We start from the raw sequence: 121,789 nt of genomic DNA, 5'->3' as shown, positions 1-121,789 counted from the left end.
GGCCAGCCACGGACAAGGTGGTGAACCTAATATTTTCGAAATAGTTGTACATAATAATCATATTTTGTTCCTAATTATATATCACTATATTATTTAATTAAACTTGTAAGTTTTTCAAATAAAACTAAATTTTATTAAATATCCATAGATAAATTAGCAATTCTAAACATATACAAGCATGTTGCAAGTTGTGAGAGTTTAGGTTATCATTTTAACATCTTAACATATGTCGTTGATATTTTAGTGGTGAGGAATTTGTTAGCCTGTTAATTTTTGTAGTATATAATCAGTCACATTGTAGTTGTCCTCACAAAAAGTATCAAAATTTAGCAATGCCCTTGTATAATTGAATTTAAAGCATATGCACTACCATTTTTATATAGCAATAAAGATACCTTTGTATACTATTTTTTTTATCTAAAGGCATCTTTAAAAGTAACAACCACTGCAAGATCTTTATATATCCTATAAGAATTATATATCTATTTGATTCAATTTACATTCTAGAAATTTCCTTAGGGGGTATTGATTTTTAGAAGTGTAAATTGGCTATGTTAAGATATCAAATTTGTAACTTGGTTTCACCTTTGCACAATCTTGAAATAGTAGAATGCAAGTAATTGCACTTGCTCTTCTCTTTTGTATGCTTTAATTAGTCATGACATTTATGTATTATTCTATACAATGTAAGCTATTTAAGTTTGAGTAAGATATGTGGTTATGAGATATATGTTTTTAAAGTGTTTCTGAATGTCCCACTTTATCTACTTACTCCATCCTATGAAAAGTGCAATCCTAATTTTTTAGACAGATTAGTAATGGTATGAAAAGACTCTCATACTCTTACTTGTTGTCCACATGTTGTTAGTTTTGGTTTGCAAATCAATATGACCACTTAATTAGGTAGTTAGTTAGATCCAATTCCTAAGATTCCACTCTTTTGTGGGATTTTTTTTCAAATGCTAGAATTGCATTTTTCACGGGATGGAGGGAGTATATGAATTTGATCCAAAAATATTTAAAACATTTTAGGAATTTATTTATTTAGAAATTCCGGTACGTAGCAGGGCATGCTCTATGAGTAGACCCCTTGCAAACTAATAAATAGCGTTTAGTGGCAGAGTAGACCCCCTGCAAACTAATAAATAGCGTTTAGTGGCATGCTAGCGGATTAGTTTCGGTGTAGCGGATAACGGATAGCTGACGTTAAGTTCAAATAGCATAATTCAAAAAATAGTCAAAAGTTTAGAACATATATAAATACTAACGTCAAGTTTACTTATTTTTTTTAAAAATTTTAAGTTAGCCATTACATTTTGTGGTGAGAGTCACAAAGAAGCTTATTTGGTCATCCCTCCCTATGTGATATTACCTATGTACATAGAAGATGTATGGATACATATTAACATTAAATTCTTATATCAATAAATAAATACATCATTTGTCATTCCATCATTCTTCCTCATAGCTAAATAATCATTTTCAACATTACTATTGTCATTTGTTCCATATTCATAAGTCACTTGAATTATAGATATATAGAACAGCAGGCAAACTTGAGCAATAACAATGGATAATAGTGACCGCTAAATCCAAACATGCTATCTTGGGTCCACTACCTTATAGTAGCGGTAATTGCAGGTGCTACAAATGCTATTTTACCCTGACACCCCCCCCCAAAAAAAAGTTATATCTCTTCAAATTCGAATAAAGTTTGTCTGAACCCAACTAAACATGGATTTTTTTTCACATATACTTGTGATCACATGATCTACCTGGACTATTCATCTTAACATCAATAATCAGATGAATTATGAGTAGGTAATAGAATATTGGGTAGGTGAGAAATTCAACGGTTGGATGAATTATGAATTTTATGTGAAAAGAATGGACAGCCTAGATAAGTCATGCGGCCACGTTTACAAGGAGATGCGTTTTTGAACCGAATGCCGGTATCCCCGATATGTCTGTTTTGCGGGAATGTGCGCTAAGATGAAATTCAACGAATGCCAACCGGACCTGTTTCAGATGACGTGGCTAGTGGCTTCTACGAGAGACCTTCTATGTAAGCTTAGAATATGCAACTGCAGGACAGCAAGAGTGCTGTGCTATCTTAGCAGAAGAAAAGCATTTCCATCGAAATCTTCCTGGTCCATTCCGGCCGGTCCTTGCTTCACCGGTCGATGCTAAAAGGTAAAAACGAATCGGTTCCAAGCTAGCTAGATCCGATCTGGCCACTTTACAAAGATCAAATTTGAGCCGATGAGAAAGAAAGGAATAACGAATATGCAAAAACCCGAAGCACCGAACGAAATGGCGCGTGACGAGGCGCGCGATCACACGCCCTTTTATTTCTCCTCGTCTTTCCAGGGGAATCAGGAAAGTAACCAGCTGAACGAACGTTATTCTAAACACAAAGCCAAAGAGATACTCACAAAAAAAAAGACACACAAAGCCAAAGAAAAGAGCTGTTGAAGCCTCCGATTCAATTCTCTGAACTGAAAACGAACGTACAGTATCCATCCTGCGTGCTAAACCCGCCGACCCTATCTTGAATTCATCGATCGCAAAGCCCCAGATTTTGACACGTCCTCGCTAGCAAATCGAAACGAAAGACGCATGCTCCCGAGTCCCGACCATTAGTTTGGGTTTTGTATTTTGAACGGGACCGACCAATTGGGATTTGGAAACGACGAGTACGTGCGAACGTATCTGCCGAGTCCACTGCAACCTCCCGTCAGTTCTTGACTCCTCGCGCTCGCGCACCAAACCCGCTCGCCGTCTGTCTCCCCTCCCCTCCCTTGGTCAACAGTCACAGACCAGCCTACTCCACGCGGCATTCCTCTCGTCGTTCGTAGCTCGTCTCGCCTCGGCAGAGCCACGCGCTCACACGGCCGGCCTGCGCTTTCCACCGGGGCGCCTCCGATCCGCACCAACCAACCGTCCCACGCTCTCTAGCTGCTAGCTTGCATAAGTTCGCATCAGCAAACGCGTCACGATCCAACCGACCCCCGCCACCGACCGAGCCCCCAGCAACGGCCTCTATAAGTAGCGCGCCACACCGACCGGGCACCGGCAAAAACCCGCGCGAACTCGCGTACAATCCAGCAAAGATCACACGCACCTACCCGCTGTTGGGCTCTTGAGGACGAGGCGCGCTCGCGGCGGCTTTTGGCTACTCGGGGGATCGATCGGCACCGGCTGATGATGGCTTCGTCGTCGAGGCGGCTGCTCGCGGTCGTCCTCGCCGTGCTCGCGGTCGTTTTCCTCGCGTGCGCGGGCGTCGCCGGAGCGGCGAGGCCGGCGCCGGCAGCGATGGGCGGAGGGGAGGAGGCCGCGGCGGCGGCGTACCTGGTGGTGGACCCGGCGGCGGCGGTGGTGGAGAAGGCGAGGGAGACGGTGGAGATGCTCATGGCGAGGCTGCCGGCGGGGCCCAGCCCCAGGGGGCCCGGCCACTAGCGCGGATACGGTCGTACCCGGGTGGATTACAATTGCAAGCAGGACGTGTATACAGATCGAGGCCACGCGAGAGCGTGGCATACACATAGGTTGATGATGGTATGCGAAACTGTATACTCTGCCAAGGCACGCACTTGGTGGTGTCTTGGTTACAAGATTCTTTCATACACTTCTTTCTTTTAATTTTCTTGGTTATTACTAGCATTGCATTAGGCTTTGCAGAAGAGTGCCCATTTCTGTACCACACAACTACTGTTCCAATGAGATTATAAATTCAACGTGGAATTGTTACAAGTGCTGCGGCGTGCCTAACTTTCTCTACTCCGTTCCTCAACAACTACCTGCTGATCCGATCAGCAGAAGAAGTCTCTTTCAGTCGTGAGTAACATATACTTCGATGACCAAAAGCTGACCACGAGATTGATGCATGGTAAGGAAGGGCCACAAAAGTTGGTCAGTGAAATAGGCTGAGCACTAACGTAACACCTTGCGCCTCACGAGTACGACTATTATCTTTTAGAGAGAGACAGAAAAACAAGCACGATCAATTACACTGCTTCAGGCATGTGCTGGTTTATTACATAAGACCTCCATGTGGTTATTGATCGAGCGCGTTACGTTGGCTGCAACTTTTCTGCCGTTTTTCTTACGGGCGTCAAATCCATGTGCCCACTTGAGCAACTTTAAAATGACAGCCAGCAACCAGTATTGCCTCGCCGAAAAAAAATGTGCATGAGCTAGCTTACGGTCAGCAACAGCTGAATGCGGAATTCAACACCCACCAACCAGTGACGGAATGTGCCTTGTGCCTACTGCTGTTATGCTAGCACACCCCATCCCATCTCACTAATGAATGGTGCCACCAATTAATTAGTATAGTATTATCTCCCTTGTTAAAAAAATGACGTTTAAGATGAACTAGGGGCCAGATTATATAAAAGATGGATTATGGTCTATGAGTACTTAGTGTAAAAAGACCATCTTGGAACAACTCTGGACCACGAAAAATTTGAAATAGATGATGCAGGTACATATCAGAAAGCCATGCCTTCCTACCGCGTGCACGTACTGCTCCCTCCGTTATTATTTACAAGGCGTACGCGCATATCAAGATTCAAACTTTATAATCTTTGACCAATAATTTAACTACAATTTTTTTATTTTTATGATGTAAACTTTATAGGATTGGATTCATAATCAAATATACTCTACAATGATTATAAGTTTATAACCATAAAATAATATAATATAAGATAAATGAATGGTTGTCGGATTTAGTGACCGACAGTCTACCAGAGGTTACCTAGGTGCTAGATTTGTAGGCGGGGGATCGTAAGCCTAAGAACTCGAGTGGCAACACAGGGGCGCAAAATTTAGACAGGTTTGAGCCTCCGAAGAGTAATACTCTACGTCGTGTATTCTAGTGGATTGTATTGTTGGTATGGTATGCGGAGAGTTAACGTGTGGTAGGGTGAATTGCGTTGCGTTGAGTTTACCCTCGGGGGGTGTCCCTAGCTGCCTTATATAGGCTGACGACCTAGGGTTACAAGTTGGGTAGGATCTAATCCTAGTCGATTGTTACATGGAAAGCAATCTGAGTCGGACTATAATGTGTATCCCGCAATATCTGGGCAGAATCCATTTGCCCGGCCTCTGAGCTTGTAGTCCACGCGTCTTCATACCTTGCCCCGGACACCACGGGCGGATGGGACCCACTCGTCAGGCTGACCAGTATCCTAATTGGTAGGGACTCGTGGGTACTCTTATCCCTCAAGCCCCCAAGCAATATGGAGTTGAACAGGACCCTGACGGATGCACAACGAAGCTTGTAATGCACTTAGCTGAAGTTGCGGTGTCGTCATAGCGATGGAGAGGCTGCGCAGTGCTCAAAAAAGGAAGAAAAATTGAAGCTTCCACATGAGTATTACCAAATGCGCATGGCTATGCGACTGCAGAGCCCTGGGATGTCTGGCATCCTGTAGATCGAACATGGAGGGCGTCGCAAGACACACCCAATATGGAGTAGCCCCCGAGTATTGAAGCGATTAAAGTAATCAGTCTAATGGTCAAGAATCTGATGTATTGTTTCCATCGTAAAAGGGATCCAAATATAGCGCCCAGCCTCCAGGCGCGAGGATTGGTGGAGCCGCAAAGGCACACCGACCTGAAATAGGTGCTCAGCCCCCGAGTGCGAGGACTGGCGGAGCCGCGGAGGCACACCAACCTGAAGTAGGCCCAACCCCCGAGCGCAAGGATTGGAGGAGCCGTGGAGGCAGGCCAACCTAAAATAGGCGCACAGCCTCCAAGCGCGAGGACTAGAGGAGCCGCGGAGGCACACTGACCTAAAGTAGGCACCCAACCCCTGAGCGCGAGGACTGGAGGAGCCGTGGAGGAAGGCCGACCTAAAATAGATGCCCAGCCCCTGAGTGCGAGGACTGGCGGAGCTAAGGAGGCACGCTGACCAAAATAAGCCGCACAACCCCCAAGCCTGGGAGCCGGCTGAGTCGCGAAAGTACGCCGAGTCGCCTCCTGCCCTGAGCCAGAGAGGTGGGCCGGGCAACGGGAGGTACGCTTAGTCGTCTGTGGTGCCCAGCCCCCGAGCTTGGGAGCCTGCCGAGCCATGGAAGCACGCTGAGTCGCCTACCGCCTCGAGCCAGAGAGGTCAGCCAGACAACGGGAGGACGCCGAGTCATCTGTAGCGCCTAGCCCCCGAGCTTGGGAGCCGGCCAAGCCATGGAAGCACGCCGATTCGTCTCCTGCCCTATGCTAGAGAGGTCATCTGGGCAACGGGAGGCACGCTGAGCCATCTGTCGCGCCTAGCCCCCAAGCTTAGGAGTCGGCCGAGCCATAGAAACACACCGAGTCGCCTGCCGCCCGAGCCAGAGAGGTCGTCCAGGCAACGGGAAGCATGACGAATCATCTGTAGCGCCCAACCCTCGAGCCTGGGAGCCGGCCGAGCCATGGAAGCACGCCGAGTCGCCTCCCGCCCTGAGCCAGAGAGGTCGGCCGGGCAACGGGAGGCACGCTAAGTAGTTTCGAAGCTGTGAAAGAACAATATAAAGATTATGTAGCATAATGTAGAATATTTAATAATTGAATAACTCAGGGTTCGATTCGGTGTAAAAGTAAGTTCTTGCGTGTCCTACTCTTGTAGGCCATATATTTTCTCTGAGTAGTTAGCTCATTACGTTTAATCACCTGACCCTGCTGGGGTGATGCGGAGAGCGGGCCTGAGCGTGCTTAGCAGGAAGCGACACACGAGGGCCAAGCTTCACGGATTGAGGCGTGTGCTACCCGAGTACATTAGCAACCATTAAGAGAGACGGACATGCTGCAAAGCAGTCAAAACTGTGCGGAAAAGTGAGAACGTGCGTTGGGCACTCGTAGGTCGCAGCCCCGACTGCCTGTGTAGTGGACGGACCAAGCTGTGTAAGCAGTCGAGGTGTGATGGGGTGGTCGGCGAAAGTCTCTCAGACATAGGAGAATTGAGGCGTGTGGTGATATACGGAAGCTGTAAAATATTGAATATATGACTTAGCTTGGTTCATGGCCGAGTTGAAGAATGCGCCAAGTCCGCTGAAGGCATTGTTGAAGGAGACTGCCGTGGAGTGCGCCAAGAATGTCATGGAGCTTCTGAAGACGCACTTCCCCCGGCTGGCTGTGGAGCGCGTCGGAACGAGCGTTGCTGAGGACTTTGATGCTGGTAACCTCCCGGAGCTGGCCAAGCAATATCATCAAGCCGTGGAGGATGTAGTTAAGGAACTGGACCTATATTGAAAAAACTGTAAAATGTATCAATGTGTGCTGCAGGGCAAGAAAACTTGTTAATTAACTTATGTAAAGGCAAAACTCCATCCCTCCCTTGGTATGTTTGACAGGACACCGTGTGGCCTAAGCCTGTAGCTGCTAAGTGCCTAGACTTGCCTGGGCATCACTCTGCTGAGAGCGGATCTCGAGCTTGTAGAGGGGGCAAATGCAAGGTTTTCTAGGCTTCGCATGCTAGGACACCATCCACACGAGTTAGTCGCATAACCTTAAGAGGGGTAGGAGAAAAGTTAGGACCTAGAGGTCGGCGCGTAGCAGGGGAAGCTCCCGAGCATAAAGGTGAGGGTGTAGTATGTTGAACAGGTCGGACAGCCGTCAAGCGTGATTAAGAGCTCGGATAAGAAAATGAAAATATAGTAGGTACGCAAAGAACTTCTGAGATTTTATTTATTCAATGTAAAAATGTAAAGAGACTACATAGCTTTTAGGTTCTAAGGGTAGAAGCGCCGCAGGTGCTGTATGTTCGCTATAGTCCGAAAACTGGGTGGGTTCGGGTGGGTCATTAGATTGAATTTGGAAATCCTGCACGAGTTTTCGAAAAACATGGCAACTAAATTCTTGATGCCAAAAGGGGTGCGGGGAGAGCACTGCGCGCGACCTTCTGGGGCGTATTGCCACCTCGGAGAGGTTGATGCACTCAGCAATGGTATTGCTGATACGATCTAGCCCCGTGATTAGATCGGAGGGTGTGGGTGGACGGGTTGCCGCGAAGATGCATGGTATCCCTTCTGAGAGAGAGAGAGAGAGAGAGAGAGAGAGAGATCGCCGACCTGCTAGGCAAAAGGTGTGATGATCCTCAGGTGAAGACCTTGCTTCGTCGATGCAGGTCCGACGGATGTCGAGCTGGCAGCGAACACCGAGTCGGCGATGGAGGCAGTGGAGTCGGAGTCCACCGGCATGCTCGCAAAACGGAGCTGGATCGGATTGGCGAGGAAGTCCTTCATGCTCTTGGGGAAGATGACGCCGGGGTGGGATGCCAACGAGCTCGCTGAGGAGGATCTCATGATCACCCCTACCTAGCGCGCCAACTGTTGGATTTAGTACCGGCAGTTAACCAGGGGGTTACCCAGGTGGTAGATTTGTAGGTGGGGGAGATCGTAAAACAAGAACTCGAATGGTAACACAGAGGCACAAGGTTTAGACAGGTTCGAGCCTCCGGAGAGTAATACCCTATGTTCTGTGTTCTGGTTGATTGTATTGCTGGTATGGTATGCGGAGAGTTAACGTGCGGTGGGGTGAATCGCGTTGTATTGAGTTACCCTCGGGGGTATCCCTGACCGCCTTATATCGGCTGACGATATAGGGTTACAAATCAGATAGGATCTAATCCTAGTCGGTTGTTACATGGAAAGCAATCCGAGTCGGATTACAACGTGTATCCCATAATATTTGGGCAGAATCCGTTTGCCTGGCCTCCGAGCTTGTACCCCACACGTCTTCATACCTTGCCCCGCACGCTATGGACGGGCGGGGTCCACTTGTCAGGCCGACCAGTATCCGGATCGGTAGAGATCCGTGTGTACCCTTATCCCTTAATGGTCAAATTGTTATTTGAAAAACCGTGGCAAGTAATACTATGCCGTGTAAATATGCACGGAGGGAGTAGCAATTAGCGCAATGCATTATGCATGCGATGATGGGTACGTTCGGTGGAATGCTACTGTCATAGTCTTCGCGCTCCCCTCCCTGTTCGGACCTTCTCGTCCGCTGATCCGGAAATTAACCGCGTCTTAAGCTGACATGGAGAGAACAAAAAAGGAGCTTAATTAGCTCCAAAGCAACCTCAACCACGTCGAAATAAATCCATCGCCTGGTACTGCAGTGCACCTATTATTGGTAGCCGGAGATGAGCACCACACAGCAGAAACCATCTCGATCTCTGTCCTTGCAGTGCACGCGTGTGATGCTGGTACAGCAGGAACTGCTCAACCAGACGCACGTACGCGTGCCTCTATAAGTAGCGGGCAAGTCGTAGATCAAGAGGGTCATCGGCGGCCGGCCCGTGTAGCCGACCGCCGCCGATGGTCTCGCCGAGGAGCTGGCCGCTTCGTTTCGTGGTGGCTCTGGTTCTCGCCACCGTCGTCGTCGCCGCCGCTGCAAGCATGAGCTGTGTCGTCGGCGCGGCGCCCTGCGGCGACGGCGCCTGCTTGGCGCCGCCAGCGATGAAGGCGAGGGAGGCGGCGGTGGCCATGCTCTTTGCGAGGCTGCCGGCCGGGTCTAGCCCCCGTGGCGCGGGGCACTGATGCCAAGTGCTTTGCGAGAGGTGCGCGCCATTGATCGACCGTGCGTTCTGCTACAATGTACATAAGTGGGGCCGGATGGTTTAGCTTGCTTCCGCTGAATTGATTCATTCGTTGTCGTACATTTCTTAATGTGTTTATGAACGAACTGCGATTTCAATACACACATGCCTCTCTACCAGACAGTAAATTTGTCTGGTCTCTGGTGGAAGCGGCCCGGTGATCATCGATTCATGGGAGATTCTGGTAATCAGGTAGCTGGAATACTGATGGAAATAGATGTAATCGGCAATTATTCCACTTCTTTTAGTAAGTCAATTATTCGGTTATTCCCACCGTAGCAAGAGTATACATTGTACTTGTTTGAGCCCAAAAGTGGCAGTAATGCTGACCAAGCTGGACCATCTCTATGAGCGGTCCGAGGAGTCGGAGCGGTCGCTGGCGCAGTCGGGCGGTCGCACACGCGATCGGCGCGGACGCCGGCGCAGTTGGGCGGTCACTGGCACGGTCGGCGCGGTCGCTGGTGCAGTCGAAGCGGTTGCTGGTACAGTCGGCGTGGTCACTGGCACGGTCAGGGTGGTCGCTGGTGCGGTCGGCTCGGTCGGAGGAGTCCTAGGCGGGCCCGGTGCAATCCTTGGCGCAGGTGTGTACGTAGTCGAAGTCCCGAGTGGGAACGCATCCGCGCGCGCTACGGCCCTCACGCGTCAAACCGGGAGTCCGAGACGAATCTTAGAGTCTTGGCCGAATTGGAGTTGAAACAGGACTTCCTTACATGAAAAGACCTCCTACCCTATAAATATAAAGGGTCCTAGCCGATTGAGGGGCATCACCCAATCGACAAACACTTTTATCTATCTTTTTATCTCCAAACCCTAGCTTTTCCAACCCCTTACTTTCCTCCTACGTCCCGGTGGTGTTTGAGGACGTTCTGAGTGGCCTGACCGATCTTAGAGCAACCCTAGGCTCACCATCTCCGACGGGATCCCTCCCGAGGTGGTGAACGTAGGCTTTCGCGGTGCCCCTGCGAGGACCGGCCTAACCGGACCCCTGACCGGCCAGGTGCAGAAGCCCCGACGAGGTGATCCTGTGACCTACGCGTGAACTAGCGCACTCGTGTGTTGGCCAAAAAGGTGCCAACAATACTTTAATTTGAAGGAAAAAGTGTATTTTTCATCCCTCAAGTATTGCAAAAGTGTGACATTTATTCCTCATGTTCAATTTAGTGCAAATCAACCCCTTAACTAACTAAATCGGTGCATTTATCATCCTCACCTTAGTTTAATAATAGTTTAGTGCCATCTAATAACCGTTTATGCGATGTAATTATCTGACTAATCCCTAATTAACATTGTAATATGATATAAAGTTAAAAAAAATCAATAAATCCTCTAAATTGACTATCCCATAAAAAGTTTATTGGAAAAATTAACGGAAATGATCCACGCCAAACTATTATAGAGATTGACTCAACATTAGTCATTAGACATGGCTAACCAGATGATTACATAGTCTAAACTGATGCCATATGACATTAACCCAATGTTAAACTAAGTTGAGAATGATAAATTCACCGATTTAGTTAGTTAAGGGGCTGATTCGCACCAAACGAAATATGAGAGATGAATGTCACACTTTTACCATATTTGAGGGATGAAAAATACACTTTTTCCTAATCTGAATATCTTAACGGTGGAAATGGTGTTTATTCCACTGGGCCTAACAGCTAATTAACCTATTCCAGCCCATTGTAGCAAGAGTTGGGCTTTCTGGCCCGACGAGACCTTGCAAAGTTCCCACCGTCAGCCACTTGCTTCGCCCCTGCTTGAATCGACATTAGCTTCAGGAGCAGAGTCAACAGCATCTTAAGAGAAGGCGCTTAAAAAATGGCGCCTACAGCTTGATCAGAGTATTCAATCCTCTTCTTCAACAATGATGCCGGCTGGTTTTCGTGACACCCTCTATTCCCCAGCGGTGGCAAGAGAACCACAACCTGGCTTCCCATCGGTATTTCGCCGCAGGTCATCCCCTACTTTGATGTAGGCATGCACAAACCGCATATGGTGGATTGGTGGTGTTAACGTTATAGTAACATGTAGTCACATGCAAAATAGCGAATGTTTCGAGCCTATATATATGGTTAAACGTAGTCACTCTTCTCACGAAATTTTCCGGCTGCCTTCCATTCCCAGGGAAAAAAAGAACGATTCATGAAGGTCTTGGAAAATCTATAATTGTCTACTGAGATTATCGACTAAGAATTTGTGTTCATCTCTGTCATGCTATACTTAGAGCCCCTTTGGCACGGCTTAGCTAGTTTCGACTTTGATTTCTTGCTATAGTAGCCGGGCACTATGTTGATTTTCTACTATAGCGTGAAGTCGGAACTCAAAACGAGGTAAAAAATGAACTGGGAAGAGGGGAAGCCGGTGGAGCCGAAAAAAGTGGCTTACCCGGCTTCAGCTCCGCCAAGCGCTACGATGCGCTACAATAGCGGACAGTGCCAAAGCTGAAACCGGCATAAGCCGCACCAAATGAGCCCTTATATGTATATAGAGTCAGTGCTCTGGACATTGAGCAGGTCAAGAGGTGCTGTGGACAACAGCCACAGGTAAACCAGCAATAGCTAGTACACTACAGGACATGTAGTAGGCATATGGAATATGGTTGCTGCAAAACAAGTTATTACACTAAGATTTGAATCCCGGACCATTAATTTTTCATATGCTCCGTCCGTTCCAAATTGTCGATCTAACTTTTCTATATACACAATTTTTATAATTTATTCAGATTAACGTATATCTATATGTATAGAAAAATGATATCTAGTTTGTGACTAAGGATGTAATGATTCGTGGAGTGCAACCACGACGGTCAGACTCGACGATACTTGCTTGGCGCCGTCTGTGGTGAAATGCTCCTTGCGAGGCTACTGGTCGGGTGTGCAAATCATAGAGCATCAGTGTCCCACGCCGTAAAGCCTTATTAGTAGGAGACTAGTAGTAGTATTTTTGTATGGAAATTTTACTTTGCTATCATGGCCACTCAACCTTACCTGCTTAAAGCTCTAAATAAAATTAGTTTGTTTTCTCTCTCAAACTATTTCAATTGGTTTAGTGTATTTTATTCCTTAAGAAGATTTGTTTTTTCCACGGTGTAAAAATTGAGTTTTAAGCAAACATTTAGTGGAGGTGACAAAGGATGTTATGTCCTCTGTTACAATTTAGAAACATACATTAATAATTTTCATGAATTTTTGTATCTCCAGGATTCATTTAGTATTAGATTATGCTAATTTATATAATCATGAAAATTCTTAATTTATTTTTCTAGCATAGGACATCATGTCCTCTGTCAGCCCAGCGTAAAGCTTACAAAATAAACATGTAAATCTCTACCTCTTTATTCTTTACCTATTATTAAAGCAAGTAACGCTTCTGCCTGGATTTTTCGCAAGTAACGCTTCTGCCTGGATTTTTCGTCCGTCGAGCTATTTTTCAAAAAAAACCCTGACATTTCGTGATATCAACCCGCAGTCCAATTCTGAGTATAGGGGGCTCGAGTGGAAAAAATAGGAAAACGAGGGATTAAAGAGAAAAGAGTTCCGCTCCCTCGTTCCCCTCCCCTCCCTCGAGGGATCGAGATCCACTGCACTCCGTCCGACTCCGGTCCCGTCCCTCGGGGGATCTAGACGCCGCCGCTCCTTCCGGCCCTCCACCCAGCTCCCTCGTTCCCCTCCCCTTCCTCCGCCGCCCTCCCTCTGGGGATCTAGCCGCCGCCGCTCCATCCGGCCCTCCACCCCATGTCCACCGACGACCTCCCGCCATCCTCCGACATCGACATCATCATCCTCCGTCGACTTCCCGCCGCCGCTCCGTCCGGATCCGGGGCCTGCGGTCGGTTCCCACCTTCGCCCTCCTCCCCATGTCCATCGACGACCTCCCCCCGTCCTCCGACATCAACGCCATCATCCTCCGTCGACATCCCGCCGCCGTTCCGTCCAGATCCGGGGTCTGTGGCTGTTTCCCACCTTCGCCCTCCACCCTTGGTCCCGGGGTCGGATGCGCCCGACCCCTTGAGGGTGGAACTCCGCCTCGCCCGACCCCGAGTGAAGCTCCGCCTCGCCCGACCCTAAGTTCTGGGTCGGGAGTGTCCGACCCCTGAGCGGAACGTTGGAGTAGTCCGAGGCGAAGTCGAATGCGACGCGTAGTCGAACTCGAACTGGTTGACTTTGAACGTCTCCTCCTCCTCCACATCCAGGAGGAGGCTCCCGCCCGTCGAGAATGGCCACGGCAGCGCAGGTCTTGCAAATGAAAATTCTTGTTCAAAGTTCAAAAATGGTACGAACAAACGTATAATAACGTGACAGCAAGTAATGACCCGTAGCAACGCACGGATATTTCTGCTAGTTAATATTAAAGTGTGATAGTTTCTTCCGACCGTCACGCAGAAAAATCACTCAACTTGCTCGTAATCGATCCGCCGTCGTCGATCAAGGGTTTAAGGCACGGTAAGCATCCTCCACGCGTCGCTGCAGGTGGGCCACCTAGCACCGTTGAACTGGTGCGTGTCGCAACTCCTGGTATGCCTGCAGACAGAAGAGATGGAGGACGCCCAAAAGGCCACAAAGGCCTGCTCGACAGTTGACACGAGCCCACGGGGCCATGGCCATGCGTATACGTACATGATACTCTCGCATACTAGGTTGTTTTGCTTTTTATCTTTCGCGGGACTCTGACATACGTGTAATAATAATTCAAGAAAGATCTTTAATCACCTTGAGTTTTTGACACATTACAATATTATCTCTAATAATACCTTATTTGGCTCCTCTTTTGTGTTTCTCTATATCGAAATTACATTTGTTATTATTATATATTATTAAAGCAAGTAACGTTTCTGCCTGGATTTTTCGTCCGTCGGGCTATTTTTCAAAAAAAACCCTGACATTTCGTGATATCAACCCGCAGTCCCGGGGTCGGATGCGCCCGACCCCTTGAGGGTGGAACTCCGCCTCGCTCGACCCTTTTTCCCGGGGTCGGATGCGCCCAACCCCTTGGTCCCAGGGTCGGATGCGCCCGACCCCTTGAGGGTGGAACTCCGCCTCGCCCGACCCCGAGTGAAGCTCTGCCTCGCCCGACCCTGAGTCCTGGGGTCGGGAGTGTCCGACCCCTGAGCGGAACGTTAGAGTAGTCCGAGGCGAAGTCGAATCCGACGCGTAGTCGAACTCGAACTGGTTGACTTTGAACGTCTCCTCGTCCTCCACTTCCAGGAGGAGGCTCCCGCCCGTCGAGAATGGCCACAGCCACGACGGCGCAGCCGTCACCTCCCGGAGGTCCTCATGTCCACCGACGACATCCCGTCGTCCTCCGACGTCGACGCCATCATCCTCCGATTCTTACGCCACTTCAGGGACCCGCGCGACGTCAGCCGTGTCGGCCAGGTAATGGCCACTGCATCCTCGAGGCGGCAGCGAAGCGGGCAGCGATTGGAGTGGAGGCCAGACTGCTAGGAGAGCTCGCTTCCAAATTGGATCGGAATCGAAGCTGACTCGGGGCCAGACTGCCAAGAGAGTTCGCTGCCGAACCGGATCGGAATCGAGGCCGACTCGGATAGAAATCGAGGTTGCGTTCTTGCCTGTATAAATAGCTGCGGGGTTGTGGCCAGGAGCCCAGGATCTCCTCGCCATCGAGAAACTGCTCAGCAACACGCGCAGAGATCACCTCCATCAACACTAACACGTGAGCAAGTAATGACCCGTAGCAACGCACGAGTATTTCTGCTAGTTATTATAAAAATCTAGAATTCAACAACACGTAGGAAGGAACCCAAATGAACACGCCACTTAGAGTCCTGTTTTCTCCCAAACGAATTCTAAAGTCCGAACCTTTAGGTGCGTTTGGCAACTAATGGAAAGAGGTATGGAAATTAGCGGTGGAAGTTGGAGGACAGAATTCACTTAGGAATATAATTTTTAGCTCCATTTCCTTGTTTATCTTTTGGAGGGAATTAAGAGTGGGAGTTTAAGTGAGACTAAATATCCTTATTTGGTGTGAGAGGTTAGAGGTGGGAAATCTCTGCCTAATACTAAAGTGTGGCCAACCGTTGTGGTTGTTTTGCAAAAAAAGTCTCTCAATTTTTTTAATCAACCCGCAGTCCTTGAAATAGTTCTTGATGATTTTGCAAAAAGGTCCCCAAACTTTACTGTAATTGACCTGAGGTCCAGCCTTTCCTCCTGTTCTTTTGTCCCGCTCACACAACACGCTTGCCGGCGGCGGCACGGGACGCACGCCACCGTTCCGTCGCTCACGTGACCAACCCTCTCCGCGCTCACCACACGCTACTGCCGCCCTCCCTGGCGGGCAGCTGCTCCCTCGGGCTGCACGCCCTACCCGCCACCTTGACCTAAGGGGTGAAGGAGAGAGGAGGAAGGGGAAAGGAAACAAGGAGTCGAGTGCCTCAGTCAATCAAGTAGAGCCATGTGCCTGCGAGGGCAAGGCGCTAGGGAAGAGGGGGCGTAGCGGCAATCGGCAGGCAACGCAAATAGGGGTGGAGGCTGGGACCTCACACCCCTCTTTAGATCCGGAACTAAGGCCTCCACATCCAACAATTGGGGGCTCAATTTTGCACTTGATTGGAATGATTTGGAATGGATTATAGAAGGAAGGTAGATGGAAACGAGAAGAAGAGGAGGAGGGCGCACTCCTGCTCATGGCGTCTAGAGGCGCTGTGGCCTAGCGCTCGAAGCGGGAATGAGGCTAGGTACGGGAAGGACGAGCGCTTGCCCTGGGCGACGGCGAGGATGGCAAGATGCGCAGCGCCTGGGCGACGGCGAAGATGGGGCAAAATGTGGGTGGCGCTGATGGACAAAGAGGCAGCGACTGGCCGGATGACGATGAGTACGGGGGAAATCTAATGAATGGATAGAGCGGAGGTTAAGCGGTGATTTTCTTTATTTCCATGTGTGGATCCCACGTAATAAACATATGGCATTAAACCATCCATAAATATCTTCTACTACTATGTGTAAGAGGACTACTAAGGACAACACACCAACATATTGTGAAACGAAGCTAACATATTAGGAACAAGCAAATAATAACACGATAGCAAGTAAGAATCCATATCAACGCACGGGCATTTCTACGAGTTATATCTTAAGTCATGATAAAAGGTGTAGATGCATTCATTTTTCATTTAAAATAAATTCCCACCCAATTTCCACCCCTTCCTCCCCTGGGAAGTGATCGGTAGGAGTTACCCCTCTAAACTCCCATTCCTCGTGCTATTAAAACTCTTGTACCCACCAAACAAATAATAGAATTTTAATCGTTTCCTTCTAAACTTCCTTTCCCGCCTACCAATTACCTGCAACCGTAGAGTTACTTGTTTCATCTTTGATGTGACCATTCTCACGTGTCTGCGGACCTTTGGCAAAGCTACGCGCTTCGGCATTTTAGGCCATGTTTAGTTCCCTTCAAACTTCCAACTTTGACACTATACAAAAAAGAACATTCCTCATTATATCAAACTTGCGGTACATGTATGGAGTATTAAATGTAGACGAAATTAAAAACTAATTGCACAGTTTTGTTGTACTTTGCGAGACGAATCTTTTAAGCCTAATTAGTTAATATTTGGATAATAATTCACAAATACAAACGAAACGCTACAGTTGCGCATTTATGGCAAAATGCCAATTTTGCCACTCCCAAATTGGGAACTAAACAAGACCTTAGTTGTTATGGTCGTCCTATGTCCTTGTAGCTCCACCCACCTTGCGACACCGTCACGGTAATAAGCTTGGTCTGTACACAAGTTTGAAATCTTTTTTAGAAATAATTGATGGGATAAAAAATCAAGTTACCAAATTGAGTTTGTGTTATATTTACTAAACTAAGGTGTCCTAATGATTTTTTCTCCCGTTGCAACACACGAATCTAAAGTCTATTTTAGAAATAATTGCGTGGGTCATAAATTAAGTTTTTTTTCATGTTTCTTGGTGAGGGGAATGTGAGGATTTTTTTCTCCCCTTACCACAGACGGGTATATTTTGCTAGTGGAGAAAAAAATCACTAATCTCGTTTATTTAGGGGTGAATTGGATCAATTAAAATAGTTTAAGGGAGTAAATTAATCATAATTTTTTTCAAAGGTCAAACATACATAATAGATTGTCGGGGTACTTTTGGTTTTACCCACCATCGTTATTATTATCACACAGAGCCCTCTATGTTTTTCTCTCGTTGTTAATTGAATGGATATAATTTATCCTGGACAGTTGTTTTAGTATAAAGGAATAAAATGTGGTATTTTGATCCCAAAGCCTTGAACAAGAGTAGACTATTTGCATCAAGCAAGACCAACAGCTCTGTTGCGAACCATTAATCAAGTGATCAATTACTTAAGAGTGTAATTAGGGGATAATTATGTAAATAACCTGAAGGGGCCAGACCCCTTTCGTCCACACCCATTCGGAAGGGGTGCGGAACAACCTGTATATATTGAAAAGTAATCCTCAATAATGAAATAGAAGAGAATCATTTCATCCTTCCACTCCCTATGCGAGTTCTTAACACGTTATCAGTCACGCTAGCCTCTACTGGGCAAAACCTCACGCACGAAGACAGTAAAGAACAGAGGCACGAAGGCCTCGACATCACAGAGGTAAACACCATGGACGAAGTTCTTCACTTCTGTGCACTTGAGGATGGTTTCCTTGTTCTTCCTCTTCACGGCCACCGGCAAGACTCCTCCGCACGCCGTCCCGCAGGGCGCCGTGGACGTCATGGTCGCCATGCTCGTCGTGGTCATCCATGCCGTTGAGTCCATCATCCTGAACCTCCCGTTCCTGCACAATCCAACAACACAACGAGTGCATCATCAAAGCGCACACGCACGACAACGCCGGTGACTAGGCTGCCAACACCAACACCACAGCAGGAACAAACTCACCGTCCGATAATCCTCCGCATTCGTCGTCCTGGCATCGGAATGGAAGGCGTTGGGGTTCTCACCGACGCTAACACACCAAAAGCAGGGACCGGCAACGCCGGTTTTGGCTCTCAGGCCGGTCCAACTGCCATCGGCGGTCACTAGGCGACGCACCCAAGCTTCGTGATTGGGACAACGGCAGTTCGACCGGGGGCGCCACCATTCTTCAAGGAGGATGGTACCCCAGTCTCTGCATCATCCGCAACCAAAGATGCAAAGAAACCCGATGCACTAGAGATCTATGGCCGCAAGGCAGCCGTGGACCGCCACCCAGGGATACGGCGTGACACTTGGACCCAGCCACGCTGGGTCTCTCCTCCAACTGACAGGCCGGCCAACGGCCGGCGGCCGGCATGAGCTGGCAAAACCTAGGGGGCATCAAGATGGAGGAGGAGGAGGATAAACAGATCGGGCGAAACACTCACCGGAATTAGGCTGACAGCATCAACCGACAGCCACCCGCCGGCGGCCCCAACCGGCGAGACCCGCCCGCAGGCGGATCTGCGAGTCAGCGGTCCCCGCCCGCAGGTGGCTCTACCGGCGGTGCCCGCCTGTAGGTGGCATGATTCGAGACAGCGGCAGTGGCGACCACCCGCAGGTGGCTTAGGCCGATAAAGGGCCACCCGCAGGTGACTCAGGCTCGTGAAGGACGCCATCAGGTGGCCATGGCTGGAGGTGCTTGCCCTTAGGCAAGTGCCAAGTCCACCGACTCCCAAGCGGCGGCTGCCCGCAGGCAGCACCAAGCCGGCATTAGCCGGCGTTGCGGCTCCGTGGAAGCAGCTGGCCATCAGGCCGGCGAAGGGGGTATGGCCCGCAGGCGAAACCCAATGAAGCGAAGGAGCAGCAAGACCCGGTGGCGGCTCGAGGGAGTGGGTGTGCGGAACCCTAGCCGCCCCCTCCGCTCCTTTATGCTGGGCCATCAGGCCACGACGGGTCGGGCTAGCAGGCCGAGGCGCAACGGGCCCACAGGCCGACGTGGCGTAGGCCGTGAGCGAGCGGCGCAAGCAGGCCATCAGGCCGTAGCGTGCCGAGCTAAAGGTGGGCCGAAGGCGCGGCGTGAGTCGGACCGAAGGCCGGTGCGAATTGGGCCAACAGGCCGGATTTTGCGCAAATCAAGCCCATAGGCTGATATTTGGACTCCTCCAAGACATTAGATAACCCTCAGGCTTATCTTTTATATATGTTTTAGTTAAAGTTGTCCTTGTATATATGTGTTGTCATGTATATTAGAAGTACCATCAGGTATTAGCACCTATGTATTATGGATGCAAAATTACCGCAGTAATAAAGCATCATTATGCTCCGCAGATTTTTCATGGGTGCTTAGAACAATTTTACATATACACTTTATTTGAATAATCAATATTCTACATCAAGTAGAAGATAAAAGCAAAATTAAAACTAAGGTTTATACATATTTATGGACAAATTTTATGACTATCAAGTCAAAATTATTCCCTCAGGAATTAAATGTCCTATACCTTAATTTTTGTAAGAATCATCTTACATTTAATATTTTGCTTATTTACAACACACAAATTTACGGCAATAAATTAATCCCATACATGGTTCTTTCATGTCGGGAAATGGCTCCTATACTCAACAAAGATTTTAATGAACTTGCAGCAGATGGTAGCAACTATCTGACTTGGGCTATGGATGTCAAAATTTTGCTTACAACAAATGGGTTCATTAGAATACTTAATGAACCTGATCCACAAGACTGAATTCTGGAAACGGAAAAGTTTAGAACTTTGCACTTTCTAAGGCATCATCTTCATCCCGATCTCAAAAATGAGTATCTCATGGAAGATGATCCGAAGAAACTTTGGGATTCTCTCAAAGAATGCTATAATCAACAGCAAAGTGTAATTCTGCCTGAAGCAAGATGGGAGTGGTCTCTACTCCGTCTAATGGATTTCAAATCCATTACAGAATACAATTCTGCATTACATAAGATTTGTACCAAGCTTCAATTCTGCAATCAACCATTGGATGATGCAGAATAGATTGAAAAGACTTTGTCTACATTTCTCCCTACAAATAGGATATTGCAACAGCAATATCTCTACCACAACTACACCAAATATTCTGACTTAATATATGATTTACTTCAAGCAGAAAAACATGATGAGCTCTTAACAAAGAATCATCAGTTACGCCCTGTGGGTGCAGCACCTCTGCCTGAAGTTCATTTCAATGTTCAGAATAATAATAAAAAGTTAAGCGGCAAGAAATTCAAAAAGAATTTCAAGGGGAAATGGAAGAAGTAGAATTATAAGAAAGGCAAAGGTTCTAACAAAGGGAAAGGCACTTTCAAGAAACATACTCATTATGACAACTCTCAAGTTTGTCATAGATGTGGTTGTCACAATCACATTGCTAGAAAGTGCAACACCCCTAAGCATTTGGTTGACTTATACCAAAAGTATGCTGCAAAGCAAGTTCATGGGGACAAGATTGAAGCACACTTCAATACTACTGATGCTGGTTGCTCCAAGGGTGTTCCAGCGGAACATAATAATGAGAAGATTCAACCACAGTTGGACGACTCATTCGGCACTGGCGACATGCAGATGGACACTGATGATATGATTGTGGATTTTCAATCCAACAACATATTTGGAGACATGAATTAAGTCTCCATGTTCCCCATATAGAACATCGTTCTATGAAGCCATATGTGTATTGTGTTGTAAATAATTGTTGTCACAAGTATTGTATGACAATGATACTTATGCAATAAAGTATGTTTATATATATAATCTATGAGTAAAATCTTAAATTTGATTTACTCATTATAGATTATACTACGAGGACAATTCAAATGGAGGAAGAAATTTTTTTGGTGGATACTTGCACTACCAACACCATACTCAGGGAAATTAAATATTTCCAAACTCTCAAAAAGAGTAAAGGAAATGTCACAACCATCGCGGGCCGCGATGCTGTGATTATTAGTTCAGGACGAGCCACAATAATTCTCCCTATGAGTACTCAAATAGTAGTTGAGGATGCACTGTTGTATCCTGATTCAACTCGTACCCTATTGAGTTATAAAGATATCCGTCGCAATGGTTTCCATGTGGAAATATATAGCGACAATAAGGATGAATACCTATTCATCACTAAAAATGACAGATATAACAAGCATCTGATTGAGAAAATACCTTCCTTATCAACGGGATTGTATTACACATACATCAAACCCGTACAACATTTTGCATACAAGATAATTTTTCAAAATCTTGATGTATTCAAGATTTGGCATGACCGCCTTGATCATCCCGGCATTGGGATGATGAGAAAAATTATCGAAAATTCAATTGGTCACCAGTTGAATACTTCAAAATTTCCCAAGTCATCAGACTTTGTGTGCACCGCATGTGCCATGGGAAAATTAATTTTAAGACCATCATATCTTAAGATTAAGGCTGAACCATTACAATTCCTTGAACGCATTCAAGGAGATATTTGTGGACCTATTTATCCACAAACTGGACCATTTAGGTACTTTATGGTACTTATTGATGCATCAACAAGATGGTCACATGTATGTCTATTGTCCACAAGAAACCATGCTTTCGCAAGGTTCATTGCTCAAATTATCAAATTGAGAGCACATTATCCTAAATATCCTATAAAATCCATCAGGATGGACAATGCCGCTGAGTTTTCCTCATAAGCCTTCAATGACTATTGTATGGCTTTGGGCATTAATGTGGAACATTCTGTTCCATATGTACATACACAAAATGGATTAGCCGAATCTCTTATCAAGAGAGTGAAGTTAATTGCAAGACCATTATTGCAGAATTGCAATTTACTAACATCATGTTGGGGTCACGCGGTGTTGCACGCCGCTGATTTGATTCAAATAAGACCTACTGCATACAATACGGTGTCCCAGTTGCAGTTGGTACGTGGAAATCAACCAAGTATTTCCCATCTGCGAAAATTCGGTTGCGCTGTATACGTACCAATTTCACCACCGCAGCGTACATCAATGGGCCCCCATAGAAAATTGGGGATATATGTGGGGTACAAATCTCCGTCTATAATAAAGTACCTCGAGCCTCTTACAGGGGATTTATTTACAACCCGGTATGCTGATTGCATCTTTCATGAGGACAATTTCCCGGCATTAGGGAGAGATAAGTACCAAAAAGAATGCCAGGAAATAAATTGGAATACCAGCGGTATTCAGTCCTATGATTCAAGTACTACAGAATCTGAACGTGAAGTTCAGAAGATCATTCATTTGCAAAACATTGCAAATAATCTGCCAGATGCATTTACTGACTATAAAGGTGTCACAAAATCACATAATCCTGCTATAAATGTACCACAAAGAGTAGCAATTCCTACTCAAAATCTCCCAAATCAAAATAAGAGGGGGAGAGGTACTATTACAAAGGATAAGGCTATGCAAAAGCCTCCGCGGAAATCAAGGAAGATTACTTCCAAAATGGTAAATGCAAATCAACATCAAGTTGATAAATACCAATTGGATATGTCAAATGAGATGGATGTACAACAAATACATCACATACCCAGCATAAGTGCGCACTATAATAAAAGTGCTGGGACATCGAAAGACCCATACTCTATCATTACGGGAAATCATGATGAGTCACAAGGGGTAAATGAAATTTACATCAATTATATTGATTATGGAGAATCATTCAATAGAAATACTACAAATGTTGACATTTATTTTGCCAACAAGATTGCATATGACCTTCAACATGATCCAGAATCTAAGTCCATGGCAGAGTGCATCAAGCGCTCAGATTGGATCAAATGGAAGGAAGCAATTGAGGCAGAATTGCGCTCGCTGAAAAAACGAGAGGTATTCACCGCAGTGATGCCTACTCCTCGTCATATTTTCCCAGTGGGATCAAAATGGGTTTTCGTCCGTAAAAGGAATGAAAGCAACAATGTGGTGAGATACAAAGCGAGGCTTGTAGCACAAGGGTTCACGCAGAGACTCGGCATCGATTTCGATGAAACATATTCTCCAGTTATGAGTGGAATAACATTCTGATATCTCATATCATTGGCAGCACAAAAAGGTCTATCCATGCATCTCATGGATGTAGTGACAGCATATCTTTATGGGTCACTAGATTCGGATATCTATATGAAAGTCCCTGAAGGGCTTGATATTCCGAACAAGAATAAATCACGCAATATGTATTGCGTAAAACTTAAAAAGTCACTATATGGCATAAAACAATCGGGAAGAATGTGGTACAACCGATTGAAGGAATTCCTTCTGCAGAAGGGTTTTTTCAATAATGATGATTGCCCGTGTGTATTCATTAAGAAATCCTTAACTGGATTTTGTATTATATCTGTGTATGTTGATGATCTCAACATTATTGGGAATACACAAGATATAAATGAAGCACGCAATACGGAGTTTGAAATGAAAGATTTGGGTCAAACCAAATTTTGCTTGGGTTTACAACTTGAGCATCTCCCAACAGGGATATTCATTCATCAATCTGCATATATCCAGAAAATATTGCAGAAATTTAATATGGATAAATCGTATCCATCCAAAACACCTATGGTCGTTCGATCACTTGATATTGATAAAGATCAATTCAGACCAAGGGGTGAAGATGAAGAGATATTGGGACCAGAAATTCCATATCTTAGTGCCATTGGTGCGCTAATGTATATCGCAAATTGCACAAGGCCTGATATTGCATTTGCGGTAAACTTACTAGCTAGGCATAGCGCTGCACCAACAAAATGCCATTGGGCGGGAATTAAGAATATCTTCAGATATCTTATTAGCACAATTGATCTTGGATTATTTTACAAATTTAACCAAGACAAAGCCATGATCGGAGATACAGATGATGGATATCTATCCGATCCTCATAATGGCAGATCACGAACAGGCTTTGTATTTTTACATGGTGGAACAACTATATCATAGAAGTCTTCAAAACAGACTCTAGTAGCCACATCCACAAATCATTCTGAAATAATTGCATTATTTGAGGCTTCACGCGAATGTGTATGGCTTCGCAGAATGATTAACCACATACAACAGTCATGTGGTATAGGTTCAATCATGAACCCTACAATTATCTATGAAGATAATGCTGCTTGTATTGCACAAATGAATACAGGTTATATAAAGAGGAATATCACAAAGCACATTGCTCCTAAGTTATTCTATCCTCATGAATTGCAAGAAAAAGGAGGGATAGAAATCTTGCAAACTAAGTCATGTGATATCTTGCAGATTTATTCACAAAGTCCTTACCAACATCATTATTCTAAAAATATGTATTTGGAATTGGTATGAGACGACTTAAAGATTTGCAAGCATCAGGAGGAGTCATCCCTTGATATAACCTGTACATAATCTTCAGATTATGAATATTGTACTCTTTTCCTAAATGAGTTTTTCCTATAAAGGTTTTCTCATGAAAGATTTTTAATGAGGCAATATGCATTACAAAGCAGTCAAATATGTCATATAACATTTTCTCCTATATTTTTCCCTAAGGGGTTTAAAGGGAGTTTTTCCTATCACATGTAAATGCACACTCCTTACATTTTTCCCATAGGATTTTTGAACGACATATTCAAACAATATTTACAAGATTACATGAAGCAATTGATCAGGGGGAGTGTTGCGAACCATTAATCAAGTGATCAATTACTTAAGGGTGTAATTAGGGGATAATTATGTAATTAACCTGAAGGGGCCACACCCCTTCAAGAAAGGGCCACACCCATTCGGAAGGGGTCCTGTATATATTAAACAGTAATCCTCAATAATGAAACAGGAGAGAATCATTTCATCCAACCACTCCCTATGGGAGTTCTTCGTTCTCTAACAAGCTCCTCACTCCCTACTCCGCGGAATCGCGGATGAAGCAGCTCGGCCCAGTTTCGTCGCTCGTTCTTTAAATGCACGGCCCACAGGAATCTGACATTTAACTGGATCTGATAACCTAGCGAATTTTGTTGGTGCCTTTTGTTCTAGAAAAATTCAAGTTCTTTTGTGATTGTTTGGGCCCATATACGACCGTATAGCACGTGGACCGGTTTTGCAATTTCGCGAGGTCAGAATCGATGGTTTTTGAGTCCAGGATGAAAATGCAGACTCGGCCCATAGTCACGTGGGGATCGGCCCATAGTCACATGGGGAATGGGTGGGGTGAATAGGAATTTTTCCGAGGAAAACCCCACAAAACCCTTCCCCTGGCCACACGCCGCAAGCGAAAGTCCAAGCGGATCGACGAGCTGGCGGCGATGTCCGACTCCGACGACGACGAGATTGAAGCATGTAAGATGAAGGGGATGAAAGGCTCCCTCCTTTTCGTTTCTGAAGAGCATGCGTGCGGTTGTCCCTGTTGGCTGATGTGAGCTTTGTTGTTGTTTGTCTCTGATATCGGTTTTGCAGTCCACAAGCAGCAGGACATGATCCCCCTTGACGACGACGATGGTGAGCGCTCTAGTTTTCATGCCATGGAGAACGGCGATTTACTTCATCCATCTATCTTCCTGCAATTTCCTAAGATGTTTCCATTTTTTTTAGGGGGCTGGGTTTCAGCGAGGGAGTCGGAGGATGACGATATGGAGCAGCCCGTGTTCGACCTGAAGGTAATTTTTGCCCCTTATCGATCTTGTTCTTCAGGAATTCGCAATGTATGGAGGAAGCTACAAATTATTTATGTAACTTTCAAGGGTTCGATGAGTCTGATTGATTAAATGCAACAAGTAATGTGGTCGGAGAGAGCACAACTTTAATAACTCAATGATTTGTTTTGTTCATTCAGCCTAAACTAGTGCTTTGATCGTTATGGCTTCTATCGAACACGATATTTCCACAATTTCTAATCATTGTATTGCTAAATGTCAATAGGATGTATTGTGTAATAATACTAAGAAAATCAATGAAGGTTCTAAATACTCAGAGGTGCAGCTGGGAATGTTTATAATCTAAACCAATTTCATGTGAATTGAATTAAACTTAAATCAGCATGCAAATAATTAGGTTATAACCAAGGTTACAAAAGGCGCTAGGTGCTCTCACCCTCCGCCTAGAGCTTAGGCACGCCTATGTGCTTTCAACGTTTCCTAGGCGTTGCTATACACATACATATACTCTAATAGAATAGGAAAAACAAGAGATCAGTGGTCCTAGTGTTAGTGTTGGATAGAAAGGCCTGCCAAAGCAGCCCAAGCTCAAGTCTGAACAGCCCAATTAAGCCACTTGACCTAGCCCTCCTCAGCGTGCGTAGGGCGTACTCACCTAGCCGCCGCCACCGCTCTCCTTTTCCCCCTTGCTTCTTTTTCCTTCTACGCAGCAGAGCCTGCCGTCACTTGAAATCCCTTGCTGCTGGCCATTATCTGGCATCATGTACTCCCTCCGTCCCATGAAGGGTGCAATCCTAGTTTTTTTTTCAGACCACTTAATTAGTGGTGGCGTGAAAAGACTCTTATACCCTCGTTTTTGGGTCACATGCAGTTAGCTTTGGCATGCAAATTGAATCTGACCACTTAATTAGGCAGGTAGTTACATCCGATTCCTAGGATTGCACTCTCTTATGGAATTTTTTTTCCAAACGCTAGGATTGCACTTTTCATGGGACGGAGGGAGTACTTGACAAATCGGTCGCCTAACCTCTGCCTATTTTCCTAGGTGAGGTGCTGCCCCTGCGCCTAGGGCTTAAGAGTGCCTAGGCTTGCCTTATGAACACTGGTAGCACAAGTGGGGATCTCTTAGAGGTTTTGCAAATCTTAAAACTTTTTAAATTTTAAAAACCATTTCAGCCTTGCTCCATGTCGTTGCGGCAGTGCCACATCACCTAAACTCACTTTGTTTAGGTTGAGGGTTGAAATTGGATAGTTACCGTAGTTGTGGGTCGAAAGATGAGTGATTTGGAAATTGAGGGTTGAATACCATGTGGCTCAGAACATAGTTGAGGGTTGTAAAATGGGTTATTCCTTCATTTTAAATTCACTATCTTTTCTTTGTTCAACTATAAGACTTCTGATTTCCTTTATTTTATACATGCTCATTGCTAAATGCTAATTAAAGACAATGTGTTGCCTGCAGAAGGAAATTATTTCGTTATGCTAGTACTTTGTTTGAGTATATGCTCCTTGATGCATATATTGGGATGAAGCTGACATAATACCTTTCTACAATTGTTTACCCGTTTACTAGCAGGCATCCAACCATGAAACCAAAATGAAAGAAAACCTTGCTGTCCTATCAAGCAATGACAAAATGGGTGTGCTATACAGGTCTGTTACTTTACTCTGTACAATATTAAAATTATTTCGAGTTCCTCACAAAGCCTGTCCTCATGATGTTATGGTTCAGTGAAAAAATCACCAGTGCATGAACCAACCTTTTTGCCTTTCAGAATAATCATGTTGACTGGTAGTTCCACTCAAATCAGCCTTGCATAAATATGCCCAATACCAAAATTTTCAGATTTGTAGTGCTTGTAGCATCTAAATTATGGACTAGTAGAAGTGACATTATTGTTATGTGTTTAAGTGCAATCCATGATCACATCATATATTAATTTTATGCAGTTCTGCTCCTGAACTCGTTAGCTTGTTGTCTGAGTTGAAGGAGGCCCATGAAGAATTTAGGGCTATAGGACAGCTCAACAATCAGGTAAATTATTGCTACTCACTACTGGATCCATTTTCTTGTTTCTTATTTTTTAATAGTATTCACTGAATAATTGCATAACTTGAAAAATTAACGTGAGGGAGAACTCTGAAACTTGAAACATCAATTTTTCTTGGCGTACCAGTAATATTTAACCCTTTGTTGCATACTATTCGTGATGCTTAGATGTAACGCACTATTCAACAGAAGTTTGTATGGTGGTTCAGTGAGGACTGAGGACCATATCTTTCCTACAATAAAGCTCAAAGAGGAGTGGTGAATATCCTGAAAGGATGCACATACTTCCTATTTCTTTTTTTTTAATCTACTACCCTGTTTTGGCACTATTCTCCATACCCACTATGATGCTTTCTGGCGTAGCGACCGACTGCCCACCCATAGGCTTGAATTTGCTGTAATCTGGCATGTTGGTGATTACCATTTATTCCTGATTCATGCAAGTGAGTCATGCAGTTTTGCCTCCTATTGTGGTTTATGCTACACTACATTAGCTGAACTTGGATGGCCTTTTGTGCTTCACCACATACATTTACATGGCAATAAAGTTGGTCACTTTCTGGTGAAGTTTGGCAAAAACTTTATGTCAAGTGTGGCCATTTAGTTGATTTAGGCAAGCTGTAGTTGTGGAACCAACCAAACATTGACTTCTGAAACTGTGGTCTAAGTTTAATGATGGCAATCTTAGGTTTCAATCCAAACTGCCGCTGGCTCATGCCTTCCATGGCTCTCATCGCCATCTGCAGATCTTTAGGGTTCTGCAGCCCCACATTTATGTGAAAGGTGTCTGCCATACTATTCATAAACATCTGCACTTGTTCTGAAGTGGGATCCTTCACTTAACCAAGTAATTCCAATAACTTTGCCTGCTATTCAGCATTTTTCCGATGCCACGATGTGCACTTCAAATCATGGACCTGAACTTGCGCAAGCGTGGCATTTGGCGGTGACACCAATGTCCTGTCCTGCCAACAAAGCATCAAAGCCACCTGCTTGGCAACTGCCTGAAGTTGGATACTTCATTAACAGGATCCATGGAAGAGTGGTTTTGATACTAAATGTTTTGAACAAGGTTTAGTCTGCTATGAGCTTGTAGTGTTTGTTATTTGAAATCTGAAATCTAAAAATAACAGGATGAGCACATGGGCTTGCAAAGCCTGGAAATGTTGAAAGTAAGAGCCAACCTTGAGGAAAGATTAAAGAAAAAGGGGCTCTATAATTTGACAAGATCGAAGCCAGAGAAGTTGTCAAAAACCAGGACAACTAGTAATCAGTGAGTTATTAGACATTTCCTCTGTTACATAATGATGTTTCCATTTCTTGTGGTTTACTAATTTTATATTTAATATACAGAAGAGACTTGCAGACATTGGATGACTTTGATGATGAAGTGCAGAGGAATAATCAAATGATGAAACCTAGCAAGCTTGTGGCAGCTGCTGCTAAATCTAATAAAAACAAGGTATGGTACACTGTTCTGTTACAAGTTTTCAGTTTTTGTTGTGCTGGTTGATCTCCAATTGTTTCTTGTGGTCCTTAAGGGTTTGAAATGGGACAATATGTAAATCATCATACCATGCCATGAATCAACTGCTACTGATCTTGGTCATCTTAGGTTGGGAATAATTTCATGTAGTAATATCTTAATCACTGTAATTAATATCCAGAATATAGCTCCAAGGGAATTTGTTTATTGAATTTGAAATCGATTGTGAATTTTACATTCTGATCACAATATTGTACAATATTCTGATTGCACAATATGGTATACTTCTGGGATACATCTAGGTTTTGCCCCATGCTGCCCGGGAAAGGGTGCTTAGGGTGCGTTTGGTGGAAAAGTAGCTATGAGTTGTGGGCTGTCAAAAAGCTGTTGGGTGGAACAGCTGTGGCTTTTGGAAAAAGTAGTGAGTGGACCCCACATGTCATTCATAGTCCCCCTCTCCCTCTCACTGATGAGCGGACCGCTCGTCAACCCCTTCTTTTTCCTCCTATCTCTCCACTGCTCCACCCCACCTCCCCTGCTCCTCCTCCTCCCTCTCCATGGTGTCGCGGTGGTGGGCGCGGAGAGGGGCGCCGCCGTCTCTAGCCAGGAGAGGAGGAGGAGGGCTGCCACCGCCAGCCGGGAGAGGAGGAGGAGGGCTGCCGCCACCGGCCGGGAGAGGAGGGGGGCCACCGCTGTCGGCCGGGAGAGGAGGGCGGCTGGCCGGGAGAAGAGGGGGGCTGCCGCTGCTGGCCGGGAGAGGAGGAGGGCCACCGCTGCCGGCCGGGAGAGGAGGGCGGCTGGCCAGGAGAGGAGGAGGAAGGGCGCCGTCGCCGCTGGCCGGGAGAGGAGGAGGAGAGGCACCACTGCCCGGGAAGGAGGAGGAGGGGTCCGGGCGCTGCGCTGGGGACGGGAAAGGAGGAGGCGTTAGGGAAGACCGAACGGGGAAGAAAGAAAGATAAAAACGAATCGGTACAACATAACCAATGGCTGGGTAAGTTTTTGTGAAAAGTTGAAAGCCACTGCAGGTAAAAGCAGGAGCAAGGGTGCTGTGAGATTTGTACAGACCAAAAGCTACTTTTTGCTGTGGCTTTGGGTGGAAGCCAACCCCTTTGGTTGGCTTTTGGCATTTTTGAAAGCCACAGCAGGTTGAAAGCTGAACCAAAGGGACCCTTAGTGTGATTTGCATATTTTGCAGGGAAAAAAGGGATTTGGATGAGGTTAGGGCAGAAAAATTGCATATATGCTCATAAGCTATGATGTGACTTTGAATTTTATTCGTATCTACAACTTTATGGTTGTATCTATGCCTAACCGCTTGTTTTATATCTTCAAGTTTGTTTCTGGTGATGATGATCTTCCAAAGCGAGATAATGTTGGTGAAAGGCGGAGGAAACACGAGCTTCGTGTCCTATCAAGAGTAGGAGCTAACTCAGTTGAATATGATCATGAGTTGCCAGAAGATGGTGACGGTTCTGAAGACGAGTTCTATCGGGATGTGAAAAGACAGAGGACTGAAAAACTGTCATTGAAGAATGAGAAGTACTTACCGTAAGTTCCACTGATTTAAGAGGTAGCAAGGTGCTTGTGGTAAATGCTATACCGGTGCTTATTTTTTTCCCCTGTATGACAGAGCTCGTAGCATTCAACCCGTGGAGGAAGAAACTGAAGGAGATGGCAAGAGGAAGATTTCATATCAGGTTAATATTCACTCTGGTGTATCATACAACCTATTGTAAATTTTGATTTCCTGTAACGTGTTTCTAAGTAAATCCAAACTCTTGCAGATCGAGAAGAACAGGGGCTTGACACGTTCCAGAAATAAAAAGAAAAAGAATCCGCGAAAGAACTACAGGGTAAGTAACTTTGTATATTATGTGTATTATATGTTAGTCAGTCAAGTGGCGTGGATGATCTTGAGTGAACTTTTTTTTTGTGTGTCCACATACATTCAGGATAAGCCTTGGAAAAAGCTTGTCAAGCGGAAAGGCCAAGTGCGTGACATCAGGAAGCCATCCCGTCCCTATGGAGGTGAAATGTCCGGCATCAACCCTAACGTTAGCCGCAGCGTTCGGTTCAAGAGTTAATTTCATTTGTATGTTCAGTTTAATAATGTTGGACATGAAAAGTTTAGTCAAACGGCCGTGATCCACATGATTTGTCTTCTGATATTAGATGAGCAGAATATTGACCTGCTAAGTATAATTGTCGCCTGTGACCTTTACTGGCGAAACAATGCCATGATATTCTCTTGTGGTACTGCGGTTGGCAACGACGCCAATGGCGTGCCCGTGCTCACGCCCGGTTCGCATATTGTATTGGACTTAAGTCAGGCGTGTTTTCCCTTGGATTAGGGGTATGTCTGCTGCTCGGTGGCTTTAGATTTAATTTGCAATGGCAGCGCTGCCTTCAGCTCGGCATCTTGAACTTGATGCTGCGGCTGTATCATCATCTGGACTCCCTTGCCATGATCTTCCTGATGGCAATTGTCCGCAAAAATATAAGTGGGATGGATGGTAAATCAGTTGCAGTCTTATTCGGCGGGATCTTGACACGGAGGACCTAGACACTGGGGTTTTTTTTGCATCATCTTATCATTTTTTACACTGGGAAATTTAAAAGGTCCATAATGACCTGACAACTTAGATGCGCGGCTGCAACAAAGCAGCAGGATTCTTTTCCTGGTCTGAATGCTTCTCCGAGCTCTCCGTATCTTTGCTGAACTTTCAGATCCCAGTCAAGCCCCTCCAGGCCCCAGCGGTGGCAAGAGGGCCACAGTCTGGCTTCCAACTCATTGCTTCGCCGCAGGTCATACTTCCATGTAGACACACCCACATACTCCAAATGGTGATCCTACTGTGTAACATCCGTAAAATTTACTAACTCAAATCATCCACTAAAAATTTGTTTTTAAAATCTTTCGACCGTTGAGCTTCCGAAAATCTTTTCCTTCCCAGCGACTTCGCCGTCCCGGTACCCAACGCCGACAGTCATCTTTTTCTCCCTCCGCAAATTTCACCGCGTGTCCGTCAAAATCTGTCGCGCGTGCCCGACCATTTCTGCATTTTCCGCTGACTCTCCCTCTCTTTTCTTTTCCTTTTCTTCTTTTTCTTCCTTCTTCCTTCTTCCTCCTTTCTCCTTCTCTCTTTCCTTCCTTCCCGGCGCATGCTCCCGCAGCTCTTGGCGCCTGGCGCCAGCACTCGGCCCCGCACCCCTGCACCCACGCCACCCCAGCCTGGCACCAGCGCCTAGCCGCCCCGCGCCTGTTGGCCCACCAGTGCCCCTGCCGCACGCCACCCCTGCCCCGCGCGCCCGCTCGCCCTGCACCTGCCGGCACCCGACCAAGCCTGGCCGCCGCTCGCCGTCCCTCCCCGGCGCGCCTCCCAACACCGGCCACCGTCGCTGTGCGCCCCTATGCTTCGCGCTCGGCCCCGCCACGCCCCCTACGTGGAGCTCCACTCCACCACGGCACAGGCCGAGAACCTCGGCCACCATTAACAACCTCGCCTGTGCGCCGCTTGTCGTCGCCGCCCCCTCCCACCACCTATAAAAGGGGCCAAGGCCCGGCCTCCTCCTCCACCAAGAGCTCGCCGCCCTCTCCCTGCTCCACTGTGCGCCGCCTCCAACCGCTGCCGCCCCTCCCACCTGCGCGCCACTAGGCCGCCGGGTGTCACCTCCCTGCCTATCGCCGGCGCTCCCTCCCGTCGCCACCCGCCCAAGGTGAGGGTCAAAATGGGTCCCCCATGACCCCCTCTACCTTCCCCCGCCATGGCCCTCGCCGCCGGCAAGCTTGGCCGGCCGGCCCGCCACCGGATTTGCCCCCACCTCACTGTGCTCATGCGCCAGGAAGAAGCGGAAAAATCCCTTCCAATTTCGATCTAACCTCCTCCTTTTCCATATTCACAAACCAGCCCTCCCACCTCTCTCAAAGTCCTCTCGCAGATAAGCCCTTCCACCTTCCAGAAATATTCACAAATAGGTCCCTGGTTCTCATAGTTTAGTCCTAAACCTTGTTTTAAGCCCCTAACACTCCGTTAAATCATCATTTCATGCGCCAAACTTCCTTCAATTAATCCCAAATTCGACCACATCATCCTCCAATATACCTCCGCCGAGGCATATCCAAATTTCATGAAAATACTCATACCTTCTATTTTCCATTCGCATTCTCTGTTCGAAGCTCAATGGGTAAAGCTTTAATTTTGTTTTATTTATTGTGTGCTCGATTGTGTGTGCCGTAGATCGCGGAGTACCCAAGGAGGAGCACGAGGAGGAGTTTGACCGCGAGCCCGAGCCCGAAGACCAACACTGCGAGCAGGAACTCCCGGAAGGCTTTGAGGATGGCAAGTCCAATCTCTCCCTTTGATGCATATTTATCCTAATTCTTCAAACACAACCTATTGTCCTATTTTTATAAATTGCATGTTGTTTTACCGCTAAAACATGGTTCGATAGCCACCCCTTGATTGTTATGATTATTCCTTGATTGACCTATAATTATCTTTAAATATGACTTGCTCTGTTTGGATAATAATTACTGCTAGAATGCTTAGGACCTTGTTACTCAATTCAATCATGACTACAATATGTTTTGTCAAAGAATAAATGTGTGGGTGTTTTTAAAAGGGGAAAAGGAGTTTTCGGAAATAAAAGAAAGAAATGCTTAGATGAGATGGATGGGTGTTTCTTGTGTGAAATGCCAGTGAGTTGGGCTCGTACCTTGGTGTTTGAGCAAGGTTGGGAGATATCCATCTTGTCCTGGTTAAGGACCGAGTTGATGTGTCATCTTGCCTAAACCAACCATCGTGCAACCACTTGACCGTTGTATACGGCAACGGCTTAGCGTAAATCCCACTAGCTAGTCTGTTAGTCATCAGGAGAGCTTGTGAGCAACGGGAGACCATGGAGATGGAATAAGAATTGTGTGAACTTAGATCCTAGTGAAGACCTCATTGGTAGGTCATTAATCCCTTAGTTGCTTCCGTGTTGACTAGTCAGTCTTAGCTAAGGTGGGTAATGGCTTTGATAGGATCCGTACCGACACTAAGATGATCGTGCTGCAGTACCCTACTTGTGGGAAAAGTGTACAACCTCTGCAGAGTTAAAACCTAACCGGGTAGCCGTGTCCACGGCATTGGACGAGTTACGGCTTGGTCACATAACTAGGGCTTGAAGATGGATGATTTTCATGGTGTGTGTTAAATTTCGCAAGTGTCCGACAGTTGTGCCATGAGCTACTGCGGATGGGGAGTCCGGTACCATTAAAACTTGGATCCTTTATGTAGAATCAACCCCACTTAATCATTCGGATACAAAAAGAAATACTTGTGAAAACTCTTTTGAAAATGAACACTTGCATGCGTTAAAATCTAACTTTTATGCAAATAAACCTTAGCCTTATCCTTGTTATATCCCGTGTATATTCTTGTTTGTATGCCCCTCCGTGGTTGGGGTTGGACTTGTTGAGTACTTTTGTACTCACCCTTGTTTTGTTGCTTCAGAGGAAGACTCGGACTTCGTCGCCGAGGATTTCAAGTAGGAGGTCGCTTCCGCACCCAACGCTGCCTATGGTGTTGGCCTTTGCAGAATGCTTCCGCTGTCGCTTAGTTCCGATTGCAGCCCGGGGTCTGACTGGACTGCAACTTGGATCTGTATCGTTGTTCGTTTAGTTCTGCTTTGGGTGTGGCTTGCCCGCCCGCTCCTTCGAGAGTTGTATGTTTTTTGAACTATCTGTTGAATAAATGTGTTATCAGCCTTCTAGGACTGATATTTGTATCACATTTAGTCTCTACTTATATGGGGACGCTTCATACTGACAACATAGTAACTTGTAGTCATGAGCAAAATAGCGAAAATTTTGAGCCTATGGTTAAGTGTAATCACCCTTCTCATGAAATTTTCCGCGTGCCTTCCATTTCTAGGGAAAAAAAACTCTTCGCGACGTTCTTGAAAAATCTGTAATTGTCTATTGAGACTATCAACTGGAATTGTTTCATCTCTACAGACCTCTTTACATATGTGTCATGCCATACCCATACTAATATATAGAGTCAGTGCTCTGGATGTTCAGCAAGGCGAGAGCAAGGCCCTTTTTGTTTCCACCCTCCTAAAATTTTAGCTCCTAAAAAGTGACTAAAGAGCCAAACACTATGACTAAAAGTGACTAAAAACTTTTAGTAGGCTTCAATTTCTTTTGGAGCTCCACCCCCTCCTAAAACCTCCTAAAGCCCATCCTGGACCCCCACTGCCCTCATTTATTACCCCCCGCTCTCTCTCTCACCCTCCCTCCCGCCTAGGCCCCCGCCATTCCGCCCGCCGCCGGCGTCCTCCCTGCCCGGCCCCCACCGGCGGTGTCCTTCCCGCCACCCGCTGCCGCCACGGCACCCCCAGCCCCGCCGCCCCCGCTCCCTTGCGTCGCCACACGGGCCGGTCGGGCGCTCCCCCGGTGGATCCCCGCCGCCACCGGATCCGGGCGAGGGAGGACCGGGATTCAAGGGGAGGGGGCGGTGCCAGCGGGAGGAGAGGATGGGGCGGCGCCGGCGGGTGGACCAAGCGCCGGCGGAGGGGCGGTGCGGCGCCGGCGACGGGCAAGCCAAGTGCCGGCGGAGGGGCGGTGCGGGGCCAGCAACGGACGAGCCAAGCGCAGATAGAGGGGTGGTGCAGGGCCGGCGGCGGGCGGGCCAAGCGCCGGCGGAGGGGCGGTGCGGCGCCGGAGTACACCGAAGATTGGCGCCAACAGTAGGGGCATGCAGGTGAATTGGGGAAGGGCATCTTGGGTATTTTACCACTTCATTAATTGCCTTTAGTCACTTTTAGGAGGTGGAACCAAACATACTTTTAGGATATGCCTAAAAACTTTTTAGGAGCTAAAACTTTAGGAGGGTGGAAACAAACAGGCCCTAAGTAGTAGGTGAGCTATAGATGGAATATGGTTGCTACCAGACGAGTTATTATTACACTGGATTCAAATCCCGGGTCATATATAATTTTTTTTTCTATAATAACTTGTGGAGTAGGTTCCACTCTTGAATATGTCCTCCGATTTTAATGGCCATGATTATGTACTCACTTCATCCCAAAAGTTAGTGCATTTATTATGAAAAATACTGTCATGATATATACTGTAACCCTTTAGATTTAAGATAATATATATTTTTAGATATTGCTAGTCAAAATATCATACTGGAGACCGTGCTGATATCCTAATGGACTGATGTCTTATGTTTCCAATAAGAGGAAGTTCCTTCAAATGATCCATATGCATTGGTTTCTTCTTGTCAAAGCTACACTTTTTGTATTTATTTGTTTTTATTTAATCCTTCCATTTGAAATTAGAAGGCTCATTTTGCTTCGTTAGGACAAGCCTTTATTTGTTCAACAATTACTTTATCACTTATTAAAAACTATGACACCAAATTGATTAAAAATAATTATTTATGTTTATGTTTGTTGTCACGTAAATAAAAATATGATGAAATGATTGTTGATCAAACCCTTCTCCTAAGTCCTAACCAAACGAAATACCGCTTGTAAAAAAACTGAGAGAATAGAAACAACCATCAATCACTTCATAGACAAGATACCATGGAGAAACATAAAACACAAGGTGAGTAACATGTTGGTGTTCAGCAAGCAAACGAGATTTTGCATAGGATCGATCGGTGGCTCGATCTCTGCATCAATCCTGATTCTTGCAGTTCCTGCCTCCGAACTCGACCTGCGATGAATTGGTGTTAGATCTCTATAGGACTGGTTGCAGTGGAAACAAGTGGACGAGGATTACATCTGTCAGCACTAAATTGACACATATGAGTTCCTCAAACGCCTCCCATTCCAAAGAACAGAAACTGAAATGTTTTTGGTTCTGTTGTGAATCAGACTCCCCATGGTTCCGCTCGTGTTCTCTGTCTAGTGTCCAACGAAGAAGGAAGAGTATTAATAGAACAGATAATGTATACCATTGGAGTTTAGCGTTGAAGTGTGAAATTAAGAGACCATGTATATATGATGAACTGGATTACTGAAATATATTGCTACCAGACAAGTGAAGTTATTACAATCTCAATCGAAATCCCGGTCATTAACTTTTCCCTGTAATAAGACCATGTATATGTGTTTGAAATTATAAGACCCATTTTGTTTCTTTGATAAAAGCCTTAACAAATAATTGCTCCATTTATAAACATCTTTCGACACAGAATTGATGTTAATACAATCCAATTAAAAAAATGTTTATTTCTAATTATATTTTATCATATAAATGAATATTGATGTAACAGTTGATGACAAGAAGAGACCATGGATTGGAGAGACATAATAAAAACACAGTGATTTTTTATTTTTTAACATGTTGATCGCAGTACGATAGTAATCTTCAGCAGGCCGCTTTGCTGCATGCATTGTCAGCACCAGCCACCAGCACACTGCATCAGGCTGCTCATGTGTTCAGTGAGCAACCACACATTTTGGATGGCGTCCGCGACCTCTCGCGGCTCACGCCGCCATGACAATATGACCAACACGCATCGGTCTCCCAGTTCCGATCTAAACAACGTGGCTGCTTAGCTGGAATTGAATGGTCTGAACTTTCGATGGCTGCGCTGGGTGCGCGTGTGGGTCGCATCCCTGAATTGGCTCTAACTTCAAAAACATAAGCACTTGTTGTGGATAGTCTATTTTACCCTTTGTGAATGAGCTCACATGTTTGTCTCTTCTCTTTCCTCCCCTTCTCTTCCTCTGCTCGCTTAAAGTAATCAGAATCCAAATCGAAGTAATCAGAACCTCCTCTGCTCGCGGCTCGCCTTCGGCCGGGGCTCACGCCTCTCGGTTGCGGCACTCGCGGCAGCCTTCGTTGATCGCCTCCGCGCCGTGGCATCGGGGCAGGGCGATGCCGTTGTGGCGCTCAAGTGCCTCGTCGTGCTGCGGGTCCTCCTTGCACAAGGCGCGTTCATCCTCTGCGACCAACTCCTCACGGCCCTGGCTCGGCACCCAGTGTCCGGGCGCAACCCGCTCGCGCTTGCGGTGTTCCCGCTCGGCCGCTCCTCATTCACCACCGCATCATGGGTCCGCTTCTCTGCGCGCCTCCTCGAGTTCATCCTCCTCCTCCCCGACGCCTCCGCTGACGCCGAGTACCTCATCGCGCTCCCCAACCCGCACCTCGTCACCGAGCTTGCCGCCTTCGTGGCCGTCACTGACGCTGTCCGCCACGCCCCGCCCCGCCGCCCCCGTCGTCCGGACCACAGCCCAACGCGCTCGTCTTGGAGGCTGTGAGGCTCGCCGAGGAGGACCACGTGGCTGCGGAGCCGGACATCACCGCGCGGGTGCAGGAGATGGGGGAGCGGCTCGACACGCTGTCCTTGGCCGACGCGGTGGAGCTAGTGTGCGTGCTGTGTCGGGTGGAGGATAGTTCGGCTCCGGACCCGGAATGGAAGTAATCAAAACCCAAATGCCAAGCAGCTACCCATGTGGGAGGGACGGTGCTGCACCAGCCGAATCTGGGCCGGCGACCATCGAGCAACTGAGTGTGGGGAAGAGGTGGCGCGGCTTAGGCAGAGGCCTGGGTAGGCGGCAGGCTGCGGCCTGGCTGGGCAGCGTGTAGCGGCAGCACACCTGTGAGTCGAGGAGAAGGGGTTGGGAGGATAGGGGCGAACAGGAGGAATGAAAAAATAGATTGAACCGGTACTTGTGTAACGAGTGGCAAAGATGGGTAAATAACCCCCAACTTCACGAGGAAGTCTGAAACTGATGTTTTTGGAGCACCCTCTAAGGTACTCCAGGAAAAACGTGGATCCAACCCCCTAGCTCCACGTTTTTTCTGGAGCTAGAGTTTGTGGAGCTGGACGTTTTTAGTAGACAATTTTGTAGAGTGGGTGAAGTGGAGCTATTTTTTTCTGGAGTGGAGTGCTGCTAAACACCCCATAAGAGTGGGAGTTTAAGTGAGACTAGATATCCCTTGTTTGGTGTGAGGCTTTAGAGGTGGGAATTATATCTTAACTCATATTAAACAGTGTAGATGCATTCATCTTCCATTTAAAACAACGGCAATGCTATCATCAGGGCGTCCGAACGCGCCATCCACCTTTTCGGACGCGTCATCTACCATTCACTACATCTGACAGCTCCGCTCCCTTCTTACCCTTTCCCCTTTCTTTTATTATTTATTTCCCGTTTTCCTTCTCCAACCGGTAACTGCTGCATTTCTGCCTTCCCTGCTACCCATTTACTTAACCGTTATTGCTCCGGCGATGCGGTCACCACGTCCGGTGGGAGGGACACCCAGGTCCTCTTCCGTCTCGCTGGCGATTCCTTCTTCGCCTCCGGTGGGAAGGATCCCCAGGTCCTCATCCGTCTCGCCAGCAATGCGGTCGCCGCGCCCTGTTCGAAGTCTGTCTAGGTCCTCCGCGCCAGCAATGCGGTCGCCGCGCCCAGTTCGAAGTTCGTCCCCGGAGGTAAATTGCGGCGAGCCAAGCATCGATGTTGGCGTTTCCTCCCGCACGCGGTCACACCAGCCCCTCTTGTCTTCCCTTGGTTTGGACCCCGCTGCTGCTCCGCCGGATCTGCGTGAACAACCGCGCGAGTGAGTGTTTTAATTCAGTTCCGGTATTTTTTGTGTGGATTTTGGTTAGGATTTCATTTCGTTTAGTGTTTAGGGTTCATCCGTTTAGTGTTTTAGGATTTTTGAACTAGCATATCCTGTGTTAGGGTTACATGTCAACACTATTGATCAGTTGAGATGTTGCAAAAGTTTTAGATGATAACATTCATGTTACCATTTTATTTTGAGATGTTTCATCAATTACTTATCAATGTTGCTATAGCTTTTTTGATATGTTGCAATAGTTTGGATGATGTTTAGAGGATAACATTCAGTTCACCTTTTTAATTCTCAGTTGTTTCATTAATTATTTATCAATCTTGCACCTGCTTTTCTTTGATGTTGCAATAGTTTAGAGGATGTTTAGAGTATAACATTCAGTTCACCTTTTTAATTCTGATGTGTTTCATTAATGAGTTATCAATATTGCACCTGCTTTTTTGAAATGTTGCAAAAGTTTAGAGTATAACATTGAGTTCACCTTTTTAATTCTCAAATGTTTCATTAATTAGTTATCAATGTTGCACCTACTTTTTTGAAATGTTGCATATCTATACAGGTTATATTCTTATATTCTCTCTTACAAGGACCATCTTATCAAATTTCACATTACTTACATGGACCATCTTGATTTGCCAATTGATCGAGGAGGTCATCAATTGAATTACAACCTGCCTCATATCTACAATGTTTCAAACATAGACTTTGATTTTGTCTTGGCAGTTGATAAAAATAGGCTGGCATTGGGCAATACATTTGGAAAACTCCCTGTATGTTCTATTCATAATCTTTTCATCATTTCTTTTGCCTTCTTTTTCATTGCTTTTTGCCTTCTAAAAATTTTCATGCTTCTTTTCATGATCAGTTTCACGACTTCTCCCGTACTCCTTATGGTGCTGCCCCAATTGTACAAGATCACCCTGCCCCTGCTGTTGAAATTCCTACTCCTACAGCCACTGAGGAAGTCCTTGCCCCAGCAGCCACTGAGGAAATCCCTGCGGTCAGCTCTTTAGATGAATGGCTGCATCAACTACCATCCAGTAACAATCTTCTTCATTAGGTACATGTTACATTTTCAGTGTCTGATTATGTCATCTTATTATACTCTATGTTGCAATTCATTCTATGCTCAAACACTTTAAATGTTGTTGTAGTATATCTTTAATGTTGCAATAATACAATATAAGTGTTGCAATAAACTTATGTCTCCTTCAATATGATTAACATGAATTCTGGACCCATAGTTTGGTTTCATTTAAATTTGTGTTGTTGTAGTAGTTCTTTAATGTTTCAGAATCAACAAATAGGTGTTGTAAAAAAATACATCTGTTTCACAAAATATAATATGTTTCAGCATGTTTTCACCAATGTTTCAATACACATTCTTATGGTGTTGCATGTTAACTTTCTGTGTTTTTCATTTTTTTAGTTTCATCCTATCATGTTGCAATATCCCAATACACTTCTTGCTAATACTCTTTTATTTATTTTATAATTCTATATAATAGATCTCTCTCGAGTATCAGAATATTGTTTCTCATTACTCTAAACTTGTGGAGCAAGATGTTCTCCAACTTGCCGATGTTATCTCTACAACCATCAGTGCACAAATTAAAGATAATGTCATGGCTATGTGGAGGAGGCGTCACATTGAAATGTTGGGGCAAGATGGCAGATCTAGCTAACATGGCAAGGAATGATGGTGTTGAAGTAGGGGTTTCCACCTCTAATGTTGATGCAGCAGCTCCTTCCATGTGTGGTGGTTCAGATGGGCAATTTTTTTCCAATGCTGCTGCCACAACAGATGCATCAACTAGCACTTTAGGAGCGCCCCCACCAGTGCTGCTGGTTCACCTGTTGACAAGAGAAGCAACGATTCAAGTTATCTTGATGACATCCCTTCATTTGATCTCTTATCCAGCCAGGGAATTGAAACAGATTGTTTGACCCCAGCGGCAGCAACAACTACTTTGGGTGACTTTTTTTTACCTTTTTTATCTCCATTTTCAATTCTCTTTTCTTACACGTATTTGAGTATTTTGTTATTCTTGTGTTTGCAGCTGATCTCACCAATGATGAGACTATTGTTAACAAGCCTGGGTCAAGTACATTTGACAAGAAAAACAGGGGGAAGAGGGCTGCCATCCATCTGAACCAAGGAAAGAAATTGAAGAGAATTAAGTTAGATGATGAAACTGTTACTGCATATAACAAGTATCTCAGCAAGAGGATAATGAATAAAGTGCCAATTAATCCAAATGCGAATAATGATGAACAAGAGCAACCGTGAGCAACTCTTTATGTCTAATATCATTAAAATCTGAACAAAATTTTGCCGATGTTCCTTCTGTATGTTTCACATGTTTCAGTAGGTGTAGTTAGATGTTTCAAGTATGTAGTACTCATGTTATAATAGTTCATTTTTCCCCCAATGTTCCTTCTGTATGTTTCACATGTTTCAGTAGGTGTAGTTAGATGTTTCAAGTATGTAGTACTCATGTTATAGCAGTTCATTTTTCCCCCAATATTCCTTTTGTGTGTTTCACATATTTCAGTAGGTGTAGTTAGATGTTTCAAGTATGTAGTACTCATGTTACAGCAGTTCAATTTTTTTCTCAATGTTCCTTCTGTATGTTTCACATGTTTCATTAGGAGTAGTTAAATATTTCAAATCCTAATTTAGTTTTTTTTATCCCAGCCCACCATTTGTTCGAATTGATAGCTTCCATGTTACTTATGATGAATTCTATGGATCCTTCAAGAAGGGTGGAAATTAATAACCACATGATGGCTTTATGGTCCTATGAATTCAACATTGAAGAAGCTGAATTGCGTGAGAAGGATAATAACATCGTCAAGAAATTTGCTTTATCTATTGTTCTCACTGTAAGATTTGAATTCTGTTTTGCAAATAATTTTTTATTACCATCATATGTGTCTGCATTCATTTTTATAGTTTCTAACTTTTTTTCAAGGATCAAGCTAAAAATTGAACCTGATAATTTCATACAAGACAGCTGCAACACGGCTTTGACAAAGTTGAATAAGTCTTGGGATCTCTCAAAAATGGATCTGGTACTGTGTTGCATAATTAAGTTGTCTTTCATTTTCCTTTTTTTTCTTATCTACTTTTTTTTAGTTGTTTTTCCCTATTGTTGAAGTAGGGCATTGGTTACTTGTCAGTGTCAACATGTTTCTAAAGGAAATTTGCTGGTTCAATTCTCTTGGTGGATCTCGTGATACAATATGTTTTGTTTCTGCCAAGAATATGGTCAGTACTCTCAAACTTGCATCTCTTTTTAATTTATTAATAGCCTCTATTACTTGATGTTTTTTCATTTTATGGTGTGTCAATAATTGAAAATCAATGTTTCACCTTATGATTTGCGATGTTGCAGAACGATAGAGGTTGTAAATTGTAACAGACAATTAACCTTTTAATTTTGTGATGTTTCAATAGTTAATTATCATTGTGGTAGCTGCTGATTTGAAATGTTTCAATAGTATAAAATGAAAAGATGTTGCAAACAAATATATATAATGTACCATTTGGTTCTATTGTTAGGTCATCAATTTTTCAAAAGCATGTATACAAGCTGGGGTGCTAAACAAAGATACCTCTCTGTTTGATTGGAAATATCCCACGGACTACCCACATCAAAAATCTTTGTAAGTTTTTCATCATTCATGTGCTTACATAAAGAATTATTCATGCAGTTTTTTCATCTTTTCTCACCATGTTTCTTTTCATAACCCAATTCTTTTTGTTTTTAGGCATGATTGCGGGTTATACACAATGCTATATATGGAGTCTTGGAATGGGAAGATGGACACCACATTTGAGCCAGTATGTCTTTTTGCAATGTGACTACCTAATTCTTTTACCCAAAGACATGATGTTACTTCTGCAATTTTTTTGGTACCTAATTCTGTTTTCTTTTTCCCTTTTTTGGCACATGATTGCAAACTATAGGAAATTAGCTGCAAGATTTCTCCTACTTTCTCCAAGAAATGATATCCTGACAAGCGAGTTTGTTGAAAAGTATTGCAACCAGAAGTAGTGACATCATGTTTCGTTGTGCAGGATAGGAGTTTAGGTCTCTGTATATAGCTAGCAATTTTATATGATTGACACTGTAACAATCATCTTAGAAATGTGGATGTATGGAGTATTTAGAATTGTGGGATACAACATTGAGATATTTGTATGTCCTTGTCTCAAACAGTGTATTCAAGTGTTGCAATCCTTTGGCTTCATATATCAGTTTATTAAATATATTTCTTTGTGCAAATGTGGTCAACAATTATTGTACCACAACTTAGTTTTTTTATATGTTGCCGTAGTGCACTTTATATGTTGCGAATTCTGCTTTACTATGTTGCAGAAATGTTGGCTTTTATTTTCTTGTCTGCAACATGCATGGATAACTGATGAAACATCATTAACTTACTTTTGCAACATATACTATAAATCTTTTTTTTTCATGCCTTCTTCCTTGTTTTATATCTTCAAATGTTGTAGTACAACATTTTTTTATCAATGTTGTTGTACTATAATTTTAATGTTGCAAACTCTACTGAACCATGTTGCAATAATTTTGTCGCGCCATTTCTCTTTTGCAACAAGTGTTCATAATATTTGAAACACCAAACTACTGAACTTGCAACATCAACTGTCGCAATGATACATCACATCTTTTTTTTTAATGCCACACAACATGCAGTTTAATTCATCTCCAGCTCATGGTTTTATACCAATACCACAAGGCTCAATCTCATACATGGGCATAACAACAACATCAACAAAAAATTTTTACTATAAATGAGACATAATGTTGCAGTTCATAAAATGAAATGTTGCAATACTTTCTAATACATGTTTCAGCTCATTCTAATAAAAGAATAATTAAAATTCAGAGCTTCAGCTCCGTTTCTTTGAGATCCTTTGCAAGTGCCTCCGTCTTGGCCATGTACGCGCAAGTCTGTACACTATGATCATCTTCAAAGCAATATGAGCATGGTGGGATTTTTTGGGCCGTCTTCTTTCCTTTTGCCTTCTTTTTCATTGCTTTTTCCTTAGCTTGTGCCACTATTGACTTGAACCTTTCCACCTTCTCCTTTGGTCTCCCTTTACCTTTTGTTCTTGTTGGATTCTTTACCATGACAGCAGGAGTTTTGGACTGTTGACTTGTTGCAACATTGGACGCTTCATTTTGTTGCATTTCTTGTGACCCCCTTGCTGTCCTAACTGCTTGTACCAATGTATCTATCCCAGCTGAAGCTACAATGTACTGTTCATGACCCAAACAAGCTTCAACTGCTAGTGACGTCATTTTTCTGCACAATGTATTGTACCTTAGCTTGTTTGTGGTTGGGACACCAAATGCTGATTCTGTACCCGAGAGGCGTTCCGGTATCATTATAGTCACTTCCTTTGACCATCTTCTAAGTAGATACTTCTCTGAAATTTTTTCGACATCCCTGTTTGTGAATACTTTTAGTATGTGAGGACACAAGAGGCCATCACGGTCAAACATGTTGCAGGAGCATGTATATGACGTTGCATCTTTATCAATGGTGACCATGCGAACTCTAGTTGAATTTGGGTGCACAATTTGAATGGACCAACCCTGGTCATCACTTTCAACAGCCCCTACCTTGTATCTTGTAGAATCACGCAACAACTCTTAAACTTTACCAAAGACTTCACCGGTGTAGAATGCAGCAGCTTGCTTCTCAAAAGCATACCTTCCCCATAGTGGTGCATCTAAAATCTCCCCCTTGCAACACTCCTTATTTTCTCTTTCTGCCCTGGTGTCCATGATGTAATCATATTGTGTTATAAATTGCAACATTGAGTCCTGAGAGTGAACAACTTTCTTGAACAATGAATTTATGCTTTCCGATCTTCCTATTGTGCCTGTGAAGGGGAAGAAGTACTTTCTGAAGTACGCAGATGCCCACATCCTTCTTGTACCAAACATACTTTGAAAGAATTCATTTTCTTGCAAGTGGTATTTGTCCTCTATACTTGCCCACAACATCTCGAATTCTTCTGGTGTTTTAGTCCTATTCACACAGTAGTCAAACTCCTTTGCAAAGTCTTCTTCCTCACTAATAAGCCAAGCAAAGTCTTCTTGCTCAGGACATGCCACTTGCAACATCTGTGTGTTGCATTAGGGAACACTATTGCTATTGCTGCTTTCATTGCTTTGTCCTAGTCTGTCATTATGTTGGTTGGTTCACACCCACCCATCGCTCCCTTCAACCTTTCTAGCACCCAAACAAATGTTTCCGTTGTCTCATCTGACAACATTGCACACCCAAGTAGTATGCTATGCAAATGGTTATTTATCCCAACAATTGGTACAAATGGCATGTCGTATCTGTTGGTGCAATATGTTGTGTCAAAGAAAATGCAATCTCCAAACCTCTTGTACAGCTCTCTAGTCCTCCCATCTACCCAAAACAATCCTCTAACAACATTATTATCATCAATCATCGTTGCATAATATAAGGAAGAACTTTCAGCTTGTTGCTTTTGAAAATACTCTAATGTTGCATCCATATCCCTGTAGGTGACACCTCCTCTCAAGTGTGTCCTCATGTTTGAAACATCCTTGCTGCTGAAAGTAAGGTTGCCAAGCCTCCCATGGAAATCAGCAAGCACCCCCATGATCTATGTTGTGCTAATATTTCTATGGTGTAGAGTTTTCAGCAGCTCATAATCAGCCCACGAGATGCTTCGGTGGGACCTCAAGTGTTTTCTAACCCCAATCGCCTTCACCATGGGATGAGTATGGTCAGGTTGCATTACAATCACTCTCCACCTCCCATTTCTCAAGCCAACTGCCATATGAGCTTTGCAGTCCAGCTTTTTGATAGTGTTGCGCTTCCTTGTTGCCGTGGTAAGCACAGCTGTTGCTGCTCTTTTTTTTTATCCCACTAGTGTTGCAGTGTCATTTGTTGATCTGCTCACTAATGTGTTTTCCTCTCCATTATCTTCTCCATCAAGAGCTGGCTTCCTAGCATGAGAACACTCCCACTCCTTTCTGATCAGCTCCTTTGTGACGTTGCTATTTCTTGAAGAAGCCACTCTTATGTTGAAACCCAACTTCATGGCATACTCATTGTAAACCCGCCTTGCTTCCTGTATCGTGTCAAATTCCATCCCAACTTTCGGCATAATAAGCTGTGAGCATACGACGTCTTCATCCTCATGGTAGACCTCTTTATTTGCACCAACTTGTACTGAAACATATTCACTTGAGAGTGTTGATATGCTCGCAACAGGAACCAATGCTCCATCCCCCTGCTTATCAATGTTGCAGTTACTGTTACTAGCAAAATCAATGTTGAGATGTTGCAAAAACTATACATGGAAGTAAGATGTAACTTTCAGTTAGCACATACATTATTTGATGTTTCAATAACTGATTTTTAATGTGGCACATGCTATCATTAGATCTTGCAACACTTATATGTAACATTTAGTTAACCCATGAGCATTTTGAGATGTTACAATAATTGTTTTTCAATGTGCCACATGCTATCATTAGATGTTGCAAAACTGTATAAGATTTTTTCACATCTAGTGTTTCAAACGAATGAGGCTGCGGCTCTGAAAATCATACATGTCGTTTTTGGAGACTCGATTCGGATGCCAATCCCCCATGGACGCTGCTCGAAAGACCTGGGGGCTCGGATGCCAATCCCCCATGGACGCTGCTCGAAAGACCTGGGGGCGGGTGCTGAAGTGAATTATCACGCTTGTTCGAAGAATTCAATGCAACATTTACGGGGGTAGATGGTCGGCATACCTAGTAGTGTGTTGAGGTCAATCATATGTAGATTTGAGGGGTTCCGAGCAACAATTGGGGGCGGGTGGCCGCCATGTGGTTGATCTGGAAGGGGGAGTTCTATTTTTTGAAGGATATGCGCCATCTTCACTCGGCACCGGCGGATCTAAGCGACGGCGACCAGCGGATTTGGGCGGCAACGCGAAGCTGGGAGCTCGCTCCTGTCCCGACCCGCGTGAAGAAGTTGACGCCAGGGTGCGCTCCTTGTGTTTGGTGCGGACTTGACTTGTTGCCCTCCTTAGGTTTCATCTGACGGCTGACACGTCTTTAATCCGACGGTGGAGAGTGCGTCCGATTTTTGCGCCCGGAACGGACGTCCGGGCGCTAGTAGCGCCGTTAAAACAAATTCCCACCCAATTCCCACCCCTCCCCTTGGAAGTGATTGGTAGAAGTTGCCCCTCTAAACTCTCATTCTTCGTTGCATTAAAACTCCCGTACCCACCAAACAAATAATAAAATTTTAATCTTTTCCTTTTAAATTCCTTTTCCTCCCACCAATTACTTCCGACCAGCCGTAGAGTTACGTGTTTTATCTTTGTGACCGTTCTCACGTGCCTGTCGACCTTTGGCAAAGCTACGCGCTTCGTCATTTTAGTTGCTGTGGTCATCCTATGTCCTTGTAGCTCCACCCACCTTGCGACGCTGTCACGGTAATAAGCTTGGTCTGTACACAAGTTTGAAATATTTTTTTAGAAATAATTGATGGGATAAAAAATCAAGTTACCAAATTGAGTTTGTGTTATATTTACTAAACTAAGGTTTCCTAATGATTTTTTTCTCCCGTTGCAACACACAAATTTAAAGTCTATTTTAGAAATAATTGCGTGGGTCATAAACTAAGTTTTTTTTCCATGTTTATTGGTGAGGGGAATGTAAGGATTTTTTTCTCCCCTTCCACGCACGGGTATATTTGGTAGTGGAGAAAAAAATCACTAATCTCGTTTATTTAGGGGTGAATTGACCAATTAAAATAGTTTAAGGAAGTAAATTAATCATAATTTTTTTCAAAGGTCGAACATACATAATAGATTGTCGGGGTACTTTTGTATTTACCCACCGTCGTTATTATTATTACACAAAGCCCTGTATGTTTTCCTCTCGTTGTTATTTGCATCAAGCAAGACCAACAGCTCGTCACTCCCTCCGCGGAATCGCGGATGAGGCAGCTCGGCCCAGTTTCGTCGCTCGTTCTTTAAATGCACGGCCCACAGGAATCTGACATTTAACTGGATCTGATAACCTAGCGAATTTAGTTGGTGCCTTTTGTTCTAGAAAAATTCAAATTCTTTTGTGATTGTTCGGGCCCATATACGACCCTATAGCACGTGGACCGGTTTTGCAATTTCGCGAGGTCAGAATCGATGGTTTTTGAGTCCAGGATGAAAATGCAGACTCGGCCCATAGTCACGTGGGGATCGGCCCATAGTCACGTGGCGAATGGGTGGGGTGAATAGGAATTTTTCCGAGGAAAACCCCACGAAACCCTTCCCCTGGCCACGCACCGCAAGCGAAAGCCCCTTCCTTTCCTCGCTCGGCCGCCGCACTCCCCGCTCCACGCCTCCACGGACGCCACCGCCGCGGCTGAGCATCTACGGAACTTGGCTGCATAGCCTAGCATGGGGAAGAGGCCGAGGACGACTCCGCGGCGCGCGCCGGCACGGCCCCCTCCGAAGTCCAAGCGGACCGACGAGCTGGCGGCGATGTCCGACTCCGACGACGACGAGATTGAAGCATGTAAGATGAAGGGGATGAAAGGCTCCCTCCTTTTCGTTTCTGAAGGGCATGCGTGCGGTTGTTCCTGTTGGCTGATGTGAGCTTTGTTGTTGTTTGTCTCTGATATCGGTTTTGCAGTCCACAAGCAGCAGGACATGATCCCCCTTGACGACGACGATGGTGAGCGCTCTAGTTTTCATGCCATGGAGAACGTCGATTTGCTTCATCCATCTATCTTCCTGCAATTTCCTAAGATGTTTCCATTTTTTTTGGGGGGGCTGGGTTTCAGCGAGGGAGTCGGAGGATGACGATATGGAGCAGCCCGTGTTCGACCTGAAGGTAATTTTTGCCCCTTATTGATCTTGTTCTTCAGGAATTCGCAATGTATGGAGGAAGCTACAAATTATTTATGTAACTTTCAAGGGTTCGATGAGTCTGATTGATTAAATGCAACAAGTAATGTGGTCGGAGAGCACAACTTTAATAACTCAATGATTTGTTTTGTTCATTCAGCCTAAACTAGTGCTTTGATCGTTATGGATTCTATCGAACACGATATTTCCACAATTTCTAATCATTGTATTGCTAAATGTCAATAGGATGTATTGTGTAATAATACTAATGCAACACATTCTGGCTTTGCACTGTGATGTAATGCACTGCTGCTACCCTATGTACCGTAAATGAACCTGATTTGTTGAAGGCCAAATGATTAGAAACTTGTAGTTCTGTACTAGTTGACACTATTTCTATCTTCTATGTATTTGACTTCTTCTATGGTCTCAATTATTTTAGGGTGTTTCTGATAGCGAAACTGATGATGGCGAAGGAGAAGAGAACGATAACATGGAAGCTAACTATGAAGATTGGGACAAAGGGTATATTGCAAAATGTAAGTTTGTGAATAGCTCTTACCTCATATCTCTGGGCATAGTACTATCCTGTTAGCATATTTTGTTCATTGCTGTTTAGCAATATGCTCCTGTGGATTAAAAATTAATTTCATGTATAAATAAGTGAATTATTGTAAATATACTTAGCCGCCAACAGACCTTTGAGTTGACACTCTTTTTTAAGAATAAATCATATATGTATGATGCTGATGCAACTGTAAAGGGTATGGGTGATAGATAATGCTGGCTTACAACTTCAATGTGAATAAATCCGTTACTATGTTAGGATGCTATGCTAGTGTTATTTTAGTTTCTTCTACTCTCAGAATTTATGTAGCATGTCAATGCAAGCTATAGCTCAATTATTATGATTTACATTTTTAGCGAAATTATAATAAGAATAATACTGAACCACTTTATTTAGCACACCTGTTTCTTCTGATGTGAGGTGTTTGCATATTTATGACTTGATGTGTTTGTATAGTAAAAAGAGCAGCGAGGGTTGTGAAACAAATTGCTGGAGGTGATGATAGCATGGATGAGCAGGAGGAAGATGAAAAGACCAAAAATGTTTGGGGCAGAGGTAAAGGGGCATACTATGACAAACAGCTTGGTGAAAGTGGTGATGATGAGTTGGATTATGAGGAGGAGGTGCAAAGGATCCAAAAAGAAAATCAAGAAAATCTGTCTATGAAAGATTTTGGATTAGAAGATGGTGAAAGTGATGAAGAGAATGATGGCACAAAGGTGATCGTTACTTTCTCTTGTTTACTTTAACTAGGAGATGGCTTTGAGCATTGCCTAAACTTACTTCAGGATGTCTTCTTATATAATAACTGATTAAAGTTATGCTGCATGTACACAATTTTAATTTAATATGGGGGAAGTCCATGTTTCCTACCATCATCTATGAAACTGTTCCTTTTCCAGCGCTCAACTATTAAAAGCGTTCACATTTGAACCATCGTATTTAGAGTGGTTTTAGGTAAAATGGTGCTGATGTGGCAATGTGGCCTAAGGCCAAAATAGCTTTTGATTTTAAAAGCGAATAGTTCTGGAATTATTCTTACTCACACTATGGAGCATCACTAACCTGCATATGATATGTATGTTTGAAATAAAGTATCAAAGGCCTGCAGAAGATAATACTAAATAAAACCATTTTTTTCAGGTGCTGATTAAGCTTTAATTTCCTTCTAAGAAAATCAATGAAGGTTCTAAATACTCAGAGGTGCAGCTGGGAATGTTTATAGTCTAAACCAATTTCATGTGAATTGAATTAAACTTAAATCAGCATGCAAACAAGTAGGTTATAACCAAGGTTACAAAAGGCGCTAGGTGCTCTCTAGGTGGTGACCCTCCGCCTAGAGCTTAGGCATGCCTAGGTGCTTTCAACGTTTCCTAGGCGTTGCTATACACATACATATACTCTAATAGAAGAGGAAAAACAAGAGATCAGTGGTCCTAGTGTTAGTGTTGGATAGAAAGGCCTGCCAAAGCAGCCCAAGCTCAAGTCTGAACAGCCCAATTAAGCCACTTGACCTAGCCCTCCTCAGCGTGCGTAGGGCGTACCCACCTAGCTGCCGCCGCCACTCTCCTTTTCCCCCTCGCTTCTTTTTCCTTCTACGCAGCAGAGCCTGCCGTCACTTGAAATCCCTTGCTGCTGGCCATCATGTGGCATCATGTACTCCCTCCATCCCATGAAGGGTGCAATCCTAGTTTTTTTTTCAGACAGCTTAATTAGTGGTGGTGTGAAAAGACTCTTATACCCTCGTTTTTGGGTCACATGCAGTTAGCTTTGGCATGCAAATTAAATCTGACCACTTAATTAGGCAGGTAGTTACATCCGATTCCTAGGATTGCACTCTTTTATGGGATTTTTTTTCAAACGCTAGGATTGCACTTTTCATGGGACGGAGGGAGTACTTGACAAATCGGTCGCCCCTGTCCTTATCCCTTGGGTACTCGCGCATTCTCTGGAGATAATCTTTTCTTTACGTGGCTGGTTTGCTGCCCATGCGGACTCTTCTGCCAGTCTTCAGCCTGCTACGGAGCCTATGCCTCCGCACCGGCGCCCAACTTCCCTGCCTCCCTCCCTCTAGCGCAGGGCTGCTGCAGGCCACCAAACCCTCCCGTGCTGATGGTGCAGCACTGGATCTAGGGGTGCGGGGCGCCTAACCTCTGCCTATTTTCCTAGGTGAGGTGCTGCCCCTGCGCCTAGGGCTTAAGAGTGCCTAGGCATGTCTTTTGGAACACTGGTAGCACAAGTGGGGATCTCTTAGAGGTTTTGCAAATCTTTACAACTTTTTAAATTTTAAAAACCATTTCAGCCTTGCTCCATGTCGTTGCGCCAGGGCCACATCACCTAAACTCACTTTGTTTAGGTTGAGGGTTGAAATTGGATAGTTACCATAGTTGTGGGTCGAAACATGAGTGATTTGGAAATTGAGGGTTGAATACCATGTGGCTCAGAACATAGTTGAGGGTTGTAAAATGGGTTATTCCTTCATTTTAAATTCACTATCTTTTCTTTGTTCAACTATAAGACTTCTGATTTCCTTTATTTTATACATGCTCATTGCTAATGCTAATTAAAGACAATGTGTTGCCTGCAGAAGGAAATTATTTCGTTATGCTAGTACTTTGTTTGAGTATATGTTCCTTGATGCATATATTGGGATGAAGCTGACATAATACTCCGTTTACCAGCAGGCATCCAACCATGAAACCAAAATGAAAGAAAACCTTGCTGTCCTATCAAGCAATGACAAAATGGGTGTGCTATACAGGTCTGTTACTGTACTCTGTACAATATTAAAATTATTTCGAGTTCCTCACAGAGCCTGTCCTCATGATGTTATGGTTCAGTGAAAAAATCACCAGTGCATGAACCAACCTTTTTGCCTTTCAGAATAATCATGTTGACTGGTAGTGCCACTCAAATCAGCCTTGCATGAATATGCCCAATACCAAAATTTTCAGATTTGTAGTGCTTGTAGCATCTAAATTATGGACTAGTAGAAGTGACATTATTGTTATGTGTTTAAGTGCAATCCATGATCACATCATATATTATTTTTATGCAGTTCTGCTCCTGAACTCGTTAGCTTGTTGTCTGAGTTGAAGGAGGCCCATGAAGAATTTAGGGCTATAGGACAGCTCAACAATCAGGTAAATTATTGCTACTCACTACTGGATCCATTTTCTTGTTTCTTATTTTTTAATAGTATTCACTGAATAATTGCATAACTTGAAAAATTAACGTGAGGGAGAACTCTGAAACTTGAAACATCAATTTTTCTTGGCGTACCAGTAACATTTAACCCTTTGTTGCATACTATTCGTGATGCTTAGATGTAACGCACTATTCAACAGAAGTTTGTATGGTGGTTCAGTGAGGACTGAGGACCATATCTTTCCTACAATAAAGCTCAAAGAGGAGTGGTGAATATCCTGAAAGGATGCACATACTTTCTATTTCGTTTTTTAATCTACTACCCTGTTTTGGCACTATTCTCCATACCCACTATGATGCTTTCTGGCGTAGCGACCGACTGCCCACCCATAGGCTTGAATTTGCTGTAATCTGGCATGTTGGTGATTACCATTTATTCCTGGTACATGCAAGTGAGTCATGCAGTTTTGCCTCCTATTGTGGTTTATGCTACACTACATTAGCTGAACTTGGATGGCCTTTTGTGCTTCACCACATACATTTACATGGCAATAAAGTTGGTAACCTTCTGGTGAAGTTTGGCAAAAACTTTATGTCAAGTGTGGCCATGTAGTTGATTTAGGCAAGCTGTAGTTGTGGAACCAACCAAACATTGACTTCTGAAACTGTGGTCTAAGTTTAATGATGGCAATCTTAGGTTTCAATCCAAACTGCCGCTGGCTCATGCCTTCCATGGCTCTCATCGCCATCTGCAGATCTTTAGGGTTCTGCAGCCCCACATTTATGTGAAAGGTGTCTGCCATACTATTCATAAACATCTGCACTTGTTCTGAAGTGGGATCCTTCACTTAACTCAGTAATTCCAATAACTTTGCCTGCTAGTCAGCATTTTTCCGATGCCATGATGTGCACTTCAAATCATGGACCTGAACTTGCACGTGGCATTTGGCAGTGACACCAATGTCCTGTCCTGCCAACAAAGCATCAAAGCCACCTGCTTGGCAACTGCCTGAAGTTGGATACTTCATTAACAGGATCCATGGAAGAGTGGTTTTGATACTAAATGTTTTGAACATATCTGCTGCAAGTTGAGTACTTGAGCAACAGAGGCCATGTGACTATGCGGCCAGGCATAGCGTATGCCCTTCTGTTAGCTTTCTTTTGACTAAAGTCTTTGTTGTTGTTGGCTATGCAGCCATGCAAGGTCCTGTACATGTAACTTGACTACTGGCTTAACAATACCAGATCCTTTGCAAAAACCAATTTGAACACAAGTTGCTTCCTAATAAAATCAAATTGTTCACATTTGATTCAACTATGAACTTGGTTGAACTGAGCCCACAACCTGGACAACATATTTAATAATAACGCGTTATGGAGAATGGCGTGAATATTTTAGGTACCAATTTCATGATTGCGAGTTCAGTCATATATGACAAGGGCCCAATTTTGAATTGGGGCAGGCCATAGTTTTCTTCACTGAATTGCAACCAAAACAAAGCGAACTATGATTCTGAATTGCTCCATGATTCTTCTGCCTTTCTCTGCTCTAATGTGATCTTCTAATGAGATATTACCCCCTTCCCTCCCTCTTTTCTCTGGTTTCCTACGTGATAACTGAATATTTCTGCAGGTGACAGCTGGTCTAGGCAAAGCTAAAGGTGGAATGCTACCTTTGGAAGTGAAGAAAGCTTGTTTGCTTGCTTATTGTCAAGCTATTACCTTCTACCTCCTTATGAAAGCTGAGGGGTTGTCCGTGCAGGATCATCCTGTAATTTCTCGCCTTGTAGAGACCAAGAATATGGTAGACAAGGTTCGTTTTTAGTAACCATATTCCTGTATGTAATGAATTCTGAAGGCACGATCATGCTGCCTTGTATCTGCCTGATGACATCCCCCCCCTATTTTCTTCACATTCTCTGGTTAATATTCTAATCAGTCTTACTAGACCAAAAATAAGTTTAGTAGAAGTAGCATGTAAGAGTTGTTCAATTATTGGGTATCACTGTTTTGTGGCTCGTTAGATAATTCTCTTTCCAAGTTGATTGGAAAGTTATACAGACTGTCAAAGATTTAATTTCCTCTCTTTTGCAGATGAAGCAAGTCACCACGAATCTAGGTAGGCAAGAGGGGAGCACTGATGGCCATAACATGGATAGTGGCACCATCCAAGCTGATAAGATAGTCTCATTGGACAAACAGGAGGGCAAATGTAGCAAAGTACTAACACTGGATAAAGTGAAACAAGTAACTTTGTTGTGTGTGTGCATGTGTTTTTTTTTGCTTCATTATCTGGGCACTCCATATAACTCATGATGCTGATAATTCAGGGTGCTGAAGTCTCTGAATCGAGAAAGAGTGAGCCTTCTAATAATGATCGCCACAAAGTTAACAAAGAGAAGAACAAGGTTTAGTCTGCTATGAGCTTGTAGTGTTTGTTATTTTCCTGTTGAATCAGTGTAGATGCATAAAATCTGAAATCTAAAAATAACAGGATGAGCACATAGGCTTGCAAAGCCTGGAAATGTTGAAAGTAAGAGCCAACCTTGAGGAAAGATTAAAGAAAAAGGGGCTCTATAATTTGACAAGATCGAAGCCAGAGAAGTTGTCAAAAACCAGGACAACTAGTAATCAGTGAGTTATTAGACATTTCCTCTGTTACATAATGATGTTTCCATTTCTTGTGGTTTACTAATTTTATATTTAATATACAGAAGAGACTTGCAGACATTGGATGACTTTGATGATGAAGTGCAGAGGAATAATCAAATGATGAAACCTAGCAAGCTTGTGGCAGCTGCTGCTAAATCTAATAAAAACAAGGTATGGTACACTGTTCTGTTACAAGTTTTCAGTTTTTGTTGTGCTGGTTGATCTCCAATTGTTTCTTGTGGTCCTTAAGGGTTTGAAATGGGACAATATGTAAACCATCATACCATGCCATGAATCAACTGCTACTGATCTTGGTCATCTTAGGTTGGGAATAATTTCATGTAGTAATATCTTAATCACTGTAATTAATATCCAGAATATAGCTCCAAGGGAATTTGTTTATTGAATTTGAAATGGATTGTGAATTTTACATTCTGATCACAATATTGTAGAATATTCTGATTGCACAATATGGTATACTTTTGGGATACATCTAGGTTTTGCCCTCTGCTGCCCGGGAAAGGGTGCTTAGTATGATTTGCATATTTTGCAAAGAAAAAAGGGATTTGGATGAGGTTAGGGCAGAAAAATTGCATATATGCTCATAAGCTATGATGTGACTTTGAATTTTATTGGTATCTACAACTTTATGGTTGTATCTGTGTCTAACCGCTTGTTTTATATCTTCAAGTTTGTTTCTGGTGATGATGATCTTCCAAAGCGAGATAATGTTGGTGAAAGGCGGAGGAAACATGAGCTTCGTGTCCTATCAAGAGTAGGAGCTAACTCAGTTGAATATGATCATGAGTTGCCAGAAGATGGTGACGGTTCTGAAGACGAGTTCTATCAGGATGTGAAAAGACAGAGGACTGAAAAACTGTCATTTAAGAATGAGAAGTACTTACCGTAAGTTCCACTGATTTTTGATGTAGCAAGGTGCTTGTGGTAAATGCTATACCGGTGCTTATTTTTTCCCCCTGTATGACAGAACTCGTGGCATTCAACCCGTGGAGGAAGAAACTGAAGGAGATGGCAAGAGGAAGATTTCATATCAGGTTAATATTCACTCTGGTGTATCATACAACCTATTGTAAATTTTGATTTCCTGTAACGTGTTTCTAAGTAAATCCAAACTCTTTCAGATCGAGAAGAACAGGGGCTTGACACGTTCCAGAAATAGGGACAAGAAGAATCCGCGAAAGAACTACAGGGTAAGTAACTTTGTATATTATGTGTATTATATGTTAGTCAAGTGGCATGGATGATCTTGAGTGAACTTTTTTTTTTTGTGTGTCCACATACATTCAGGATAAGCATAAGAAAAAGCTTGTCAAGCGGAAAGGCCAAGTGCGTGACATCAAGAAGCCATCCCGTCCCTATGGAGGTGAAATGTCCGGCATCAACCCTAACGTTAGCCGCAGCGTTCGGTTCAAGAGTTAATTTCATTTGTATGTTCAGTTTTATAATGTTGGACATGAAAATTTTAGTCAAACGGTTGTGTGGTAACCGGGAGCCACATAATTTGTCTTCTGATATTAGATTAGCAGAATATTGACTTGCTAAATATAATTGTCGCCTGTGACCTTTACTGGTGAAAAACAATGCCATGATATTCTCTTGTGGTACTGCGGTTGGCAACGACGCCAATGGCGTGCCCGTGCTCACGCCGGTTCGCATATTGTATTGGACGTAAGTCAGGCGTGTTTTCCCTTGGATTAGGGGTATGTCTGCTGCTCGGTGGCTTTAGATTTAATTTGCAATGGCAGCGCTGCATTCAGATCGGCATCTTGAACTTGATGGTGCGGCTGTATCATCATCTGGACTCCCTTGTCATGTCCGCAAAAATATAAGTGGGATGGATGGTAAATCATTTGCAGTCTTATTCGGCGGGATCTTGACACGGAGGACCTAGACACTGGGGTTTCTTTTTTGCATCATCTTATCATTTTTTACACTGGGAAATTTAAAAGGTTCATAATGACCTGACAACTTAGATGCGCGGCTATTCTTGAAAAATGTGTAATTGTCTATTGAGACTTATCAACTGGAATTGTTTCATCTCTACAGACCTCTTTACATATGTGTCATGCCATACCCATACTAATATATAGAGTCAGTGCTCTGGATGTTCAGCAAGGCGAGAGTAAGTAGTAGGTGAGCTATAGATGGAATATGGTTGCTGCCAGACGAGTTATTATTACACTGGATTCAAATCCCGGGTCATATATAATTTTTTTTCCTATAATAACTTGTGGAGTAGGTTCCACTCTTGAATATGTCCTCCGATTTCAATGGCCATGATTATGTACTCACTTCATCCCAAAAGTTAGTGCATTTATTATGAAAAATACTGTCATGATATATACTGTAACCCTTTAGATTTAAGATAATATATATTTTTAGATATTGCTAGTCAAAATATCATATTGGAGACCGTGCTGATATCCTAATGGACTGATGTCTAATGTTTCCAATAAGAGGAAGTTCTTTCAAATGATCCATATGCATTGGTTTCTTCTTGTCAAAGCTACACTTTTTGTATTTATTTGTTTTTATTTACTCCTTCCATTTGAAATTAGAAGGCTCATTTTGCTTCGTTAGGACAAGCCTTTATTTGTTCAACAATTACTTTATCACTTATTAAAAACTATGACACCAAATTGATTAAAAATAATTATTTATGTTTATGTTTGTTGTCACGTAAATAAAAATATGATGAAATGATTGTTTATCAAACCCTTCTCCTAAGTCCTAACCAAACGAAATACCGCTTGTAAAAAACTGAGAGAATAGAAACAACCATCAATCACTTCATAGACAAGATACCATGGAGAAACATAAAACACAAAGTGAGTAACATGTTGGTGTTCAGCAAGCAAACGAGATTTTGCATAGGATCGATCGGTGGCTCGATCTCTGCATCAATCCTGATTCTTGGGTCAGCTGCTCAAGGATCATGCACATCTCTAGATGTAGGACTCGACGGATTCAACTACACTTGCAGTAGGACTTCCATGAGAGTCAGCTGCCTGAAAGAATTTGTTCGACCAGTTCCTGCCTCCGAACTCGACCTGCGATAAATTGGTGTTAGATCTCTATAGGACTGGTTGCAGTGGAAACAAGTGGACGAGGATTACATCTGTCAACACTAAATTGACACGTATGAGTTCCTGAAACGCCTCCCATTCCAAAGAACAGAAACTGAAATGTTTTTGGTTCTGTTGTGAATCAGACTCCCCATGGTTCCGCTCGTGTTCTCTGTCTAGTGTCCAACGAAGAAGGAAGAGTATTAATAGAACAGATAATGTATACCATTGGAGTTTAGCGTTGAAGTGTGAAATTAAGAGACCATGTATATATGATGAACTGGATTACTGAAATATATTGCTACCAGACAAGTGAAGTTATTACAATCTCAATCGAAATCCCGGTCATTAATTTTTCCCTGTAATAAGACCATGTATATGTGTTTGAAATTATAAGATCCATTTTGTTTCTTTGATAAAAACCTTAACAAATAATTGCTCCATTTATAAACATCTTTCGACACAGAATTGATGTTATTACAATCCAATTAAAAAAATGCTTATTTCTAATTGTATTTTATCATATAAATGAATATTGATGTAACAGTTGATGACAAGAAGAGACCATGGATTGGAGAGACATAATAAAAACACAGTGATTTTTATTTTTTTAACATGTTGATCGCAGTACGTAGTAATCTTCAGCAGGCCGCTTTGCTGCATGCATTGTCAGCACCAGCCACCAGCACACTGCATCAGGCTGCTCATGTGTTCAGTGAGCAACCACACATTTTGGATGGCGTCCGCGACCTCTCGCGGCTCACGCCGCCATGACAATATGACCAACACGCATCGGTCTCCCAGTTCCGATCTTACAACGTGGCTGCTTAGCTGGAATTGAATGGTCTGAACGTCCGATGGCTGCGCCGGGTGCGCGTGCGGGTCGCATCCCTGAATTGGCACGCACCGTTCTCAGATGAATTCCTCAGACGCCTCCCGTTCCAAAGAACCAAGAACTGAAATGCTATTCTTTTGCTCTCTCATTCTCCGCTGTCTAACGCATAAGCGTGAAGCGACTATCTTGCAGGCAGAGGCAGCCTCTCTTGCCTTGGGCTGGCTAACCAGAACTCATTCGCATCGATCCGTACGCCCTCGATCCAAGCGAACCAGGCCGGCCAGAGTCAGTCACAATTAACATTCAAGCACGAAGTGACTGTACTACAGGTATACGATTCCTCCTGATGCCTTCCATTTCAGAACCACGTCAACTCCCATCATTGTTCATCTCGTGTGCAGCGCTATCAACAGACTTGAACATCTTTGTAATTTTTGCTTAACCCAGAAGACTACAAAAACGCTTCTGAGCTCAGTCTGCAAGTGTAGAAACACAGGAAGGAAGAACCATTACCAAAGAGTGGGGTATATATATATATGCATGTATCGAGTCAGCTAAGTGTTAGTAATGAGATTAGATCATAGGGTACTAGAAAATAAAGAGTAATAGGACACTACGTACACATTAGGATAGAGTTGGTAGTGAGTAATGAACAAAGACCAGACGAATAATCACGATGAACTACTAGTACATGATAGGGGTACAGTGGATAAAGGTGAGACGAATTTCCAGGTCCAAGGAGCATTTTCGGCGGGTGGTGTGTATATTTATTGACTCTTGATCATTGGTTCCTCTATAAAAAAAATTATGTCAACATTGAAATGGCGTCACACTTTATAGAAGTGACACAACTTGTTATTTTAGGTGGGTGAAATATAGAGAGCGAACAGAGGGAAAGGGGACTCCGAGAAGAGCTTTTCTATGAAAACTTGGAAATACAATTGGAAGAGACACAAGAGAAACTTCTAGTGCAATGCACAAATAAGCACACACACAAGAACAAAGGTAAATACATTTGTTTGGGGAAATCTCTCCTAGTGAGGTTGAGGCATAATAATTAAATGATAGCACACACAATTTTCACAGTAGGACAATACTGAATTTTGTCACCGCATAACTTACAGTGTTAGGGCGTGTTTGGCTCCAGGTTAAACTTTAATCCCTATCACATCAGATGTTTGGATACTAATTAGGAGTATTAAACATAGGCTAATTACAAAACTAATTGCACAGATGGAGGCTAATTCGCGAGACAAATCTATTAAGCCTAATTAGTCCGTAATTTGACAATGTGGTGCTACAGTTTTATAATTAGCTCATATTTAATTCTAATTAGCATCCGAACATTCGATGTGATAAGAGCTAAACTTTAACCCTAGTATCAAAACAGCACCTTAGTGTTCATGTTCACTTTAGGTATCGTTGCAGGGTGAGGACTAAATGAATGGCCATGTTTCATGGATGTTACAACCGACTGCTCCTTCCGGTCAACGCGTGCACGCTGGCCCACATTCGCTCTATCTTGTTTTCTATTCCCCTTCCTTTTCTCTCTCCCTGCACACGACCGGTGGATCCTCAAGAGTGGATAGGCTTCACCGGCGGTGAGGGATTAAGCAGCCAGCGGGTGGCGGCGTGCCCCAGGGGAGCAGCTGCGACCGGCATCACGCGGATGAGCCCGTAGCGACGACCTAGAGAGTGGTGGCACAGCCGCAGGCCCGGTAAGCGGCAGCGGATGGTGGTCGGGGGAGCTCGGCAGCTGCGCACGACGCGTGGCGTGGGGAAGTGACACGGTGGCATCGCCGGGCGGCGGCGCTCTTTTTTTCCTTTTTTTTTCTCTTTTTCCAGATTTTGTTGCTAGAGTTTTGTACGTAACATTTTCAAATTCTGTTCATGATTTTTTTTTCTGCGATTTTTTCATCAATTTTTGTTTTATGAATATTTTTAATTTTTTGTCTCAAATATTTGTTTCGAAATTTCTGCCAACTTTTTAAAAAAAGTTTAGACAAAGTTTTGCGAGAAAGTTTTTTCTAGAAATTTTTGTTTATTGAAAACTTTGCTCATATTTTTTTCTCACATTTTGTTTCTTTTTAAAGAATAGTATATAACCCGTTTTGTTCTTTGAATTTTGGTCCAAATTTTTTTCTGCAAACTTTTTTAAAATTTTCTATCCTAAAATATTGTTTATATAATTTTTTAGAACGCATCGGAGACAGACAGGATGCTGCTCGAGCATTGGTGCATGTGCGTAGGTGTCCCTCGGCCCGAGCGGATGGGACGTTGTCGGGAGATCAACCGGACTGGTCGCCCGTAAATTTGCAATCCTCGTTTGATTTCCCAATAGCTTATAAACTCTTGGGACCTAAGGCAGTTTAATGTTGGGATCCAATTCTCTAGCTAGAATTTAAAACTTTTAAATCATAAAATTTTTTAGACGGACCTTCCTTCCAAACAGGACCTAACTCGTTCTCCTTAGGTATGACGCGTTTGTTTTTTTTCTCGGCAACAGGAGGCTGGAGCCCTTGTAGATGAGCTACCTATCGCCCTGATCCATGCTGTTTAACTCACTTGATCCCCTGAGATGGCCTTCGTCGGACATAACTGTAGCCTTTCCCATCCCTCCGTACACCCTCATTCGAAGCGAACCAGGCCAGAGTCAGGGTCAGGGACGAAGCACAATGCTACTTTGATTTCTGTATTCGAGTCCTCCTGATGCCTTCCATTTCAGTACCAGATCAGCCCCCTATTATTGTCGATCTCGTGTGCAACTCCCTACTTAATTGGCAACAACGAGCTTGTCTCCCCGCATGGCACTCCTAGATTATCTTCTTCTTTCCCCCTGTTTTTTGCTCAACACAGAAGACTACAGAGTACATATCACCAAAAGGGAGAACCAAAGAGTTATGTATATATACAGGGAAAAAAGTATAAAACACCTCTTCAATAAAATAGGCATAATCTCGTGACCGTTCGTTAAAAAAAATATAGGACACTACACATTAAGGTAGAGTAGTTGGTAGGGAACAATAACGGACCAGATGCACTAACCACTACAACCTACATATGGTGGTTACAGTGGTAATGTTCTAGTAGGTGTGGCTGTAGTTGGTGATAAGTAGCGGGATGAGAATTATTCCACGTATAAGGAATATTTCGGCGCGTGCTGTATAGTTATTGATCCCTTATCTTTGGTTTCCTCTATAAAATATTTCGTCTTTACAACATTATAATCTTTTCTCATATAATTAAAGCATGCACAGAAGAATTATTGATCCAATCCTTATCGTCACCAATGAAATACATATTGCAAAAAAAAAGAAAGAAAGTTGAGGGAACAATATCAATCAGTACATGGACAAGAGTGAGGCTACACGGAGAAACATGAAAAACAGACTGATTATATTAACTTACTGATCGCAGTAGTAACCTGTGCAGGCCGCTTGCTGCATGTCAGCACCAGCACTGCTTTCACGCTGCGCTTGGATGTTCAGCATAAGCATACAGATTTTTGCATGTTAGCTGCTACCTCTTACGGCTGACGCTGCCATTCTAACATGATGAACACGCATCGATCTGCCAGCAGCTCCAATATAATCTTGCTACTGGACAGTGGCTGTGGTCACGCAGAACGCAAGGGCTGGACTCTGTGCGTAGAGCACGAACAAGAAGCTGCGCAGCTGACAACTGAAGTATTGGAACTGGCCAGCCAGCACTCGTAACACACAACACAAGAGAGCAAGTACTGGAACTTGGACTCGTGGAGCATGATGAGCTCCCTCCGGTTGTCGAGAGGGCTCAAGTGTTGTCGAGAGGGCTCAAGTGAGCCGTAATCCAAGATGCAGTGCCACATCTTGTTGCCCGCAAGCCTGAGCACCGGATCGGAAGAGGCCGAATTCTACCCCTTCCACTTTCACCTGAAAGCAGTGATCCAGCAGGTCCGCCAGCCCCTTCACGTCGGCGTGCACCTGGAGACGCCCGTTTTGGCCGGGAAACTCGACGGTGCCGTACGTTCCAAAAGATTTCTATGGGACTGTCTTTCAGTGGAAAAACAAGTGGACAACGATACATTTGTGATCTGTCTGCAGTGAATTAGCATATACCGCTCTCAGATGCCTCCCGTTCCAAAGAACAAAAACTGGTTTTTTCGTGCTGTTCTGAATCAGACTCCCCATGATTCTGCTTGTCTTCTCTGTCTAACGTCGAAGGCAGAATATTAGTCACAACAGATACACACACACACACACCCCACTGGAATTTTGTGTTGAAGTGTGAAAGAGACCATTGTATATATAGAATAGAATACCGACCAAGAGATGTTATAATATTACCACGGCGCCGAATTGGGTGAGGACGAAATGAATGCCACGCTTCAGTCAGGAGCAAGTGCACGCAACCAGGACAACCAGGACAACACAAAGATGAAATCGCCCAGTGGGAATATAGCCTTATTTAGGCCATGTTTAGTTTCTCCCAAAATCCCAACTTTGACACTATGCAAAAAGAAGATTCCCCATCACATCAAACTTACGATATATGTATGGAGTACTAAATGTAGATGAAATCAAAAACTAATTGCACAGTTTTGTTGTACTTTGCGAGACGAATCTTTTGAGCCTAATTAGTCAATGTTTGGACAATAATTCACAAATACAAACGAAAATGCTACAGTTGCGCATTTATGACAAACTCCCAACTTTGGCACTCCCAAATTCGAACTAAACAAGGCCTTAAGAATGGAGGGAATATGCGCTAGCTATCCTGAAAACTGAAGAATAATCACCTTTCAGTTACAATTGCACTCTCCCATCATTCAGAACTGTTGGTAACCAGCATACCAACATTCAAATCGTCATGGCAGCTTGACGGCAACGAACATCCAACAAGCATATTTTTGTTTAGATAATACAAGTATATATGTTCCGGCAAACTTATGCATATTATCCTTGTGTGCACCGCTCAATGCAGCCAAATAATGTTGAACTGGAGAGAGATGATCATCCAAACAAGTGCCTGATCGGATTGCAGCTACCCAGCTGTGTGGTGCATTGTGACAAACTCATCTCTGCAAAGAATTGAGATGAGATCTTCAGGGTCGTTGTTCGATGTCAGAAAGAAAGTGAAACAAAATACCAATGAGCAAAATCGGCTCATACAGTTGTTAGAGAAATTCTCCCGACGCCTTCCATTCCAACAACCTATAGTATTAATTGTGCCCTTCTTAATCTTCTCCCGGCCCCCTCGTCTTACCATCCCAAGTCTCAACTATACAGAAAATGAAACGCCGTAGTAGGTTGCTGGAGTTTTTCGTTTGAAGATAACAGGGTAATATCTAGCTACCTCCACAAGGTTGCTGGAGTTAATTACTAGCATTCAACATGATGGAAAGAAGCAAGAAGAGGACATGCATGTATGCATATATCCTAACAGTAGTAATGTAGTTTTGGATGTGATTGCATTTGGCGAGGACGACGAAAAATGAATGCAATGGTTAACAGCAGGCAATGAGCAGCTGATTTCTGGATGATCATGAGAAAGAGAAAGTACAGTTTTGTGTTACCACTTATTAGTGTGAAGCAATGCGCAAACGTGAGAAATGCTCAAAATTGCCCACACGGCCACACCCCACGCCTCCAGCAACTGCAGGAAACAAACAAAATGCATCCTGCAACTGCTAGAACCACAATCTCTTGGGTTCCATATCGGAGTCTCGTCGCCTTCAACCGCTCCCTTGGATGGAGACGCCTACAACCTGCAAATTGTGGTGTTACCTGGCGTTAGTAGCCTGTAATCACGTGCAAAATAATGAATATTTCGAGCACATGGTTAAATGTATCACCCTTCTCTTGTATTTTTCCACGTGCCTTCCATTCCTAGGAAACAAGCTAAGAACTCTTCACGACGTTCTTGAAAAATGTATAACTATCTAGTGAAGCCATGGACTGGAGTTGTTTCATCTTCAGACCTCTTTGCTTATCTGTCACGCCATACTCATATATATAAAGACTGTAAAGAGCCAGTGCTCTATAGAGTCTAGACGTTCAGTAGGACAAGAGGTTGTGTTGTTAGTTGCTGCCAGACAAGTGAAGTTATTACACTGTGAGAACCCCGGGCCATTAATTTTCCATTCACCCTTCTAAGCTGAACTTGCAATTTCAGTGTTTGTATCTAGAAGTTGAAATAAGATAGAAGCTTATTTATGATTACAATGTAGTATTTTGTCATATAAATAAAACATGATAATTATTGATCAAATCCTTATCCTCACCAAATGAAATACAGGTTGCAAAAAGAAAAAACAAAGTTGAGGGAACAAGAACAACCTATCAATCACTACATGTACGAGAGGCCATGGAGAAACAGAGAAAACAGAGTGATTATTAATTTGCTGATCGCAGGAGTAAACTGCAGGCCACTTGCTGCATGATGTGATCAGCACTCAACACTCAGCACCAGCACCGCTTTCACCCGCGCTTGGATGTTGAGCGAGCAAACAGAATTTGCGCGTACCACATCTTTGTTCAGACAAGTGAAGAGCTCCCTTCAGTTCTCAAGCGGCACAAGTGACGGGTGGTTCAGGATGCAGTATCACATCCCGTTGCCCGCGGGCCTCATCAGCGGGAAGAGGCCGAATGCTACCTCTTCCACTTGCACCGACAGGGACATATTGCTCATGTCGGCGTGCACCTGGAGATGGCCGTCGTGGTCCTGGAGATGGCCGTCGTGGTCGGGAAACTTGCCGGTGTTGTTCCAAATGGTTTCTCTGATACATGTAGGTGTTCCTGCAATATGTTGGTGTTAGATCTCCATGTGGGACTGTTTTTCAGTGAAAAACTAGTGGACGAGAACACATCTGCCTGCACTGAATTGGCATATACCCTCCTCGGATGAGTTCCTCCGACTCCTCTCATTCCAAAGAACAGAAACTGAAATGTTATTCGTGATGTTCTGAATCGGGCTCCCCATGATTCCACTTGTGTTCTCTGTCTAACGCCGTTACGCCGATGAAGTGTGAAAGAGACCATATGCATATATGATACCGACGAAGGTGAGATGTTAGTATATATGTTACCACGACGTCGAATTAGGTGAGGACAAATTGAATGCCATGCTTGTGAGGACGATCTGACTGTATTCTGAATTATATATTGTTTTCAAAAATTATTATTTTGATATCAAGATCTCAAAACCTTATGTGGCAATTGGCTAGAAGTTGTGCTACAGATAGGGGTGGTAAAGGATACTCTAATTTAGCCTAGCAAATTTAAGGATCGGACTTATTAAAGGATGGGCTGAAATACTGTGATTTTGAGCTAAATATATATATGGCTGAATTGGATTGTGAATGGCGCACGAGAGCCATGATCCATTACCACCCCTAGCTACGGATGTTTTTTTTTTCTACTTTAATTTGGTTGGCCAACATTACTTCACTCGCTGCTGCTGTTCGTTGAATTTACAGTGAGCACGACTCTCCCGTTCTTAAGAAATAGTGTAGTTAATTAGTTGTTATTTAAGAAAGAAGGGAATAATATGCGCAATCTCCTACGAGAAGCTGAAAACAGAATTATCACCTTTCAGTTCTAATTGTGGTTTCCTAACAGATTCAGAACTGTCGTTGTTCGTCCACACTATGGTAACCAGCTGCAGACCAACATTCAAGTCATCACGGCAGCTTGAGGCCAACGTACATCCGGCAAGCGTAAGCACATTATCCTTGTGTGCACCGCTCAACGCTGAGCCCAAGGAGGTTCTACTCGAGAGAGGGGCTCATCATGCCTAGCAATCTAGCATAGCAAAGTAGCTAATCGGATTGCGGCTACTCAACTGCATTGTGGATTGGGACAAACGTGTAGTCATCTCTGCAAATAATTGATGTTATTAGATCTTCATGGTGGTTGTTCTCGATGCCAAAAAGAAAATACCATCATGCAGTTGTTAGAGAAATTCTCCTGATGCCTTCCATTCCTACAACTTACAGTGAGTTAGTTGTGCGTCCCCCTCATCTCACCCTCCCACAGTGTCAACTGAGAATATGAAAAGCAGTAGGTTGCTGGAGTTACGCAAGAAGAGGCAACAAGCTTACCAAGGGAGTGGTAACAAGAGTAACTACATTTTGCTTTGGGAGGACGAAATGAATTCCATTCCCAGGGCTGTTGAGATGGGCCGTTCAATTGTGATGCTGGTAGTGGTACAGCTGGAACGTTTCAACGAAATAAACAAGCAGCGGCTAGCCATTGCCCAAGAGCAGCTGTAGTCGCCGGCCGACTCTCACCGGCGGCCCATGTCGTCTTGATCGCCGGTCACTTCATTTGTTGTGGCTCTGGTGCTTGTAGCTGTCGTCGTTGGCGCCACCAGATACGATGGTTAAGTTTGTCACAATTCTCATGAAAATTTTCCATGTGCCTTCCATTCCCGTAAATTGAAACATATGATGTTCCTAGAAAATCATATAATTGTCTACCGAAACCATCGATCGGGATTATTTAATCCTTATGCCACTTTGCATTTCGCTCCTGATGTAGTAATAAAGTGAGAGGAAGAGGTGTTGCGGTGGACAACATGTAAAAGCAGCTTTATTGTAGTAGTGAGGTATATAATGAGTCGGAATATAGGTAGGTTGGGTAGTTTTGCACACTATTGGACAATTGACCTTAGTAATAATGGGTTTCGAATCGTGGACTATTTATTTTGCCCAATACTAAAGGGTAGAGTACATCCACTTTAATTATGATTGGTTGCATGAATCAGTAAGGGTACCCTAACTAGCTACCTCGTTCCAGTAATTGACAAATATTTTCATCTCTTCCATATAGTATATGGAACTATTCTTGCTTCCATAAAAATAAAATTATGATACTTTAATCACATCAAAGCCTTAATCGTGTATACAACTAGTTAGTGGTATACTGGTGTACAGTACAAAGAAGATCTAACCATCCATTATCGAGGGTATTTTAGTAATTATTATCTGGTCAGTAATTGCATCAATTGCTCAGAGCTCTCGTGCTAGTGTGAAAAATATTTGTCTCCATTTGGTGTCAAGGTAAGTGGTCGGTTATGTCTTTGTACTAAACTTTTGCTTCTGCTTAATGAAAAACTTTTGTCCAGGCAAGTTCTCGAGAAAAAAAAAGGAAAAAGTGTATTTTTCATCCCTCAAGTATTGCAAAAGTATGATATGCATCCCTCATGTTTTGTTCGGTGCAAACTAACCCCTTAACTAACTAAATCGGTGCATTTATTATCCACATCTTAGTTTAACAATGGTTTAGTGCCATCTAATAATAGTTTGCACCACATAATCATCTACCTAATCCCTTCTTAGCGATGTAATATGTGAGTCAAAGATATAAATTAAAAAAATACAGTTAATCCTGTAAATTGCCTATCTCGGAAAAATTTTGTCAGAAAAATTAACAGAACCGATTTATCCCAAATTATTATAGCGATTGACTCAACATTAGTCATGGCTCAGCAGTAAGTAGCAAGATGATTGTATGGCTACTGATGTTATATGACAACAAACCATTGTTAAACTAAGGTGGGGATGATAAACGCACTGCTTTAGTTAGTTTAGGGGTTAGTTTGCACCAAATGAAATATGAGGGACGAATATTACACTTTTGCAATACTTGATGATGCTTCGTACACAGCTTCGCGATGAACAAGGACGGCAAGCTTCAGCTTGTTGTGCCCGATCAGCGCCCCCACGATCCGATGAGCTGCTCGTACAGACTGACGAAGAGCTCCTTCCGGTTCTCAAGCAGCACCAATGAGATGTGGCGAGCCTCGTCAGCGGGAAGAGCCCGAATGCTACCTCTCCCACTTGCGCCAGCAGGGACCAGGGAGAATGGGAGATGTTGTTCTGACTGCACAAACAGGCAGCGCTCCAGCAGGTCCGCCAGCCAGCTCGCGTTGGCATGGAGATGCCCGTTCTGCGCGCGGGTTTCGATGGCACATGTACGTGTTCCTGCAATATGTTGGTGTTATTAGATCTCTACGGGACTGTTTCCAGTGAGAAACAAGCAGACGAGTTGTCTGCAACTGAATTAGCACGTACCGTTGTCAGATGAATTCCTCAGATGCCTCCCGTTCCAAAGATGAACAGACGACTCACCATGATTTCGGGCTTGCTCTCTGCCTAACGCTGAAGGTACTCCCAAACCAATATTAGAACTGAAGTGTTGAAGTGACCGTGTATATATGATACCAACGAAGGCTAGATGTATCTAGTTACTGGGTGAGGTCGAAATGAATGCCATGTTTCAGTCAGGAGCGAGTGGACGCAACGAGGACAAACAACAGTTACGTATAAGGATGATTCGATCTGGCAACGCACACCGAACGGCATTTCGATGCCGCTGGTGCCTGATTGATTCCCCGGAGGCCCGGACGAGTGCGTCGCCAGTGGGAAGCTTTATCCAATGAGAAATCGGTAGCAATTTTTCTAAACTCTCTTTAGTTTCTTGAGAGGACAATCCCTGACTGTATTCTAACTATTATTTCCAGAAATTATTATTTTGACATTAAGATCTCAAAACCTTCTAATCTATGTGGCAATGGGCTAAAAGTTGCGCTACAGTTTTTTTTCAACTTTATTAAATTGGTTGGCCTACATTACTTCACTTGTTGTTTGTTGAATTATAGTGAATACTTCTACGTCATTAAATAAATAATGTTTAGGACAAGTTAATTAGTTTTTATTTAAGAACAGAGGGAATATGCGCTATCTCCTGCAAGAACCTGAAAAATGAATAATCACCTTTCAGTTCCAATTATACTCTCCCAACAGATTCAGAAAATGTCTTTGTTTGTATGTTCACAGTATGGTAGCCAGACATTATGGTAAATTGAGTCTGAACCGAAGGCTTGGGAGGCGCCGTGATGACCGCCCGCAAATTGACCCGGGATGGCAAGGACTTACAGGAAATCGATCGGAATCGCCGGTGCTGCGCGGCAAATCTCGAGATCTCAACACGCCTACGCCGGATCCAGTTCAATCGACGAAGTAAGCGGCACCGCGATTCGCGCCGAGGAAGCCCAAATCTGATACCAACTGTCGTGACCCTTGGCTGCCGGGGATCGTCGGCGACGTGAGCGGACAAGGAGGATCGACCGAGAGATAGCGATCGCGGAGGAAACGTTCCTCGCGGATCTGTTTCTGTTTCTATTGTAAATTGTCTGATTCATCTTGTCTTACACAATATAGTAATAAAGACTCCTCTCTTCACTCACCGCCAGCTGGGGCCCAACGGCACCCGCTACACACACGCTACGCCTTATTACAGAGAAGACGCACACTCCAGGTTGACGCCATCTTCACGCCTGTGATGTGTTGACGCCGTCGGTCTCGATACTCATGCGAAGGAAGTAGCTGATCGGATTGCGGCTAGTGCAGTGCAAGAAAAGTGTAGTCATCTCTGCAGAATTTATATTAGATCTTCAGGGTGGCTGCTTGATGTCAAAAGGAAAATGAAACAACATACCATTGAGCAAAATTGGCACATACCATTGTTATAGAAATTCTCCTGATGCCTTCCATTCCTACAAGTTATAGGTTGCTGGAGTTTTATTAAAAAATATAGCAGTGTAAACTACTCTAGCCTCTCCAAGGTTGCTGAAGTTAAGCATTCAACCATGTGACAATGATGGAAAGAAGCAAGAAGAGGCAGTGTGTCTCTCTCTCTATATATATGTATAAGGGAGAGTATACTCTACGGCCGGTCATAGAATAGCTTATTCTGTGGTCAGCTCATCCAACGTACCAGAATGATTACAATAACTTGAATAGTTTTCGACAACAATGTAATCGACTTACTAGAATTGATATGTCAAATGTCGTAATTTACTATAAATCAATTGTACCATTCAGTAGCCAGTTTGGGAGCAATAAGCGTGGAACTGAATTTGTTGCGGTCTTGTGATCATTGCGGAGCTGCAGAACACGTAGTTGTAGTCACCGGCTGATACAACAAAAAGAACCAGCCTTGCTGTGCTACGATTGGTTTGGGAATGATGGCTTCATCAGCATCAGCAATATATGGATTTTTTTTTCTTTTCCATACATGGAGTGCGCTGCTCATCAGCATTACAACTTTGCACAATTTGGTATCATTGAGAATCTATTTCTACAAACGTGGTTTATGCAAGTTGACCGAGATCTCCATGACAACACCATTTACATGTTGTTCACAAAATAAAAATAAGAAGGCAAATCCGCAAAAAGGAAACTTGTTCAATCGAACCTTGCTCCATCTGATCTTCCCTTCCTCTCTCTTTGGTTATTTAGCACTTTAGCTTCATGTTTTATTTTCAGAAAATTTTCAATACCTTTGCATCTTTTGTGGTTATTCTTTACATGAACAAGTACTGCTAGCATGTGTAGGGGCAAAGATCGATCTGATCTGATCCCACTAGAATAGAATGGACGCCTTTGCATCCACCAATAGGATGAGTACCTCCGCATCCTGATTCATGGACAACTGCTTAAAAGTGATGCACATCTCTAGAATTTAACAACTCAGCGGATTTCTTAACTACGCATGCAGTAGGATTATGAATTATGATTAAAAGTAGTTGCCTTAGCAAATGCGTTTGACCGTATGCTGGCTCTCAAACTCGACTGTGGTGATTAGCTCGATACATGTAGGTGTTCCTGCGATAAGTTGATTTTAGACAGTTTGCAGCGAGTGCTGTCTTTGTTGCCAGGATTCCTGAGACCTCTGATCATCTGCTTGCTAACTGCAGCTACACGAAGCAGGTCTGGCACTCAGTAGATCAAATGACAGGCAACGCCTCCTTCCTGCCAGCCCCTGGTTCTTCAATGATGGATTGGTGGCTGCTCCGGAGGCGAAGCTTCCATGGCGCCAGGAAGAAAGGAATCGACACCACAACTATCTTGGTCTCCTGGCGAATTTGGAAATAGCGAAACAGTCGTGTCTTCAACAGAGATCCACAACGGACGCCGCAACAGCTAGCAGCAGCAGTCGCGGAGGACGTTCTGGTTCACGGCCGGGGCGCACTGCTTGTCTAGTGTAGGATGGCATTTTGATAGTTTGTAACGCTATCTCGACCGACGGTGATGGTCGTTTACTGTCTAGGAGCTCCCTTCTCGCGTAATTAGCCCCTAGGATCCCTGCTACCGTGTGCGTGTGCCCGGTTTCGGTCCGCGTTGTATGAGTACTATCTATTTCTTCTTAATTGAATGATGCGCAGCTCTCCTGCGTATTCTAGAAAAAAAAGGTAAGTGGACGAAAATACATATACCTGTAGTGAATTGGCATATACCCTTCTAAGATGAATTTCTCAGATGCCTTCCATTCCAAAGAACAAAAACTGACACCATGCTGTTCTGAAACAGACGCCCCGTGACTCAGCTGGTGTTCCCTATCATAGTTGTGGAAAGTGTCTTCAGTACCGGTTCCTAACCCCCTTTAGTACCGATTGTGCAACCGATATTGCTACTTCAGGAGGTCCTTTAGTACCAGTTGTGCAACCGATATGCTACTTCTGTACATAAGGGGGCCCTTCAGTACCGAGTTAAATAACCGATACTAAAGGGTAAGGGGTATTAAAAAATAAAAAAATCCTGCCACTGTTCCTTGCCTCGCGTCCTCCCACCGCTCTTGGCCCTGTCGCGGCGGTGCTGAGAGAGATGAGATAGGGGGGCGGAGAAAGATGGGAGGGGTACGGGGGGAGATGGATAAGGCGGATGGGGTGACAGGGTACTAAAGGTTGGGAGCTCCTTTAGTACCGGTACTAATGCTCACCGGTACTAATGCTCACCGGTACTAGGGGTTAGGACCAATACTCAGTTTTCCAGCCGGTACTAATGCTCACCGGTACTAAGGGTTAGGACCAATACTCAGTTTTCCAATAGTGTATCTAATGTAGAAGGCAGAATGTTTGAACACATCATACCATTGGAGTCTATGTTAAAGTGTAAAAGAAAATTTGATTCCGGTCCAGCCCGCTATACCCACGGGTCGGCACCCTACATGCCATACACGAGAACTAAAAAAGAGAACTGATACGTTACGCCTGACCTGTCACTAACATGGTCCATTACCTGCGTTGCGGCTGGTTTTTCTTATTTATAATAAACATTTCTTGTTGCTAATCTAAGATGAATCTGACATTCTTTCAGAAATTGGGATAACCTGAAACAGAAAGTCCAATCAAGGCGCAGTTGGAGAAAAGAATGCGATGGTTGAGTAGTGTCCACGGAACCAGGCCCTCTGGTAGCCAACACCGTGTCATCATTTCTAGCGGGATCGCCGTCGCGCTTTGGATCGGATCTGCACACTTTGACGCGACCTGGTAGAAGCTGCAGATGATGGTGTTAATGTACTATTACTATTAACATGTGTATGCAAAACAAAGCATATATACGGTGGTTAAGTTTGTCACCAACCATTCTCATGAAAATTTTCCGTGTGCCTTCCATTCCATAGAATCAACATTGGTGATGTTTCTGGAAAATCTATAATCGTCTATCAGGGCCGTCAATCGGGATTGTTTTATCCTTGTACCACTTACATTTCTCTCCTGATGTAGTAGTACATAGTGATGAGCGGGTAAGAGGTGTTGCTGTGGACATGTAAAGCATCCTTTATATGTGCATCGGCTGAGTAGTTTTACTGTAAAAATGGGTTTTGAATCATGGGCCATTAACTTTGCACAATACTAGCAGGCAGCAGGTGGATAGTACATCCACTTTGGGCATGCTTAGTTGCCTGACTGTGTAAGGGGTACTCTAACTACCTCTCTCTTGCTTAATTGACAAATATTATCATCTCAAATAGTATATGGAACTCGATATTTTTGATTCCATAAAATTAAAATTATGACAAGCCTTCAACGCGTGCCACCATGTAGAGACAACATTATTTTTGCACACATGTGGGCAACACTTATGAGAAACTGAACATTGAACTCGATGTCCCGAGAGCATCAGATGGTGATCACTTGGCCGCTGAATTATTATTCCGGATGTGCACAAAATCTGCCGTTTTGTGTTGGTCAGATGCTATACGCAAGCAAATAAAAATTGAAGAAACATTCAAAATCGTCTCCGGACCCCAAACCAGGGATTAGGATTTCGTTTTTCGAATTTTTTTCCAAATCGAAAACACCGAATTTCGCAAAATTTCAGCTAAAATTTGGATTAAAAGTGCATCTTTTGTTGCAGATACCAAAATCTCGGGCAAATAGTAATTTCGGTCAAAAGACCGAAATTTCACGAAATTCACAAAATTACGGCTGAAATTTTGAACGCGGCCCCAAACTGCCCATCTCCTGGGCGGAGGCGGACACCGTACCACGGCACGAATAACTCTTCCATCTCGGTGTTTCAACCCCTCCTCGCCAAGTCTGCAAATAGTGATGCCACTATGTATTAGTAACATGTACATAAAACAGCTAACACAAGTTTGTAGCATATGCATGGTGGGGTTAATAAGTTTATCACCATTCTCGTGAAAATGTTCCGCGTGCCTTCCATTCCCATAGAATCAAGACGCCTAATATGTTCTTGGAAGGATCTATATGCCTAGTGAGACCATCGCTTGGGATCAATTGTTTCATCTGTAGAACCATTTACATGCATTTCTCTCATGACATACTAATATATAGAGTTAGTGGTTTGAAACAATCGGAGGGCAAAAGGTGTCTCTGTGGAGAACATGTAAAGCGGCCCTATGTGTAGTAGCCTAGTAGGTGAAGTATATAATGAGCAGCAGTAGGCCGTAGTAGTATGGTAGCAAATGTGTTTTCATTTGAATCCTGGACCATTAACTTTGTCCAGTAATAGCAGGGGCCAGGGGGGACACCTTGTTGATTATTGGACTCCAATGCAATATAAAATGTTGCCAACTTGATCATATGTTGATTGTAGTAGCAAACCTGCAGGCTGTTTAATTACCGCATCTCTCATCAGCACAAGCACTGCATGACGCACTACACCAACTCGGAATTACCCAAAAACTGCCAAGAAAAATTTGCCACGAAATATTATTCCCTTGGCTGTTTCCTAGCATTGTCAAGAACATTTTCCTTGGCGGTTTCCAAATTGATTCCAGTTACATGCAGTGACGCGAATGATCACGGTTGGTCGGGTGCTGGATCGCGAGCGTATAGTTGCCCGGCTGCATTACCGTGGATTGTGGTGAGTGGTAACCAGCCGGTTGACATTATTAGGGCAACTTCAGGCTTATGTACGTGCTCCCTGCAAGGCTGCAACCGTTACCTTGCGCGTGCACCTCTCAGCCGAACAAATTCTTGGTGATTTCATTGCCGAATTAAATCTGTCAAGGAAAATCTCCGGGTGCCTCCCATCCCTAATAAGAACGAAGGTCACTCGGTGATTTCATTGCCGAATTATCTATGGCTGTCAAGAATCATGGTCGGTGAGTATTGTCCCATTCATAAACTCCTAGTCCTCTTTACATTTTCTCCCAAACTGTGTGCTCATATATAGACAGAAGCAGAGAGATCTGAGACGTTAGTAATAGGGAAATTATATCAAGAGAGGTAGTGCTGCTGATATGAAGTCAAGCAGCCCCACGTACTATGTACAGTAGTTGAGGCATAAATGAATTCAAGGAGGTGGCAGACAGGAGGCAGTACGTATAACTAGGGATGCAAGCTAGAAATATTTTGAGTCATTGGGTCGACAAAAAAGATGATAAAATGAACTTAGAATGATATTCTGCGTAAATAATTTGGGAGGAGAAATAAACTAGAGTGACATGCCATTGTAATTAATCAGAAAATGCTATCGGGTACCCACTTGCATCCCTGCCCTACGTATAACAATGTGATTTCAAAGTTGAAACCCCGCAGGTCAGGGTCTCTACGAAATGATGAAGTGATTTCCCATTCACCAATAGCCAGAGTACGTCCACAACTCCACATTGATCTGGACTCTGCTGCAGTTGCACGCGCTACTGCTTCTTGCCAAGGGCAAAAAGGCTCTGTTGAAATAATGGACTTGATAAAATCATTACTCAGTATCTTAACGAAAAACGTGCATCGAACGTTATTGAAAAAGGCACAGTAAAGGTTTCGACACTACTGTATGCTCATCAGCCTGCTGGATGCGTAGCTACTTCATGGCTCATATGGCTGCCCTTACCAGGGCAAGCACATCTCGCGCTGACCCCGAGCTTGTGATGCTCGACGACGATATAGATCACGGATGGTCAGTGGCCACAGCCCACAGGGCTCCGGTGCTATGAGCGACAGGGACGGTGTATGAAACTTAGCTTATTACCGCCATGGTAGGAAAGTTTCCGATGCATGCCTTCCATCCCCATGAGACGATCAATGCTTCACCGTGTCGTTGCGGAATGCCGGAATCTATCTGTAGTACTAGTCTAGAACCAAGAACAATACGCGAGAATCGTCATTTTTCATCTATTTTCAATATCTAGTTTTTCTCGCAAATTGTACTCATATATAGACGTGCCATTAAGGCCGTTGCAAACATGTTGGCATGGTGGTGCTGTGGTGGCCTGGCGTACGTAGTATACATATGTGAGGTGGAATGAGATAGAGCAACACAACCGTGATCCCATGTGATCAGTATCTTCGGCATTACTTTAGCGAAGAGACTACCCACAAAAAGAAGAAGAAGAAAGATCATCAATAGACAGAGTACGTGTACTGAACTGTGGAGCTTCACAATCTGCTCATCAGCTGGGTACTGGGGAGTACTACTCTGTTTTCAGTCCAGTGGAAGCTTCGTCCAATTGCTCTTGATGTTCCTCTATGTTGGCACTAAATTTTTAGATGATGGAAAAAAATTCCGGTCTTTGCTTCTATCTAGACGGTTCACTTATTACAGTAGTTCGATACCAAGCTAATTTCATCACACGTCAATGTGAGTATAAAGAAAAGACAAAGACACCGCAATAGTTCTGATGAGACATATTATTAAGCACAAATCCTATTAATATTGGTAAACCTGAATCATTCTGCATTGCGAACAGCTCAAGCTCGTTGCTTCATTAATTGTCCTTCCTTCGCAGCAGGTGCTGAATAGCTCAAGCTCGTTGCTTTATGAGGGAAGTTAGTCGGATCGATCGAGATGAGTAAAGCTAATTAAGCAAGACACAGAGTGTACTGATGAGTCGACTGAGTGCTAGGATGGAAGGTAGAGATAAAGAGATAGGGTAGTTTTGTGGGAGGTAAAGGTGCGGATAGTCCTGTGAGAGTGTGAGGCACAAGAAGGGTACAGTGGTATGCATGGCATTATTTTTTTGTTAACATAAAAAAGTGGATGGACAGGTCATAATAATAATGGCACGCGTATGGTCCATCAGCATTCTGACTACTTGAAGCCGCAAACCCCAATCAAGAGCCAGCCGAAGTGCTGCTGATGCTGAAGTCAAAGTGGAGGAGCAAGCAATGAACAGAACCGCAATCTGGAACTATTCCTCTACAAGGAGTCCTCCCGAGTCCCGACGCCTTCCATTTCGATCAAGAAGCTCGCTCCCATCGTCATCAGGCTCCTATGCAAAATTTCGTTATAAATTGCAGACGAGGACCCCCTGCACTTGTACGTGCTAGGACATGAAGTGCTGGATGTCTTGAATCTACTTAGGCAAGTCCTCCCGGCACCTTCCATTCCGATGGCAACGATGGGCACTCGCTATCTAGTCTGTCGTTCTCGCGAGGTTATTATTACAGGCCATACTAGACTCTTAACCAATCTGTGCGTTGTAGGATCGCGCGGCGGAGGGGTAGAGTTATATGTAGAGAAGACGGGGGCGTCTGTTAATATGCTTAAAAACAAGCAGTACGTATGTATGGGTAAATAGGTGGGAAGGTGTAAGGTTGTGGTGGGTGAAGCTCATGGTTGTCACAGCATGGAGATGATGAACTGCAAGTCCCAGGAATAGTACGTAGTAGATGCAAAGACAGCCTTATATATACGCTGGTTGCGATGGTTGCTCTGTCTTGATGCTGAACCAAGTTGTGCCTGTATGAATTGGGCCAAGTTGGCCCCTCCCAAGAGCTTTTAGGTAGGGTAGAACCTGCTTTGTGCGTCGGTGATTGTGTGCCAAGCGAAGAGGATGGAACTTGGAGGTGCAATTTGTTCCCTTTGCTAGGGCTAGCTAGCCATTACGGCTCCACCAAACCCTAATGAAATTCATCAAGGAATCTAGCGGGTGGTGAAATTTGTTCACCGAACTTTGGAAGTGCAATTTGTTCACTAATAATTTTTCCCTTTGCAGTCACAATTCTTATAATGTACAAGGGTTTGTGCTAAAAAATCGTCCAAACCATCAATGAGCACTTCTAGCTACTCTTTCTAACTTTCACTACGCATTGATATGAAGGTACATATTCGCTTTCTATCTTCGTGAGTCGTAAATTGGTATAACCTGGGCGTTTGATTTCCTGTAAGAAAATATTAGGGTGAACAAAGGGTTTGGAAGGAGTAATGCTGCAAAATAAACAACTATGGAGCTTGGGTACAAGAGCAGTGGTGAGATGGGCGCGAGCCTCGAGACTATATATTGATGAAGAGTGCATCCATGCATGTCCCAACAAGCATGATAGGTTGTCCCCTGAAAACATTGCTTGTAGACTACCAATAACGCCGTAGCAGTTGCTAGAGCCTAGAGGATGCCAGCGATCAGCGGAGCTTCAGGCGTCTTCTTGCGGTTTCGTTTGATGCATCAGCTTGTCGAAGTTGTGATGAACTGAAGGTTGCCATTCATTTCGTCCTCGCCTTGACCTTTTGGCATCATGCATGTTTCATGGCTGTTGCAATGGGCCAGCATCGAATTTAATTAAAGCCCAACACACAACTGCACATAAATTTTCATCGTTATGGTGTCATCATTGGTTACTCTAGCTAGTTTCTAGAATAACATTTCCTTAATAGCATCGAACAACATTTTGCCACGTGAATCAGTATGTTGTTTGCACTACGGTTTCCGCTGAGTTTTGTGTGATGATTGCCCTCTCTTATAGTGATATCTTATTTCTTTTCGAACATACATGGTTTTATTTGTTTTATGCCTAAATACATTGTTTTGTTTGTTTTATGCCTTTGGGTTTCAGATCAAGCGAAATTTGAGGAGATGAATTTTTAGATTGGTCTGTAAAATAGGATAGATGGAAGTAGTGTCCTATATATTTGCAAATTCTAGGTTCTTAATAGATTTGCTATGATTAGTTAGTTGCCTGGGAGGCCATGCTCATAATTAAACAAAAATGTAATGTAATTTTGGCATGCACATTGCTTGCAACATTGTTTCAGTTCAATTTTTTGTGATGATTAGTTGATAATTATCGTGATATATAAACGATCATCATCAAGTTTGAAACAGAAGTAAAATAACACCACGTGCATTTTCTAAATAATTCTCTGGAAATTCCTTTGTTTACATGCATGTATTATATTGCTATGACGCCCTTAACCATTCGCAATCAGAAGATGCAAATATTATTCCAACAGATCCAATGACGCAGACTATGATGCTGATTCTGCAGTTGAACCAAGACTAATTAGAGCAAAATGACCCACTCTCATAACAGTGAGCAGGCGAAACAGCACACACTACAATAGCGTATGGGCACACATCAGTGCGTACAGCAGGGGCCGGCTGGCGCGGCGAAGCGTGCTTGTCATTCTACCCTCTCTATCCCGAAAAGAATGCAATTCCTGTACATCTGTTTGGAAAATTCTACTGGTGCCTTCCATCCCTACAGCTGTTAGTGTTGGTCGTGCTCTTCTTGATCTTCTCCCACCTCATCTCACTTTCTTTCACTCTCAATCGCAGAAGATGGCGAAAGGCAGTAGGGTTGCTGAGTTATAAGAGAGGAGGCTTTATTTGCTTTGGGTACGGATGCAAGGCGAGGACGAAATGAATGGCATCATGTTTCATGGCCGTTGCGATGGGCCAGCGTCGAATGTAATTAGAGCCCAACAACCACTGCACATAAATCTTCATCGTTACGGTGTCATCGTTGGTTATTGTTATCTCGCTCTAGTTTCTTGAATTACATGTCCTTTGTGTTTGGATCGAAGAGGATGATAGCTGGAACTCACGTTTCTCGAAATAAAAAAATCGGTAATTTGGAATCAAAGTTCTCATATCTATGATTAGTGAGCCATTGTAATTACAAACAGATTGTGGAAGGTTCTACTCAGCACTACAACTTGACACAGTTTGGTAGATATCCTCGAATCTATTTGCACATAATAGTTCATCCTTCATCTAGACCTACGTCCATGGGAACACCATTACACATGATGTTTCCAAATTTCAAAGGAAAATAAAAGGAAGATTCATGGATGCTTTGTTACTGATGCACCTCACAAGGGGGTGCCATTAGAGTCGTTGTGGGGCCCTTGCTCCATGGTTGCCTTGAGCCCTTACCATGGCAGAGCATCTCCGTTATCCACATGGCGCGGCAGGGTGAAGTTTCAGAGCACCAAAACCGGTCAGCATCAATCCCAGCACAAATCAATGCTGCACCAGCATGTCTGCCCAAAAGAGAAAACGAAATCAGACCCCTGTCACCTGTGGTCCTGCATATCTGCACCAGCATATCACCGTAGTATATATACCTTACTTCTCTGAGATAAACACTGTTGATGCCTCCAATTCCCAAATTCTTCACCATTTTCCTGTCAATCATATATTCACCCAAAACCACTTGATGATGAGCATCTGTTATTCCAATGTAATCTCATATTATAAAACAGAACCTGATGATCACTTGAGCTCGTACCTACGGATAGACATGCGGATCAAATGCAAGTGTTTTCTGACTATAGTGGGTAAAGGGTGACATACATTTTATGGTGCGCATACTACTGGAGGTATCTGTATAATAGCAAAGTAGGTGAAAAAAAAGTAGGGCCTTGGGTGCATTATATTGGAATAAGAAGTTGGGCAGGCTGAATAGCTTTATTTAGAGCTGCAGGGGCATGCAGCACTATATCTCTCCGCACTTCTGTTTTGAGAAGAGGACGATAGTAGTAGGCTCCGGTAATATTCTAGAAACATGGACGATGCACTGATTTCTAGATGTTTTATTTCACTGCTGTACACCTAAAGCGTAAAATGGTAAGACTAACAGTTTTTTTCTTCTGAACCATTAATCTGTGCAAATGTGTATCCATCCATTCATACATGGACTATACAACATTCTATACGTGCATGCTGACCAGCAAAGAAACCAACGCCACTATGCACCCTATACACCTTACACCTACCTGACTATACAACATTCTATACGTGCAAATTATCGATTAGAGGTAAGTGTTTACCACTACATATGTGTGTGTGTGTGTAAGCTTTGCATTGATTTCCACAAATAATGGAAAGGAAGTAGCTACTGTTTCAATTCAGCTCGCTCTGCTCCATGTTGTATATGGTCACTTGCTTTGGCGACTGGTGACCTTGTGGAGACTGGAGACAGAGCCTCCCTTGTCTTGGGCGGGCAAAATGGTGGCCGGTTGCATCCCTCGATCAGCCCTCGAACGACGCAAACCAGGCCAGAGTAGTCAGTGTTGGATACCATTGAAGCAGAACCTGATCGACGTTGTTGTTGGTATACGAGTCCTCCTGATCCTGATGCCTTCCAGTTCTCTGTACCAAATCAGCTCTCTTATTAGTTTTGTCGATCTCGTGTGCAGCGCCCAAATTAATTGGCAGCAACAAAATTGCCGCCGGCCTCCATGGCACTCCTCACCATTTTCCTCCCTTGTTTTTGCTTTAACACACAAGACAGAAGACTACAGATATGTTTCCAAGCTCAGTCTACAAGAAGGAAGAACCAAAGAGTCAGGTTACATATGTATATATCGAGTCAGCCAAGTGTTAATGAGGTACTAGAGTAGTAGGACGCTACACATTTAGGATAGAAGTTGGTAAGGAGCACGTAGCTAGTGAAGGACCATATGTATGTATCAAATCACCTGTCAGAAGAGCTTTTATTTTCATTTTTGGAAAGGAAGCAGGAGAAAGGTATAGTGCGCATTTTGGATAGGACTCATGGGAGCAGCCGATTATTAGCTCGTTTTCTCTGCGACCTTTTCTTCGCACACATGTCAGGTGACTTGGTGTATGATCGATCAGCATTCTCTGGCTGCTTGGAGTTGGAGCCGCTGATCCTTATTTTTCACTGTCTTTCTCTTGTTGCAAGACTATATTTTAAAAAAAAAATGTTTCCGACCTCTGCGACCGCACGTAGCCTATTTTTACAGCATTCATCCTCTTGTTGCAAGACTATATATGTAGAGCATGTAATTGCGGTGAGAGAGATGACGGATACATATATGGAATCACAAAATAGAAGGAACAAGAAAAGTCAGGATAGAGCAGGGTATCTATTATCCAGTCCAGAGAGAGTAAGCCGTGTGTGACTTGTGGTGAAGAGACGCGTCTCCCAGCAAAAGCTAATGCAAAGATACGACTGGCATTTCTGCACAAGAACTAAACAGCCAAGCCAAACGGCCATTCAGGCTCTCATCCAGGGAACAAGCGCATCCTCACGCGCTAAACTGTAATCTTCAAGCAGCAGAAACCAAACCCTATTTGCCACCGGTGAAGTTCACAGAGGAAGCATTGGTCGGAAAGCGCCATCTGGAACCACTGGCTGAGGAGCGTGAAGACGATGTCGCGTCCTTCTCAAAGCGACGGAGGGGAAGGATTGGATTGCAAGTGCGAGATGAATCCCAAATCTTAGGATGAGTCCTCCTGATGCCTTCCATTTCGATCACAGAGCTCCAGTGCAATTCCATTATAAATCGATGCCATGCCAGCTTGAGCTTGCTGGCGCCGTTGCACATTATATTGCACTATTGGCTAGGCAACTTCATTGCTTTCACCTTGTACACTATAGAGACTCCAGTGTAGAATTACTGGACAGAAGGAAGGATGTAGCAGGCCTAGTGTTTGTATATAAAGCAACACAGGTGTCTGATGTTAGAGTAGTTGGTAATAAGGAGTAAAGGAGACAGCGTGGTTCTTGTAAAAGCTTATGAAGAGATAGTATGACGAATGGACTTAAGGGTACGGTTCGCGCTGGTAATAATTTGTTAATTAAACATTCGACGGCCATGTGAAGAAAAAGGTGATTATTAATTACCTTTTCTTTGAATTAGTTTCCGCAACATTTTCACACACTGTTCCCTCGGGTTCTTTTTTTTTTACCTCAAAAAAACTATCCTAGCCTGACAAGGCTACACAGTGGCTAGCAAAGAAACCAAGCATGCCCGAAGTTTAATTTGCAGGATGTTGTTTGCGTCTAACCAGCGCACGCGACGAGGGCTACTATATATAGCGCGCGTCACTCCCCATCTTGGCAGGCTAGACCTCCCGGCGCCTTCCATTCCGACCAAAACCATTTTTCTTTCCCCTGAAGGCTAGCTCCCACTAGTCTCACCCACCTATACATGCCAACCGACATCGTGAAAACCGTGAGAGGCATGAGCTCACTCTCAGAGCATGTGTAGAATGATGTGGTAGTCTGGTAGAGGTGCAGAGAGTGGTGCGTGTCTGTATATATAGATATAAACACAACATGTGCATTGGACTGAATCGAACCAAGATTTTATTCGGCGAGTAAAATCAGACTTCTTACTTGAATCTGCCATAAACTAGCTAGAATCCACAATATCCATATGCATCTTGTGCTATTTGTCACCGAGTCATTGGTTTTGTTGTTTTGCAAATAGTTAGAAGTTCCTAAGCTCAACACTTGCTAGCTCATGCTTTCAGACGCTAATCACTTGATCAGTGCATCAACGTGCTTGCCCCATGGGTAGGTTGGACTATAAGCAAAACTTTTTTTTTGAACGAAAGGGGCACGAGAGTGTGCCTATTTCATTGATAAAGATGGGGGTTACATCCGGCTAACCGGAAGAAAAAATGAAAGGAAAAGAGAAGTGGGGAAAAAACAGAGGCGTTATACTCGCACAAGAAGGTCCGCTAGACTTTTCGCTCCCGCTGCGATCCAAAGGTTGGCTGAGGATTTGATTTTGGCCATTATCGATGGCGCCGAAGAACCTTGGTGACGGAAAATTCTGGAGTTTCTCTCATTCCATATTTCCCACATAATAAGAAGAGTAAGGCTTCTAACCGCTTTACGCGAAATTCCTGTTGTCGATGTGATATTGGTCCACCACTCCAAGGCCGTTATGCTGTGTTTCCATTGATCTGGGTGCAGCTTTTCATGTGTTAGCCACAGAGCCATGTGCTTCCAAATTCATTTTGTGAATCTGCACTCAGCTAGAAGGTGGTGCGCAGTCTCCATCGTGCATCGGCATAAGGTGCAAGTTGGGGTGTGGTCCCATCCGTGTTTTGCTAATCTGTCTGAAGTCTAGACCCTGTTTTGTAGAATTAGCAAGCAAAAACTTTGCATTTTGGTGGGGCCCAAGCTTGCCATACTGTTGCGAGGTTAGTCATCCTCATGCAGCCTAGAAGTTGCGCCTTGTATGCTGAAGCAGTGGTGTATTGGCCACTCTGCATGAATTTCCAAGTAATTCTGTCTTCCTGGTTCAATAGTAGCTCATATTGTTGTATCAGAGTCCATAGTGTTATGAACTCACTCAAGTGAGATCTTGTGAAGCCTGTTGTGTGATGAAGGTCTCTGATCCACTCGTTACTTTGGAGCGCTCTGTGCACCATCCTCTTTTTCTTCTTTGTTTTTGCGTATAGTTGTGGGGCGATGTTTTTTGGTCGGTGGCCTTGTATCCACGCATCCTGCCAGAAACGTGTTTTCTCTCCGTTGCCGAGGTGGATTGTCGTGCATGCGGCGAAAAGCAGTCTATCTCGGTTGTCACATGGTGTTTCTGTTCCGACCCACGTTTTGTCTGGTGAAACCCATTCATGCCATAGCCATATGATACGGAGTGCCCTTGCAAATTTGTTGAGGTCCAGGATTCCCACGCCACCTTGCTCTTTCGGTGGAGTGCCCTTGCAAATTTGTTGAGGTCCAGGATTCCCACGCCGCCTTGCTCTTTCGGTAAAGTTGTCCTTGTCCAATTAACCTTGCATTTTCCTCCCGTAAGTTCCTTGTCTCCCACCCATAGGAAACACTTTCTTATTTTGTCGATCTCTTCCAGAACTTCTTTGGGCGTTTTGAGCGCCGTTAGCATGTAAACGGGTTGTGAGGATATGACTGATTTGGTGAGGCATAGGCGGCCAGCCTGTATGAGGTTCCTTCCCTTCCAGTTTGATAGTTTGCTTGCAACTTTGTCAATCATTGGTTGGAAATCTATTCGTCGTAGGTGCGTGACCATTAGAGGTAGACTCAGGTATTTTATCAGGAAATTCCTCCATACGACCGGGAAGTTGCGTAGCACTTCGTGAATGTGAATGTTGGCGCAGCTTATCGGTGTGACGCTTGTTTTTTGGATGTTTGACTTGAGGCTAGTCGCTTCCCTAAAATTTTACAGCAGGTTCTTCAAATTCGTGACGTCTCGTGTGGTGGGTTTGATGAAAATAAGCAAAAACTTGGATGCTGAGTAAGAACAAAAAGAGTGATGTCGAATCTGATCTAGGAAGATTAGTCCTCCCAATGCCTTCCATTCCGATCACAGACATATCATCATGAAACTCTACTATAAATCCATGCTTCCTTGGCACTCGCACCTCTGGTCTTCGTCTTTCTATTGCATCGATCGTGAAAGACTATATGGAGCAGGACGATCAAAGAGTAGCACGAGCTAACTAGGCATTTTATTTGGTGTGAGAAAATAATATATAGGACGATCAAAGAGTTGTAAGGAGTAATTAAGCAGAATAATTCTACATAACCAGCTATGCAGTGGTCCAGTCCAGAGGGCGTGAGCCGTGTGTGAGCTACGCATCCCATATCCTAGCTTTTCAAGAATTAAACAGTTGGTCGATTGTCACGCAAAACAAATATTAATTTTTTTCTGGATTAGGCTCTGTAAATTTTGCCATCCCTTGTTCCCTACTTCCCTTTGTTTTCCCTTGAAAATCAAGCTTAAGAGTTAAGAGAGGAAAAACCCCACATCTGCTTTATATTTAATCTGATACTCCATTGTGAAACTCGAGCGTAATTGCAAGCGCGCCTACATCAAGAATGAGTAGTGGCTACCTAGTCATAGAAGAGAAAAGCCATGGCTTCCCACCGCCACCGCACATGGTGAAATGTGATCTTCCTCCATTGCCTTCCCTTCACACTGCTCCCAGGATTATTAGCTGCAAAGCATCCTCCATCCTTCGCCTGGCACCACACCGCACGCACGTACGGCGTCCATGCCCTTGAAGCGCACATGTCTGGCGCTGGTACGGTAGCAACAGTTGAACATTTCAACCAAGATGAGAAACGACGACAAAAATAATAGGGATAATAAGATGCTAAGATGGTAATAAGAATGGCTCTGTGATAGTTTTATCATATTTACTGAAATTTTTCTGAACCATTTTTGTTTTCCGGAATTTACGCCCTTGGTTCCCAAATAGCGGAAGAAAATTCAGTGCAGCCCGGATGCAAGCGCATCTGGTGCGCACCCGTCCGCTCGGTCGACACGTGGAGGCAGAAGAAAATCGGACGGTCGCGCGTCTGGGAAGGCTCCTCGCGGCTTGGCTGCCTAGCTCCTCGCATGACTGCATGGCTCGGCTGGGAATTGGAATAGGCGCGGCGCGTGGAGGACATGCATGCAGCATGCTGCCGTGCCTTGCCTACGTGGTGTGATTGGCCCATGCATCTGGGCCGCCTACGTGGTGTGATTGGCCCAAAGATCACGAAGGGGCAGTACACGTACAGAACTACAGATCCCTCTCGCAAATCTCTATTTTTGCCCTTTGACGCCTCGCAACGCGCCGCCGCCGCCGCCTGCATCTGGGTTGCCGCCACCTCATCCATCTGGCTGGCGGACCGGCGATGCCGCCACCTCCATCTGGCCCGGCGCGCCACCTCCTTCATCTGGCCGGCGGACCGGCGACGCACCCAAGAACAGCCTCCTGCCTCAAGAGCTCAACGAAAGTAAGTCTCTGTTATGGTTAAAAAATATTTATCTTTGCAACCATCAGCGTTGTGCAATTCATTCTGAATTTCTGATTTACACAAGCTACTAAATCGCCTGCAGAGTACCCAAAGGACTGATCGCACCATCGGAGACAGTTTTGTGACGCATCACCGGCGGAACTCCATCTGCCTATCCTCGTTTGAAGCTCTGAGCTCTTAGGAGCGGAAGGCTTCTTGTCAGATGGATTCTTTTGCGTCGACTCTTCTCCCGGCCGATCCTTCTTGTACGTCTTGAAGAACTCCCTATTCTCCTGCTCCTTCCAAACTATCAATGCAAAGAAGAAATAAATTAACAAAGCGCATGATACATGCTCACAGCAGACAACCTCAGATGCGCATGAGGATGATGCAATCGTTGACGGTGGTCATGGAGTCGATAGAGAGCAGCAAGCCATCACAGGTAGGGTCATCGTATGTTTAATACAAATACATCACATGTTATTACTCATCTATTTTGGTACGATCATGCATAACATGACTGAATAATTAATCATCATCTCATTTTACAACAGGTGGCAGATAAAGTTGGGATCACTCCTGAAGTTGGAATGAATTTTGAATCAGAGGAACAAGCCTTTGAGATGTATAACACATATGCTGGTAAGGTTGGGTTCAGTGTTAGAAAGAGCAATACAAAGCGTCGAGTGGATGGTAGTATATCTCAGAAATATATAGTTTGCAGTAGCCAAGGACATCGGCAAACCGAGTCATCAAAAGACACTACAAGGACAGGTTGTGATGCTCGTGTTCAGTTTAGTGTCAGCAGAGAGGGGATTTGGACAGTGCAAAAGATTGTAACTGAACATAATCATTACCTTGCTAGTCCAGATAAGTCGCACAAGCTGAGATCCCAACGACGTGTCACTGAAGCAGACAGGATGCTAATTGGCCAGATACGAGATGCCAGGATGAAGCCAACCCAGGTGTATAAGTTCATGAAGCAGTTTTACGGAGGAGCCGACAAAGTGCCTTTTGCAAAAATGGATTGCAATAACGAGATTGGACGTGAGCGTAGAAAGTACTTAGAAGCCAATGATGTACAGACACCGGTAGAATACCTGAGAAACAAACATCATTTTTTTTATGCCGTTCAGGTAGATGACAAAGATGGTCAGATAGCAAATTTTTTCTGGGCAGATGGTCAATCTATTATGGACTACAAATGCTTTGGTGATGCTGTGTCATTTGACACTACATTTCAGACTAATAAGTTTGAGATGCCTTTTGCTCCGATCCTTAGAACAAACCATCACAAGCAGACGATAATATTTGGGGTTGCATTGATATTTAATGAATCTATTGAATCATTTGTGATGTGGGATTTTGTTATTTGCCCTAGATTTTATTATGGTGTAATAATGAATTTTACTTGATGTCTTATGTTGCATCGGAATCAGTCTTGCTTTCATTTTTTCAAGAATATCAGTCTTGCATCGGAATCACTCGTGCTTGTATTTCAGAATATCCAAATGACAGAACATCCATGGAAGAAGCCCCACATCACTGATGATATAATACATCATTTTGCTTCAGTTTATAGATGATCTCAAAGTGTCAATCATGTCACAAACCAGTAATTTACATCACAAATTGATCTGTCATCCATCCACAATTTGATTAGTGTATAATGTTTGGACAATTTTACAATAAAAAAACACAATTCCATCCTGCATGGATCAGACTTGCTTTCATTTTCTAGTGCTATCCAGCGACTAAGAAGAATGGACAGACGTTCTCACTTGCACAGCTTGTGTTGGACACCAGCAGCTTTCAGCTTCTCAACTAGGTTTCTCAGGTGTGAGTCTCCTTTCATCTCCACTGTCACCAGCGTGTAGAAAAAAGGTACTGTCACCTACGTATTACCAAAGATGCTGGAGTTCACTGTTACCACTGCACCATCAGACAGAACAACTTTCTTCAAGGTTCCCGCATCCACATCATGCTGCAGAGAAAATCAAACATTAAAATTTAGTATTTATTATGGTAAAGGTTTAAGCTAATAGGTCTGCATAATTCATATCAATAACTATAGATCACAAAGTAACTCAAGAACCAGAATAATTTACTTGGCTAAATACATAGATGGTCTTGCATGAGTCCCAGGTAGCAGTTGCCAGCCTCAGATGCATCAGAGAATATGTACATCAGAGAATACGTACTTTAAATTTCTAAGTTAAGTATCAGGATATCACAATTATCCAAGTTATTTCTTAAGGCAAGGAATTCAAAAGCTAATACTGCTAGCTGCATCATGCGTAGTAAACCAAAACATTTAGCTTAACTCCCTGATCTTAATGTTCTTATCTTATTCTATCACCAGTTCATGCTATATCCCGATTTCAATTTTGATGTCTTCAGGTGAGCAGGCCTTACCCTCAGCAATCAGCAAATCACACCCTTTCAATCTCTAGACTCTCGCATAGAGACCAAGGATCACATATACACAATTCAATACCGACCAGAACAAGAGCATTACAATTTACACACTCGTAGGGGCAAAACGAACTTCTGCGCTTACCGATAATGCGAGCCTGACATCGTTGCCGTCCTGGATCCAGAGCTCCATGGGCCCGGCGAGCTGGAGTTCGTGTGAGGCAAACCGTCGAACATACCTTGTGCATTCAGTTGAGGTTTGAAGACTCAGCATATGTCCACAAGTTAAGCACGGTGCTGGTGGTCTGCACGAGCACCTGCAATGGCAGCAGCAAGTGCACGCCGGCGCTGACGGTAGCATGATGGCAGGTGGCCAGGACGTCGGGGAGGAAGAGCCGAAGATGTCGGGGAGGCGCCAGACGAAGCCGAAGATGTCGGGGAGGTGCCAGGAGATTACGGTGGCGGCGGGGGCAGATGAAGGAGGAGGCGGCTCGCGTGTTGATATCCCTCGCCCAACGCACTTGCCAACCGAGTCTCTCTTGGAGCCGAGCCGCGTACGTGAGTCTCTCCTGGAGCCGACCTAGTATCGCGACGCAGTCCGTTGGATTGAAGCGCTGCCCACGCGGCGGCCGAGGGACTGGGTACGCACCGGATGCATTTTGCATCCGGTCTCCACCCAATTTTCTTCCCAAATAGCAGCCGGCGGGAAAAGCAACTGCCACTCAAATCCCCTTGATTAGTTTCCAAACTAAGCCTAAAAGTGCAACACTTCTCTTCAAGGCTTACGCGAGTCCTCCTGGCGTCTTCCATTCCGATCAATCAATCTTTCCCCATATGGCTAGCTCTCACTATGCACTAACCCAAGCATTACCGCAACTCTATAAATTACAAGGAACAAGAAAAGCAACCTCCTGTTCGTCGGCACTCCCACCTCTGGTTAACCTCTTCATCATCCTTATTTTTCACTTTGTCTCTCTTGTTTCAAGACTATATAAAGCATGTAATTGCACCTCATACAAATGATGGATATGCGTATGGAATCACAAATCACAAGGAAGAAGAAAAGCCAAGATAGAGCAGGGTATATGTAGACCAAACCAAGCGTTAATTTGCAGAGCGAGGGAGTAAAGCCGTGTGTGACTAGTGATGAAAAGACGCATCTCCAATATCCTAGCAAAAGCTGATGCAAAGTTACGAGTGGCACGTGGGTACAAGAGCAATGCTCTTCAATTAAACAGTTATTTTTCCTTATAATGTCCAATTAAACAGTTGATTGATGGTCATGCAAAACGAAAATTGATTATTTTGATATAAATCTTTTTCTTCTCAATTAGTTGTATTGATTCATGGTATAAATGGGAACATTATTACATAAGAAATATGAGAACATGTCCTCCTGCCATGCATATAAATGACAAGATATCTACCAGACAAAAAATGATATCTTGCCTACTTTTGCTTCACCTGAAAGCATTTCTTAACAACTATCTATAAGGTTGTAATGGTGAAAGCGGCTGGTGATCAGCGGAGGTTCAGTTGTCGCCTTGCAGTGGCAGAGGTCATCCCTAGGTAGCACTACCCTTGATGCATCAGCTTATTGTAATTTGAACCATGGCGTCAAAGCAAAATTCTTTTCCCGGTTCAAATGCTGCTTCAAGCTCTTCATAGCTTTGCTCAACTTTCAGATTCTTCGATGCAGTCAGGCCCTCCTGTAGTAAAGCAGTGAGAAACATGCAAACATGTTTCGGCAAAATTGAGATGACTGGAAATCTGATCGAAAATATGTCTAAACACTGCTGCTTGGTGTTTAATAAAAGATCTATCTGTAATAAAAATTTTCCCCAAGGATTTATCCAATGTAAGATTGCTGGCTCTAACAAGTTGTCATAAAAATTGCCATCATTGAAAAAACAATAAAACAGTAATAAAGAATGGCTGCATGAAGATCAGAAATGACAAAAAGTAATATAGATAATAAGATGCAGATTGAGTTGCTTCTTACCCCCCAACAAATAGACAACAGAAACTACCCTTGAGTTACACCACATAAAACTGAACCTCATATAAAATATCCTCAAGGAAGCATAACCAACGATTTCACATTTACATTCAGAGAGTTTTGGAATAATAGATACCTTTTGAACATACTCAGCAACGGTGCAATTTATAATTTTCTTGATGGTTTCTTTCTTCACTTTTGATGGACCAATCAAGTGTAGAGCTACTTCTTTCGGTACCTTCAGCACGCAAGAGTAATTAGTAAGTTAGACCAACTTTTACCTATGTGCAAAGGGTTCAGGCAGATATAAACTGAAAGCATAACTTTTGAATGGGGACTTACATCTGGAGTTTTCCCTGAATGATTAAGGTAGCACCATGTGGAAGACAATGCCAACAAAGGTAGGCAGTGTTAGGTTCCTATGGCCTATTTAAACAACACAAAGTATAATATACAAACAACAAGACATTAAAATGTTTTATGTAGCTTAACCGATATGACACGAGCACAGTTGCAGGCAAAACTATATGATTGCCAAACGATGGACAGAAATCAGGGCCTGTAAAAGCTATAAGAGTATACCTCCTTTCATTTGTCGAAAGCCAGGAAGGGGTTGTGCAGCAGCAACCTTCTTTGTCAAAACTTTCTCAAAGATAGAATCTGTCATTGTACCGGATACATTTACTTGTATCTGCATTTTTTTTAAGAAATATAAAATCAAGAAGAGATTGGTCAAAATAATTAAGGATTCATTGACACCTTCCACACATTACTGACAGTAAAATACTAGCTAACCTTTATCAGACCACCCTCTTCAGTACACACTGAAACACAGAAGTCTTTGAAAGATACTGATGACTGTGTCAGGTTTTCTGTACCTGATAATTCAAACGAATGACTGATAAGTCAACACTCTAGGATTTTCAGAACATATACAGTTTCAAGGAATCAGTAAGAGGCATAGACGTACGCTGTACTGAAGATGCTGCCTGTAGCAAATCACAATCTTTCCGGTTGATTCTGCAAGAGAATTTATATAAGAAATTCCAGAGTACTCATTAGCATTACGGACAAAATATCACCTCTGTAATTTAATGTAGCATAAGAGAAATAGATTCAACCGATTGTCACTGATTTGATCATTGCTAGGTCATCCCTAACTACAGTTTTAAGGCAAAAAGGAAAGCAACTGTATATGTCAAAAGAAAAGTTAGTAAGGCACCACAAACAACCTACCGTTGTGAAGGTTGCGTGTTTAACACCATCGAAGAGGCTACAGATCGTAGTCTATGAGAAAATTGACATTGAAGTCGCATCCCCCTGACACATGTATGATTTGTTATCTGCAGGACAACCCGCATATCCAGATTGTAATTCTCAAGATATGAGCTGAAGTAGGAAAAGTAATACTAAGAGATAAAAATCTAAGTGATGCAAGACTGAATTATCCCTTCAGTAATCTTCTCAAGCAAATTGCCATACATACATAAATTAATTTGCAACAATGTTTGCCTCTCTGAAGTCTGAACGTGTTTTAGGCTTGTAAGCCTTTCGTAGTTGGCGAATAAAACGAAATCAGTGCTGCTTTCCGTGCTTCTTCATACCAAATTTTGGGGAATGGCTCAAGCAATTCAGGACTCAGCTAAACTGCTTGAGTTTTGTGCACACGCTTCCCCATGCAAAATAATCACTGAAGACTGAACCCTAATTTTCTTCCAAAGTCCAAGCAGAAACAGGAAACGAAGTAACTAAACCAAAAGTACAGCTTGCCCGCGGACCGGGCCAAGATACGAATGAAATATCTTATCCTAATCTGAACCATTCTAGCAGAATTACCAGAAAGTGCCAAATACAACCGAGATTATCCTTGCAAACACGCAGAGGAAGATCCGGCCTCAAGAGGCAGTATCTGATTGAGGGTGTCACTCACCTTCGGGTTGGGCCTGACGAGGGCCATGGCCGCCGGCGTAGCAAGTGAGCTCCCGATGGGAGTGGATAACTCCATTGCCCCTCCGGAAGTTCCCCTTCCCAGCTCTGAGGCAGCCCGTGGATCGGGGATCGGACGGTTGATATAGAGTCAAGAGAGGAGATGTCTCTCGCTCTTGTATCATCCTAGCCGTTGGTTCCATACAGGGCGGAGGAAATGGCCTCGTGAGCGGCTTCACTTCTTCCGCGGCGGCGATGGAAGCGGCGGCGGCGGCGGAGTCGGAGGCGGGGGCGGGGGCATACGAGGAGATGCTGCGGGTGGTGGAGGCGTGCGCGATGCGCATCAGGTGGCGCCTCCGCCCCGGCTCCAAGCGCCGCCTCCTCAACGGTCAGTGCTCACTCACGTGCTCAGTTTTCAAATCTCTGTATTTAGGCTTTGCTGTTGGCAAGAGTCCCATTTCTTAATTCGTCAGTTCCATGCTGCCTTTCTAGTCTGCTACTAAAATTGTATTCTTTTTTTTTATTGATGAAATTTTAACCTCGCCCAATTGCAGGAGCCAATTCATCCACTAGGCCATTACATGATCCACCTTGGTTTAAGGCTTTAAGCTAACCTTCTGTTTCGACTACTGTAGTTGTAGGAAACTTGGTCAGTAGTTGCATCTTGCAAGAGGTTAGAGGTTTGATGAAAATATGCTGGTTGCAAATTTACATGTGAGGAGAGTGAGCGGTATCATATCGATTATATTACTAGTATATTGATGAACAAACTAAACGCCTGCCAGATATCCTCTTTCTGTGCACCGGGTTGCGGCCTGTGGTACTCATGGACTATGGTGGCACGATGCCTCAGCTACAAGAGAATCTTTGCAGCCTGCTGCATCATGCCCGGCAGGTAATTTCACGACTTTGATGGATTAAGTATTTAACTGTACTAGTTTAACACACAGAATCAGGTATTGCATATAAAACATTTTGTTCTGGTGATTGTCATCATCTCACTGATGATAAACAATTGCTGGAGATAATAATGCGATTTGCAGTGTCATTTCATTACAAGTCACATTACAACATTCTGTTTCCACTCACTGTTTGGTGAAGTTCCATGCATATGCGTTTGATTAAGGTCCCGTTTGGTTACATTGACTTATTTTTAGCACCCGTCACATCGAATGTTTAGATACTAATTAGAAGTACTAAACGTAGACTATTTACAAAACCCATTACATAAGTGGAGGCTAAACGGCGAGACGAATCTATTAAGCCTAATTAGTCCATGATTTGACAATGTGTTGCTACAGTAAACATTTGGGGTTGCTAATAATGGATTAATTAGGCTTAATGGATTCGTCTCGCCGTTTAGCCTCCATCTATGTAATGGGTTTTGTAAATAGTCTACGTTTAATACTCCTAATTAGTATCTAAACATTCGATGTGACACGTGCTAAAAATAAGCAAAAGGAACCAAACGCCTCCTAAGCTTTTACCTTGAGCCACCAGGCAAGCCCTTGTTCCTTGGAAGGCTGTGTCCTTGGGCCAATAGATATACGTTCTATGGATCTCAATAGTGACTAGAAGTTCTTATATTGCTCTGCCATCCAACAGTACATTTAGGACCATTGTCTTGAATGTTGGTCTTTAATTGCTTTTGATTAAACACCCTCTATCTTTTAATAAATGTTATGGTGTACTTTTGACCTGTGATCTGGTTCAGTTTTCAACTGCTTCCAGGACCAATCTACTATCTATACTAGAGCTTATTTGGAATTTTGGATTACATCCTATATATTCATCTGGATAAGTTCAGTCTCTGTTTAAAAAAGTGGTGCTAGGTGAATTCCTTTGTTGTAATATGGCATATTCCTTTTGTGCCTAGAGTGATTTAGACCTTGACCCCAAGTATGAACTGAAATAAATTAGACATGGAGGAAGATGAACTATGGTCACAGAACTCATTGGGTGCATCCAAATTCTTTGTTATAATATGGCATATTCCTTTTGTTTAACAAGTCACTGCTCCAACTGAGCAAAAAAACTCAACCACCTAGGCACTAGGTGGAGCATGATTGCCTGCCTAGCGCCTAGTGCTTTTTGAAACATCTCAGTCATGTTAATATTATGCTTGACTTGCAGGAAACAAGCATATTGAGTCCACTTCGAGTAATGGTTATTAATGATATGCTTTACTTGATCCATATTAAAGGACTTGCTGAACATGCATCGCCAAAAGAAAGGTCACAGCACCAGCTAGCTTTCATGGACCTAGAGAAAAGCTGTTGCAAAGTATTTACCTTCTTGGATCATACTTTTCTATTTGTTGCCTACTATGGTGAATCTATCATGTTTCTTATTACTAAAAAGTTGTTTGTGTTCAGCTGCTTACAAACATAGAAGCGAATGACACTGTTCTGGAGATGTTATCTATCCAAGATCGATTTTCAGCTAAATACCCTGTTGACAAAGCTGTAGATGCGCCTGTCATTCGACCTGGAATAACAAAGCAAATGTCAGGACTTCCAGAGAGAACTATTGATGGGGAGTGCACTGACAATCACAATGACAACAGAACCTTACTGCTGGTTGATCTGAGTGCCTTCCTCGGGACCACCCAAATTGCCTTGCCCTCTCTGAATGGGTAATTTCTGGTTCTCTATGTCATCAAAACTGTAACCAAGGAATTCATAGTCCAATTAAACCATTATTTGAACATTTGGAGGGAAAAAAACTGCACGGCATCTCTATAAAAATATGGCAGCTTCATTCGTTTTACTAGTTCTATAAACATCTAAATATGTGTCTGCCATTCTTATATTGATGAAATTTGACATTTGATTTGCTCGTGATGAATGACATGTTTTATGTTTCAATGTTGGCAGGTGGCTTTTAGGTTATCCAGTAACATATTTGTTCCGCAATGGAAGTGCTGAGGCGGCTATACAGAATCTCTCCATGCACTCTCTGCATATCTACCGAGTATATGTGTGCGGAAGTTGTCAGTCAGGTGGCAAACAATCAGAAGAGGAACTGATGAGGTAAAGTGCATTGTAAACTTTTGCTACTGTTACATGCTTGTGTTTACACCTTTCTTATTGCATGAGGGAAAACAAAAAAGAACTTCTGTAACCTGCATTTCTCATACATATGCGCTATCATTATACATGTGATTGTATTGTCTCTTTTCTAATTCTTGTGGTATCCTTTAGTGCAGCTGTGCCCAGCAGCACTTTTTTGGTCCTTCGGAGTGGAATCTTACACGGTCACTTATAAACTAACTGTTACATGGTTGCCAGTTTTTCAGTTCCCTGTGGCCTGAGCATGAGGCGTGAAGAAGAGCCATGGGCCAAATCATTTATAGCTCGCATGAGTGAGAAGCTCAGCCGATGCAACCAAGTCTGGGCATCCATGAGGTTAGAGGTTGAGGTTTTTCAGAGCCAATCGCAGGTCATTGTGTTATAGTTGGTCAGGAATATAGGATGCACTTTTACAGCTTGATAAACTCTTCTACAAGGACCTGCGACATATCAGAAGCGTTGCCACCCTGAAACATGAGCCCAAAGGCCCGTGCAGATTTGTGGGCCTTGACCAGTTGACTTGCTTCAGCTCCTGGGTACACACAGCAAGAAATGAAGCATACATGCAAGTGATGGATGTAGAAGCCGGAGTTCATCCCCCATTATCTAAATAAACATCCATGAGGTTATACTGTACTCGAGTTTTTGTTTTGAAATTTCAATCTGCATGGAGTACAAGTGCCAGGAACGTGGAGTACTTTTTAATCGTTGGTGTTGACGTGTTGTATACTGCCCCATTGAAGCTTTGAATCTCCAAACCCAACTATCCTTTTAAATGGAAAAGAGTTCCCATTTAACCTGAACCCAAACTGGCGTTTTTTTTTTTAAGATGTAACCCAAACTGGCATTGGTGGCTACAAGAGGACAATTGTCCATATTAATACATCGTCTGGTCCAAATATGCAGCTAGATATTTCCAAAATATATTGCAGATTTAGAGAAAGAGCATGTAATTTCTGTCATTTTCCTAAATCTAATGCTACTATACTACACCACATATCCTATTAAACTAGAGATCAACCATTTTTGTTTTTTTGCGACAGTTGATGCTTCAGTAATTCCAAAAAAAATATGACCAAACCTACCTGGCACAAATGCCGCATGACACTAGAGCATATTCAGTAGTTGTATATGAAACACCATCGTAGTATGAAACGTGACCACTAGCGTTCTCAGCCCATTCCCCACCAAACCAAATTGGCGGCCCTAACCAAAAGAAAACCCACCGTGGAGCTTCGGCCCGAATGAGCAACTTTAGGCCCAGCCCGAAAGATCTCGGAGTCGGGTCGGATATGAACCTGACTCGGGCCGGAAATGAACCCGACTCGGGCCCGTCTCGCGGCTCTCTTCTTCTTCTTCTCTTCGGCTTCAAGAAAGAAAATAAAAGCTGAAGGCACTGTCCCTTATAGCGGCGGCGACCGGTGAGGACACCAAAACTCAGATCACTGTCGCGGATCGAAGGAAGAGGAGGACCGACATGGCGGTAAGCCTATCCTTCAACTCCACGCTGCGATTCGTTTTAGGTTACTAGTCTTTGACGCATCGTTGTTCGGTTGTGGGGTATCCGCAGTGGCAGCAGGCGATGGGATCCCACGCAGCGGGCGGGAGCCAGGCGCCGCCGGCGGCAGCCGCCGGAGGAGGCGAGACGCAGCGAACGCAGTAAGTTTGTCGATTTATGTTTCGGTGCTCGGTTCAGATCGCGACTTGCGTTAATTAGCCCCTTTTCGTGTGAAGATGGGGAGCAGTTTTTGCGGTGGACTGTTAGTGGGTGAGGGTGATTTGGGCAGAGAAGGGGAATTTTCATCCTAAGCCATCGCTCGGGTAGAACTTTTTGGTGTTTTCCCGAAAGAAATCTTGTTGGGAAGAAATTTAGGGTTTCGTCGATTGGGGCTGTGTGGGTTGTTGCCGATTAGGGTTAGGGATTCGTGGTGCTGTTCGTAACTCGGCATTGAGATGTTCACAGTTGTCAGTGAGGATGTTTACCAGTTTCTCTGCTAACAGCAAGCAAACAGGCCCGTACTGTCATAGATGTTGATTAGCTTGTGCGGATTACTTGTTATTTTTTGCATATGGTTGAGTATAGTATTTAACAGTTCTTACAAGATATATCGGAATACAAGAGGATTTGAAAACTGAGGGATTTGCATGCATTGGTTTTTTTCTTCCTTCTCTTTTTGTAATGTTCAATTATTGATCCAACATATGAATTGGCAAATTATGGCTCTTGTTTATGAAACAACAGTATCATTTTAAAACTTATTCCTATATGGGAGTAGAATTGAATTTAGTTTACTTGGTCTGTATGCTTTCGGTGGAATAGGTGTAAAACAGGGTTCTTACGCTATTGAGCATAGTAGTTTTCATCAGTCTCAGTTCCTGATTAGCATGCCTATATTTCTGATGGCATCTTGGTGGCAATATGACTGGCATTAATTGTGTGCTAGTTATTTTCAAAATGCCTCAACTTTCCAAGTTTCCTTGTAGTGCAGTGTGGCATTTCTAGTCAACTCTTCTATGGTTCTATTATGGTGTTTGCTTTTGATAAGTTTATCAATTGATGTGATTTAATCTTGCCATTGTTTCACATCAACAGGTATCCGTATGTGACTGGCAATTCAGTCATTGCCTTGAAATACAAAGATGGTGTGATCATGGCATCTGATACTGGAGGTTAGTCCTTTTTTCTGCACAGACAAATACCATTTTTACAATGGGGGAACTTAGTCTTATCTTCCAATTGCAGCCTCCTATGGGTCAACTTTGAGATACAAGAGTGTGGAGCGCATTAAGGCAGTTGGCAAGCATAGCCTCATTGGAGCAAGCGGAGAGTTCAGTGATTTCCAGGAGATTTTGCGCTATCTGGATGAACTGACGTAAGTTCCATCAGTAATGGGTGGATATGGAACTTCATAATGATTATTTGGTGAACTCATGTTTTTGTTTGTATGTAATGCTATGGAAATCTGAATCTCTTCATTCACCCTTTCTTTTCAGATTGTCTGATCATATGTGGGATGATGGGAACTCTTTGGGCCCCAAAGAGATCCACAGCTATTTGACAAGAGTAATGTACAACAGACGCAACAAGTTTGATCCTCTTTGGAACTCACTTGTGCTTGGTGGAGTTAAAAAGGGTCCCAAGGGTGACGAGAAGTATCTTGGGATGGTATGATCTGTTTTCAAACGAATAGTATCATCTTATTCACTGGTCTTGATTTGTCAACATCTTACGCCTAATTCTTGACCTGTGCAGGTTAACATGATTGGCACCCACTTTGAGGAAAACCATGTTGCTACTGGATTTGGAAATCATCTGGCGATCCCAATACTTCGTGACGAATGGCGCGAGGATTTGACTTTTGAAGAAGCTGTTAAGCTGATTGAGAAGTGTTTGTTGGTCTTGCTGTACCGTGATAGGTCGTCTATCAACAAATTCCAGGTATGAACTCATTAATCTTTGTTAATGTGCTTAGTTTGCTGAACCTGTAAAAATTCCCAGAAATTCAGAGCAGGATTACAGATTGGTCTAACTTGTACTTGAATGACAGATTGCAAAGATCACAACTGAAGGATCAACCATCTACCCGCCATACTCCTTGAAGACCTACTGGGGCTTCTCACACTTCGAAAACCCAGCACAGGGTGCTGTGGGATCTTGGTAGATGCACCGTGCACGCTGCACATCAGGCCATGAACTTGGGGGGTAGCAATCAGTGCCTTCAACAATGCTTTCAGCCCTTGTGAACGTTTGTTCTGAACATCACTGGAACTCCGCATTTGCTTTGTATGACATGCCGGTTATGATTCAGCGAGTTTAATTCCTACTTTTTCGTCGCTTGTTGTGAACGTAAGATGTTAATTTACATTTGCGGTTTCGGTGCCAATGTGTGTTGATTTATATGGTTGCGGTTTATGGTTCCCTTGCTGGAACCTGGGAGATCTATGCTACAAGAGCAGTTGAGCACTTGTCTTGGCAAGTGATAAACATTATTACTTTCATCTGGACATTTCCTGCATAGGATTGTGCCAGTGCTGCGCTGCGCGATTTTGGAACAGTACTAGCTGCCGCGGTCACGGGTTCGCCACCTTCCGTAACGAAAACGTTAGTAAACAGCAAGCACCTTCCCAGACATCCTGTATCTCGCGATCTAGGTAAAAAAAAACGTACGCATCTGCTGTACACAAGGTGCGGGGAAACATAATTGAAAGTAATGCATCGAGAGCCTTCACATATATCAAATATAACCGTTAAGCTGGGCATCTACAAATACAAAGAAATGTACACGATAAGAACATGGTAGATATACGATTTTTCAAAAACATGATAAATCTACAAAATGTGCACTTGCTACATCATTCATTGCAAAATTGTGTCACTGACACTTGAGCATTTGGCACATTTTTGTTACAGGGCATGGAACGGGGATATCTCCCAAGATGATCCACTATTTTTCGTTCCAAAGAGAATGTACACATGGAAAACAAGAATCTTATTACGGAGTTAAAAATTGTCGCTGTTCTCAACAAATGTCAACAAATATCTAACAACTAACCCCCTATGATCTTCATTGCTTTCTTTACTTGTCAACTCTATCGCGCCTTTCATTATCCGGGAATACAGCCTCTCGAGCTGTGGCACGCCATAGCCTGCCGTGAGCTCCATGAAGCGTTGCTTTAGGGCTTCTAGCTGCCCGAGTAAGTCATCACCAGTAGTCAAGGTGGTGGCAACTTCACTGCTGTCAGTCTCCATGGGTTCAGGAGGAGCAGGTACTTCTGGTGCTTCAGCTGGTGAATTGTCGGTTTCTTTCAGAGTGCCATTTGAATCTGGTTCTTTTGGAGCTTCTTCTGGGGAAATTGGTTTTGATAAATCTACATCTTCTGGAGACCTTTCATCTCTTGCAGCCGCATCTTTAGTCATGCCTGAAACAAACAATGGTTCAATATCTTCCATAACTATTGCTATTACATCTTGACAAACAAATACAAGGGTTATAGTCAAGATCATGAGAACTGACCCTGATCATTTTCTGAGCTTTTCTTTTGCCGCTTTAGCACTTCATAACTTTGTGACAGGTTTACTTCTGGCTGTACATTGCGAAGCCTTGCACTTATTCTAGTACCAGAAACGAGCTGAGCAACAGGTGCTGCTTGAAGAATAGAGCTATCTTCATCATCCACAACCTGCAGTGGTCCCCCCTGTGAAGCAATTTTATCACAGAAGGACACCAAAGATGGGTCCATCTGCGACAACATACCTTGCACCTGACCAAAAAGGAGTTCATTAGACATTACAAAGATAATTGATATAGTGGCATAGTCAACAATCAAATGTACACGAAAGTGAGAACAAACACAATACCACATCTCGGAGTTCACATGCTCTACTGACAATCCTAGATCCATTGTAGTCGTCCCCATTATAAGTCTGTATAGAACATACATTGCTTAGCAATAGTAGCGGAAGTTTGGCACTTATTTAAGCTGCCACATCAAAATGCTCACCATTGAGACGTAAATGTACTTATGCAATGTAGGGCCAGAACATATGTAACATGAACTGAAAAACTAAATTCCCAAATTAAAAAAAAAATGTACCTTTGCATTCAAGACAATAAGATCAATATCCTTCATAAAGGCTGCTCTGGTAAGGTATTGTCCAGAGTCCACCCGCTGCAAGACAGTAGCCATATCCATGGGCTTGTGTATTACTGATCGATAGTCAGGTACCTCCTCTTCTGATACTGGGAAGTGAAACACATTGAACCTTTTGTTGTATAAAATGCTGAAAAGACAAGCAGCCACACCATTAGTTCTATCAGGTTTTAGAAACAAAATCAACAATACTGTGACAAGCTACTAGTGCAACAATGCTTATGCAATAGAAGATAAAAAACGAGCTATCTGCAAAAAAACATTGAATATTCAAGGAAAAGAGAAAGGAAAATATTTTTAAAAGCCCTCTCAAATAACAGAATCCCCTTTTTATCAAACTTTAGAAAGCAGGTTTAATGATTTGGAAATATCATAACAAACTTTTAACTGCCTCTATAGTTATTAATTGGTGACAATAAATAACTAAGCTGCATAAAGGAGTACACTGCAGACCGGTTACAGATATCTCGGAGGCACATCCTCATTCGACGAACAGCATGCTGCTCAGCTTCTGCCTTAGCCTTTAGCTCTGAAATCTTTGGGCCCTCCACTTCCTTTGGAGCTTTGGGAAGATCAATAGCGGATTTCTGTTTCTTCGACTTGTTTCTTGATTCCTCAGTTTGGAAAGAGAGTAATGACTCAAACAATATATTGAAGTATCTCAATCTATCATCATAACTTGGTTGATCCACTTGGTACCTATCAAACAAATATTAATTTCTTGGTGAAAAACAATACAAATGAAGAAATGCAATGGAGTTCACGTGACGCAGGGGATACTGAATCACAAATGAAATTTTATGCAAAAAACTGAAGTCTACAAGTCGATAAAAAGGAAACGAAATGTATCCTCAACTATGTGCTACTACTACAGCATATCTAATGCCCAAGGCCAAGCAGATTGCTTCCATGTTTTTCTTTTTCTTTTTCGCGAACAGGCAAGGATGGAATATACATAGCATACACAGACAGAGATCAAGAGCCAAGAGTACAAAAATAAAAGCTGAGCAACAAAGATATAGTAAAGTAACTAACACAATATAAGCAACAGGTAGGCAATTATCACTTTATATCTAGCTGACATCAGCAAGAACAAGCCAAGTAGCCAACACATCCGAGAAAAGGTAGAAAGACATTTGGCAAGGAACCTACACATTGCGAGAAGTGAATATGGAAGCACACTCTTCTTCGAGGTCGGTGAAAGCCACTGATGATGTTCCTAGCAACAAAACTGGAAGGTTGGATGGCAACTCATTCAATAGAGTCAATAACACAGCCCTGAGCTGTTCATGTGCCTGTAACATAAAAAATTAAGTACTTAGGTAAATAATCATTATTCAAAACTTGTCAGAATCATGTCAAAGCAACAGAATTTTGAATAAATAAAACAGAGTGTACTAACCGTATCCCACCAAAGATGGAACTGAGGTAGGTAGAGAATGGATGGGGTTGTTCTCTTGGCTTCCCCAAAAATATGCACAAGAGCTTCTTCAGGTGTCTTTGCACTTGGATCAGAGAGAAGAGAAGGCAGTCCCAATGAGTGAACGGAAAACTTCTCAAGCTCATGCAAAACAGCTGGTCCCACATGATCCTGCTAAGCAAAAACCACATTAGCAAGAGAAAAGGAAAGGCACACAATATGGTATAATCTATTTATAGAAAGAAACAGCCTTACCAGTCCAACACTCTCACCACCACATATCAAAAGGCGAGGTCTATAAACAAGAGGGATGGAAGATCCATAAGAAAGGGCAGAGAACTTGCTAACATCTACGGATGAAAGAAAAGGGAAAATATCAGAAATCCGTTCCATTATTTTATCAAGATGCCTCTTCAGGCAGGGAGCGATAACTGATGAAAGTGGCCTTGAATGCACAATGGATCCCCTATGCGCAGCTGGAGTTATTGTAGACATAGCTTCCAAAAAGTGGTACTTCTCAACACTGACCGAATCAACATCAATGACAAACTTGTCGTCACTAGTGTAGACCTGAGGATACTTCTCTCTAAATGCTCTAATAGCTGCTTCAGTACACAATGCTTTCAAATCAGCTCCACAATAGCCCACACAGCTAGCAGCAAGCTCCATCTTTAGTTCCTTTGGTGGAGGATCCTTCCATTTCCTTGTATGAATATCCAGTATTTCGGCTCGAGCCTCGTAGCCAGGTAAAGGAAAATAGAACTCACGATCAAATCGGCCAGGTCGACGCAATGCTCCATCAATGGCATCAATTCTGTTAGTTGCTCCAATCAAGACAACTTGCCCACGTGAATCAAGACCATCCATCAAAGCAAGCAATGTCGAAACAATTGAATTGTGAATCTGCTCCTGCTTGCTAGACCTCACAGGTGCCAGGCCATCAATTTCATCAAAAAATATAATGGACGGCTGATTCTTTTGAGCTTCCTCAAAAAGTAACTTGAGCTGCCTTTCAGCCTCTCCCACCCATTTACTAAGAACATCAGCCCCTTTGCGCATATAAAAACTGACCTTCTGGCCGGCTTTAGAGGCAGCACAAGCTAAGGCACGGGCAATCAATGTTTTTCCTGTACCTGGCGGGCCACAAAGCAGAACTCCTCTAGGAGGAGTAATGTGATAGTTTGCAAAAAAATCTGGATACAGCAAAGGAAAGAAAACCATTTCCTTTAAAGCATCAATGTACTCTGATAGTCCACCAATATCTTTAAAACTCACACTCTCATCAACCTGCAGAGGCTGAATATCAGCTCCTCCCTTGGAACTAGGTCCGGCAGTTTGGACCCCGGGCATGAGTGAAGTAGAACTGTCACCCTGGTGACCCCATCCAGACGCTCCAACATTCAGACCCCATGCTGCTGGACTGTGCATGTCCAATCCACCCATCAACCACGGCATACCTCCCCTCCCACTACGCATCCATGGCATGGATGGACCTTCATCCGGCTCATCCACAAGAAGGGAATCATCTGAATCATCTGGCAAAGAGAAACGAGGGCGCTTATGCATGCGCGACCCACCTTTTTTTAAATACTTGTTGTTCTTTGGACCAATTCCATGGACTAGTACTCTTCGAGGAGATTGTGGTCTGTGCTTCCCTTCCTTACGAGGGGATGGTCTACGAACCTCTGAACGATCCCTTAAATCATATCTCCTCCTTCCTTCTTGCTCTTCCTCACCATCTTCATCATCTCCATCTGCTTCAGCTTCATCGCCTCCATCAACCTCATCATCATCACCATCCTCTTCAATGTCATTGCCATTTTCTCTTCGATCTTCTGCACCCTGTTCTTCAGAGCTTTCCTGTTCATCTTCAGATTCCTGGTATGGATGCAGCCTTCGTCCCCGCAAAGATCTTCTAGGCCGTAAACCTTCACGGCGGGGTATGGAGTTAGACAACTTCTGGCGCTTTGGCCGAGCTGACACTTCATCATGTGCAGCATCGTTTCCCCCTTTATTCTTTGAAGTACGATATCTAGGTCTCTGAAACATTTAAGGGAAAAGGTGAGATAATTCAATAATAATCAGTAAATTTAGTTGACAGTGGGGCAGATTGGATTTCATGAGGGAGGAAAAGGCGAGGCGGAGGGTGGAGAGCCGTACAATGCATTACTAGTGTGAATATGCAACTTTTCAGGAACTACAGTAACTCACCATAAGATCATCATCTTCCATACTGGAACTATCTGTATCATAGCCCTCAAGATTTACAGGAATCCTTCGCTTTCGCGTTGAACGGCGCAAATTTGCTGCGATAGACTATAAAGGAAATTATCATATGCAAGCCAACTGAGCATAAACTATGAAGTCCTTACAAACAGAAGGCCATCCTTCATAATATGCAGTTAGACAGGAATTAGATTTTAAAAAAATGTGCAGATGAACAATTGGTTAATCTTAAAAATGATACCCTAGCAATAAAAGCCTACTGTTTTTTGGTCCACAGCCAACTTAACCATGAACACAACTTAGTGTGACAGTGCAGCCTTTGTAAAAGCAAGGCATTCTCATAACAAAAACTGCTACACCGGCGATAGGAACTTCCAATTGTAATTATAATCTAAAACACGATAAATCATGTTAAAAAAAGGCATGGTAGGCTATATTACAATATAATATTCATGGCAGCTGCAACTGTTGGACTTGATTAGCAAGGACTTTATTAGTAGTATTTTTAGCGAGCAACAAATCCAGAAAGAGAACGAACACAAAAACATTAAAGCTCTGTTTCAACCTTGTAGAAATAGTGATGCCATCACCAATTCATGGCGCAGTGAAATATTTTTCCCCTAAAAACAACCCACCACCAAAGTTCCTTAAAATTGGTTTCCAGAAGATGGCAAAACAGAGACTTCTATCAAGGTTGAGACCCCATTGCAGAAGAAATAATACACACCAGCTACATGATTTATTATGATGCATGCTTTTACCAGACACAGCACACACTTTATATGCACGGAAATGAAACAGAGATGCCAGGCATTCACCAAAGGTTCAAAATGAGCTCCAAGTCACTGAGTATCCAATTGGCCAACACAACAGTGACCTTATCAGACACATATGCCTATAAACAATAGCTTTGATGTACCTTAGCTGGCTGTTAATTGGGAAGCTATTTAATTTACACCTACAACTAACAGTAAGACCAAGTGAATCCAGTATTAATCAATCCATCCCACTCAGGCCTCGTTTGGGCACATAATAATCCCCTCCAACCCATATGTATTGGGAGTGATTGAGGTGGAAATTAGTTCATTTTCCACTCCTATCCACATGAACTGGAAGGGAATAGGTTTTATCCAAATAAGCCCTCAAAAACAACCCCATGAAGTACGCTCATCAAGGCTACCATATTCACAGCTATGTGCACAAGCTTTACAAGCCCAAAATAATGCATAATTAGCATGTGTCCAAAGCATGCACGCATTGACAATCTCATACATACATTTACCTATACAAACAGATCACCAGAAAAGAACAATGAAATCAGAGGCTCATTAAGCAAAAGCTGAAGAATTAGCTTACATCGGCCGGTGGTGGACGGGCAGCTGGTTTGCGAAGCAGTTTCTTAGCAATCTGTGATGCAGCTGTTCGCTTCTTAGACTTGACCTTCTTCCGCATTGCTGGCTTGTAATACATATAGCCACGAGCATAGTACTTCGGCCGCTGCCGGAGCCGGTCACTGGTCCTCACCGGCGTCACTGACGCATCCCCCTTTCCCTCCATCGCCACCATCCCTCTGTCCTCCTCAGGTGCACTGCCAAACCATGAAGCGCATTGCTCCTCAAATTAGGCCGAACAATCCCACGATTTCCGCCAATCCCCAAACCCTAGCCCCGAATCCACCAACCTGCATACACAAATAAAATATCAAATAATGGCAGATTTACCGCCAGTGCATTACGAAATGGAACCAGATGTTTATTTCTCACGCTGGAAACTGCCCCCAAAAACACCCAAAAAATCAAACCCGTGAACAATAATAAGAATCCGTCCCACAAAACTCTAATCAGCCAGCCATGAATCATCCAAAATTCATACGACCCAACAAAACCCCGCTCCACGCCAGAACCCCGAGCAAAAACCCCCAAAATGAGCCCAGAAACAGCGCCAAAAATCCGGGGGAAAATTCCCAAGTCAGGCGCCGCGGGGAGCTAACCTCCGGGATCCGATCCGCAGGGGTCCGGCGCCGCGCGAATCCGGGCGGATTCGAGGCGGCGGCGGGCGGCTGTGGGGGGCGGGGGTGAGAGACTCGCGAGGGTTTCCTCGCTTCCGTCGCGTCGGGGGTTTCGAAGCGGAGGAGGGTGCCGAGACGACGCGACGCGAGGGTTTCCGGGTTTCTTTCCTCTCCGCCGCACGCGCGAGGCACGTGAGTGGGAGGCTGCCCAGGTCGCGGCGTTCACATGGGGCTAGAGCGGGTGCAGTTTCTGACAGGTGGGCGTGGCAGTCTTTCGGGCCCGGTGGCAGTGGGAGGAGAGGAAATCTGATTTGGGATTGGAATGTGTGGGAATCAGTTTGTAGGATTTTCTAGGACGTTGGATGGAGAACGGACGGTGGAGAGGGTTTTTTCCAGGTTTCTGGGAGGTATATGCTAACGAACTCGTGTATCGTTGGAGAGAACCCATTTTAAAGTAAGGGAGTGGGGTGCCTACATTTGTCCTTTGTCTCCCTCTGCCCTAGGATTGTCTAAAGCCACAAGCCCACAATTGAAATGACACTTCTAAAATCTATTCATCATTTATTTTCAAAAAAAAATCTATTCATCAATCAAGACTACTAAAAAAGTAGTTGTGAGACTTAAGTCTAAGGAAAACAAAAAAATAATCCACAATTTGGATGTATGTTTTTTAAATGTGTTGAAGGCGTGAGAAGTGCATAGGTTCTAGCCCAAAAGGAGGTTAAGGTCTTTCTCGCTACCCATGTTGACTGACCATGACATCTCTAGACAATCATGTAGTTTGTATGGATCTTGGTAGGTCTCTACTCTCTAATATTTATTAAAAAATATTTGGCAATAGTATTTTAATGGACTATATGGCTTGATGACCTCAAATGCAATGAGACTCACTATGATGTTTTGCCATAAAAATAACTAATGATAAAAAAAACTTTAAGTGGCCGCTATTTTTTTTTACCGAGCAAGAAGTTGAAATATTGTATATCCATCGGTCTCTTGATCGTGTGCTATAAATTGTGATGATAATTTCTTCGTTCCGTTCTTCCTTTGTAGATTTGTAATGCATGTTAAAGTCATTGTTAGGTAAAGTATATATACCTGCAGCCTGCTGATGAATCTAGCATAATAACTCAGGAACGAACAATCATATATGAAGCGGATAATGTTTGCCTTGCTTTCTGACATTTTTCTAGTAGCATTAATAAGTTTTAGGATATATCCTCAAGCATAGGAAATCTACCTCTCACATTAATAGAGGAAAGGAAAAAATTTTGCCTATAGATTAAAAAGGCAACAAGGTAGAGACGAGAGATTTTTGCATCGATGGGTAGCATGCAAAACAAATGGTTCTAAAGCCGGCCGTAGAGAGGCCGTGACAAGAAATCGTACGTAGCATTTGTCGTGGTCAAGTCACAAGCAGACAGTACGACATATTCGCTGAGCTCAGACAACCACCAAACGCCCACAGGTTTGTTGTTGTACTTGCTCCCCTCAAAAGACAGCAATAGTGCCCAGACCCTTTTCGCCTTTGGAAGCTTCCTTGGCTCCTTGCTGGCCTGTGAGCGTGACTCGACAGATCCGAATCGGAGAACGCTCATCATCAACGCCATGCAGGCAGGGCACAGAACCGAGTACAAAGCGCATGTGGCCGCGAGCGCTATTGTAGGCCTGTACCATGGGGCAATCACACCATGGGAGGAACAGGAGAAAGATGCAACATTTGGGTAAATTTCTACCAGTATCATATAGGAGTATTATCAAACCCTTTTACAAAGCTGGATAACTATTAACTAGAAAGTCAGTGAAAGACGGGATAAATGATAGATCAGTTGGAGAACTGGCATAAACTAAGACAAGGATGGTACTTGATCCCAAAAAATTGACAAGTAAAGATTTGTCATATAGCGGATCAGGTACCTATACATGTTGTAACCTTTAGCAATCCCATAAAAACCGCAGAGCACTTGGCTTTTCTTTTTGTGGTTATTCGAGGGTGTGCAGGTGACACAATGATCAACAGCAGCTTTCCTTAATCCTGAGTCACATGCGAGCGTACAGGTGCAATTGTGAGCCCATGCGGCTTCCCTTAATTAATCACCATTGTTGTCGTCATTTGCATCGTGATGATTGTCACCATAGTCAACCCATGGGAGCAGTGATTCAAGGAAGACCAGCGCAGGATTACGCCCAACAACATCACGAGGGGCACGGAGTCTCTCTGCCCCAGCAGCTTCTTGTTCTACAGGTGGCATCTCATGCACCATTCCTGGACCAACCATGAATGGCCGTAGTTCTTCTGGTGGGAGCGACGGTGTTGTGTCAGAGAAGTCTGAAACAAGCAAATGAGAGTACCTGCGAGATAGAGGGCAACCTCTCAGGACATCATACAACTCAAAATATAGTAGTCTGGGATAACTTCTGAAAAATATATATAGCCTCATTAAGAGTTAAGACAGAGTATCCCTGAAACTATATTTTCATGTATGTAGAAAGGTTATAGGTACTGTAATTTGCTAAATACCACAGATGCAACACTACTGTTAAGTTGTGATAGTGTAGCTATGCTAGACACTAACTCCTATGCTTTCCATATATAACCTTTTAGCCTGTAGGCAAAATCAACAATTCATAGTGCTAGAAAAGAATCATATAGCAATGACAAGTTATGAAAACAAAGGCTTAATCAAGTAACTCTGACGTTGCACAGATTCCGGAGGAACTTACTCATTCTTCTCGGAAGAGAATGCCTCTTTTATAACACATGCCCAGTCCTGGGCTTCTCTGTTATCCTGCTTTAGTGATTCAATGACCAAAAGGGCAGCCTCTTTCAGTAAGTTCTGCAGTTCTGGGAATCTCCACATGATATAATGGCGTTCCACATATATGTTGATCATATGCTCAAGTGAAGGGCTTCCTGGTTTCGCTGATCCAAAGAACACATTTCTGAGTATTTGGGTCCATGATGAGTCTTTCAGAGGAGCCTTGTCAACTATCTTGCAAAGCACCAAAGGATGAAGCATCAGAGCTTGCTTCATGAGATCAACAGATGTTGACTTGTCAGCATGATCAGAACCCTCAGATGTTGCATCACGCTCAAGGTAAAACCGTGCAATAGCAAGAGAAAATGAGAAATTTGGGAATAACCAAAGGGAGTTATCACACTGGTACTCTTCAGCAAATTGCTCCAGCCATTTGTACTGCTGTGATCTTAGAGCAAAGTAATCAATGCAAAACAGAGCACCCTTTGGATCATCAGAATCCAGTGACAACAGAAACTTGCAGACCTCTAAAGCTGACCGATGGCAGCCACGTCTATCCAAATTTTTCATGTGACTAAAGAGTGCTGTAAAAAATGGCTTATTTATGTCATGGCTGTATTTCAACTGGTAGTTACCCTGCAGTGGGCTAAACAAAGGGTGCCAAGCACACTCCAATGCAAATAGGCACTTCTCCACTGCATCTGCTGATGATTGATGCTCTCCAGAATATTTGAAAAGTTCAGCAAATGTCAACAGTGATTCTGGATGATATGGATATTTTCCTAATATAGCTGCAATAGCATTGAGATCGTTCGCCGCTTTGGCAGCTTCAAATAATTCCTGCACATGGCTGACAGAAGGATCAAATGTGTACCTGCAAACAATTAAGAGCTTGGTTATTGAAAAGGTTAATTTGTAAGGCACTAGAAAATCTTTCTCTTCCAGATTCACACAGAACTTTGGAATCTCATTCCGCCTTAAAATCTTCTTTTTTACATAAAAAAAGGAGTAATCGGAACAATGGGGAATAGGTCAGTAAACCTGATAATAATACAAATCAAGATGCCAACAATCAATCAAATTGGCGATGTGCAGAAATGAGATGTTAACCAGACAATCCCAAAAACATATTATATCAAATTTAAGGCATCAATCCAGCTCAAGTATGGCTCATACAAGATAACTTATGATGTGTATAAAGAAATCTTCATGTTACCAAGAATTAGTTCATAGAGGGTTAGTGCAAACCCTCCCACACCTTCAAAAAACACCTGAACCGACCATGCATCAATCAAAGTATAGTTTCTTCTCCAACCATCTCACTACAAAGAGTATCTTGTACCATGATATGCCATATGGAAGTATGGTGGCATACAAATATTATACACAGGAATACATAAACTATGTCCTCACCTGAAGTAATTCAAACCACTCTTCGTCTCAAGAAGATCCATTGATATCGACTTATCCCATGGTGGCCAGTAGCTAGGTGGAGATACAAGAAGAGTTTTTCTTGGATTGTGGGCAACACGCCTGACACCACGTACTTGCCTTGAACTGCTAGGCATATTCCGTTGACTTTCAAATGAGTCCACTACCTTTGATCCAAAAATGCGTCTCATCTCATTTTCACCCTTCAGATGTTTGGGGTCAATTGTGAGAATTGAGGTCGCCCCAGCTTCATCTGTCTCAATTTCCTTTCCAGTCGCTCTGTCACTTTGATGAACTCTTTGTTGCATTGGCTTCTTTTCAATAGATAGATCTTCCAGGATTGAATCCAGTGACTGTTCATCCTTTGACTTCATTGACGATGGTTCCGCCTTGCTCTTTTTCTTCTTTTTCTTTGATTTTTTGTTTGTTTCAGGAACCACATTCGTAGGCTTCTTTTGCACAGAGTGTTTCTGTTCCGTATAACTCAAAGGTTGACTTCTTTCTGCTTCATCTTCCTGCAGCAGAACAAGTAAATAAGATTAACATCAAGCCATCAAGGAATAGAAGGATATATTCATCCATGGTGAAGACACTACCATGAAAATTAAAAACAGAGCTATACTATATGGTACAACAAGGCAAGGTTGGGTCTGCAAAGATTTCATGAGCATTGCAATTTCTGTTTCTTACACCTATAAAGTCGTGGTTATATGCAAATATGCACCATGGCCTGCAATGCGTAAATAAGAATAAATGCCCAAACACCTTGATGAATGCTAGCAAGCCAAGACCTAATACTTCTAGGTATGAATCCATATCCTTTAATGAAAAACTTCTCTTTCTATTTGTAATTTCTTAGAGACAAAGTTTATCTTCTGCTTCTTTGGAAAGCATTGACAGTTCACAGGAAGGGCCAGGAATACCAGCTTGCAGCACAGAACAGAACATAACCAACTCTAAAGCAAAGCCAAAAAAACCCAATTCCATCCAAAAACCTAGCAGCTCCAGTGAAATAAAGGCCATTACCACAGTGCAACAACAATCAACTGCTAAGGATTCTAAATATTAGCACAGCACAGTATTAAGCCTTTCGTGATCCTTTTTCAGGAGCTATATCCACCCTCAAATCAACCGCACACATCATTGGAACTTGTTTTTCTTGCCTCCTCCAACAACACTAACAATCAACATCGTAAAATCCCCAAGGAGTTATCCCCTCTGTTTTCCCCTAACAATTTTACCATTGACGTGCGACAACATCGGACGCTACAAGGTAGCTCAGCACGATAGGGCGATTAGAAGAAGTGCTCCTAAAGTCCTAATACAACCTAAGAACGATAGAACCCAAGCGAGGTGATCATCAGGGATCGGGAGGCACGCACCTTGTCTTCTTCTTCGTCGTCGCCGCCGTCGAGGAGATCGAAGAGATTCCGCGCCGCGGCGCGCGGAGGAGAGGCTTCCTCCTCCTCCTCCGGCTGCTCGTCTTCGGCGACATCAGGGTCCTGCGTGGCGGCCTCCCGCTCCTGGAGGACTCGCCGGAGCAACCTGGCGGACATGCCGACGGCGAGGTGGGGCGAGGGTTAGGGTTTGGGCTCGAGCTTGAGCTTGGGCTGCTGCCAGGCGAGAGAATTTTCAGATGGAGATTGCAGAGGAGAGTTTTGCCTTTTCGGGTTTCCGGTTCCGGACCCAAACAGGCAGAGTGGGGTCACAGCAACAATTGCAAAAGAGTAAAATCCCTAAGGTCTTGTTTGATCCCATGGCAAAACTTTAATCCTGCACTTTTAGCTCATTTTTTTAACTCTGGGATCTAAATAGGTAGGCTAAAGTGAGCAAATAGCTAAAATCTAGGCTAAAATTTTTTGCTCCCAAAGAGGCCTTAAACTGGGCTAAACTCCCTCGGGGCGGGCGCTAGACGCCCTGTACCCCATCCACCTCAGCGCTCGAGCGCACCCGCACCCTATCCATTCCGCTCGAGCGCACCCGCACCTTATCCTTCTCGCGCACCCATACCGCCGCCGCCGCCCCTCTCGCCCGAGCTCCTCCGTCTCCTCCCAACCGCCTGATCCAGATCCGCGCGGTGCAGATAGATAGCTACGGCGACGACGGCACCAGAGACTTCTTCGATCAGGTGGATCCGTACTCCCCCGCCGGCGGCTTCGACATCTTCTCCGGCGAGGTGAGTCCTTGTCCGGGCTCAGGCTCCATCCATGTTCCCCGGATGGGCATTGAAGCACTCGACCTCAACTCGCAGGCAGATGGCTGCCTGCAATCGGGCGGGGGAAATGGAGGCAACGCCGGCAACATGGCCCCCCCTCCCCCTCCACCCCGCAGTGGCAGAGGAGGCGGCAATCGAACACTCGGTTTACGCGCGGCTCGCAGCAGCGATGGAGGCATTGGAGGGCACGGCGAATCTTCGGCCTCCGGTCATTTCTGCTGCGCTCGCTTGCCACCAGTTCCCGCCACCGGCTGTGGGATGCGTGGATACGTAAGCCATGGCGCAGCTCGCTGTGGTGGACGGCGCAGTGACGACGACGACGATGCTGACGACAACGGTGTCGAAGAGATTTTTCAAATCCCTCAGGTATGTTCCCAGGTCTATAAACTCAGACAAATATGTGCAAGTTTCTTGTGATGCAAATGCTAGAATAAAATACCTGCGTATTCTTGTGATGCATGTGTTAGAATAAAACTGACAAGGCAAGTTGGTTAGAATACAATGGCAGACTGTTGTGTAAATTGCTCCTTGATCAAATTGAACTGGGTAACTACAACAAAGGAACTATGACAGTAAGAGGGTACAAGCTCGTCATAGAAAAGTACCACTACGCAACCAACTTGAGGCATGATAGGAAGCAGATCACTAACAGAATCAGGCAACTCAAGCAAATGTACCGATTCATAAAAGATCTCCACATCAACAGTGACTTAGGCCGTGATGAAAATGGCTGGCCTACTGAATATCTAAAATGGTGGGAAGATGCAACAGAGGTACTTCTTTCTGCTCTTAGGAATGTTCATAATTGGAATTCTATGTACACTTTCTAACTTCAGTTGTTAACATAACGTGCAGGGGCATCCAGATTGGAAGAAACTAAGGTCGAGACCTCCAAAGTACCTACCAATGCTTGAGCAGATATTCGAGGGTGTAGCTGTGGATGGTTCCTCTTCATATGTTGCTGGACAAAGCAATTTAGATGATCAAAGAGCCCCTGTGGATCAGGAGGCCGAGGAGGACGGATTTGAAGAGAATGAACAGAGTCCTATGAGTTCAAATAGCCGTAAGAGAGCAAGCAGTACTAGCACCACAGGGTCAAGTCCTAGCAAGAAGACCAAAAGCCCAATGGTTAAAATGATGAAGGAGTACCTTAGTTTCTCTTCTAAGCAACAAGCTGAAAGGAATCAGTACTTCAAGCATGCTTGCACTGAGAAGCAAGACAGGAAGGCTCAGTTGAGTACTTCAATTAAGCATGTTCAGCAATTGGTTTTAGAGTGTGGGCTGGATGAAACAAGTCCTGAGTACTATGTTGTTTCCCAAATTTGCAAAGATGACTGCATCAGAGAGTTCTTCATTAACATGACTACAACAGAAGGAGGGCTAGCCTTCTTGAGGAGATAATGTAGGCAACACAACCTAGAATAGATTTGATTTGAACTATGTATATTTGTGATTTGAACTATCTCTACTTGTGATTTGAACTATCTCTACTATGTATGTTGTTGGGTGGTGAACTATTTTGTGATGAACTAAGTGATGATGAACTGTTTTCTTATGAGTTTTCACTCAATTGTGTCTCATGATGTGGATGGGGAGACTGAATCAAGTGATGATGAACTTTTGAAGCTCATACTTGAGGTACTTGAGGAGGATGAGCATGAAAGACAGTTCACGGAGGATCTACTAATGTTTGGTATGTACAATGACACTTACTTCCACAAAACTAAGAAGAGAAAGACCATTGAAACCGGTCATGATTGGGTTATGAGAAATCTAGCAGATGCTGGCAAATGCTATAACATGTTTAGAATGAGTAGATCATTGTTTGATCGACTGCATGATCTGTTGGTGGAATTATATGGCCTGAAGTCCACATCAAAGAGTACTTCAGTAGAGGTCTTAGGAATGTTCCTTTGGATGGTTGGTGCACCTCAGTCAGTCAAGCAAGCCGAGAAACGATTAGAGAGGTCACTAGATACAGTTCACCGCAACTTTGACAAAGTTTTGAAATGTGTTGTAAAGCTAGCAGCTGACATAATTAGGCCAGTGGACCCTGAATTTAGAACAATGCACCGTAGGTTGCAGAATCCTAGGTTCTTTCTACACTTCAACAATTGTATAGGAGCATTAGATGGTACTCATATACCAGTTGTCATGCCAAATGATAAGGTGGTTCAACATCTATGTCGGAAGGGCTTCACTACACAGAATGTGCTTGTTGTTTGTGACTTTGACATGAGGTTCACATTTGTTCTTGCGGGCTGACCTGATTCAGTACATGACATGAGAGTGTTCAATGATGCCAAGGACAAGTACCAAGACAAGTTCCTACATCCACCTCCTGGTATATTACTGTTTATGTTTCCACATCCAACATCTATGTCTACTCATGTTGTAGGTTTTGTTTGTAACAATAATGTTCATATTTGTAGGGAAGTTTTATCTAGTGGACTCTGGATACACGAATCATCCGGTTTATCTTGCACCTTACAAGGGAACAAAGTACCATCTTCTGGAGTTTCGAAACGGGCCAATGCCGAAAGGTACGAAAGAGATCTTTAATTTCGCTCATTCATCTCTTAGAAATTGCGTCGAGAGGTCATTTGGAGTTTTGAAGATGAAGTGGAGGATTTTGTTGAAAGTGCTAAGTTATCCAATGCCAAAGCAAAGCCAAATAATTATTGCATGCATGGTACTTCATAATTTTATTAGAGAGAGTCATATAGAGGACAAGGATTTTGATCATTGCGACCGTGATGAGAACTATGTTCCTCCTGAAGCATCAATCTCTCAACCACCAACACGGACTACTCGAGCAAGCGATGAAGATCGAAACATGAATGCATTGCATGATCAAATAGCCTCAGGTTTGTTCAATAGATCGTAGCGAGTGTGATTGATTTCTTGTATAGCCTAGGACCATTGAGTTGTGTACTTGAACGATTGTGTAATAAGTAAAATATTTGGCTACTGCATGCATGGCGACCAGCAGGAACAACAGAGAGTTCCTAGCCGGCGCACGCATAGCTCATCACGCCAACGCCCAGCAGAGAGCACGTCCAGCTAGTTCAGCAAGTTCTTTCCTGTGCATGTGCATGGAGTCATTAAATGAGGGGCAAATCAGTCATTGTTTGATGAAAGTCTAAAGTTTAGCCCATGGATCCAAACAGCCCAGCAGGACTAAAGTTTAGGGGCTAAAGTTTAGCCTATGAACTACTGATCCAAACAGGGCCTAAACTATGTCTCGGGATGTCATCTAAGTCCTCAAACTTTCAAATTGCACATCTAAGTCCTCAAACTTATTAATCGTTTCACACAAGATCCAAATGACCAAATGGCGCACCTCCATCCAAATCGAGCATCTCAAGGACAAATTGAGAAGCTCAATTGTTCCATCAATGGATTCAACATTCTGCCTCCTCCCAACTTCGTTCCCCTAGCGAGGATACGACAAAGCGCGGCAAGGGCGGAGCTAGAGGGTGAGCCGGATGCGCTGGTCGTGGATCCCAAACGCCATAGCCCATGGAGATGACGCCCGTGGAGGGAGACCGCCCCTCCGGTAGCTCGGCATGGGAATGGCAGCACGGCTGGGCCCCCGCATAGGAGAGGGAGGGGAGGGAGAGAAAAATTGGTTGATACACGGTCCCCACGTGATAGGTACATGTCACCGCCTAGTTAGCCTGACGCGTACGTAGTTTAACCTAAATTATGAAGATTTGGATCCATATGGTACAATTAGCAAGTTTGGGAACTTATATTTGCGTTTTAGAAGTTCGTCGACCTAGATAACACACCCAGACAAGATGATGTATCGCCCATGCATTTTACTCATTGCAAAATTTTTACTCAACTCTCTACTAAAAATTTAAGGATAGTTGGAAAATTTACTCACTTTAGCAAAATTGCTACTTGGATAAGAAGGTCTCTATTTTCTAACCTAGAGACTCTCTCACACGAGTGTGGCTGGAGGCTTCTACTTTTCTGGTATAGCAGTTTTCACCCATCCTCACCTCGCACGCTCGGCTAGATGCGCATATCCTATGCAGGTGTCGTCATTTCATCGGTCACCCCATCACCCCGCCATCTCGCAACCTGTTCGCTTCAGCTTATTCAGTCGGCTTATCAGCCACCAAACAGTGTTTTCCTCTCACAACAAATCAGCCGTTTCAGCTTTTCAGCCGGCTTATAAGCTGAAGCGAACAGACCCTCGTTAGATATGTGAGATCGTCGTCACCAAATCAGGTCACTCTGCCAAAGAAATAGCAATATCGTACTTCCTCAGTCCTTTTTTCTATATGTCGTGAGTGCTAGATAAAAAAGGGACGGAGGGCACGACCGATAAAAAGCGTCGGAGGGCACGACGACGGAGGGAGTACGAGCGAAGCTGATTTGACCATCGCCTCTTGCCGAGCAATCAATCAGACGGTCGATGGGGCCCACCACGTGCGGGTGTCGCGCCGACTCAAAGATCGTGGTACTGTGCACGCGTGTACCCACTCCGTCTCTTTTTCTTCTTCTTTTTTCCTTTTCTTTCTTTTTGTTTCCATCCAATTTTTTCATACCATTTTATTCCTGTAAATATCGTTACGTTATATGCATAGTTTTCTAACAATATTTTCATGAAATTTATTACAAAATTTATATGTACAAGTTATGTCTTAAAAGTTGCACTACCAATTTTATCGTGTAAAAAGTTCTAGAAAAAAGTTATGCTTATACGTTATTTAGATTATAATTTTTAAATTTTGAAAATTTAGAGTTATTATTTAGAAATTGTACACTGAAGTTATGTACATAATTGTTCATGCCATCAAAGTTATCTTAAAAAATTATCATGTAATAAATTATAAGTAAGGAACAGGGTTGTCAGAAAATCGAGGGGGGCTCCTGGGGTGCGCTAACTAGAGTCGCCTTACATCCACAGCCGTGCACCGCTTTGGTTGTGGCGATGCCAAATTCAGGGTTATCAAGTTTGAGCACAGCCACCATCGTCTCTCCTTGAGCTCGGGCTCTTCCGCAGCTGTCTCGAGCTCCACGAGTTCGAGCCGAGTAGATTCGCTGCTATCAGCCCCATCAAGCAAGCTCAGGTAACCGGAGTTGAGGGAGCGAGGAGAGAGAGAGGAGGGCAGGCGGCACTAAGGGACTTGGTAGGAGAGGTAGAAGGAGAGGGGAAATGATAAAGAAAAAAAAATAGCAACTGAGTAGTAGGAAATGTTGTTGGAGCTGTGTTTGAAGCCCTGAAAGTTGGAACAGATTCTGCTTAAGTAGGACTCTGAAGTAGAAGCTACTGTTGAGTTGCTCTTAGAACTAGATTACCAAGAGGTTTACGTAATTTCTTGAAAAAAGTGTTGGGACGGAGACAGATCTGAATTTGAGCAAATTATTATATTTCATAGTGTTACGTCCATGCCTTGAATTTTTAGAAAAGAGACCGTAAGCATAAGTTTTGTCTTTTTTTCCCTTATTCGGGAGGTTAGCATATTAAGCTAACCAGCAGTAAAAAAATTAGCCGTTTAAATAAGCACGTGAGATTCTAATAGACCTGGTAACTATTAACAAATTATCTTTCTAATAATTAGTAAAAAATAACTATCAACACAAACAACTTTTTTTTAGCACATAGCAAAATCTAAATATCTAAAAAGCCAAATCGATTTACATTTTGGAATGGAGGCTGTGTCTAGCTAACTATTATTACTAAACTACTAATTTATCCAAACATACCTGTCGGTTTAGAACACATGATCAGATTCAGATCGATATTTGCTAACTAACATTCTTACCTCATTTTAGCCCTCAACTAACATTCTCATCTCGCGTCTCATAACTACTCTACCATTCTGAGACTGGACATGTGATTAAAACTTGATACGGAGAGCTATTAAGCAAAGCCCCTATAGCTCAGTGGTAGAGCGTCAGTCTTGTAAACTGAAGGTCCGTAGTTCGATCCTGCGTGGGGGCAGATTTTTATGGTGTTTTTTATTAATCATCCAAACTCCTCTTATAGCATTTTACTTCATTCTTCCCAGTACAAACTTCATTTTTCTTTAGTTACAGCCCTCTTAGTCTTAGATAATTTCTTTACTTCATTTTTGAAGTTACACTTCTTCATTTTCTCCGCAAATAAAACAGCGCTCAACATTCATTCTACGTGGGAGCTTTTTTTTTAAGACCCAGCCCTCTTAGAGCGTTTTTTCTAGTTC

The 121,789-nt window shown here is 43.6% G+C and overlaps 11 protein-coding genes, 1 non-coding gene and 1 pseudogene across 21 annotated transcripts; 10 read left to right on the top strand and 3 right to left on the bottom strand.

The window, feature by feature from the left end:
- The first annotated feature begins 3,008 nt into the window (after positions 1-3,008).
- On the top strand, positions 3,009-3,753 carry LOC117845887 (uncharacterized). Its single transcript, XM_034726965.2, has one exon. It carries the CDS (start codon positions 3,205-3,207, stop codon positions 3,457-3,459), a length of 255 nt encoding a protein of 84 aa, XP_034582856.1. The 5' UTR covers positions 3,009-3,204; the 3' UTR covers positions 3,460-3,753.
- A 21,920-nt stretch (positions 3,754-25,673) lies between these two features.
- Positions 25,674-32,040, top strand: LOC117844343 (protein THALLO). Of its 3 annotated transcripts, none has more exons than XM_072291973.1 (11): positions 25,674-25,832; positions 25,950-25,991; positions 26,085-26,149; positions 27,723-27,799; positions 28,097-28,181; positions 29,330-29,469; positions 29,553-29,658; positions 31,016-31,230; positions 31,313-31,379; positions 31,467-31,535; positions 31,635-32,040. In XM_072291973.1, the coding sequence occupies exons 1-11, from the start codon at positions 25,799-25,801 to the stop codon at positions 31,764-31,766; spliced, it is 1,032 nt and encodes a 343-aa protein (XP_072148074.1). In that variant the 5' UTR covers positions 25,674-25,798; the 3' UTR covers positions 31,767-32,040. The 3 variants fall into 3 exon arrangements, with proteins under 3 accessions (XP_072148074.1, XP_072148075.1, XP_072148073.1); XM_072291974.1 differs by having other exon boundaries at positions 25,706-25,832; positions 26,100-26,149; positions 29,550-29,658; positions 31,635-31,886; XM_072291972.1 differs by having other exon boundaries at positions 25,706-25,832; positions 29,550-29,658; positions 31,635-31,886.
- A 1,407-nt stretch (positions 32,041-33,447) lies between these two features.
- On the top strand, positions 33,448-39,113 carry LOC117844341 (putative clathrin assembly protein At4g40080; annotated as a pseudogene).
- Positions 39,114-49,617: 10,504 nt separating this feature from the next.
- Positions 49,618-58,190, top strand: LOC117845289 (protein THALLO). Of its 6 annotated transcripts, none has more exons than XM_034726266.2 (16): positions 49,618-49,866; positions 49,984-50,025; positions 50,135-50,184; positions 50,641-50,737; positions 51,223-51,485; positions 53,448-53,527; positions 53,825-53,909; positions 55,547-55,726; positions 56,008-56,160; positions 56,244-56,321; positions 56,408-56,547; positions 56,631-56,736; positions 57,257-57,471; positions 57,554-57,620; positions 57,708-57,776; positions 57,874-58,190. In XM_034726266.2, exons 1-16 carry the CDS (start codon positions 49,749-49,751, stop codon positions 58,003-58,005), a joined length of 1,875 nt encoding a protein of 624 aa, XP_034582157.1. In that variant the 5' UTR covers positions 49,618-49,748; the 3' UTR covers positions 58,006-58,190. The 6 variants fall into 6 exon arrangements, with proteins under 6 accessions (XP_034582157.1, XP_034582158.1, XP_034582160.1 ...); XM_034726267.2 differs by having other exon boundaries at positions 49,619-49,866; positions 53,451-53,527; XM_034726269.2 differs by having other exon boundaries at positions 49,619-49,866; positions 56,008-56,133; positions 56,628-56,736.
- A 30,172-nt stretch (positions 58,191-88,362) lies between these two features.
- Positions 88,363-89,879, top strand: LOC117844340 (protein FAR1-RELATED SEQUENCE 5-like). The gene is made up of 4 exons (XM_034725069.1): positions 88,363-88,464; positions 89,019-89,106; positions 89,335-89,471; positions 89,601-89,879. The coding sequence occupies exons 1-4, from the start codon at positions 88,363-88,365 to the stop codon at positions 89,877-89,879; spliced, it is 606 nt and encodes a 201-aa protein (XP_034580960.1).
- Positions 89,880-92,152: 2,273 nt separating this feature from the next.
- Positions 92,153-94,966, bottom strand: LOC117844712 (uncharacterized). Its single transcript, XM_034725472.2, has 8 exons — positions 94,809-94,966; positions 94,115-94,221; positions 93,849-93,898; positions 93,674-93,756; positions 93,461-93,569; positions 93,221-93,234; positions 93,015-93,116; positions 92,153-92,588 (listed from the first exon to the last, which is right to left on the bottom strand). The coding sequence occupies exons 1-8, from the start codon at positions 94,881-94,883 to the stop codon at positions 92,469-92,471; spliced, it is 660 nt and encodes a 219-aa protein (XP_034581363.1). The 5' UTR covers positions 94,884-94,966; the 3' UTR covers positions 92,153-92,468.
- A 17-nt stretch (positions 94,967-94,983) lies between these two features.
- On the top strand, positions 94,984-98,678 carry LOC117844709 (uncharacterized). 3 transcript variants are annotated; one of them, XM_034725467.2, is made up of 7 exons: positions 94,984-95,192; positions 95,590-95,699; positions 96,938-97,087; positions 97,180-97,439; positions 97,681-97,836; positions 98,095-98,211; positions 98,313-98,678. In XM_034725467.2, the coding sequence occupies exons 1-7, from the start codon at positions 95,060-95,062 to the stop codon at positions 98,344-98,346; spliced, it is 960 nt and encodes a 319-aa protein (XP_034581358.1). In that variant the 5' UTR covers positions 94,984-95,059; the 3' UTR covers positions 98,347-98,678. The 3 variants fall into 3 exon arrangements, with proteins under 3 accessions (XP_034581358.1, XP_034581357.1, XP_072147592.1); XM_034725466.2 differs by having other exon boundaries at positions 94,990-95,192; positions 98,095-98,678; XM_072291491.1 differs by lacking the exon at positions 94,984-95,192 and adding an exon at positions 95,360-95,477 and having other exon boundaries at positions 98,095-98,678.
- Positions 98,679-99,201: 523 nt separating this feature from the next.
- LOC117844710 (proteasome subunit beta type-4) lies at positions 99,202-101,759 on the top strand. The gene is made up of 7 exons (XM_034725470.2): positions 99,202-99,358; positions 99,446-99,534; positions 100,469-100,545; positions 100,619-100,748; positions 100,870-101,041; positions 101,129-101,314; positions 101,424-101,759. The coding sequence occupies exons 1-7, from the start codon at positions 99,353-99,355 to the stop codon at positions 101,535-101,537; spliced, it is 774 nt and encodes a 257-aa protein (XP_034581361.1). The 5' UTR covers positions 99,202-99,352; the 3' UTR covers positions 101,538-101,759.
- Positions 101,760-102,206: 447 nt separating this feature from the next.
- LOC117844708 (ATPase family AAA domain-containing protein At1g05910) lies at positions 102,207-109,332 on the bottom strand. Its single transcript, XM_034725465.2, has 11 exons — positions 109,164-109,332; positions 108,530-108,854; positions 107,159-107,263; positions 105,203-106,987; positions 104,930-105,118; positions 104,680-104,822; positions 103,981-104,226; positions 103,471-103,657; positions 103,235-103,300; positions 102,891-103,137; positions 102,207-102,795 (listed from the first exon to the last, which is right to left on the bottom strand). The coding sequence occupies exons 2-11, from the start codon at positions 108,737-108,739 to the stop codon at positions 102,377-102,379; spliced, it is 3,597 nt and encodes a 1,198-aa protein (XP_034581356.1). The 5' UTR covers positions 108,740-108,854; positions 109,164-109,332; the 3' UTR covers positions 102,207-102,376.
- Positions 109,333-110,891: 1,559 nt separating this feature from the next.
- LOC117845225 (uncharacterized) lies at positions 110,892-115,034 on the bottom strand. The gene is made up of 4 exons (XM_034726186.2): positions 114,754-115,034; positions 113,354-113,886; positions 111,906-112,814; positions 110,892-111,533 (listed from the first exon to the last, which is right to left on the bottom strand). The coding sequence occupies exons 1-4, from the start codon at positions 114,925-114,927 to the stop codon at positions 111,272-111,274; spliced, it is 1,878 nt and encodes a 625-aa protein (XP_034582077.1). The 5' UTR covers positions 114,928-115,034; the 3' UTR covers positions 110,892-111,271.
- An 829-nt stretch (positions 115,035-115,863) lies between these two features.
- Positions 115,864-116,987, top strand: LOC140221928 (uncharacterized). Its single transcript, XM_072291883.1, has 3 exons — positions 115,864-115,952; positions 116,095-116,359; positions 116,442-116,987. Exons 1-3 carry the CDS (start codon positions 115,864-115,866, stop codon positions 116,985-116,987), a joined length of 900 nt encoding a protein of 299 aa, XP_072147984.1.
- A 138-nt stretch (positions 116,988-117,125) lies between these two features.
- Positions 117,126-117,851, top strand: LOC117844339 (uncharacterized). Its single transcript, XM_034725068.1, has one exon. It carries the CDS (start codon positions 117,126-117,128, stop codon positions 117,849-117,851), a length of 726 nt encoding a protein of 241 aa, XP_034580959.1.
- Positions 117,852-121,476: 3,625 nt separating this feature from the next.
- On the top strand, positions 121,477-121,548 carry TRNAT-UGU (transfer RNA threonine (anticodon UGU)). The gene has a single exon. It is a non-coding gene; the product is annotated as a tRNA-Thr (tRNA).
- Positions 121,549-121,789: the final 241 nt, after the last annotated feature.

Source organism: Setaria viridis, chromosome 2 (genome assembly GCF_005286985.2).
Source record: "Setaria viridis chromosome 2, Setaria_viridis_v4.0, whole genome shotgun sequence".
NCBI lineage: Eukaryota > Viridiplantae > Streptophyta > Magnoliopsida > Poales > Poaceae > Setaria > Setaria viridis.
Note: the sequence above shows the minus strand (reverse complement) of the source record. Positions and strands in the feature narration are given on the sequence as shown.

Excerpts from the sequence above, each read along its gene's own strand:
- LOC117845887 (XM_034726965.2), top strand. The coding sequence starts at position 3,205 with ATGATGGCTTCGTCGTCGAGGCGGCTGCTCGCGGTCGTCCTCGCCGTG.
- LOC117844343 (XM_072291972.1), top strand. The coding sequence starts at position 25,799 with ATGTCCGACTCCGACGACGACGAGATTGAAGCAT. Across the intron at positions 25,833-25,949 it reads CGACGACGAGATTGAAGCAT|TCCACAAGCAGCAGGACATG; the intron begins GTAAGATGAAGG and ends TCGGTTTTGCAG. Across the intron at positions 31,380-31,466 it reads AGAGGAAGATTTCATATCAG|ATCGAGAAGAACAGGGGCTT; the intron begins GTTAATATTCAC and ends AAACTCTTGCAG.
- LOC117845289 (XM_034726263.2), top strand. The coding sequence starts at position 49,749 with ATGGGGAAGAGGCCGAGGACGACTCCGCGGCGCGCGCCGGCACGGCCC. Across the intron at positions 53,528-53,824 it reads AAAATGGGTGTGCTATACAG|TTCTGCTCCTGAACTCGTTA; the intron begins GTCTGTTACTGT and ends ATTTTTATGCAG. Across the intron at positions 57,621-57,707 it reads AGAGGAAGATTTCATATCAG|ATCGAGAAGAACAGGGGCTT; the intron begins GTTAATATTCAC and ends AAACTCTTTCAG.
- LOC117844340 (XM_034725069.1), top strand. The coding sequence starts at position 88,363 with ATGCCGCCACCTCCATCTGGCCCGGCGCGCCACCTCCTTCATCTGGCC. Across the intron at positions 89,107-89,334 it reads GATGTATAACACATATGCTG|ATAAGTCGCACAAGCTGAGA; the intron begins GTAAGGTTGGGT and ends TTGCTAGTCCAG. Across the intron at positions 89,472-89,600 it reads TTTACGGAGGAGCCGACAAA|GTAGATGACAAAGATGGTCA; the intron begins GTGCCTTTTGCA and ends TATGCCGTTCAG.
- LOC117844712 (XM_034725472.2), bottom strand. The coding sequence starts at position 94,883 with ATGGAGTTATCCACTCCCATCGGGAGCTCACTTGCTACGCCGGCGGCC. Across the intron at positions 93,757-93,848 it reads GGCAGCATCTTCAGTACAGC|GTACAGAAAACCTGACACAG; the intron begins GTACGTCTATGC and ends TTGAATTATCAG. Across the intron at positions 92,589-93,014 it reads TTGCTGAGTATGTTCAAAAG|GAGGGCCTGACTGCATCGAA; the intron begins GTATCTATTATT and ends GCTTTACTACAG.
- LOC117844709 (XM_034725466.2), top strand. The coding sequence starts at position 95,060 with ATGGAAGCGGCGGCGGCGGCGGAGTCGGAGGCGGGGGCGGGGGCATAC. Across the intron at positions 97,088-97,179 it reads TAGAGAAAAGCTGTTGCAAA|CTGCTTACAAACATAGAAGC; the intron begins GTATTTACCTTC and ends GTTTGTGTTCAG. Across the intron at positions 97,440-97,680 it reads GCCTTGCCCTCTCTGAATGG|GTGGCTTTTAGGTTATCCAG; the intron begins GTAATTTCTGGT and ends CAATGTTGGCAG.
- LOC117844710 (XM_034725470.2), top strand. Across the intron at positions 100,749-100,869 it reads CGCTATCTGGATGAACTGAC|ATTGTCTGATCATATGTGGG; the intron begins GTAAGTTCCATC and ends CTTTCTTTTCAG. Across the intron at positions 101,042-101,128 it reads ACGAGAAGTATCTTGGGATG|GTTAACATGATTGGCACCCA; the intron begins GTATGATCTGTT and ends TGACCTGTGCAG.
- LOC117844708 (XM_034725465.2), bottom strand. The coding sequence starts at position 108,739 with ATGGTGGCGATGGAGGGAAAGGGGGATGCGTCAGTGACGCCGGTGAGG. Across the intron at positions 106,988-107,158 it reads TGGAAGATGATGATCTTATG|AGACCTAGATATCGTACTTC; the intron begins GTGAGTTACTGT and ends TAAATGTTTCAG. Across the intron at positions 104,823-104,929 it reads TCCATCTTTGGTGGGATACG|GCACATGAACAGCTCAGGGC; the intron begins GTTAGTACACTC and ends TTTATGTTACAG.
- LOC117845225 (XM_034726186.2), bottom strand. The coding sequence starts at position 114,927 with ATGTCCGCCAGGTTGCTCCGGCGAGTCCTCCAGGAGCGGGAGGCCGCC. Across the intron at positions 113,887-114,753 it reads ACGACGAAGAAGAAGACAAG|GAAGATGAAGCAGAAAGAAG; the intron begins GTGCGTGCCTCC and ends GTTCTGCTGCAG. Across the intron at positions 111,534-111,905 it reads TTCTCTTCCGAGAAGAATGA|GTACTCTCATTTGCTTGTTT; the intron begins GTAAGTTCCTCC and ends TCTATCTCGCAG.
- LOC140221928 (XM_072291883.1), top strand. The coding sequence starts at position 115,864 with ATGGCGCAGCTCGCTGTGGTGGACGGCGCAGTGACGACGACGACGATG. Across the intron at positions 115,953-116,094 it reads AGATTTTTCAAATCCCTCAG|ACTGTTGTGTAAATTGCTCC; the intron begins GTATGTTCCCAG and ends ATACAATGGCAG. Across the intron at positions 116,360-116,441 it reads GGTGGGAAGATGCAACAGAG|GGGCATCCAGATTGGAAGAA; the intron begins GTACTTCTTTCT and ends CATAACGTGCAG.
- LOC117844339 (XM_034725068.1), top strand. The coding sequence starts at position 117,126 with ATGAACTGTTTTCTTATGAGTTTTCACTCAATTGTGTCTCATGATGTG.